General features: G+C 48.0%; 1 protein-coding gene across 1 annotated transcript; it reads right to left on the bottom strand.

Annotated features, from left to right (window-relative positions):
* Positions 1-66,925: 66,925 nt before the first annotated feature.
* LOC139275505 (E3 ubiquitin/ISG15 ligase TRIM25-like) lies at positions 66,926-116,983 on the bottom strand. The gene is made up of 7 exons (XM_070892675.1): positions 116,477-116,983; positions 111,452-111,547; positions 110,182-110,415; positions 104,690-104,712; positions 102,568-102,806; positions 84,835-84,978; positions 66,926-67,503 (listed from the first exon to the last, which is right to left on the bottom strand). Exons 1-7 carry the CDS (start codon positions 116,981-116,983, stop codon positions 66,974-66,976), a joined length of 1,773 nt encoding a protein of 590 aa, XP_070748776.1. The 3' UTR covers positions 66,926-66,973.
* Positions 116,984-134,414: the final 17,431 nt, after the last annotated feature.

Raw genomic sequence — 134,414 nt, 5'->3', positions numbered from 1 at the left:
AAACAAAGAGATGAATGAATGGGCAGGTGCTCAAGAAGAATGCAAAAAGGAAGTGGATCACACAACCAACCTGGGGCAGCAACATTGAGCCTCTACACAAAATAAATCACTTCCAGTGAGCGAAACAAATAAAAATTAAATAAGTCTCATTCCCCTTTTGGCTTTCTTCGTAGTGGAGAAAATGATGGACAACAATGCAAAAAATGGAAGGGCTGGAGTAGGGCACAGGATTTGTGTAGGCCCGGGGATGGCGGGTAGACAAAATGGAGCAAATTGCAGCAGGGCTAGGATAGCTACGGTTGGAATGGTGCTTGGAACCCACATACGGGGTGAAGGGGGACTGCAGCAGTGGGGAAAGGAAACATAAGGGAGGAAATAAGTTGATGATACAAAGATGGGTGGGAAAGCAAGTTGTGAGGAAGACACAAAAAATCTGCAATGGGATAGAGACAGGCTAAGTGAGTGGGCAAAAATTTGGCAGATGGAATATAATGTGGGAAAATGTGAGGTTATCCACTTTGGCAGAAATAATATGAAACCAAATTATAATTTAAATGGAGAAAAATTTCAATATGCTGCAGCACAGAGGGATCTGGGGGTCCTTGTGCATGAAACACAAAAAGTTAGTATGCAGGTACAGCAAGTGATCAGGAAGGCAAATGGAATGTTGGCCTTTATTGCAAGGGGGATAGAGTATAAAAACAGAAAAGTCCTGCTACAACTGTACAGGATATTGGTGAGGCCACACCTGGAGTACTGCGTATAGTTTTGGTCTCCATATTTAAGTAAGGATCATCATCATAGGCAGTCCTTCGGAAACGAGGAAGACTTGCTTCTACTCTTAGAATGGGTTCTTAGGTGGCTGAACAGTCCAATACGAGAGCCACAGTCCCTGTCACAGATAATCGTTGAGGGTAAGGGAGGGTAGGACAGATTTGCCGCACGCTCCTTCCGCTGCCTGCGCTTGTTTTCTGCACGCTCTCAGTGACGAGACTCAAGGTGCTCAGCGCCCTCCCGGATGCACTTCCTCCACTTAGGGCGGTCTTTGGCCAAGTGTCGGTGGGGATGTTGCACTTTATCAGGGAGCAAGGATATATTTGCATTGGAGGCTGTTCAGAGAAGGTTCACTAGGTTGATTCCAGAGATGAGGGGGTTGACTTATGAAGATAGGTTGAGTAGGTTGGGCCTGTACAGAAGAATGAGAGGTGATCTTATTGAAACTTATAAGATAATGAGGGGGCTCGACAAGGTGGATGCAGAGAGGATATTTCCACTCATCGGGGAAACTAAAACTAGGGGGCATAATCTTAGAATAAGGGCCGCCCATTTAAAACTGAGATGAAGAGGAATTTCTTCTCTGAGGGTTGTAAATCAGTGGAATTCGCTGCCTCAGAGAGCTGTGGAAGCTGGGTCATTGAATAAATTTAAGACAGAGATAGATAGTTTCTTAACCTATAAGGGGTTATGGGGAGCAGGCAGGGAAGTGGACCTGAGTCCATGATCAGATCAGCCATGATCTTATTGAATGGCGGAGCAGGCTCGAGGGGCCACATGGCCTAATCTTGCTCCTATTTCTTATGTTCTTATGAAAATCTGACATTTAATATGTAAATCTCCAACCTCCTTTCCTCTCCTGAGGCCTTGAATATGGTGTTGCCTCTGTAATCTGTGTCCATCTTTCCCAAGTTCAACCTTTCCAATCAGGTTTCCGCCCCCGCCACAGCACTGTAACAGCCCTTATCAAAGCCGCAAATGACATCCCATGTGACCGTGACCATGATGCACACTATCCCTCCTCATCCTTCTCGACCTGTCTGCAGCCTAACATGGTTGACCATATCCTCCTTCAGAATTCTCTTCTGTTGTCCAGCTATGTGGGAATCCCTTGCCTGGTTGAATTCTTATCTGTCTATTCAGAGTCAGAAAATCTCCTGCAATGGCTTCTCTTCCTCTGGAGTCCCCTGGCAAGGATCTATCCCTTGGCCCCCTCTTATTTTCCATTTACATACTGCCTCTCGACGACATCATCCTCAAATTAAATATTGGAAAGACCAAAGTCTTAGGGTCCAAATTTGGTTGATGCTCATTTCTCGGCGGCTCCTGGAGGGCACCTACCATTTTGCCGCCTGCTGCAGCCAGGAGCCGTTTTTGGCTCCGTTATGTGGGCAAGGGCGACAGTGACAGTCAGGAGCGGCGGGCGTCATCAGTGTGCGGCAGTTGGAGGCCTCTCCACTCTGGGATCTTCGGAGGGCCTCCAATGCTCATGCGCGAGACTTCGCGATTTTTTTTAAGCTTTTGTCTTCCGATGTGTCATCATTTCAGGGCCGTTTGAGGCTGATTGCTGTTCTGCGCATGCGCATAAAGGCACATCACTTTATTCCACCTGTGAGTGTGAGAGGGGAGAGGAGAGAGTTGGAGGTTGGAGAGGACAGAGTTAGGGGTTGGAGAGGACAGAGTTGGAGGTTGCAGAGGACAGAGTTGGAAGCTGCAGAGTTGGAGGTTGCAGAGGAGAGTTGGAGGTTGCAGAGGGGACAATCGGAGAAATTGAGACACACAAACTGTTGAGCAGCCATTCGTTCCATCATTGACGATGAGTGGCCAGAAACCAGCAATGGAGATTGGCAAAACCCGGTCCAGAGCTCCCTGGTTCAATGAAGAGGAATTGGAGGAGCTAGTAACGGAGGTGGAGCGCAGGTACAAAGACCTCACCCGGGATGGTCATGGCAAGCCTCCACCACCCCAATACCGATGCATTTGGAGGGAGATCGGTGAGATCGTGAGTGCAATGGACAAAGTTGAACAGGATGGGGACCAATGCTGGAAACGTTGGAACGATTTGCTGGTGGCAGCAAGAGTGAGTACAAATTTATTCTCCCCCATATGTCCAACGGCAAAAAGATTATGCACCAGATGTGGGTGTGTGTGTGGGGGGGCATCAGCAAAGGGGCAAAAGGCTGCAATGTTTCTTTGTGCAGAAGAAAAAAGCATCCAGGGCAGCAAGCCTGAGAGCAACGAGAGGGGGAGCAGCAGAGGTGGTCGAATGGAGCAGGCTGGAGGAGCGTGCGTTGGCATTGATGGGTGCCCACCGCCGTGCAACCATAAATGTTGATGCAGATCCAATGCCACAGAATGGTAAGGTTATACTAATCTCGGTGTGAGCAACACTCATGGCATGAAAGGACATAAGAAATAGGAGCACGAGTAGGCCATATGGCTCCTCGAGCCTGCTCCATCATTTAATACGATCATGGCTGATCCGATCATAGACTCAGGTCCACTTCCCTGCCCACTCCTCATAACCCCTTATCGGTTAAGAAACTGTCTATCTCTGTCTTAAATTTATTCAATGACCCAGCTTCTAAAGCAGTGAATTCCACAGATTTACAACCCTTTGAGAGAAGAAATTCCTCCTCATCTCAGTTTTAAATGGGCGGCCACTTATTCTAAGATTATGCCCCCTAGTTCTAGTCTCCCCCATTAGTGGAAACATCCTCTCTGCATCCACCTTGTCAAGCCCCCTCACAATCTTATACGTTTCGATAAGATCACCTCTCATTCTTCTGAATTCCGATGAGTAGAGGACCAACCTTTCCTTATAAGTCAATCCCCTTATCTCCGGAATCAACCTAGTGAACCTTCTCTGAACTGCCTCCAAAACAAGTATATCCTTTCTTAAATATGGAAACTAAAACTCTGAACTGCCTCCAAAACAAGTATATCTTTTCTTAAATATGGAAACCAAAACTGTACGCCGTATTCCAGGTGTGGCCTCACCAATACCCTGTATAACTGCAGCAAGACTTTCCTGCTTATACTCCATCTGCCAAATTTTTGCCCACTCACTTAGCCTGTCTATGTCCTTTTGCAGGTTTTTTGTGTCCTCAGCAAACTTGGTTACATTACACTCGGTCCCTTCATCCAAGTCGTTAATATAGATTGTAAATAGTTGGGGTCCCAGCACTGATCCCTCTAGTTACTGATTTCGAACCAGAGAATGAACCATTTATCCCGACTCTCTGTTTTCTGTTAGTTAGCCAATCCTCTATCCATGCCAATATATTATCCCCAACCCCGTGAACTTTTATCTTGTGCAGTAACCTTTTATGTGGCACCTTGTCAAATGCCTTCTGGAAGTCCAAGTACGTCACATCCACTGGTTCCCCTTTATCCATCCTGTTTGTTATATCCTCAAAGAATTCCAGAAAATTTGCGAAACATGCAATGTTAATGCACTCGCGGTTTACCGCACACTTTGTTGCCCACTGTGCCCATGTAGAGATGGAACTCCTTGGTGGCAGAATGTGAGATGGTATGGCTGACATCTCAGCTTGAGCAGCACCACCCCCTCCCTCCCCTCACAGACTGAAATGTCGTCCTCTACTTGCAGATGATGATTTAGTCAACACGGATCAAGGCACACCATCGACCTCTGGCCTTCAGAGAAGCCATCATATCCCAATGTTTCCCATGCTGACATCGCCCCCAGACCAAGATAGCGGATCCCTCCTCCATGCCCCCCCAGATCACCCATTTCCACCGCTCCCACCTCTGCTACCCTGAGCCATGAAGAAGAGGAGAGGGGAGGATGAAGGGCCTGTCTTTGAGCCCCATGAACAGGATGACAGCAACCGCCTGCCATGCGAGCCAGGTGTTAGCAGAACCTTGGCATCGGCCTCCGAGTTCCTGGGGTTGGAACGGACACCACATTGGCAAGCTCAACCAAGCGCAAAGGCCGTGCCGCGAAGGCAAGCAAGGCACCAGAATCCAGCAGGAGCGATCATCCATCAGAGGATTCACCACGGCTCTCTGCAATTCTGGAGATGGTCCAGCTATCACGGACAAGTGTGCAGATAGGTCGCGATATGCTCCAGACCATAACTGGGATAGCTGCTAGCATGGTCACCTTCACAAGATGGACCGGCTCATCACTATGTTGGAGCGCACAACCGAGAACGTTGAGGCGATGGTTTCTGGACGCTCAGTTTAAGCCCCTGACCCCACACCCTCAAGGCAGACAGATCTGGAGGAGCAGGAGATCCCGGCGCCTTCGGCTGTGCCCCCTGCCTTCTCACCAAGACGCACACGTCTGCAGACATCCCGCTGCTCTCCTGCACAACCTCATCAACCAGAGGCAGTGAGGGGCAGGGAGCGGGATGCCGTGGTGTAGGGGGGGGGCGAGGAAGAGGAGTTGGGCATCGTTTCAAGGGGGGAAAGAGAGGTGATGGTGCCGAGTAGAGGGGTGGGTGTTAGTGGTGTAAATGTAATAATGTTATGCAACTTTTATTATTCTCCATTTGTAAATACAATCACATTGTACTAGAGAGAGTGCAGAAGAGATTTACTAGGATGCTGCCTGGAATGGAGAATCTTAGCTATGAGGACAGATTGGATAGGCTGGGGTTGTTAACAGTGGAACAGAGGAGGTTGAGAGGAGACCTCATTGAGGTGTACAACATTTTGAGGGGCCTGGATATCGTGGACAGCAAGGGCCTATTTCCATTGGTGGAGGGGTCAATTACGAGGGGGCACAGTTTTAAGGTGGTTGGTGGAAGTTTCAGAGGGGATTTGAGGGTGGGCTTCTTCACGCAGAGAGCTGTGGGGGTCTGGAACTCACTGCCTGGAAGGGTGGTGGAAGCAGAAACCCTCACCACATTTAAACAGTGTTTGGATGGGCACTTAAAGAGCGGTAACTTGCAGGGTTACAGACCTAGAGCTAGTAATTGGGATTAGATTAGATGACCTTTTGTTGGCTGGCACAGATATGATGGTAAGTACTGCAGGGAATCAAATACGGTCAAGGTGATCTGCTAGACAAGTTTCGATCACCTGTATTGTGTTCCTAACACAGATGAGTCTGCACACATGGAGGTTAAAGTAACAGTGACCTCAGTCTTTATTAAGGCACTCCAGACTGAGGAACAGGCCTTAGGGGCCGGCTTATATACAGTGCTCCCAAGGGATGCTGGGATCCCTTGGGACGTCAGGGGATGCGCTCCCTAGTGACGGAACATGGGAGTGCATGCTTTACAGATACACAACATCACTCCCCTGCAAAGTCAAAGTGAAAACTATTTACAAGGTGAGGCGGTCAGGAGCCTTTCTTTCCGTGGTGGAATGCCTCGGTACAAATGTCTGTTCTGGTGTGTTGGCTGTGCCCTCGCTGGGCTGGCTCTGCAGGACTGCTGGGTGAGTCTGGCCTTGCTGGGCTGTTGGGCATGATGGGTTCGATTTCCTGGTCCGGCATGGTGTCGTTGATCCTTTGGGTGTGTGTTGTGGGCTCGAAAAAGGTGGTGTCTGCTGTAGGTTGTTCAGGGCAGTCTGTGAACCGCAACCTCGTTTGGTCCAGGTGCTTTCTGCAAATTTGTCCATTGTCTAGTTTGATTACAAACACCCTACTCCCTTCTTTAGCTATCACCGTGTCCGCGATCCACTTGGGACCATGTCTATAGTTTAGCACATATACACGGTCATTCAGATCAATTTCCCGTGACACAGTGGCGCGACCCTCGTTTACATTTTGTTGCTGCCGCCTGCTCTTTACCTGATCATGCAGGTTGGGGTGAACCAGCGAGAGTCTGGTTTTAAGTGTCCCTTTCATGAGTAGCTCAGCCGGGGGTACCCCTGTGAGCGAGTGGGGTCTCGTGCGGTAGCTGAGCAGTACTCAGGACAGGCGGGTTTGGAGTGAACTTCTGTGACTCATTTAAGGCTCTGTTTGATTGTTTGTACTGCCCGCTCTGCCTGCCCATTGGAGGCTGGTTTAGACGGGGCCGAGGTGACATGTTTGATCCCACTGCGGGTCATGAATTCTTTAAATTCGGCACTGGTGAAACATGGCCCGTTGTCACTGACCAGTATGTCAGGCAGGCCGTGGGTGGCAAACATGGCCCTCAGGCTTTCAATGGTGGTGGTGGCAATGCTTCCCGACATTATTTCACATTCAATCCATTTTGAAAAAAGCATCCACCACCACCAGGAACATTTTACCGAGAAACGGGCCCGCAAAGTCGACATGGATCCTCGACCATGACTGGAGGGCCAGAACCACAAACTTAGTGGTGCCTCTCTGGGCGCGTTGCTCAACTGAGCACACACGCGGCAGTGCCATACACAGGACTCTAAATCAGAGTCGATACCGGGCCACCACACGGGGGATCCGGCTATCGCTTTCATCATTACTATACCCGGGTGTGTGCTGTGGAGATCCGAGATGAACGTCTCCCTGCCTTTTTGGGTAGCACTACGCGGTTACCCCACAACAGGCAGCCTGCCTGAATGGACAGCTCATCCTTTCGCCGCTAGAACAGCTTGATCAGCTCTGGCATTTCAACGTTTATGCTGGCCCAGCTCCCATGCAATACACAGTTTTTTACTAGGGACAGCAGAGGATCTTGGTTGGTCCAAGTCCTAATCTGGCAGGCCGTGACAGGTGATTTATCATTTTCAAATGCTTACATGACCATCAACAAGTCTGCGGGCTGCGCCACCATTAACAGGTTTGCAGGCTGCGCCATTTCCATCCCCGTGGTGGGCAATGGTAGCCGATTGAGAGTATCCGCAGAGTTCTCGGTGCCTGGCCTGTGGCGGATGGTATAGCTATACGCTGATAGTGCGAGTGCCCACCTTTGTATGCGGGCTGAAGCATTAGTATTTATCCCCTTGTTTTCAGCGAACAGGGATATGAGGGGCTTGTGATCAGTTTCCAGCTCAAATTTGAGGCCAAACAGGTACTGATGCATTTTCTTTACCCCGAACACACACGCTAATGCCTCTTTCTCAATCATGCTGTAAGCTCTCGGCCTTAGACAAGCTCCTGGAAGCATAGGTGACAGGTTGCAACTTCCCCGCAACGTTAGCTTGTTGTAATACACATCCGACTCCGTATGACGTTGCATCACATGCTACCACAAGTCTTTTACACGGGTTATACAATACAAGCAGCTTGTTGGAGCATAAAATGTTTCTGGCTTTCTCAAAAGCAATTACTTGTTTTTTTTCCCCATACCCAGTTCACACCTTTACGCAATAACACATGAAGGCGCTCTAAGAGGGTGCTTAACCACGGTCGGAAATTACCAAAATAGTTGAGGAGTCCCAGGAACGACCGCAGCTCCATGACGTTCTGTGGCCTGGGCGCGTTCCTGATAGCCTCGGTCTTTGCATCTGTGGGCCGAATGCCGTCCTCCGCAATCTTTCTCCCCAAAAACTCCACTTATGTTGCCATGAAGATGCATTTCGACCTCTTCAGCCGCTGCCCTACGCGATCCAATCGCTGGAGGACCTCCTCCAGGTTTTGTAGGTGCTCGACAGTGTCCCGACTCGTGACCAATATGTCGTCCTGAAAAACCACCGTGCATGGTACCGACTTGAGTAGGCTCTCCATGTTTCTCTGCAAGATCGCTGCAGCCGACCGAATTCCAAACGGACATCTGTTGTCGATGAACAGTCCCTTGTGCGTATTGATGCAGGTGAGGCCCTTCAAAGACTCCTCCAGCTCCTGCGTCATGTAGGCCAAAGTCAGGTTGAGCTTGGTGAACGTCATGCCTCTTGCCAGCGTCGCAAATAGGTCGTCTGCCTTAGGTAGCGGGTATTGGTCCTGTAGCGAGAAATGATTATTAGTTACTTTATAATCTCCGCAAATCCTGACCGTGCCATCACTTTTGAGTACTGAAATAATCGGGCTGGCCCACTCGCTGAATGGGGAAATGATGCCCTCGCATTGCAACCTGTCCAGCTCGATTTCCACTCTCTCTCATCATGTGAGGTACCGCTCGCGCCTTGTGGTGAATGGATCGTGCCTCTGGGACCAAGTGGATCCGCACCTTTGCCCCGGAAAAGTTTCCAATGTCTGGCTCAAAAAGGGAAGGAAATTTGTTAAGAACCTGGGTACATGAGGCCTCATCGACATGTGGTAGCACTAGGATGTCATCCCAGTTCCAGCGGATTTTGCCCAGCCAGGCTCAGGGCTGGTCTGAGTGCCTTGTTGCACCACAGTCTCTCAAACATCTTTTTGCTCATGATGGATTGTGTAAAGTCCTTACTCTACGGTATGAAACCACACGAGGCACATTCTGGGGACAAGGTCACTCCTTAACTCTTTATTCACAGGTCTCCAAAGACGATGACCCTGCGTGGGACCTCCCTTTTTATACCTGTGTGATCAGGTAAGGAGTGTCTCCCACAAATTCACCCCTTGTGGTCAAGGTGTGCATCTAGGTTGAGTGCATATAGTAATACAGTGGTGTTACATTGTGGTTACATACATGACAGATTGGCTAGCGTCAGTGTCCAGTTCCATGGCTATGGGTAAGCCATTCAATTTTGTGTTTAGCATTATAGGTGGACATTTTGTCGAAAATGTGTGCACCCCGTGTACTTCAGCATCTGCCTCCTCTCTCTGAGGCTCGAAATTGCTTTGATCCACCATGGACCGATCTTCCTCTGCCATGTGGTGGTTAGCAGGTTTTGCAGAGTCTGCAGCCTGTTGGAGGTGCCCCATTGTTCCACAGCTCTTGCAAACATACCCTTTGAAGCGGCATGAATAGGCTGAATGGAAGCCTCCACAACGCCAACAAGGTGTGAATTGCCTTTGTTGCGGACTCTGAATCATCTAGGTCACCTGAGGCCTGCTGGCAGTTGCAGACTCGTGGTTTCTGCCCCATACATTTCTGCTCGCAAACACAGTTCCAGTTAATTTATGAACATTGCTAGCACGTGTGTGCTGAGAGATTTGTTTGGTGTTATCACTGGTGGACATAAATGCCTGTGCTATCGCAATGGCCTTGCTGAGGGTCGGTGTCTCTACAGTCAAAAGTTTTCGTAGGATGGTCTCGTGGCCAATGCCCAGTACAAAAAAGTCTCTGAGCATTTGCTCCAGGTAGCCATCAAACTCACATTGTCCTGCAAGTCACCTTAGCTCGGCGACATAGCTCACCACTTCCTGACCTTCAGATCGCTGGCACGTGTAGAATCGATACCTCGCCATCAGCATGCTCTCCCTCGGGTTAAGATGCTCCCGGACCAGTGTGCACAGCTCCTCATACAATTTATCTGTGGGTTTCACCGGAGCCATTCTTCATGAGGCTGTAGGTCGGTGCCCCGCAGACCATGAGGAGGACCGCTCTCTTTTTTGCAGTGCTTCCTTCTCCGTCCAGCTCGCTGGCTGCAAAGTACTGGCCTAGCCATTCGACATAGGCTTCCCAGTCCTCACCCTCCGAGAACTTCTCCAGGATGACCAGCTTGCTGCATCTTTGCGTTGGATTCGTATACTCGTCGCCAGTTGTTGTGTTCCTAACACAGATGAGACTGCACACAGGGAGGTTAAAGTAACAGTGACCTCAGTCTTTATTAAGACACTCCAGAATGAGGAACAGGCCTTAGGGACCGGCTTATATACAGTGCTCCCAAGTGATGCTGGGATCCCTTGGGACTTCAGGGGTTGCGTTCCCTGGTGCCGGAACATCGGAGTGCATGCTTTACAGATACACAACAGCCTGGATGGGTCGGAGAGGAATTTCCCCAGATTTTTTTTTCCCCAATTGGCCAGGGTTTTTATCTGGTCCAGATTTTTTCTCCCCCAATTGGCCTGGGTTTTTATCTGGTTTTTGCCTCTCCCAGATCATATGGCTCCGGTTGGGGTGGAATGTAGAATGTTTCAGTATAAGGGGTGTCACAGTTGTGTGGGGTGGACTGGTTGGGCTGGGTGCTCTTTACCTTTCCGCCATTGTCCATAGGTTTATATGTAACCTTCAGGGCTGCTGACCGAGGGCCATGCGGCTCTTTGTCGGCCGGCGCAGACATGATGGGCCGAAATTGCTTCCTTCCGCGCTGTAAATTTCTATGTTTTTGATATTGACCTTCTCTTGGTGTCTGATTTTAACGTCATGTGTGGTGCCTTGTGCGAAACACACATCTGTCCCTCAGGTCATCTGCTTTATCAGGACTATCTTCCCATGCACATATGACTGCACTGTATAATGGGTACGGTCATCAGGCCATCGCAACACGCTTTGTGTGCTGTGAGGGTTATTCAATGTGTCAGATTAATTATTCTCTCAGAATAGACTTATATCTGTCACCATAACAAGGCGCGCTGGGTACAGGTCTTTTGTGATGAATCAGAATTGATTTTATGAAGCAGTACAAAGAAATACACATTAACAAGGCAATAGTGACAGTTTAGTCGTTGAAACTTCAATGGTAAGCAACGGAGTCACGGACGCACTTGTCTCTGGCTATGTTCTATTGACCGTAGTCCTTTCTCAGTTTGGTCTGTAATCATGCTGCCCCTAAAGTCGAATAGCTGTGCCTTTATACCATTTTCCTCTGCTGCTGTCTCAACCTTACAATAGATCATTCTAACCCGAACTCTCTGACCCTCTTCGTGATATGTAGTGCTTCCCTGAGAACTTCTTGAAGACTGTGTCACAGAATTAATTAATCAGCTTGGATGGACAAAATGTGACTGTTCAGGTTTTCATAATTATTTTGCCTTCACCATTGGGCTTCTCAATGAAGGTCTGTCAGCAAGGTCAAAGAAAAAAGTTTCCATCAGCCGAGACACATTTCAGTCACTTTTATCACATCCAAATTAAACATGACCACCAGCAATAAAGTAAAGCAACATCAACCTAACTTTTTTCCAGCAGTCCCACTCATGATGGTCCATCACCTGCACCATAGCCGCGATGTGCAGCGCTGCATCACTTGGAGCCCTTCTCCCTGTCGCCCGACTCACAGCCAGGTCAGACCTGCTTTTTGCCAGCGGTCCTTCTGGCAGGCAGCAGGTCGACCTAAGGCCAACATCCCTCACCAAAATGGCTGATTTGCAGCATTCAGCATGGGCGGGCGGCATGGCATCACGCAGGCGGATCCCTCGGCGACCAATCTCGTGCCGGGCGGAACCTGGACAGCAGATGGGCGGTTCCGAAGGAATCGCCCAGAAAACACACATTTCCAGCGGATCCTCGGCGGCTGCGGACACAACCTGCACCAAATTCGGCCACATTGTCTTCCGTTCTTACCACAAACCCTGTTTCCTAGTCACCAACCAGACTGTTCTATTTCACCTTGAGCTGAGATTCCGATCCCATATCCTCTCCATCACCAAGACCTACTTCCACCTCTGTAATGATGTCCGTCTCCACTCTTGCCTCAGTCCATGGGCTAGAGCCTCCACTTTTGAGCTCATCGCTCAAAAATGGGTGTCATTTCCAGCGTGGGCAGTAAAAAAGGGTTTTCAGATCGCCAGCTTCTCGCCCATTCTAAAAACACCTAGATTACATTTTGGAAAATGGGCGTTACCGTGAGCGATATCAAATAGGCGGTAGCGTTACATTTTTTGACCTTCTGCCGTAAAGTGTTAGCAATGGCATGGCAACGCTCGATTCAGGAGGTTAAGGGTCACCATGACATGCGCAGAAGAGGAGACAGAGAGAGAGGGAGCTCAGAGGGACTGAAAGCGTGGCTGGGTGTGGTGTGGCTGTTTTGGGAGGAAGGAGGGAGACTTTCGAGCTTCACAGCAAGTAGGCAAACAAAACGTAGGTGTTAGCAACCACAAATTTGACTGAATTGCCCCTATAATGGAGGGAGAGGAGGAGGCATCACAGCACGCTGTTGAGACTGACGCTGGAGAGAGCAGTGAGGTGGGAGAGACGCACATTGGAGGCCGCGAAAGAGCCAGGAAGTTCTCGGACGAGGCAAATGCCTCCCTCTTGCAGGAGGTCAAGTCACGCTGGGGTGATTTGACACAGGGAGGGCGTGGGAAGCCCATCTCAAAGGCCTACCAGGGGATATGGACTGAGATAGCAGATGTGGTCTCGTCGGCAACCAACGAGGTGCGTGAGGGCAACCAATCCTGCAAACGATGGAATGACCTTGTGGGAGCCGCAAGAGTAAGTATTACATTGATTTACATGCACTTATGTATTTATATAATTTGATTTGTAACAGTCATGAGTGACTATCAGAGATGTGAGGTCTTGCACTTTTACCGGGAATGTTTTACTCAAAGCCTGCGGTAACGGTGCATGTCTTTAGGTAAAGTATGATAATAATCATAATAATCATGATTACATCTGTCGGTTATGTGTTGTATCAGTGTCTGTGACCTAGCAATGATATTACGCAATGATCTCATGCCATGTCGTCATGTCACCTTTTACAGAAGAAGCTATCGACGATGAGGTCCACGCAGAGACGAACAGGTGGGGGCCACCAGTCTCCAGTGACATCACTGAGATGGAGGAGCTGGTGTTCGCACTCGTGGGAAAGCACCCCCAGACAGCCACGGAAGCATCTGCAGATCCTGAAGTGATGCCACGTGAGTAAAGCTTACACCATTGCATGATGTAAAGTCAATAGATGCCACACCAACTCACATCCAAACAATCATATATGATAAATGATTTCTAAAAGTGTCATAGAAATAATGCTGGCTTAATGAAAATCATTGCAATCCACAATGTGTTGAAGGTCATGAAATGTGATATCTGTGATGATTTTGAGAGCGGTGGTGCTTTTGTCGTGCATATGCTGTGTGTAGCGCTGGACTCACCTTGTCACCCGAGCACCTCCTTCTCCTCTAACAACCTCATTTGTGTCTTGCAGTTCAGCCAGCAGTGCGGCCCCAGGCAAGACCACAGAGGCCAAAAGGTGGAGGCGTGGGGCAGGAGTCGGCGGACGATCCTACTACAGTATCTGGTGCTGAGGAGCTCCGATTGTTGCCCGTCAATCTCGACGGATGAAAGTGTGGCCTTTGAAGAACCTGCATCGTCACACTCCAGAACCCATTCCACCCCAAGCCCATCTATTGGTCCTCCGGTCATTCCCTCCTCCACTCTGGAGGTGCCGACTCCAATCACCTCTCCACAGGGTACCCCATTTGTTCCCAGGACAGCGCCGACCCCACGGAGGCCTCATGGACGCGGCAGGTCTGTTCCACGAGCGTTACAGGACAGCGGAGAGATGGTTCAGTTGTCCAGGAGGACTGTAGACATTGGTGACCAGCTCATCGAAGCTTTGGGGGGCATATCCTGACACCTGGCCACCATGACTGAGTACATTCCGCGGATGGCGGAGTCCCTGGATGCGATAGCCAGGAACATTACTGCTACAGCCCTCCCAGCGGTCCCAGAGCGCGGCACTCCACCCCTAGGTTCCGCACCACCACTGCGAACACCAGATGCGAGCAAGGACCAAGATCCTGCTTCTACATTAGAGAATGTTGCCCCCTCGGCAGCCCCCACTTCCGTACCCGTGCAACCACCGCCTCTGCCTTCATCCCCCCCAATGAGGTACCACCTGAGGAGCTCCTCGGCCAGGCGCCGTGGAGCGAGGAGGGGAAGGGATAGAGGTGGGGAGAAGAAAGGAGTAGGGGGGGGTGGGGGCGAAGGAAAGTGAGATGCATGTGCACAGGTGATGGCTGTGTTATATCTCCATCTGAGTGCATGCAATTTGCTGCAATGTATGGGGACTGGGGACCACGCTCCTGCTTTGCCTTTGTCTTCTGTGTTGCTGGACATGTTGACAATGTGATTTATGTCAATGGTGGGAAAATTGTGATGTGGGTGGGGGTTGGGTGTTATTGGCTGTGTTACGTATGATTTCAGACCAATGTTGGTATTAAACTTTTGTTATTGAACATAATCTTGTTGCGCATTGTCTCAGATAGCTGGACCGTTATACACTGGTGATTCCTTACCGTAAAAAGGTTAAATACAACTTAACATCAATCAACGTACCAAGGTGATGGGCACCAATGATGTCTGAGCTGCACACACACAGCAGTGTGTCAGCATTGTCACTCACATCAGCGTTCTTTTCAGGCAAATCTTTCCGATATCAGTTTCTCACTTAAGAGTGGGATTTAACAAATGCCAGCCACACCTCTGGCGTCCGTCCCGGTTAGTTCCACTTTTTGTGGGCGGTTTTTTGAGCGGCCGATATTCTGGGCAATATGTGTGCGAGGTAGTGAAATTGACGGTGGGCAATCTCCATGGCCGCTAGTTTGGATAAATATGCTCTTCACGAGAAAAACAGTTGCGGGGCATTATTATTAAATTTTGGCGTTAAGTCCATGAGGCAAGTAACGCTGGGCGATAATATGGGCGTTGATTTATCCCATTCTGATGATTCCGCCCAAAAAAAGTGGGCGGGCGGTAATATTTTTTCTCGGCGTTATGCACATGGGGAAAGTAATGCTAAGCGATAAGTCTCCTAAAAAAGCCCGTCGGTTTCCATTTTGTGCCAAAATGGACGATATCTGGGCGTTATATGTCATTTCAGTGGTTAAATGGGTGTTAAGTGTGCGTTAAGCAGGCAAAAAAGTGGCGTTTCTAGCCCCATATGTTGCTGAAATGCACACCCATGCTTCTGTTACCTTCAGACTGGATTATTCCAATGCTCCCCTGGCCGGCCTTCCATCTTCCACCCTCCGTAAATGTCAACTCACCCAAAACTCTGCTGCCCATATCCTAACTCGCACCAAGTCCTGTTTACCCATCACCCCTGTGCTCACTGAGCTACATTGACTTCCAGTCCAGCAACACCTCGAATTTAAAATTCTCAGAGGTGGCAAGGTCACGGGGGAGCCATGAGTGCAGATGGACAAATTGATTTATAAGGCAAATTGATAGCACAAAGGGTGTGTAGAGGGAATGTGACCAGGTATATACCATCAGACAAGTACATGGATGTTATGGGGGAAACGGTGAAGAACCCATAATAGGGTATATTTTCCAAATCCTCACCATGGCAAGGTAGCTTACAAGCCACAAGCATGCATCAGCGCAGGGTTGTCACACTCATATTCTACGGTGTGCCTGATCTGATATCCTGGCACTTAGTGTGGGCCACAATTAGCAAAAGTTATTAAAAATAGAAATAAATGTAGATAAACTATATTGATACTTACTTACATTTGGATTTTATTTACTGCTACCGAGCACCTCTTAGCCTAAACCATTGCACCAACATTTGGAGTAAAAAACTGGTTTGAGGCCTGTCTCTGATAGAAACAGCAGGATCATGTGTCACTGCGTAACATTGTGCACCAACCACAAACCCTGGAAGTGAAGTCCAGAGCCACACCACTCTCTGTGTTAAAATGTTTCTCTTAATCACTGGGGAGGGCAGCAGCAGCCAAGTTCATGGCACCATGGGTAGCTTTGCTGCACAGGAGGGCAGAAAAAAAGAGTGGGAGAGCTAGAGCGGTAGAGGATTCTATTGTAAGGGGAATAGATAGGCATTTCTGTGGCTGCAATCGAGACTCCGAGATGGTATGTTGCCACCCTGGTGCAAGGGTCAAGGATGTCTCGGAGCGGCTGCAGGACAGTTTAGAGGGAGAGGATGAACAGCGAGATGTCGTGGTGCATGTAGGTACCAACAATACAGGTAAAAAACGGGATGAGGTTCTACAAGCTGAATTTAGGGAGCTAGGAGTTAAATTAAAAAACAGGACCTCAAAAGGTAGTAATCTCTGGATTACTACCAGTGCCACATGCTGAGCAGGGTAGAAATAGCATAGATTTTTGAAAGGGAAATCATGCTTGACAAATCTTCTAGAATTTTTTGAGGATGTAACTATTAGAATGGACAAGGGAGAACCAGTGGATGTGGTGTATTTGGACTTTCAAATGGCTGTTGACAAGGTCCCACACAAGAGATTGGTGTGCAAAATTAAAGCACATGGTATTGGGAGTAATGTATTGCTGTGGATAGAGAACTCATTGGCAGACAGGAAGCAGAGAGTTGGGGTAAACGGATCCTTTTCAGAATGGCAGGCAGCGACTAGTGGGGTGCCGCTGGGTTCAGTGCTGGGACCCCAGCTATTTACAATATACATCAATGATTTCGATGAAGGAATTGAGTGCAATATCTCCAAGTTTGCAGATGACACGAAGCTGGGTGGCGGTGTGAGCTGTGAGGAAGATGCTAAAGGCTGCAGGGCAACTTGGAGCGGTTAGGTGAGTGGGCAAATGCATGGCAGATGCAGTATAATGTGGATAAATGTGAGGTTATCCACTTTGGTGGCAAAAACAGGAAGGCAGATTATCTGAATGGCGACAGATTAGGAAAAGGGGAGGTGCAACGAAATCTGAGTGTCATGGTACATCAGTCATTGAAAGCTGGCATGCAGGTACAGCAGGCGGTGAAGAAGGCAAATGGTATGTTGGCCTTCATAGCAAGGGGATTTGAGTATAGGAGCAGGGAGGTCTTACTGCAGTTGTACAGGGCCTTAGTGAGGCCTCACCTGGAATATTGTGTTCAGTTTTGATCTCCTAATCTGAGGAAGGACGTTCTTGCTATTGAGGGAGTGCAGCGAAGGTTCACCAGACGGATTCCCGGGCTGGCAGGACTGACATATGAGGAGAGACTGGATCGACTGGGCCTATATTCACTGGAGTTTAGAAGAATGAGAGGGGATCTCATAGAAACATATAAAATTCTGACGGGACTGGACAGGTTAGTTGCAGGAAGAATGTTCCTGATGTTGGGAAAGTCTAGAACCAAGGGTCACAGTCTAAGGATAAGAGGTAAGCCATTTAGGACCGAGATGAGGAGAAACTTCTTTACTCAGAGAGTTGTTAACCTGTAGAATTCTTTACCGCAGAGAGTTGTTGAGGCCAGTTCATTAGATATATTCAAGAGGGAGTTAGATATGGCCCTTACGGCTAAAGGGATCAAGGGGTATGGAGAGAAAGCAGGAAAGGGATGCTGAAGTGAATGATCAGCCATGATCTTATTGAACGGTTGGGCAGGCCGAATGGCCTACTCCTGAACTTATGTTCTATATATTCTCATATGTTTAGCTCCTCATCTTGAGCCCTCAACCAGTGCAATCAACCTGCTTCTATCTACCCCCGCACAACTTTCATCATTTTAAACCTATCATATCACCCTAAAATAAGTGTTGAACACGAGAAGGATGAGCCCAAACAGAAAGGGAACAAAGTCTGAATGGGCCTGAGACTGAGGTACGTACCATTCTGGTCAGGAATGCACCTTGTTTGACCACCTGTACTCCCAATCTGTTGTACAGCCACAACTGGCTGCCTCAGGGATTATTAGTTACAAACCACAAGCACATAACACTCTTTGCTGCACAGACCTTGTTAGCATTATCTCTGAGCCCTCCACAGTGGGGAGGAAAACTGTAAGAGGGGAAAAGAGGAGCCCCTCCTTCCCATGGCAATCTGCGTACTTTACTCTGTCACCTTCACTGCTGAAAAAAGTAACTCCCTTCTGAAATTTTTCACTGTTTCTTTGGTTGACCTTTCTTCCCCCACTTAGAGCGACTATTAACAACGTGGCTGACCTGCAGCACCTGTGGCACCACAATGACCATTGACAACATGCTTGGATGACCTTGTTTTCCCAGCTTGACCTACATCAGCTGTGACATCACAATATTGATAGCGTGTTCGAAGCGCATCAGTGGTGACTTCACAATATTGACAACAAATGACCAGGATTAGGAGTTCAGGCTAGGAACCACTATTGACAACACCACTGTCACTAGACCGTCCTTTACCTCACAGACCAGTCACAAAAACAGCCTTGTGAATTTGTTCATTCGAGGAACCTTCTGTGCGGCCCCAAGCCCCATTTCCTCCCTTCATCCTTCTCTCCAAACTCTCTTACAACTGCACTTATCAATTCCAACTGTCCAGCCTTAGGCCCTCCTTTCACCAGGACTTTTCTGCAGCCACCGATTTGCTCAAGCACACCCTCACGACCACTTTTGATGCCCTAATCCCTATCCAAAAACCATACTCTCTCTCACCTGGCCGTTCCCCCTGGTCCAGCTCTTATCTTCACTCCCTCAAGTCCAAGGGGCGCAGACTTGAACGGATGTGGTGGACAACTGGATTAGATATTCACCGCCAGATCTGGCTCAAACACAAAGCATTATCGGGTTCTACTCTTGTCTGCAAAAACTGCTCACTATTCCAGGATCATTCTGTAATGCAAAGATAACCCCCTCATCTACTATTCGCTACTGTTAACTGTCTTCTTAAACCCCTTTCCCCTGTTTCCACCACACTTACCTCCAACAAGTGTGAGGAGTTCATGGACTTCTTTGTCTCAAAGATTGAGACCATCCAATCAGCTGCCTCTGCGAGTTCCCTTCCTTCTCCTAGCCCACCGGACCAAACTTCCTCTGAGGCTCCTCCCTGCCCGAGTCCTAAACTTGCATCTCTCTCCAGTTTCTCTCTGATTTCTGCTCTTGACCTCCTCATGCTCATCTTGTCCATGAGAACCACTTCTTGCTTTCTTGAACCTATTCCCACGAAACTACTAACCACCCAACTTTCTTTTTTGACTTCCACGTTAGCCGACATTGTTAACAGTTCTCTCCCCTCAGGTACTGTTCCCCTCTCCTTCAAATCTGCGGTCATCACCCCTCTCCTAAACCCTTGACCCCCACTGTGTTTACTAGCTACCGCCCCATCTCCAACCTCCCTTTCCTCTTCAAAGTCCTTGAACGTGTTGTCGCCTCCCAAATCCGTGCCCATCTTTCCCAGAACTCCATGTGTGAATCCCTTCACCCCTGCCACAGTACTGAAATAGCTCTCATCAAAGTCACAAAAGACATCATTTGTGACAAAGGTAAACTATCCCTCCTCATCCTCCTGGACCTGTCTGCAGCCTTTGACACAGTTGACCACTCCATTCTCCTCCAACGCTTCTCCACCATCATCCAGCTGGGTGGGACTGCACTCGCCTGGTTCCATTTTTATCTATCTAATCGTAGCCAGAGAATCACCTGCAACGGCTTCTCTTCCCGCTCCCGCATCGTTACCTCTGGTGTCCGCCAAGGATCTGTCCTTGGCCTCCTCCTATTCCTCATTTAAATCCAAGTCTTTCTTTCTCTCCCTAGCATCTAGCTGAGGTTAAACCAGATTGTTCACAACATAGGTGTCATATTTGACCCTTTCGACCACATATCCGCGGCATAATTAAGACTGCCTATTTCCACCTCCATAACATCGCCCGTTTCTGCCCCTGCCTCAGTTCATCTGCTGCTTAAACCTTCATTTATGCCTTTCCTACCTCTAGACCCAATTACTCCAACACACTCCTGGCTGGTCTCCCACATTCTACCCGAAGTAAACTAGAGGTGATCCAAAACTCGACTGCCTGTGTCCTAACTCGCACCAAGTCCCGCTCACCTATCACCCCCTGTGCTCGGACCGACATTGGCTCCCGGTTAAGCAACGCCTCAATTTCAAAATTCTCATCCTTATTTACAAATCGCTCCATGGCCTCGCCCCCTCCCTATCTCTGTAATCTCCTCCAGCCCCACAATCCACCCCGCCCCCCCCCCCCACCCACCCAGAGATGTCTGCGCTCCTCTAATTCTGCCCTCTTGACCATCCCTGATTATAATCGCTCAACCATCGGTGGCCGTGCCTTCTGTTGCCTGGGCCCTAAGCTCTGGAACTCCCTGCCTGAACCTCTCTGCCTCTTTCCTCCTTCAAGACGCTCCTTAAAACTTCCTACTTTGACGAAGCTTTTGGCCACTTGCGCTAATTTGTAATGCAGCTCCGTGTCGAAAGTATCTGTTTTTTTCTTATAGCACTGCTGTGAAGCACCTTGGGTCATTTTACTACGTGAAAGGCACGATATAAATAAAAGTTGTTGTTGTTGTTATTTCTCACCGAGAGGTCAGTGGCTTTGGACTTGGGACACAAGACCAGGCGGATCCAGCTGCTTACATCCACTCATGTCGCTGGGTCCCTGCAGTCGCCACCGTGATATCCTCAGCCACTGGCCGCCTTTCTCCCACACTGGGGCGGGTTTCACAAGCTGGATTACTGCCCATGCTGAGGCCCCAGTTCCAGTGTCCGAGTCTGAGCGCCATGTTCCTGGTATAAAGGTTCTCCAGATGGGAGAGGCAGCTCACTGACACCGCCTCCTCAGCCCATCGCAAACACACTTTCATCTTTTCCTCATCCTTCGCCTTTTGCTCCTTTTTGTTGAAATCCGGTGACGAAGCCTCCTCTGTTTAGCCGCCGCCGCCGCCGCCGCCCTTCACTCCGCCATTTGTTCTTGCGCTGCCTGATGTGAAAGACTGCGTGCCGGTGCTGGATTGAAGCAGCCGCGGCTCGGCGCCGGGCGGACTGACGGCACAAGCGCACGAGCCACCCAAAAGAGCGGGAAAAGAAGGCCGAGCCGCAATTGGAGGAGCATCGGGCACGTGAATGGGCAGGGGGCGGGGCTCAGCGCTCAAACCCCCCCAACTGCAGAAGCGCGAGCCGCCGCTGCGAAGTTGCGATTGGAGGAGCAGCAGCGAGCACGTGCAGGGAGGGGGTGGACCTGAGTGTTCAAACCCCGCCCCCCCCCCCCCCCCCCCCAACGGCACAAGCGCGAGGGTGGGAAGAGCGAAGCCGCGATTGGTGGAGGAGGAGCAGCAGCGAGCACATGATGTGGTGCTACACTCAACAACAATCTGTATTTATATAGCGCCTTTAACGTAGTAAAAACTCCCAAGGCACTTCACAGGATTATTCTGATGCAAACATTTTAATAAGGAGCTGCATAAGAAGAAATTAGTGCAGGTGACCAAAAGCTTGGTCAAAGAAATATAGAAACAGAGAAAATAGGTGCGAGAGTAGGACATTCGGCCCTTCGAGCCTGAACCACCATTCAATAAGATCATGGCTGATCATTCAACTCAGAACCAATTTCCTGTTTTTTCTCCATATCCTTGATCCCTTTAGCCGTAAGAGCCATATCTAACTCCCTATTGAATATATCCAATGAACTGGCATCAACAACTCTCTGCGGTAGAGAATTCCACAGGTTCACCACTCTCTGAGTGAAGAAGTTTCTCCTCATCTCGGTCCTAAATGGCTTACCCCTTATCCTGAGACTGTGATCCCTGATTCTGGACTTCCCCATCATCGGGAACATTCTTCCTGCATCTAACCTGTCCAGTCCTGTCAGAATTGTATATGTTTCTATGAGATCCCCTCTCATTCATCTAAACTCCAGTGAATACAGGCCCAGTCAATCCAGTCTCTCCTCATATGTCAGTCCTGCCATCCCGGGAATCAGTCTGTTGAACCTTCGCTGCACTCCCTCACTAGCAAGAACGTCCTTCCTCAGAATAGGAGACCAAAACTGAACACAATAATCCAGATGAGGCCTCACCAAGGCCCTGTACAACTCCAGTAACACCTCCCTGTGCTTCCTGACATCAGGAATAGCCTAGCTCTAACTTTAAGTTTTTACATCATTGTTATGGAATTGTCATTTTTTTTTTAAGGAGCTTCTTGAAGGAGGAAAGAGAGATAGAGAGGCTGAGAGGTTTAGGGAGGGAGTTCCAGAACTTGGGGCCTAGGACACGGGGTGCTGAGTTTTGGATCGCTTCAAGTTTCCGGAGGGTAGAATGTAAGAGGCCAGCCAGGAGTGCGTTAGATTAGTCAAGTCTAGAGGTAACAAAGGCATGGATGAGGGTTTCAGCAGGAGATGAACTGAGGCAAGGGCGGAGACGGGCGATGTTACGGAGGTGGAAAAAGGAGGTCTTAGTTATGCTGCGAATATGTGGTCGAAAGCTCATTTCAGGGTCAAGTATGAAACCAAGTTCGCGAACAGTCTGGTTCAGCCTCAGACAGAAGTTAGGGAGAGGGATAGAGTCAGTGGCTAGGACACACACAGTTCGTGGTGGGGTCTGAAAACAATGGCTTCGGTCATCCCAATATTCAATTGTAGATGGGGTGGTAGTTTACAACGACGGAGGGGTCTTTTGATGAGAGGGATGATGACAGCAGATTTGATGGAGAGGCGGACAGTACCTGAGCCAGGGGGAAAGAACCTCTTGGCATCTGCTCTGTCGATCCTTCTGGCCCATCTGATCTGTGCTGGTGTATATGGTCCACACGAGCCTCCCCCATCTCCTCTCAACCCATCATTCCCCTATTCCTTTCTCCCTCATGCGCCTATCCAGCTTCCCCTCAAATGCATCTTGGAGGTGAGTAGCAAAGGTGGCCATTGCTCCCTTGGATACTGAGACAGCAGAAATTCAATTGGAGAATAAGGAAATGGCAGCAGCTTTGAGCAAATATTTTGTATCTATCTTCACAGTAGAAGACAAAAAATGTATACCAAAATTAGTGGGGAACCAATGGGCTAATAAGATTGGGACTTAAAGTAATTAATATCAGTAGAGAAAAAATACTTGAGAAACTATTGGGATAAAAAGCCAACAAATCCCCTGGACCTGATGGCCTACATCCGAGGGTTCTAAATGAGGTGGCTGCAGAGGTAGTGGATGCATTGGTTGTGATCTTCCCAAATTCCCTAGATTCAGGAAAGTTCCCAGCGGATGGCAGGGTAGCAAGGGTGAGGACTGGGAATGATAGGCCGATGAGCCTGACGTCAGTCGTTGGAAAACTCTTGGAATCCATTGTTAAGCAAGTGGTGACAGGGTGTTTTGAAAATCATAATGGCCCAGAATTTGCGGTCGGAGGCTTCCCGTGGGCGGATGCCTCCGACCGCAAAAATTTCTACGAAATTTCTATGAAAGTACCTGGCGGCCTAGGAAGTTCGGAGACTTGTGGTCCTGGGCCTCTACGTAAAGGTCTTCGCAGATGTCCACATATCCCAGGAGCGTATGGGCTTCGAACACATCCCTGGGATCACATGGGCTGGCCCAACCAATCAGAGATGGGGTATTCCCATTCATACTTATGGTAATTCCGTTTAATCACCATAGGTATGAATCGGAACACTCCCAAAACCAGACAAACATTGGAAATAAATAAAAAAAACAACATCACATTTTTCAAATTAATCAAAATGGATTAATTACTTAAAACAAAAAATTTATTTTTTCAAAAATAAATTTACATATTTTAAAGGGTCTAAAAATAAACATGCATTGGTTAACAGGATTTTAAATGTTTAAATTATTTTTTTTAATGTATTTTTCTGAACTTTAGGCTGATAAAAGCAAGCCTTACGCCTGCTTTTATCAGTCGTAAGTTGGAAGGGCATTCGCTGGGCAGGAGTTGGGCAAAGACACCAACTCTCCGCCCGTGGAGGCCCTTTACCTTCAGATGCAGCGGATCTGTCAAGAGGAGTTTTGACAGATTGCAAGTTCCGGGTTTAGACGCATGCGCTTCGCTTGGGGGTTGAGGGTAAGGTATTAGCATGGATAAAGGATTGGTTAATAGACAGAAAACAGAGAGTCGGGATGAACAGGTCATTTTCAGATTGGCAGGCTGCAAATGGTGGGATGCCGCAAGGATCAGTGTTTGGGCGTCAGCTATTTACAATCTATATTAATGACTTAGATGCAGGGACCACCAACAACAACTTATATTTATATAGCACCTTTAACATAGTAAAACATCCCAAGGTGCTTCACAGGAGTATTATGAGACAGAAGATTTGACACTGAGCTACATAAGTAGAAATTAGCGCAGGTGACCAAAACCTTGGTCAAAGAGGTAGGTTTTAAGGAGCATCTTGAAGGAGGAAAGAGAGGTAAAAAGATGGAAACATTTAGGCAGGGAGTTCCAGAGGTATGGCCGAGGCAACAGAAGGCACGGCCACCAATCGTTGAGCGATTATAATCAGGGATGCTCAAGAGGGCAGAATTTGAGGAGTGCAGATATCTTGGGGTGTTGTGGGGCTGGAGGAGATTACAGAGATAGGGAGGGACGAGGTCATGGAGGGATTTGAAAATAAGGATGAGAATTTTGAAATCGAGGTATTGCTTAACCAGAAGCCAATGTAGGTCAGTGAGCACAGGGGTGATGGGTGAGCGGGACTTTGTGCGAGTTAGGCTGCCGAGTTTTGGATTGCCTCTAGTTTACATAGGGTAGAATGTGGGAGGCCAGCCAGGAGTGCATTGGAATAGTCAAGTCTAGAGGTAACAAAGGCATGGATGAGGGCTTCAGCAGAAGATAAGCTGAGGCAAGGGCGTTTACGGACAATGTTATGGAGGTGGAACTACGTGGCCTTCGTTATGCTGCGGATATGTGGTCAAAAGCCAATTTCAGGGTCAAATGTGACACGAAGGTTGCTAACAGACTGATTCAGCCTCAGACAGAAGTTGGGGAGAGGGATGGAGTCAGTGGCTAGGGAACTGATTTTGTGGCGGGGACCTAAAACAATTGCTTCGGTCTTCCTAATATTAATTGGAGAAAATTTCTGCTCATCCAGAAGTGGTTGTCAGTCAAGCAGTCTGACAATTTAGAGACCGTGGAGAGGTTGAGAGAAGTGGTGGTGAGATAGAGCTGGGTGTCATCAGCGTACATGTGGAAACTGATGCTGTGTTTTCAGATGATGTCGCCAAGGGGCAACTTGTAGATGAGAAATAGGAGGGGGCTGATAGAGAATTCAAACAGGCTGCATTTAGACAGGTTGAGAAAACACAGACTCCAATGACTACGTGCAGTTCAGCATGTTGCATTAAGTCATCAATCAACTTGACATTTTAGGACTTTGGGTAGTGAGCCAATTAAAAGGTTAAAAGACTATTAATTGAGCCAATAAGGTTAAAGAAGGCGAGTTCTTTTCTGTAAATTAATCCAGGTATAAGTACAGCCATTTTGACCATGTGGTCTCAGAAGGACAAAGACCTGGCTTAAAGCCAGAAGCTTGTTACTGCTGTCTGCCAGAAATAAAGAAATTAAAACTACAATCGGAGTTCGTATTTCATTGGAAATTAAGAGATCTAACAGGGCCAAGGATAGATCCTTGGCGGACACCAGAGGTAACGATGCTGGAGCGGGAAGAGAAGCCATTGCAGGTGATTCTCTGGCTACGATTAGATAGATAAGAATGGAACCAGGCAAGTGCAGTCCCACCCAGCTGGACGATGGTGGAGAAGCGTTGGAGGAGAATGGATTGGTCAACTGTGTCAAAGGCAGCAGACAAGTCAGAAAGGATGATGAGGGATAGTTTGCCTGTGTCACAGTCATGAAGGATGTCATTTGTAAATTTGATGAGGGCTGTTTCGGTACTGTAGCAGGCACGGAATCCGGATTGGAAGGATTCAAACATGGAATTGCAGGAAAGATGGGCGCAGATTTGAGAGGCGACAACACGTTCAAGGGCTTTGGAGAGGAAAGGGAGGTTGGAGATGGGGCAGTAGTTTGCAAGGACGGAGGGGTCGAGGATTGTTTTTTGCAGAAGAGGGGTGATGACGGCAGATTTGAGGGAGAGGGGGACGGTACCTGAGGAGAGAGAACCGTTAACAATGTCGGCTAACATGGGAGCCAGAAAAGGAAGTTGGATGGTCAGTAGTTTTGTGGGAATAGGTTCAAGGGAGCAGGAAGTGGGTCTCATGGACAGGATGAGCTCGGAAAGGTCATGAGGGGAGATTGTAGATGTTATGTATGGAGAAAGAGTCAGACTGAACAATGTGAGCTCAAAGTAAAGTGTAACCTTAGTCTTTTATTTGCAGGTCTCCAGAGTGCCTCTCCAACCTGTGAAGCCTCCTTAAATACCTGTGCTCCCAAGGGATTATGGGATCCTTTGGGACTTCAGGGGATGAGCCCTCTGGTGACTGCACAGAGTAAATACAAGTTTACATATATAACAACATCCCCCCCAAAGTCAATAGTGTAACTATTTACAATGTGAGTCAATCTGAGGCCATTCTTGCCCTGGTTGATCGTCTCGGTGTGAAAGCTAGTATTGTTGAATCATTTGTTGGGTCCTTGCTGGGCTGCTGTGCAGCTGGCCTTGCTGGGCTGCCTGGTATGTTGCCTCCTGCTGGGCTGCTGTGGATGATGGATTCTGCTTCGTGGTCAGCCGTGGTGCCGGTTGCCACTGGTGTTTATGTTGGGGGATCAAAAAAGATGGGGTCTAAGGTGGGTTGCTCAGGATAGTCCATGAATCTGAGATTGATTTGGTCCAAGTGTTTCCGGTGAATGAGTCCATTTGAAAGTTTGACCTGAAACACCCTGCTCCCCTCTTTGGCCACGACAGTGCCGGGAAGCCACTTGGGACCTTGTCCATAATTCAATACAAATACAGGTTCAATGATTTCAATCTCGTGTGATACATTTGCGCTATCATGGCATGTACTTTGTTGAAGCCGCCTGCTCTCTACCTGCTCATGTAGATCAAGATGAACTAACGAGAGCCTTGTCTTGAGTACTCTTTTCATGAGCAGTTCAGCAGGTGGGGTCCCAGTGAGCGAGTTGGGTCTCGTGCGGTAGCTCAGCAGGACTTGGGATAGGTGAGTCTGCAGTGAGCCTTCAGTTACCCTCTTCAAGCCTTGCTTGATGGTTTGCACTGCTCTCTCTGCCTGACCATTGGACGCTGGCTTAAACGGGGCAGATGTGACATGTTTGATCCCATTATGGGTCATGAATTCTTTGAACTCAGCACTGGTAAAACATGGCCCGTTGTCGCTCACCAGGACATCGGGTAAGCCGTGTGTGGCAAACATGGCCCGCAGGCTCTCAGTAGTGGCAGCGGACGTGCTAGCCGACATTATTTCACATTCAATCCACTTGGAGTACACGTCGACAACCACAAGGAACGTTTTACCCAAGAACGGGCCTGCATAGTCGACATGTACCCTGGACTATGGATTGGAGGGCCAAGACCATAAACTTAGCGGCGCCTCCCTGGGTACATTGCTTAACTGCGAGCATGTATTACATCTGTGAACGAAGGAATCTAAGTCCGCATTGATACTGGGCCACCACACGTGGGATCTGGCTATTGCTTTCATCATTACGATGACTGGGTGGGTACTGTGGAGGTCATTGATGAAGGTATCGCTGCCCTTCTTGGGAACCACTACATGATTGCCCCACAGAAGGCAGTCACCCTGTATAGACATTTCATCTTTGCGCCACTGGAATGGCTTTATCTCTTCCTGCATTTCCACTGGGACACTGGACCAGCTCCCGTGAAGCACACAGCTTTTGACTAGGGATAATACGGCGTCCTGGCTCATCCAGGTTTTGATCTGCTGGGCAGTGACGGGTGATTGCTCACTCTCAAATGTTTCCATAATCATGGCTAAATCTGCAGACTGCGCCATTTCCACCCCCGTGGTGGGCGATGGCAGCCTACTGAGTGCTTCTGCGCAGTTTTCTGTGCCTGGCCTGTGGCAGATGGCGTAGTTGTATGCGGACAACATGAGCGCCCATCTCTGGATGCGGGCCGATGCGTTGGTATTTATCCCTTTACTCTCGGAATACAGGGATATTAGTGGCTTGTGGTCAGTTTCCAATTAGAATTTTAGCCCAAACAGCTATTGATGCATTTTGTTTACCCCATAGACACACGCTAACGCTTCTTTCTCAATCATGTTGTGGCTCTCTCAGCCTTAGAAAGACTCCTGGATTCATAAGCAACCGGTTGCAATTTCTCGAAATTGTTAGCTTGTTGCAATACACACCCGACGCCATATGACGACGCATCGCATGCTAGTACCAAACACTTACATGGGTCATACAACACAAGCAATTTGTTTGAGCATAACAATTTTCTCGCTTTTACAAAGACATTTTCTTGGCTTTTGCCCCAAACCCATTCATCCCCTTTTCATAGTAAGACATGCAGTGGTTCTAATGGTGTGCTGAGACCCGGTAAGAAGTTACCAAAGTAGTTCAAGAGTCCCAGAAACAACTGCAGCTCCGTCACGTTCTGTGACCTCGGTGCATTCTCGATTGCCTCCATCTTCGCGTTGGTGGGACTGATGCCGTCCGCTGCAATCCTCCTTCCCAAGAACTCCACTTCGGGCACCAGGAAAACGCACTTCAAGCGTTTTAACCTGAGCCCCATCCGGTTGAGTTGACTAAGAACGTCCTCTAAGTTCTGCAGATGCTCGACTGTGTTCCGACCTGTGACCAAGATGTCGTTCTGAAAGACCACAGTGTGCGGGACCGACTTCAGTAAGTTTTCCATGTTTCTCTGGAATATCGCCACCACTGATCGGATTCCAAATGGGCATCTGTTATAAATAAAAAGATCTTTGTGCGTGTTGATGCAGGTGAGGCTCTTCGATGATTCCTCTAGCTCCTGCGTTATGTTGGCTGAAGTCAGATCCAGCTTCGTGAACGTCTTTCCTCCTGCCAGCATGGCAAAGAGGTTGTTGGCCTTTGATAGTGGGTATTGGTCCTGCAGGAAAAAACGATTGATAGTTACTTTGTATTCGCCACAGATTCTGACGGTGCCGTCTCCCCTGAGGACAGGAACGTTCGGACTGGCCCACTTGTTGAACTTGATCGGTGAAATGATGCCCTCTCGTTGCAGCCGGTCTAGCTCGATCTCTTCCCTTTCTCTCATCATGTATGGTATTGCTCTCGCCTTGTGATGGATGGGTCGCGCCCCTGGAATTAGGTGGATCTGCACTTTTGCTCCTTGGAATTTCCCAATGCCTGGTTCGAACAGCGAAGGAAATTTGTTTAAGCCTTGGGCACACAAAGTGTCATCAGCAAGCGATGGCGCTCGGGCATCATTCCAGTTCCAGGGTATCTTTCCCAGCCAGCTCCTGCCGAGCAGCGTGGGACCATTGCCCAGTACCATCCAGAGTGGTAGCTTGTACATCGCTCCATCGTAGGAGACCTTTACGGTAGCACTGCCGATTATGAGACTCAGTTCTTTTGTGTAAGTTCTTAGTTTCATGCGAACTGGAGTTAAGACTTCCTTGAGGCCTTGTTGCACCGCAACCTTTCGAAAGACTTTTTGTCCATGATGGACTGGCTCATGCCCGTGTCCAGCTCCACTGACACTGGGAGTCCATTTAGTTAAACATTAAGCATTATCGGGGGACAATTCGTGGTGAATGTGTGCACCCCATGTACCTCTGCCTGTTCGGTCTGAGGCTCTGGTTCATCATGATCCTCCGTGGATCTGTCCTCCTCTGCAACATGGTGGTTTACTGGTTTAACAGGGTTTGCAGCTCACCTGCATACTCGTTGGAGGTGTCCCATTGTTCCACAGTCCTTGCAAAGGTACCCTTTGAATCAGCATGAATGGAAATGATGATCACCTCCGCAGCGCCAACAAGGTGTTAATAGCCTTGCCTTCATCACCCTTGATGGTAGACTATGAGACATCTGCCGACGTGCAGCTGCAAGCATGTGTGATCTGCCCTGTACGTTACGATTTGAAAACAACATCATTTTTTTCACAGTACTTGCAGCAGCATGCGTGTGCTGAGAGATTTGCTTCATATTGTCACTGGTGGCACTGAACGCCTGTGCTATCGCTATGGCCTTACTCAAGTTTGGGGTTTCTACAGTCAAAAGCTTGCGAAGTATGGTTTCGTGGTCAATGCCAAGTAAGAAAAAGTCTCTGAGCATGTGCTCCAAATGTCCTTCAAATTCGCAATGTCCTGCAAGGCATCTTAGCTCGGCGACATAACTCGCCACTTCCTGACCTTCAGACCTTTTGTAGGTGTAGAACCGGTACCTCGCCATCAGAACACTTTCCTTCGGGTTTAAATGCTCTCAGACCAGTGTGCACAAATCATCATACGATTTCTCCGTGGGTTTCGTTGGAGTGAGCAGATTCTTCATGGGGCCATACATTGGTGCCCCACAGACGGTGAGGATCGCCCTTCGATTGGCAGCGTTCTCGTCCCCATCTAGCTCGTTGGCCACAAAGTATTGGTCGAGTCGCTGCATAAAAATTTCCGAATCATCTCCCTCCGAGAATATCTCCAGGGTGCCCACTGTTCTCGGCATCTTTGGGTTCGCTATCTATATTTTGTCGCCAGTTGTTATGTATGGAGAAAGAGTCAAACTGAACACTGTGTGCTCAAAGTAACGTTTGACCTTAGTCTTTTATTTGCAGGTCCCCAGTGTGCCTCTCCAACCTGTGAGGCCTCCTTAAATACCTCCAGGGACTCCAGGGGATGAGCCCTCTGGTGGCTGTACAGAGTAAATACAAGTTTACATATGTAACAATAGAGAAGTTGGAAAAAGATCTGAGGTCAGGGCAAGGGCTGGGATGATCCTTAGAGGAAGTTTTTTCCCGGTGAGCTAGGAGAAGGAAGAGAAGAGGCAGTGGCGGCTGAACGGATGGTCTCAATCTTGAGACAAAGAAGTCTATGAGCTCCTCACAATATAGTCGGAGGTGAGGGGAGAGAGGTTTAAAAAGGCGGCTTGCAGTGGAGAATAAAAGCCAGGGTTTATCTTTACATTCCAGAATGATCCTGGAATAATGAGCGATTTTGGCAGATGATAGCAGGACCCAATGGTGCTTTGTGTGATCCAGCCATATCTGACGGTGAACGGCTAAACCAGTTGTCCGCCATATCCGGTCATGTCTTCGTCCCTTGGACTTAAGTGAGCGAAGATCAGGGCTGTACCGGGGTAATGGCCAGGGTGAGAGAGAGTAATTGTTTTAACAGGGACTAGGACATCGAAGGTGGTGGTGAGGATGTGATTGAACAGATTGGTAGCTGCAGAGATGTCCTGGTGAATGGAGAGCCAAAAGCTGGACAGTTGGGAGTCCATAAGTTCAGTTGTAAGAGAGTTGGGAGAGAGTTGTTTTCCACAGAAGGAGGTAGGATTGGGTGGGGGAGGGGTGGGTGGAAGGGGGATATGGGTGGAGAGCGATACGAGGAAGTGGTCAGAGATGGCCTTATCTGTGATTGACACGATGGGACTAGCGAGGCCACGAGAGATGGCAAGGTCAAGGGGGTGGCCGTGAATATGAGTTGGTGAGTTTACATGGAGGGAGAGATTAAGGGAGGATAGGAGGCTAGTGAACTCAGAGGAGAGAGAGCATGATGAATTTAGATGGAGGTTGAAATCACAGAGGATGAGAAGTCGTTCGGTGCAGAGGGAGGAAAGTAGTGAAGAAATATCAGTACAGGTTGAACCTCCCTTATTCAGAACTCCCTTATCTGGAGCCACCCCTCGTCCAGAACCATTCCTGGCCACCGGGTGACGCATGCGCAGAACTCCGACATGAACAAATTGAACAAATTGAAGTCCTTCCTCGCTGCCGACCCCACAATAGAAACGTAGGAATTTACAGTGCAGATGGAGGCCATTTTGGCCCATTGTGTCCGCGCCAGCCGACAAAGAGTCGCATCATCCTTGATTAGTAGCCCTAAAGGTTACATATAAACCTATGAACAATGACGGAAAGGCAAAGAGCTCCCAGCCCAACAAAAAAATCTTTTGAATGCTGGACAACCAGTCCGCCTCATGCAACTGCGACACCTCTTATACTGAAAACAGCTACACTCCACCCCAACCGGAGCCATGTGATCTCCTGGGAGAGACAAAAACCAGATAAAAACCCAGGCCAATTTAGGGAGAAAAAATCTGGGAAAATTCCTCTCCGACCCATTCCGGCGATTGAAACTAGTCCAGGAGATCACCCTGGCTGTATTCTATTCTCTGCAGTACTTACCATAATATCTGCGCTGTCCAACAAAAGGTCATCCAGTCTAATTCCAATTAACAGCTCTAGGTCCATAACCCTGCAGGTTACGCCACTTTAAATGCCCATCAAACCATCTCTTAAAAGTGGTGAAGGTTTCTGCATCCACCACTCTTCCAGGCAGCGAATTCCAGATCCCCACAACCCTCTGTGTAAAGAAGCCCCCTTCCCCCTTCAAATTCCCTCTAAACCTTCCACCAACCACCTTGAAACTATGCCCCCTCATAATAGACCCCTCCACCAATGGAACTAGGCCCTTACTATCCACTATGTCCAGGCCCCTCAATATTTTGTACACCTCAATGAGGTCTCCTCTCAACCTCCTCTGTTCCAATGAGAACAAACTCAGCCTATCCAAACTGTCCTCATAACTAAGATTCTCCATTCCAGGCAGCATCCTAGTAAATCTCCTCTGCATTCTCTCTAGTGCAATCACGTCCTTCCTATAACACAACGACCAGAACTGCACGCAGTACTCCAGCTGTGGCCTAACCAAAGTATTATACAATTTAAGCATAACCTCCCTGCTCTTATATTCTATGCCCCGACCAATAAAGGCAAGCATTCCATATGCTTTCTTAACCATCTTATCCACCTGACCTGCTACTTTCAGGATCTGTGGACAAGCATTCCAAGATCTCTTTGTTCATCCAGACTATTAAGTGGCCTATCGCTTAATGTGTATAACCTTTCCTTATTAGCCCTCCTCACCTCATACTTGTCTGAATTAAATTCCATTTGCCACTGCTCTGCCCACCTGACCAGTAGATTGATATCCTCCTGCAACCCATGACTTTCCTCTTCATTATCAACCACACAACCAATTTTAGTGTCTTCTGCAAACTTCTTAATCATACTCCCTATATTCAAATCTAAATCGTTGACATATAACACAAAAAGCAAGGGACCCAGTACTGAGCCCTGCAGAACCCCACTGGAAACATTTTCCAGTCACAAAAACATCCATCAACCATTACCCTTTGCTTCCTACCTCCAAGCCAATTTTGGAACCAACTTGCCACTTTGCCCTGGATTCCATGGGCTTTAACCTTCATGACCAGTCTACCAGGTGAGACCTTATTAAAAGTCTTGCGAAAGTTCATATATATTACATCGTATTCACTACCCTCATCGACCCTCTTGGTTACCTCCTCAAAAAATTCAATCAGGTTAATCAAACACAATCTTCCCTTAACAAATCTGTGCTGACTGTCCCTAATTAATCCTTGCCTTTCCAAATGCAGATTTATCCTGTCTTTCAGGATTTTTTCCAATAATTTTCTCACCACTGAGGTTAGGCTGACAGGCCTGTAATTACTCGGCCTATCCCTTTCTCCCTTCTTAAACAAGGGTACTACAGGCTTGAGGGGCTGTAAGGCCTACTCCTGCTCCTATTTCTTATGTTCTTATGAGTATAAAGATACTGCAGTAGGTTTACAGATTGGAACTAATGATATTATGGAAAGAAGACCATTTTTTTTGCAGGATTCCCACAAAAGCCTCATTGATGCCCTTCAGCAAAGGATTGCAAGGGCAGTAGTCTCTGGGCTTTTACCGGTCATGTCCCGATCGATGGAGAGGAACAGCCGAATCATAGGATTCAACATCTGGCTTCGGGACCTCTGCAAAAAGCAGAAGCTTGACTTCATCGAAAGCTGGGAGGCCTTCGCTGGACAAGGTAAGTTGTTTAGGAGGGACGGCCTCCATCTTAACTTCGTGGGAGCACAAAGGCTGGCAGAGGGTGTTGTGCAGGCTTTCAGAAAGCGTTTAAACTAATTCAGCACGGGGATGGTGCAGATTAGTTTAAAGTTAGGCTTACTGCACGTGATAACTATATTGATGCATTGGTGATCATTTTCCAACAGTCTATCGACTCTGGATCAGTTCCGATGGACTGGAGGGTTGCTAATGTAACACCACTTTTTAAAAAAGGAGGGAGAGAGAAAACGGGTAATTATAAACCGGTTAGCCTGACATCAGTAGTGGGGAAAATGTTGGAATCAATCATTAAGGATGAAATAGCAGCACATTTGGAAAGCAGTGACAGGATTGGTCCATGTCAGCATGGATTTATGAAGGGGAAATCATGCTTGACATATCTTCTGGAATTTTTTGAGGATGTAACTAGTACAGTGGACAGGGGAGAACCAGTGGATGTGGTATATTTGGACTTTCAAAAGGCGTTTGACAAGGTCCCACACAAGAGATTGTTGAGCAAAATCAAAGCACATGGTATTGGGGGTAATATACTGACGTGGATAGAAAACTGATTGGCAGACAGGGAGCAGAGAGTCGGGATAAACGGGTTCTTTTCAGAATGGCAGTCAGTGACTAGTGGAGTGCCACAGGGCTCAGTGCTGGGACTCCAGCTCTTTACAATATATATTAATGATTTGGATGATGGAATTGAGTGTAATATCTCCAAGTTTGCAGATGACACTAAACTGGGTGGCGATGTGAGCTGTGTGGAGGACGCTAAGAGGCTGCAGGGTGATTTGGACAGGTTAGGCGAGTGGGCAAATACATGGCAGATGCAGTATAATGTGGATAAATGTGAGGTTATCCACTTTGGGGGAAAAACACGAAGGCAGAATATTATCTGAATGGTGTCAGATTAGGAAAAGGGGAGGTGCAGCGAGACCTGGGTGTCATGATTCATCAGTCATTGAAGGTTGGCATGCAGGTACAGCAGGCGGTGAAGAAGGCAAATGGTATGTTGGCCTTCATAGGAAGGGGATTTGAGTATAGGAGCAGGGAAGTCTTACTGCAGTTGTACAGGGCTTTGGTGAGACCTCACCTGGAATATTGTGTTCAGTTTTGGTCTCCTAATCTGAGGAAGGACATTCTTGCTATTGAGGGAGTGCAGCGAAGGTTCACCAGACTGATTCCTGGGATGGCAGGACTGACATATGAGGAGAGATTGGATCGACTGGGCCTGTATTCACTGGAGTTTAGAAGGATGAGAGGGGATCTCATAGAAGCATATAAAATTCTGACGGGACTGGACAGGTTAGATGCAGGAAGAATGTTCCCGATGTTGGGGAAGTCCAGGACCAGGGGACATAGTCTTAGGATAAGGGGTAAGCCATTTAGGACTGAGATGAGGAGAAACTTCTTCACTCAGAGAGTTGTTAACCTATGGAATTCCCTTCCGCAGAGAGTTGTTGACGCCAGTTCATTGGATATATTCAAGAGGGAGTTAGATATGTCCCTTGCGGCTAAAGGGATCAAGGGGTATGGAGAGAAAGCAGGAACGGAGTACTGAAGGAATGATCAGCCATGATCTTATTGAATGGTGGTGCAGCTCGAAGGGCCGGATGGCCTACTCCTGTACCTATTTTCTATGTATCTATGTTTCTATGATGCTATGTATGAAAATGGACCAGGTCGGAAGCAAACAAGAATTAATAACTTTAAGAAATAACTGTACAGGGCATTGGTGAGGCCGCACCTGGAGTACTGCGTGCAGTTTTGGTCACCTTACTTAAGGAAGGATATACTAGCTTTGGAGGGGGTACAGAGACGATTCACTAGGCTGATTCCGGAGATGAGGGGGTTACCTTATGATGATAGATTGAGTAGACTGGGTCTTTACTCGTTGGAGTTCAGAAGGATGAGGGGTGATCTTATAGAAACATTTAAAATAATGAAAGGGATAGGCAAGATCGAGGCAGAGAGGTTGTTTCCACTGGTCAGGGAGACTAGAACTAGGGGGCACAGCCTCAAAATATAGGGGAGCCAATTTAAAACCAAGTTGAGAAGGAATTTTTTCTCCCAGAGGGTTGTGAATCTGTGGAATTCTCTGCCCAGGGAAGCAGTTGAGGCTAGCTCATTGAATGTATTCAAGTCACAGATAGATAGATTTTTAACCAAGAAGGGTTATGGGGAGCCAGATCAGCCATGATCTTGTTGAGTGGCGGAGCAGGCTCGAGGGGCTAGATGTTTCTTTTGTTCTTATGTTCTTATGAAATTAGATGGGATACCTTTAAATTGCTTTTACTTAAGTGCACGGACTGTTCGATCAAATTGTTGGAATTGCAATCCTATGCTGTGTTGCAGAATTTAGTCATATTGTTAATTTCTAAGACATGGCTAGATGACAATGATGGCACAGACATTCACCTAAAGGGCTACAAGGGTTTGAGAAAGGATAGGGTAGGTCAAAGGCGGCGGAGGGGGGCGGGGGGGGGTGGGGGCGGGGGCGGGGGGTTTGCTATTATTATCAGTGAGAATCTAACAGCTAAAGAGAGACTTGATATTGCCTCATCAGGCTAAGCTAAGCTATCTGGGTTTATGTGGACAAAGCTCACGGGCAGGGATTAATTATCGGTAACTGTTATAGTTAGACCCTCCTGGGTCAGACACTTGAATGTAATGAGTCATTATGGAAACAGATTACTGATGCTTTGAATATAAAATGCCACCTTTGTCTGGTGGGTGATTTTAATTTTCCTCACATTCAGCGGCACGATGGTTTACCTGCTGTTGTGATGGGAAGTGTAGCTGAAAAATTTATTGAAAATATACAAGACTGTTTCCTGACAACATGTTAATGAAGTAACTAGGACCTAAGGATCACCTGTGCACCCTGGGCAAGCAGGTATAAAAGATAATCCAGCACGCTGATTCCTCACTTTGGAGTTGTATTAAAGAGACCAAGGTCACAATGGTTTGAGCTTACAACAGTCTTGTGGAGTTATTCTGAACTTAACAGTTATATTTTGCAGAACTTGAGGCCGACCCTGACGATGCAGAAGATAATTCAGACGAGGACGAGCCTGAAGAGAACATCTTTCAATCTCACCCTCCAGACCAAGAGCATGACGGTGAGGGGTAGGAGATGGATGAAGCCTCCACTGTTTTACTGACTTTGGTGGAGGTGCAGGTGCTGCCCATTGAGATGCCAGCCCCTTCCGTGACTAGTGGTTTGAGTGTTGGTGGGACATTCCATGGTTTCCTAACGTCCGAGGCTGCGGGTCTCAGGAATGGGGTACAGCGAGGCACACCCCAGGGCCCCACCTTCTGAAGCTGCGGGTTCCAGTGGTGTGGTGCAGCGAGGCACACCCAGGGCCCCACCTTCTGAAGCTGCGGGTTCCAGTGGTGTGGTGCAGTGAGGCACACCCAGGGCCCCATGGTACGACCCCCCCCTCCAGCCCTGCTTGAAGACACAGGTGGCGTGTGAGTAAAAAAAGGAAAACTTCAGAAATCCAAGAAGCTTCCATGTACTCGGTTGAAAGGTAAAAAATGTTGAACTTTATTATGGAAAAGCTCCCTCCAAAAACTTCGATGAAAAACAATGGCGTCTTTCAGCGCTGATTTTTCAATGTGCGCTGCACCACACCACCAGAAGGGTTTTCGGGAGTGGCCAGATACGCCAACCTAGATAAAAAAAAATTTGGGCAAACTGCGAAAAATGCTCAAAACTGGCGCAGACATGAAGCGCAAATTTGCAGATTGTACCAAGATCTGTGCGAATGATAGAACTGCAGAAGAGGCTTGTCTGATTCAGGCTGATCTTAATGTGTTGGGAGACTGAGCTCAAGACTGGAAAATGATGTATAATTTAGATAAGTGCAGTATTATGCATGTGGGCAGGGAAAATGCTCAACTTCATACACCCTCCAGGGAAAGGCATTAAAGATGGTGGAGATAGAAAGAGATTTGGGGATTCTAGTGCATACATTCTTAAAGGTACACGAGAAATTCCATGCAGCGATAGTTAGAGCAAATAGGGTGTTGGGGTGTATCCATAGGACACTTGAGTACAAGACGAGGCGTACTGTTTTGTCCTTGAACAAGACCTGAGTCAGGCCGCACTTGGAATACTGTGTCCAGTTTTGGTCTCTTCATATGGTGGGTGATATTGAGGCTCTGGAAAGGGTGCAGACGAGCACCACTAGACTCATTATCATCATCATAGGCAGTCCCTTGGAATCGAGTTATTTGATAGCTGAACAGTCCGATACGAGAGACACAGACCCTGTTACAAGTGGGACAGACATTCGCCGGAGGAAGGGGTCAGTAGGACTAGTTTGCCGCGCGCTCCTTCCGCTGCCTGCGCTTGGCCTCTTCATGCTCCTTGTGTCGAGACTCAAAGAGCTCAACGCCTCCCGGATGGACTTTCACCATCTTGGGCGGTCTGCGGCCAGGGTCTCCCAGGTGTCAGTGGTGATGTTGCACTTTACCAGGGAGGCTTTGAGGGTGTCCTTATAACGGTTCCGCTGTCCTCCTTTGGCTCCTTTACCATGAAGGAGCTCCTAAAGCATTTGCTTAGGGAGTCTCGTATCTGGCATGCGTACTATGTGGCCTGCCCAGCGAAGCTGATCGAGTGTGGTCAGTGCTTCAATACTGGGGATGTTAGCCTGGTCGAGGACACTGATGTTGGTGCACCTGTCCTCCCAGGGGATTTGCAGGATCTTGCAGAGACATCGTTGGTGATATATCTCCAGCGACTTGAGGTGCCTTCTGTACATCGTCCATGCCTCAGACCCTAATTCCAAGTCTAAAGCATCTTAGTTATCAAAATAGGTTAAAAGAGTTGGGACTCTATCCCTTAGAGCAGCGTAGACTTAGGGGGGTTACGATTGAGGTTTATAAGATAATGAAGGAAATAGACAGTGTTCCAGCTGACAGTTTATTTCAATTAAATAGGTTAGGCAGGACCAGTGGGCATAAATTTAAGTTACATCAGGCTAGATTTAGGTTAGATATCAGGAGGTGATTCTTTTCCCAGAGAATAGTAGACCTCTGGAACAAGCTGCCCTCTCAAGTGGTGGATGCAGACTCTCTGAATTCCTTCTGTCATGTATGTAACCTTTATGTAACAACACTGCAATACTGTATAGACGTAAGAAATGCACACCTTGACCACAGGGGGTGAACTTGTGGGAGACACTCCTCACCTGGTCATCCAGGTATATAAAGGGAGGTTCCACACAGGGTCATCACTTCTTGGTCCTGTGAATAAAGGTTCAGGTCATAGAGTGACCTTGTCCATAGAATGTGCCTCGTGTGGGTTTGTGGTATTGTGTAAGGACTTTACACCTTCAAGCAAAATGGTGTGTTCATACTCTTTGTTTGTTACACGAACCCTCACTAGACAGGCTTTAGGACCCTGAGTGAGCTATTCACAGTTGCTGTTTTCATTCTGGTTCATGCCGGTTTGGCGACACCATTTTGGGTTGTATAACAGCACAGTTAAGTTATATTACTCCTGTTTCAGTTAGTCTCTTATTTACGTACACAACATAATTTGGCGACGAGGATGAATCAAATTAACCTTCATACCCCCCTGCTTTTCCTCTCCACACCCGGGACCCTCCAATACTGCTGGACACTATCGCCCCACAAAGAGGTAAAGCCACCAACAGCTACAACAGTGCATTTTTGCAATGTAATCCCAGGCAAGGAATATTTCCCTCCTGTCTTTTTCTGTTAATGAGCCGTCCAGCTCAGCGTTGTAGTTCACTTTTCGGGATGACATTAGGAGTGCCCTTTATTTGTTGATGTATGTGAAACCTGTTTGGAGTCTCCTCTGCACCCTTTCCAAGGCCTTGACATTCTTCCTAAAGCGAGGTGCCCAGAATTGGAGACAATACTCCGGCTGAAGCCTAACCAGTGATTTATAAAGATCTACCATAACTTACTTACTCAGCAGATTTCAGAGGAAAACATCGAAAGCATCTATATTAAAAATAACTGTGTGTTTCCATGACAGAATTTCCTGGTAACGTCTGTTATTTGCCATGAAACTCTGCCACCAGTCTGCCGTATTCCTACTATAACTCCTGTGGGAGTGCATTGGAATAAACAGAAACAATGCTGGAACATAATACATAAGAACATAAGAATTAGGAACAGGAGTAGGCCATCTAGCCCCTCGAGCCTGCTCCGCCATTCAACAAGATCATGGCTGATCTGGCCGTGGACTCAGCTCCACTTACCCGCCCGCTCCTCATAACCCTTAGTTCCCTTATTGGTTAAAAATCTATATCTATGATTTGAATACATTCAATGAGCTAGCCTCAACTGCTTCCTTGGGCAGAGAATTCCACAGATTCACAACCCTCTGGGAGAAGAAATTCCTTCTCAACTCAGTTTTAAATTGGCTCCCCCGTATTTTGAGGCTGTGCCCCCTAGTTCTAGTCTCCCCGACCAGTAGAAACAACCTCTCTGCCTCTATCTTGTCTATCCCTTTCATTATTTTAAATGTTTCTATAAGATCACCCCTCATCCTTCTGAACTCCAACGAGTAAAGACCCAGTCTGCTCAATCTATCATCATAAGGTAATCCTCTCATCTCCGGAATCAGCCTAGTGAATCGTCTCTGTACCCCCTCCAAAGCCAGTATATCCTTCCTTAAGTAAGGTGACCAAAACTGCACGCAGTACTCCAGGTGCGGCCTCACTAATACCCTAACCTGGAATAACCCTTACACAATAAGCAGTTTGTTGTTCTATTAGAAAACCCATCTACCAGCAGAGTGCGAGTTCAGTTGGACTACAGAGCAAGGTCTGTGTCATTTCACACTGTCACTGATCCACTCACACATTTTAAACACATTCACTGAACAAGTGTTTCCAGTATTTTATCATGAGTCAAATAAAATCTAAGGCCTAGAAATTATTGTGTATGGAGAAAGAGTCAGACTGAACACTGTGAGCTCAAAGTAAAGTGTGACCGTAGTCTTTTATTGCAGATCTCCAGAGTGCCTCTCCAACCTGTGAAGCCTTCTGAAATACCTGTGCTCCCAAGGAATTATGGGATCCCTTGGGACTCCGGGGAATGAGCCCTCTGGTGGCTGTACAGAGTAAATACAAGTCCACATATATAACAACATTCCCCCGCAAAGTTAATAGTGTAACTATTTACAATGTGAGTCGATCTGGGCCCTTCTTGCTCTGGTTGATCATCTCGGTGTGAAAGCTGGCGTTGCTGAATCATTTGTTGGGCCCTCGCTGGGCTGCTGTGCAGCTGGCCTTGCTGGGCTGCCTGGTCTGTTGGGCCCTGCAGGGCTTCTGTGGATGATGGGTTCTGCTTCGTGGTCAACCGTGGTGTCGGTTGCCACTGGTGTGTATGTTGGGGGATCAAAAAAGGTAGGGTCCAAGGTGGGTTGCTCAGGATAGTCCGCAAATCTGAGCTTGATTTGGTCCAAGTGTTTCCGGTGAATGAGTCCATTTAAAAGTTTCACCCGAAACACCCTGCTCCCTTCTTTGGCCACGTCAGTGCCGGGAAGCCACTTGGGACCTTGTGCATAATTTAATACAAATACAGGATCATTGACTTCAATCTCACGTGACACATTTGCACTATCATGGTATGCACTTTGTTGAAGCCGCCTGCTCTCTACCTGTTCATGTAGATCAGGGTGAACTAACGCGAGCCTTGTCTTAAGTGCTCTTTTCATGAGCAGTTCAGCAGTGGGATCCCAGTGAGTGAGTGTGGTCTCGTGCAGTAGCTAAGCAGGACTCGGCTTTGGCGAGTCTGCAGTGAGCCTTTAGTTACCCTCTTCAAGCCTTGCTTGATGGTTTGCACTGCTCTCTCTGCCTGACCATTGGACGCTGGCTTAAACAGGGCAGATGTGACATGTTTGATCCCGTTATGGGTCATGAATTCTTTGAACTCAGCACTGGTAAAACATGGCCCGTTGTCGCTCACCAGGACATCGGGTAAGCCGTGTGTGGCAAACATGGCCCGCAAGCTCTCAGTGGTGGCAGCAGACGTGCTAGCCAACATTATCTCACCTTAAATCCACTTAGAGTACGCGTCTACAACCACAAGGAATATTTTACCCAAAAACGGGCCTGCATAGTTGACGTGTACCCTAGACCACAGTTTGGAGGGCCAAGACCATAAACTTAGCGGTGCCTCCCTGGGTACATTGCTTAACTGCGAGCATGTATTAGATCTGTGAATGCAGGACTCTATTAAGTCCGCATCGATACCGGGCCACCACACGTGGGATCTGGCTATCGCTTTCATCATTACGATGCCTGGGTGGGTACTGTGGAGGTCATTAATGAAGGTGCCTCTGCCCTTCTTGCGGACCACTACTCAATTGACCCACAGAAGACAGTCTGCCTGTATAGACATTTCATCTTTGTGCCGCATTTCCACTGGGACACTGGACCAGCTCCCGTGAAGCACACAGCTTTTGACACGAGATAATAAGGGGTCCTGGCTTGTCCAGGTTTTGATCTGCCGGGCAGGTACAGGTGATTGCTCACTCTCAAATGCTTCCAATACCATGGCTAGATCTGTGGGCTGCGCCATTTCCACCCCCGTGGTGGGAAATGGCAGCCTACTGAGACCACCGGCACAGTTTTCTGTGCCTGGCCTGTGGCGGATGGCATAGTTGTATGCAGACAACGTGAGCGCCCATCTCTGGATGCGGGCCGATGCGTTAGTATTTACCCCTATACTCTCGGAAAACAGGGATATAAGTGGCTTGTGGTCAGTTTCCAATTCGAATTTTAGCCCAAACAGGTATTGATGCATTTTCTTTACCCCATAGACACACACTAACGCTTCTTTTTCAATCATGCTGTCGGCTCTCTCGGCCTTAGACAGATTCCTGGATGCATAAGCAACTGGTTGCAGTTTCCCGGAATCATTAGCTTGTTACAATACACACCCGATGCCATATGACGATGCATCAGATGCTAGTACCAAACGCTTAGATGGATCATACAACACAAGCAATTTGTTTAAGCATAACAATTTTCTCGCTTTTACAAAGGCACTTTCCTCGCTTTTGCCCCAAACCCATTCTCCCCCTTTTCGTAGTAACACATGTAGTAGTTCTAGCAGTGTGCTGAGACCCAGTAAGAAGTTACCAAAGTAGTTCAAGAGTCCCAGAAACGACCGCAGCTCCGTCACGTTCAGTGGCCTCGGTGCGTTCTCGATTGCCTCCGTCTTCGCGTTAGTGGGACTGATGCCGTCCGCCGCAATCTTCCTTCCCAGGAACTCCACTTCAGGCGCCATGAAAACGCACTTTGAACATTTTAACCTGAGCCCCACGCGGTTGAATCGACTAAGAACGTCCTCCAAGTTCTGCAGGTGCTCGACTGTGTTCCGACCTATGTCCAATTTATCGTACTCGAAGACCACGGTGTGTGGGACCGACTCCAGTAAACTTTCCATGTTTCTCTGGAATATCGCCACCACTGATTGGATTCCAAACAGGCATCTGTTATAAACAAAAATACCTTTGTACGTGTTGATGCAGATGAGGGCCTTCGATGATTCTTCCAGTTCCTGAGTCATGTAGGCTGAAGTTGGATCCAGCTTCGTGAACATCTTTCCTCCCGCCAGTGTTGAAAAAGATCGTCGGCTTTTGGTAGTGGGTATTGGTCCTGCAGGGAGAAACGATTGATAGTTACTTTGTACAGGTTTTGACGGTTCCATCTCCCTTGAGGACTGGGACAATGGGACTGGCCCACTCGCTGAACTTGTTCGGTGAAATGATGTCCTCTCATTGCAGCCGGTCTAGCTCGATCTCTACCCTTTATCTCATCATGTACGGTACTGCTCTCGCTTGGTGATGGATGGTTGGAATTTCCCGATGCCTGGTTCGAACAGCGAAGGAAACTTGTTTAATACCTGGGCACACGAAGTGTTGTCAGTGGGTGATAGCGCTCGGACGTCATCCTAGTTCCAGCGTATCTTTCCCAGCCAGCTCCTGCCAAGCAGCGTGGGACCATCGTCCGGTACCACCCAGAGTGGTAGCTTGTGCACCGCTCCATCGTAGGAGACCTTTACGGTAGCACTGCCGATTACAGGAATCAGTTCTTCAGTGTACGTTCTTAGTCTCGTGCGAACTGAAGTTAAGACTGGCCTTGAGGCTTTATTGCACCACAACCTTTCGAAAGTCTTTTTGCCCATGATGGACTGGCTCGCGCCCGTGTTCAGCTCCATTGACACCAGGAGTCCATTTAGTTCAACATTCAGCATTATCAAGGGACAATTCGTGGTGAATGAGTGCACCCCATGTACCTCTGCCTCCTCTGTCTGAGGCTCTGGTTCGTAGTGATCCTCCGTGGATCTGTCCTCCTCTGCAACGTGGTGGTTTGCAGGTTTAACAGGCTTAGCAGCTCACCTGCACACTCACTGCAGGTGTCCCATTTTTCCACAGCCCTTGCAAATGTATCCTTTGAATCGGCATGAAGGAAATGATGATCACCCCCGCAGTGCTAACAAGTTATTAATGGCCTTGCATTCATCACCCTTGATGGTGAACCCTGAGACATCTGCAGACGTGCAGCTGCAGGTATGTGTGACCTGCCCTGTACGTTACGATTCGAAAACAACATCACTTTGTTCACAGTACTTGCAGCAGCACTTGTGTGCTGAGAGAGTTGCTTCGTATTGTCACTGCTGGCAATGAACGCCTGGGCTATCGCTATGGCCTTACTCAAGGTTGGAGTCTCTACATGCAAAAGCTTGCCAAGTATGGTTTCGTGGCCAATGCCAAGTACGAAAAAGTCTCTGAGCATGTGCTCCAAATGTCCTTCAAATTCGCAATGTCCTGCAAGGTGTCTCAGCTGGGCGACATAACTCGCCACTTCCTGGCCTTCAGACCTTTTGTAGGTGTATAACCGGTACCTCACCATCAGAACGCTTTCCTTTGGGTTCAAATGCTCTCGGACCAGTGTGCATAAATTGTCGTACGATTTCCCGTGGGTTTCGCTGGAGTGAACAGATTCTTCATGAGGCCATACGTTTGTGCCCCACAGACGGCGAGGAGGATCGCTCTACATTTGGCAGCGCTCTCTTCCCCATCTAGCTCGTTGGCCACGAAGTATTGGTCGAGTCGCTCCACAAAAGTTTCCTAATTATCTCCCTCCGAAAATTTCTCCAGGATCCCACTATTCTCTGCATCTTTGGGTTCGCTATCTGTATCTCGTTGCCAGTTGTTGTCTATGGAGAAAGAGTCAGACTTAACACTGTGAGTTCAAAGTAAAGTGTGACCGTAGTCTTTTATTGCAGATCTCCAGAGTGCCTCTCCAGCCTGTGAAGCATTCTTAAATACCTGTGCTCCCAAGGGATTATGGGATCCCTTGGGACTCCGTGGAATGGGCCCTCTGGTGGCTGTACAGAGTAAATACAAGTCCACATAAATATAACAGCCCGAAAGCAGGCAGTGTCATGTACCAGCGCTATTTGCCTGCGCCCATTCTAAATGGTGCAGGCAGCACGCAAAATTCATACTGTCTGCCCATTATAATGATTGGAGCGCTGATCTCAGTGCTAAACGCGCTGCTGATTGGCTTAGGCCTGGGACAGGCGGGGACAATATTGGGTCCACTCTAATAACCAATAAAGTTTGGCCAAGGCTCTCTGCATTAGTTAATGGGGAGGTGCTTTGTTGCATTGTGGAGCAAGCCATGGCACAGCCACCTAGGGAGTGAGCAAGAAGGTTTTCAAATGCTGCACTGGAGGACTTAGTCCTGATGGTACAACAAAGGTGGGCTGCCCTCTACCACAGGGAGCCAAGAGGCCATCCAAGGCCATTTACAGAATATTGTGGGAGGAGATTCCTGGCTCTGTCACAGCCACTAGAGTGGTACCAAGGACCTGGATCCAGTGGCGATAAAATGGTTAGTCAAGATGAGTAAATGCCATATCCCACCATCTGCTTCACAAGCCTCACATACTGCTCAATGCACAGCACCCCCATTAATCACCTACCAACAATCTCTAGCTATCACCACTCGTATCTCACAATCACAGCTTCACGTCATCCTCACAACCTTACCACTGCTACAACACTCACTCACGTGGTATGGTCATACCTAATCCTTCTTCTCACATCCCACTTCTCCCTCATTCCACAATCACTACTCACTTACAAGCTGGTGATGGTGCTCCCCTGCACATCTTGCTTTCACCCCCCATCCCCTCACCGCAACCCGACCCTTGTGCCTTTCTGCTTTCAGATACCCAAGAACTGCAAGTGGCACTGCGTTTCACACAGGCAGACACCAGCTCAGAAAATGGCACTGCGTGAAATGTAGAAGATAGTATAGAGGCAGGATCTGCACATGGTAAGTCACTGAGCACGAGTGAGCTGCAGCCAGGCCTGGGGGCAAGAGTAGCTCGTGTGCCAGCTCCCCAGAGGGTGTGTTCGCTCATGGGTTCTGCTCCGCAGGACTCAGATGATGACCTCAATGGGGCGGCCTTCAGCAGAAGGCGTGCACACGGAAATGAGAGGTGCAATAGCCAGTCTGCCGGAGAGACTGGCAGAGGAGTCTGACTCCAACATTGCACAGAGCTTTGCGCAGAGCTTGGAGCCCATGATTTCCGGATGGAAATGATGGACAACTCCAGAAGAGAACTTTTGGACCCAGCCATGATGCTTCGTGTGATGGGCGATGTCACGGCTTCCATTGCAGCACAGGGTGAAGCGACCCAAAGTCTCATTGCTGCAGTGGAACCTCAGAATCCTGTCATCGTTCCTGGGTTTAAAAAAATATTTGCATTTATATGCAAGTCACAACCCTCTGACTCAGAGGCGAGGGTGCTACCCACTGAGCCACAGCTTTACACTCTCGAAAGGGGCTTGCAGGGTATTGCAGCAGGCCAGCAATCTGAAAAGAAAATGAAAGACTTGCATTTATACAGCGCCTTTCACAATCTCAAAGCGCTTTACAGCCAATGAAATACTTTTTGGAGTGTAGTCACAGTTGTAATGTCGGAAATGCGGCAGCCAATTTGTGCACAGCAAGCTCCCACAAACAGCAATGTGATAATGATACAGATCATCTGTTGTTGTTATATTGATTGAGGGATAAATATTGGCCAAGACACCAGGGATAACTCCCCTGCTCATCTTCAAAATAGTGCCATGGGATCTGTTGCATTCACCTGAGAGAGCTCATGGGTACTCGGTTTAACGGCACCTCCCTCAGCACTGCACTGGAGTGTCAGACCAGATTTTTCTGCTCAAGTCTCTGGAATTGGATTGTGAAACCTTCTGACTCAAGAGTGCTACCTACTGAAGCTACTGAGGCGCCACCCCGGGGGAATGGCAGTGTGTAAGTGGAGCGAGAACCTGCTGTCCTCGCTCAGGATGACAGTATTCCCACTCCTCCTACTGCCAGTCCGCAATTGCCCCTGATGCTACCTATCCAGACCTCTGCCTGCCCATGCGGAGGTGGTGCAATCTACAGTTGGGCCTTCTAGGTCGACAGCTGGTCGATGCCATCATGCAAGGGCATCTGTAGTCTCCTCTCCTCAAAGTCAGCAGCCTTCTACCTGCCATGCTGCAGCCACTAGGGGAGCACTGCCTAAAGGCACATGAACAACAGGCACTAAGGGAATACAAGTGTGATTAGTTGATATTGTAATGTTGATTGGATTCGGATAAATTAAAAAAAAAATTTGGAATGTGTTTTGTGCTAACTCTCATTTCAGCTTTGTGTCCAGGAGGACGCTGTGATGTTCCGTGACAGAGGGATGGTATGATGGGGAAATGATGAGCAATGGGGATCTGGGGTTTCATTCACTGGAATCAGAGACTGATGAGGTGTTCACGGACAGCCCACCCGGAATGTGGATTTGCTACCTGCCTCCTCCTTCCCTCCTCTTCCCCTTGCTCTTCCTCCTCCACCTCCTGAGGTGATTCTGCAATCCCAAGGGGTGGCAAGGGCTGTGCCCTCAAGTTATGAAGAATGCAGCAGACCACCACGAAATGAGACACCTGCTCAGGCGAGTACTTGGGGGCTCCTCCTGAGCGGTCAAGGCAGCGGAACCATTGCTTGAGAACCCCTATGGTCTGCTCAATGATGTTCCTGGTGGCAGCATGGCTATCATTATATGAGTGCTGGGTTCAAGTGGCAGCTACAGGATTTTTAGACAAGATAGAGTTAAAAAAGCGGGGGGGCGGGGGGGCGTTGCGGTACTGATTAAAGAAACTATTAGTGGGAGAGCACTTGGGTGCCAGTGACCATAATTCAGTCAGATTCAAGTTGGTTATGGATACGGACAAGAATAGGCTTGGAATAAAAGTTCCGAATTGGGGAAAAACTAATTTTGCTAAGTGAAGGAGTGATTTGGCCATGGTGGACTGGAAACAACTGCTTGTTGGAACAGTGGGAGGCATTTAAGGGAGAAATCCGGAAGGCTCAGGCCAAACATGTGCCCTTAAAGAAAAAGGCTGGGAAAAATAATTCTAGAGCCCCTTGGATGTCTAGGGACTTACAGGGGAGGATTAAGAAAAAATGGATGCTTGTGTCATATATCAACGGCTAACTACTATAGAATCTTTAGAGGAATATAGAAAGTTAAGAGGCAAAATTAAAAATGATATTAGGAATGCTAAGAGGGAGCATGAGAAATTGTTAGCCAGTAAAATTAAGGAAAATCCTAAGATGTTCGATAAATATATTAAGAATAAGACAGTAACTAAAGAAAGGGTAGGGCCTATTAGAGACCATCTTTGTGTGGAGGCGGAAGATGTCGGTAGGGTCCTTAACAAATACTTTGCAACTGTTTTCACAAAGGAAAGGGGCAATGCAGATACTGCTATCAAGGAAGAGTGTGATATTCTGGATGAAATAAATATAGTGAGAGAGGAAGTATTAAGGGGTTTAGCAGCTTTGAAAGTAGATAAGTCCCCAGTCTTGGATGAAATGCATCCCAGGCTGTTGAGCGAAGTACAAGAGGAAATAGCAGAGGCCTTAACCATCATTTTCCAGTCCTCTTTGGATCTGGGCATGGTGCCAGAGGACTGGAGGACTGCTAATGTAGTACCCTTGTTTAAGAAGGGAGAAAGGGATAGGCCGAGTAATTGCAGGCCTGTCAGCCTAACCTCAGTGGTGGCAAAATTATTGGAAAAAATACTAAAAGACAGGATAAATCTGCATTTTGAAAGGCAAGGTTTAATTAGGGACAGTCAGCATGGATTTGTTAAGGGAAGATCGTGTCTGACTGACTTGATTGAATTTTTTGAGGAGGGTCGATGAGGGTAGTGCGTACGATGTAGTATATATGGACCTTAGAAAAGCTTTTGATAAGGTCCCACATGGTAGACTGGTCATGAAGGTTAAAGCCCATGGAATAGAGGGCAAAATGGCAAGTTGGATCCAAAATTGGCTTGGAGGTAGGAAGCATAGGGTAATGATTGATGGATGTTTTTGTGACTGGAAGGATGTTTCTAGTGGGGTTCCGCAGGGCTCAGTACTGGGTCCCTTGCTTTTTGTGGTTTATATCAACGATTTAGATTTGAATATAGAGAGTATGATTAAGTTTGCAGACGACAGTAAAATTGGCTGTGTGGTTAATAATGAAGAGGAAAGTCATGAGCTGCAGGCGGATATCAATCTACTGGTCAGGTGGGCAGAGCAGTGGCAAATGGAATTTAATTCAGAGAAGTGTGAGGTGATGTACTTTGGGAGGGCTAATAAGGAAAGAGTATACACATTAAGCGGTAGGCCACTTAATAGTGTAGATGAACAAAGGGACCTTGGAGTGCTTGTCCACAGAACTCTTTTGGGAGGAAACTAAATCATTAATCCTTAAATCGTGTCCCCCCGATCTGGGGGGCACACCAAACATTTACAAGGCCCTTTTTTGGTGTTTTTGTTTTTTTTTAAAGTTTTTTGGGGCACTAAAATCATATATTTTTTTTCTCCAAGTGCCCCCTATAAAAGGGGAGGGGGACACTAAAAACACCGGCAATTAAAACAAATTAAACTTTAAAACATAAAATCAAATTAAAATTTGGTTGCCAGGCGTGATGATGCGCTCCAGTCCCTCCGGTGCCCACCTCTCGCGGAAGGCCGTGAGCGTACCGGTGGACACCACGTGCTCCATCTCCAAGGATACCCTGGCACGGATGTAAGCGCGGAAGAGAGGCAGGCAGTCAAGTTGAACGACCCCCTTGACTGCCCGCTGCCTGGACCGGCTGATGGCACCTTTGGCCGTGCCCAGGAGCAGTCCTACGAGGAGGCCCTCAGACCTACCCGCTCCCCTCCGCACAGGGTGCCCAAAGATCAGGAGTGTGGGACTGAAGTGCAGCCAGAATTTCAGGAGCAGCCCCTTTAAATAATAAAACAGGGGCCGCAACCTTGTGCATTCAATAAAAACATGGAACATGGACTCTTCCAGACCGCAGAAATTGCAGGCCTGGGAGCCCGTGAACCGGCTTAAAAATTTATTGCACGGCACTGCTCCGTGCACCACCATCCAGGCCAAGTCCCCTATAAATAGTGGGAGGACTCCCGCGTAGAGTGCCCTCCATTGGGGACCCCCGCCTCCTCCGGATGGCAAGATGGTACGCCATGGCATGTCCGGACGGCCGGCGAGGATGCCAAAGTTGAGAGTGTGCAGGAGCAGCCCGTACAGGAAACCTCTCCGCGCGTAACTGAAAGGCACGGAGGGGATTTCCTCGAGGCGGCTCAAGTTGTGAGGCGTCAGCTCCCGAGGGAGGTTCCGGGGTTTGGCGCCGATGAGGAATTCCGTCCGGACGGGGGTCAGTTCGGACGGGATCTCCCCACGTGCTTGAGCCTTCTCGACACACCTAACGGAGTCGGGGCCCAGAGCTGTTTTTAGCGACTCGATGGCATCGGCCGCGCGGCGGACGTTGGCAGAATTTAGGCACCGCGCCAGCGTGTCTGGCGCCATCCAGCCCGCTCCTCCGCCATCGAGCAGGTCCCTGACCCTGGTTACCTCACCAGCCACAGCCCTCTCGTCCGACCGCCACCTAAAACCTCGGTCGTGGAGGTACGGATTCCCGAACAGCGGCTCCTGCAGGACAGCCGCCACTCCAGCCGGTGGAGAGCTGCGCTTGGTGGAGACTTTGTTCCAGACCCTGGTGAGTTCCTTGAAAAAGACAGGCAGCTCCTGGAAGGCGGTCCTGATGCTCCCCAAGCTCACAAACAGGAGCTGCGTGTCGTAGTTGAGGCCGTGCTGCTGGCGGAAGAAATACGTCGCCAGAGCACGCCACCTAGGAGGGGACTCGACGTAAAGATATCTCTGCAGGGTCTGAAGACGGAAAGTCGCGAGCTGGGTGCTGACGCACACCAACGACTGATCGCCCTCCCCAAGCGGGAGACTCAAGACCGCGGCAGAGACCCAGTGCTTCCTGTTGTTCCAGAAGAAGTCCACCAGCTTCTTCTGTATCTTGGTGACAAACGCAGGGGGAGGGGTCAAAGTGACCAGCCGGTACCACAACATGGCGGCCACCAGCTGGTTTATGACTAGCGCTCGACCCCTGTAGGACAGCACTCGGAGCACTCCTGTCCAGCGCCCTAGGCGAGCGGCGACCTTGGCCTCCAGCTCTTGCCAGTTCGCCGGCCAGGCTTCCTCGTCGGGGCTAAGGTAGACTCCCAGATAGAGGAGATGGGTCGTGCTCCAGGCAAAAGGCCTGAGCTCCTCCGGCAGGGAGTCCACCCGCCACTGACCCACCAGGAGTCCGGAACATTTCTCCCAGTTGATCCTGGCGGAGGATGCAGCTGAGTAAATCTCCTGGCACTCACGCATCCTCTGCAGGTCAGCGGGATCCTCTACCACGAGGAGCACGTCATCGGCGTAAGCCGAGAGGACGATCTCCACGCCCGGCCCTTGCAGAGCCAGTCCCATCAACCTCGTCCGCAGGAGGCGCAGGAAAGGCTCCACGCAGATGGCATATAACTGGCCGGACATGGGGCATCCCTGGCGCACCCCTCTCCCAAAGCGAAGGGGCGCCGTCAAGGACCCGTTAACCTTTATCAGACACTCCGCGGCGGCGTACAAAGGTCGGATCCGGGCGACGAAATGCGTCCCGAACCCGAAAGCGCGCAGAGTTCCGAACAGATAGTCGTGATCCACCCTGTCGAAACCCTTCTCTTGGTCGAGAGATAGGAAGGCGACCGACAGACCAGCCTCCTGGGAGTGATGGATGAGGTCCCGGACAGATGGATGTCATCGTGGATTGTCCGGCCCCGGACCGTGTAGGACTGGTCGGGGTGGATCATGTGGTCCAGCACGGCACCAAGGCGAGCAGACATCGCCCTGGCGAAGATTTTGTAGTCCGTGCTGAGGAGGGAGACCGGGCGCCAGTTCTTAAGGAGGCGGAGATCGCCCTTCTTAGGCAGCAGGACGATGATTGCCCTGCGCCAAGAGAGGGGCATCTCCCCGGTCGCCAGACTTTCCCCCAGGACCCGCGCGTAGTCGCCCCCCAGGACGTCCCAGAACGCCCTGTGGAACTCCACGGTCAGCCCGTCCAGCCCCGGGGCTTTTCCCCTCGAGAGCCAGTCGAGGGCGTCGGTCAGCTCCGCCAGGCTTAGCGGAGCTTCCAGATTTTCGGCGCCCTCCGGGCTGACCTTCGGCAGGTCCTCCCACAAAACTCTACGCACTTCCTCGCTGGACGGCTTTGGAGAGAACAGAGCCCCGTAATATTCACGGGCCCTGTTGTTGACGCCATCCGGATCCGAGACGAGAGAGCCATCGTCGGCCAGCAGCGTCAAGAGCTGCTTACGGAATCTCTGTCTTTTTTCCAGCGAGTAGAAGAAGGGGGAGCCGCGGTCCAGATCCCGCAGGAACTGGATCCGCGACCTCACGAACGCGCCTCGGGACCCGATGAGCTGCAGGTCCTTCAGCGTGGCCTTCTTCACTTCGTACACCGTCCGCAGGGCCGGGTCCTCGATGACTTGACCGAGACGGGACTCCAGGTCGAGCACTTCTTTTTCTAGGCGCCCGACCCTGGCCGCCCGCCTCTTGGTCGACCCCCTCGCGTACTCTTGACAGAAGACGCGGACGTGACCCTTGCCCACGTCCCACCATAGCCTCAAGGAGGGGAAGCCCCCCTGCTTCCTTCTCCAGTCGGCCCAGAAATGACGGAACGAGTCCTGGAACCGCACGTCCTCCAGCAGCTGGGTGTTAAAATGCCAGTACGCGGACCCCGTCCTCGCGCGGAGCGAAGCGAGCTCCGCCCACACCAGGTGGTGGTCCGAACATGACACCGGTCGCATGGCGGCCGCCGGGACACAGGAAACGTACGCTCGAGACACGTAAAGTCGGTCGACTCTAGACCATCCTACTCCAGGCCTCACCCAAGTAAAGGCGCTGGAGTCGGGGTGGAGATTTCGCCAGACGTCCACCAAGTCGAAGGACCCGACCAGGTCCCTCAACTTCTCCATCGCCGTCATGACCTGCGGGGCACCGGAGCGGTCCCTCGCCTCGAGGGTGCAGTTAAAATCCCCCCCGAGGACAATGCAGTCGCCGACGTCAACAGAGCCAAGAAGAGCGGACACTTCTTCGAAGAAGCACGTTTGCTGCGGGCTGGGCTGAGGGGCGTACACGTTCACGAGATGGAGTGGCACGTCCCCCAGACAAACTGTGACGTGCAGCAAGTGGCCTGGCACGGGCTCCTCGACCCCCAAGATCTCCGGCTGAAAATGCGGGGCCAGCAAGAAGTGGGCCAGATGGGCTCGGTTGCGGCGACCCTGGCTCTTGACCAAAAAGTCCCGGAGTTCCTTTGCAGGAATGAGGAGGGACTCAGCGGCGGGCACGAGGAGATCCACTGCCTCACTGGCGATGGACCGAGATCTTCTCCCTCATCCCCCACCGAGTCCCCGTCCCCCTCCGGGAGGTCGCCGCCAGTAGCCGGCCCGTCGACCGCACGAGGTACGGCAAACGGCCCGGCCGCTCCATCTGGCCCTGACTCCGCCCCGATCCCACCCCCAGGATCGTCGGCAGAGGAGTCCCCACTGGGCTCTTTTAAAAGCGGTGCTGGGTCAGGAAGCGACAGCGGAAGGGGTTCCTCCTCCGCCCCAGGAGCCGGGGAACACGGAGAGACCCGGCCAAAGAAATTCTCCAGGTCCTCCAAGTACCCCAGCTCCAAAGTAGGGGGCGAGGGTTGTTGTTCTTCCCCCTCCCCGCCGCCACCCCCCGGCCCAGCGTGTACAGAATCATTAAAATTGTTAACATTTTTTGTTTCTTCCGGGCCGAGCGACTCCCGGGGGAAGTTGGTTAATAGCTGGGCGGGCTCAGTTTCGGCCTTTTCGGCCCCGCCCACCTCAGTCCCCGGGACGCTCGACCCGGCGGCTACACATTCCTCCGCTGGCCCCGCGCCACCCACGACAGGCAGATCTTCCACGCCATCCCCGGGAGGCAGAGGCTGGGCAGCCTCGACTGTCTCACCCTCCCCGGGGACAGACTCCTCTCGCCTACGGCGCAGTTTGGGGGTGCTGGTGGGGGACGCGGGACACGCGGCGGGCACCGACTCCTCTGCGGGGGGATGTTGTTCTCCCTCCGCCTCATTGGAGAGGTGCCTCCTTTTGTTCCTGGGGGGGCGCGGAGGCAGGGAGACCTCCATGTCTGCCGAGGCCTCCCGCTCCACTCCCCCCTTTTCCTTTTCTTGCCCGTGCCCAAGCCCCTCTGCGGTATTGGTCAAGGGCTCGGGCACGGGCTCAGGGCACCCCGCGCTCGCCGGTGACAGGGTTGGGCTGAGCGCGGTGATCAAATTGTCTGGCGCACTGAGGGGACCCGCCTCGAGATGTTTCGCCTTCCTCCGCGCCTTCTTTCCGATCGGACGCTTTCCCTCCCCCCCGCCGGAGGCCGTGAAAACAAAGGCCCCCGACGATGCCCGCGCACCCACAGCTCCCGGCACGCGGACGCTACTAGGGGGAGGGGTGGCGGCAGAGCCAGCCTTGGCCGCCCTCGGTGGTTTGGCGGCCTTGGAGGCGGGGCAGTTCTTACGAACATGCCCCACCTCCCTACAGGCATGGCACGCACGCCCACAGGTTAACAATTCTCCGAGTGAAGAAGTTTCTCCTCATCTCAGTTCTAAATGGCTTACCCCTTATCCTTAGAATGTGACCCCTGATTCTGGACTTCCCCAACATCGGGAACATTCCTCCTGCATCTAACCTGTCAAATCCCGTCAGAATTTATATGTTTCTATGAGATCCCCTCTCATTCTTCTAAATTCCAGTGAATATGGGCCCAATTTATGCCAGTACAAATTTATGGCGCACTCACCCAAGGTCTGCCGCTTTTGTAGAGTGATTAGGGCGCCATAAATCTTCAGGCCCATTTTGGCCGCTCCCCAGCCTCTCCCCGATGGTGGTGCAGTGTGGCAACTCGATTCGGGGGCGAAGCCAGGTCCCGGCGCTGAAAACAGTGCCGGGACCTCTGCACATGCACACTAGAGGGTGCGCGCATGTGCAGTAGCTCCTCGTAGCCTGAAGCTGTGTGGGAGGGACCGAAGCACGCCGTCCCTACCCGGGCCGATATTGAAGGATCGCGCATTGACTTGCAGAGCCAGGATGGCAAGGAGAATTCACAGGACACCGAAGAGGAGAGCATTGGCAGCCAAAAGTGCCCAGTGTGTGAGGTTGTCTTCCCGCTCAACCTGGAGGACTTTGATTTCAAGCAGCAGGTTGTGAAGCACTTTGTTTACGAGTCTCCAGTGGGCCAAAGGACCTCTCCAGAGAACAGACAAACTGCTTATGAAGACCATTTGCAGTCCCATTTTATGAAGGTCAACTGAGGGGCAAACAACAAACCAGTTTGAGTTCCACTTTATAAATATGCCGCCGAGACCAGCCTTTCCTCTCCCGGCCCACTGTCTTCCCCGGCCGATCTCAACTGAAGGTCGGATTTATTACAATTTTTGGGAAATTGTGTTGGGGAAATTGATGGTATTGAAGGCCGATAAATCCCCAGGGCCTGATGATCTGCATCCCAGAGTACTTAAGGAGGTGGCCTTGGAAATAGCGGATGCATTGACAGTCATTTTCCAACATTCCATAGACTCTGGATCAGTTCCTATCGAGTGGAGGGTAGCCAATGTAACCCCACTTTTTAAAAAAGGAGGGAGAGAGAAAACAGGGAATTATAGACCGGTCAGCCTGACCTCAGTAGTGGGTAAAATGATGGAATCAATTATTAAGGATGTCATAGCAACGCATTTGGAAAGAGGTGACATGATAGGTCCAAGTCAGCATGGATTTGTGAAAGGGAAATCATGCTTGACAAATCTTCTGGAATTTTTTGAGGATGTTTCCAGTAGAGTGGACAAGGGAGAACCAGTTGATGTGGTGTATTTGGACTTTCAGAAGGCTTTTGACAAGGTCCCACACAAGAGATTAATGTGCAAAGTTAAAGCACATGGGATTGGGGTTAGTGTGCTGATGTGGATTGAGAACTGGTTGGCAGACAGGAAACAAAGAGTAGGAGTAAATGGGTACTTTTCAGAATGGCAGGCAGTGACTAGGTTCTGTGCTGGGGTCCCAGCTGTTTACATTGTACATTAATGATTTAGACGAGGGAATTAAATGTAGTATCTCCAAGTTTGTGGATGACACTAAGTTGGGTGGCAGTGTGAGCTGCGAGGAGGATGCTATGAGGCTGCAGAGTGACTTGGATAAGTTAGGTAAGTGGGCAAATGCATGGCAGATGAAGTATAATGTGGATAAATGTGAGGTTATCCACTTTGGTGGTAAAAACAGAGAGACAGACTATTATCTGAATGGTGACAGATTAGGAAAAGGGGAGGTGCAAAGAGACCTGGGTGTCATGGTACATGAGTCATTGAAGGTTGGCATGCAGGTACAGCAGGCGGTTAAGAAAGCAAATGGCATGTTGGCCTTCATAGCGAGGGGATTTGAGTACAGGGGCAGGGAGGTGTTACTAAAGTTGTACAAGGCCTTGGTGAGGCCACACCTGGAGTATTGTGTACAGTTTTGGTCTCCTAACTTGAGGAAGGACATTCTTGCTATTGAGGGAGTGCAGCGAAGGTTCACCAGACTGATTCCCAAGATGGCGGGACTGACATATCAAGAAAGGCTGGATCAACTGGGTTTGTATTCACTGGAGTTCAGAAGAATGAGAGGGGATCTCACAGAAATGTTTAAAATTCTGACGGGTTTAGACAGGTTAGATGCAGGAAGAATGTTCCCAATGTTGTGGAAGTCCAGAACCAGGGGTCACAGTCTAAGGATAAGGGGTAAGCCATTTAGGACGAGATGAGGAGAAACTTCTTCACCCAGAGAGTGGTGAACCTGTGGAATTCTCTACCACAGAAAGTTGTTGAGGCCAATTCACTAAATATATTCAAAAAGGAGTTAGATGTAGTCCTTACTACTAGGGGGATCAAGGGGAATGGCGAGAAAGCAGGAATGGGGTACTGAAGTTGCATGTTCAGCCATGAACTCATCGAATGGCGGTGCAGGCTTGAAGGGCCGAATGGCCTACTCCTGCACCTATTTTCTATGTTTTCTACGTTTCTATGTTGTTCAATTGTTTGCTCTATTTTGAGGTAGTTATTTGAACTTTTATATTGAATGTTTTCTGCTTGGTGCTAGGTGCAGGTCCTACCTGCGCCGATTTGTTAACTGCCCGCAAGGTTTTTCAGAGCTGGCCACATACGCTGACCTAAGTGGATTTGGAGTAACTTTTAGCTGGCCAAAATGGCATAAATGGGCAAAACTGACGTAAGTGTCTGGGAACTTCCCATATTGAAAAAAAATTGAACTAAAAAATATCGTACCTAACTGACTTACTCTGGAGCAAATATTTTGGAGAAAATGAAATTTTTTAAGTTATGCCAGAAAAAACAACTTACTCCAAAAAAATTGATGCAAGTCATGGCCAAAATTGGACCCTATAAGCCTAGTCGATCCAGTCTTTCTTCATATGTCAGTCCTGCCATCCCGGGAATCAGTCTGGTGAATCTTCGCTGCACTCCTTCAATAGCAAGGATGTCCTTCCTCAGATTAGGAGACCAAAGCTGAACACAATATTCAAGGTGTGGCCTCACCAAGGCCCTGTACAACTGCAGTATGACCTCCCTGCTCCTATACTCAAATCCTCTCGCTATGAAAGCCAACATGCCATTTGCCTTCTTCACTGCCTGCTGTACCTGCATGTCAATCTTCAACGACTGATGTACCAAGACACCCAGGTCTCCCCTTTTCCTAATCTGTCACCATTCAGGTAATAATCTGCCTTCCTGTTTTTGCCACCAAAGTGGATAACCTCACATTTATCTACATTATACTTCATCTGCCATGCATTTGCCTACTCACCTAACCTGTCCAAATCACACTGCAGCCTCTTAACATCCTCCTCACAGCTCACACCATCACCCAGCTTAGTGTCATCCGCAAACTTGGAGATATTACATTCAATTCCTTCATCTAAATCATTAATATATATTGTAAATAGCTGGGGTCCCAACATTGGTAAGTACTGCAGGAAATAGAATACGACCAGGCTGATCTCCTGGACTAGTTTCGATCGCCTAGATGGTTCGGAGAGCAATTTTTCCTGATTTTTTCTCACTAAATTGACCTGGGTTTTTACCTGGTTTTTGCCTCTCCCAGGAGATCACATGGCTTCGGTTGGGGTGGTGTGTAGAATGTTTTAGTATAAGGGGTGTCGCAGTTGTGGTGAGGCAGATTGGTTGGGCTGGGTGTGCTGTGTATGGAGAAAGAGTCAGACTGAACACTGTGAGCTCAAAGTAAAGTGTGACCATAGTTTTTTATTGCAGGTCTCCAGAGTGCCTCTCCAACCTGTGAAGCCTCCTTAAATACCTGTGCTCCCAAGGGATTATGGTCTTTCAGTAGTGGCAGCGGATGTGCTAGCAGACATTATCTCACATTCAATCCACTTGGAGTACACGTCTACAACTACAAGGAACGTTTTACCCAGGAATGGGCCTGCATAGTCAACGTGTAACCTAGACCACGGTTTGGAGGGCCAAGACCATAAACTTAGCGGCGCCTCCCTGGGTACCTTGCTTAACTGCGAGCATGTATTACAACTGTGAACGCAGTCCGAATCGATACCGGGCCACCACACGTGGGATCTGGCTATCGCTTTCATCATTACGATGCCTGGGTGGGTACTGTGGAGGTCACTGATGAAGATGTTTCTGCCCTTCTTGGGGACCACTACTTGATTGCCCAACAGAAGGCAGTCTGCCTGGATAGACATTTCATCTTTGTGCCGCTGGAATGGTTTGATCTCTTCCTGCATTTCCACTGGGACACTGGACCAGCTCCCGTGAAGCACACAGCTTTTGACTAGAGATAATAAGGGGTCCTGGCTTGTCCAGATTTTGATCTGCTGAGCAGTGACAGGTGATTGCTCACTCTCAAATGCTTCCATGACCATGGCTAGATCTGCGGGCTGCACCATTTCCACCCCTGTGGTGGGCAATGGCAGCCTACTGAGAGCATCGCTGCAGTTTTCTGTGCCTGGCCTATGGCGGATGGCATCGTTGTATGCAGACAATATGAGCGCCATCTCTGGATGCGGGCCAATGCATTGGTATTTATCCCTTTACTCTCGGAAAACCGGGATATAAGTGGTTTATGGTCAGTTTCCAATTCGAATTTTAGCCTAAACAGGTATTGATGCATTTTCTTTACTCCATAGACACACCCTAATGCTTCTTTTTCAATCATGCTGTAGGCTCTCTCAGCCTTAGACAGACTCCTGGATGCAGAAGCAACCGGTTGCAGTTTCCCAAAATCATTAGCTTGTTGCAATACACACCCGATGCCATATGACAATGCATCACATGCTAGTACCAAACGCTTACATGGATCATACAACACAAGCAATTTTTTCGAGCATAACAATTTTCTCGCTTTTACAAAGGCATTTTCTTGGCTTTTGCGCCAAACCCATTCATCCCCGTTTTGTAGTAAGACATGCAGTGGTTCCAGCAATGTGCTGAGACCCGGTAAGAAGTTACCAAAGTAGTTCAAGAGTCCTAGAAACAACCGCAGCTCCGTCACGTTTTGTGACCTCTGTGCGTTCTCGATTGCCTCTGCCTTTGTGTTGGTGGGCCTGATGCCATCCACTGCAATCCTCCTTCCCAAGAACTTCACTTCAGGCACCAGGAAAATGCACTTCGAGCATTTTAACCTGAGCCCCACTCGGTTGAGTTGACTCAGAACCTCCTCCAGGTTCTGCAGATGCTCGACTGTATTCCGACCTGTGACCAAGATGTCATCCTGGAAGACCATGGTGTGCGGGACTTACTTCAGTAAACTTTCCATGTTTCTCTGGAATATCGCTACCGCTGATCGGATTCCAAATGGGCATCTGTTATAAACAAAAAGACCTTTGTGCGTGTTGATGCAGGTGAGGGCCTTCGATGATTCCTCCAGCTCCTGCGTCATGTAGGCTGAAGTCAGATCCAGTTTCGTGAACGTCTTTTCTCCCGCCAGCGTTGCAAAGAGGTCATCGGTTTTTGGTAGTGGGTATTGGCCCAGTAGGGAGAAATGATTGATAGTTAGTTTGTAATCACCACAGATTCTGACGGTGCCGTCTCCCTTGAGGACTGGGACAATAGGACTGGCCCACTTGGTGAACTCGTTCGGTGAAATGATGCCCTCTCGTTGCAGCCGGTCTAGCTCGATCTCTACCCTTTCATCATATACGGTACTGCTCTCGCCTTATGATGGATGGGTCGCGCCCCAAGAATTTGGTGGTTCTGCACTTTTGCTCCTTGGAATTTCCCAATGCCTGGTTCGAACAGCGAAGTGTCGTCAGCGGGTGATAGCGCTCGGACGTCGTCCCAGTTCCAGCGTATCTTTCCCAGCTGGCTCCTGCCGAGCAGCGTGGGACCATCGCCCAGTACCACCCAAGGTGGTAGCTTGTGCACCGCTCCATCGTAGGAGACCTTTACGGTAGCACTGCCAATTACAGGAATCAGTTCTTTGGTGTAAGTTCTTAGTTTCATGGAGTTAAGACTGGCCTTGAGGCCTTGTTGCACCACAACCTTTCGAAAGTCTTTTTGTCCATGTTGGACTAGTTCACCCCTGTGTCCAGCTCCATTGACACGGGAATCCATTTAGTTCAATATTCAGCATTTTCGGGGGACAATTCGTGGTGAACGTGTGCACCCCATGTACCTCTGCCTCCTCGGTCTGAGGCTCTGGTTCATCGTGATCCTCCATGGATCTGTCCTCCTCTGCAACATCGTGGTTTGCAGGTTTAACAGGCTTTGCAGCTTGCCTGCACACTCTTTGGAGTTGTCCCATTGTTCCACAGCCCTTGCAACTGTACTCTTTGAATCAGTGTGAATGGAAACAATGATCATCCCCGCAGCACCAACAAGGTGTTAATGGCCTTGCATTCAGCACCCTTGATGGTGGACCCAGAGTCATCTGCGGACGTGCAGCTGCAGGTATGTGTGACCTGCCCTGTACGTTACAATTCAAAAACAACATCACTTTGTTCACAGTACTTGTAGCAGCACTTGTGTGCTGAGAGATTTGCTTCATATTGTCACTGGTGGCAATGAACACCTGTGCTATCGCTGTGGCCTTACTCAAGGTTGGGGTCTCTACAGTCAAAAGTTTGTGAAGTACGGTTTCGTGGCCAATGCCAAGTACGAAAAAGTCTCTGAGCATGTGCTCCAAATGTCCTTCAAATTCGCAAAGGCATCTTAACTCGGTGACATAAATCACCACTTCCTGGCCTTCAGACCTTTTGTAGGTGTAGAACCGGTACCTCACCATGAGAACGCTTTCCTCTGGGTTTAAATGCTCTCGGACAAGTGTGCACAAATCATCGTACGATTTCTGCGTGGAGAGAGCAGATTCTTCATGAGGCAAAAAGTTGGTGCCCACAGAGGGTGAGGAGGGTTGCTCTTTGTTTGGCAGCGCTCTTCCCCATCTAGCTCGTTGGCCACGAAGTATTGGTCGAGTCGCTCCACAAAAGTTTCCCAATCATCTCCCTCCAAGAATTTCTCCAGGATGCCCACTGTTCTTTGCATCTTTGGGTTTGTTATCTGTATCTCATCGCCAGTTGTTGTGTATGGAGAGTCAGACTGAACACTGTGAGGTCAAAGTAAAGTGTGATAATCTTTTATTGCAGGTCTCCAGAGTGTCTCTCCAACCTGTGAAGCCTCCTTAAATACCTGTGCTCCCAAGGGATTATGGGATCCCTTGAGACTCCAGGGGATGAGCACTCTGGTGGCTGTACAGCGTAAATACAAGTCCACATATATAACAGGGTGCTCTTTGCCTTTCCGTCATTGTTCATTGGTTTATTTGTAACCTTTAGGGCTGCTGACCAAGGACCGTGCGGCTCTTTGTCGGCCGGCGCGGACATGATGGACCGGAATGGCCTCTTTCTGCGCTGCAAATTTTTATGTTTCAATGGCCCAAAGTTTCCACATGATTTGCTCCTGATTTTTAGGAGCAACTGGTGGAGAACGGAGTATCTTAGAAATCGCAATTCTCTACATTTAAGTTTTCTGCAGTTCTAGTCAGGTAGAACAGTTTCACTTTTGAACAGAATTTTTTTTTCAAAAGAGGGCGTGTCCGGCCACTGCCGCTTGATTTGAAAGTTTCCACAGTGAAAACGTACTCCAAACTAACTTAGAATGGAGCAAGTGAAGATTTTTGTAGGCCTGAAAAAACCTTGACTACGCATTAAAAAATCAGGCGCAGGTTACAAATTAGGCGTCCAGAACGAGGTGTGGGGGGGAGGCGGAAGTCATTACATTCTACAATAAATCCTTAGTTATACTTATACAAATATTATACAAATAATTCCAACCTGAATAAAAATTTATAAGCAAAGAAAAGATTAAATAAACCATGTTCCTACCTGTGTGAAAGTGCTTCAGGCAGGGAGAAGGCTGCAGGAAGCCTCACAAGTTGATGCAGCCGTTCCCGACGGCAGGGGTGGGGGAGGCAGCCATTCCCGATGGCAGGGGGGGGGGGAGGCAGGGAGGAGGCAGCCGTTCCCGACGGCAGGGGGGCGGGGAGGCAGCCGTTCCCAACGGCAGGGGGGGTAGGAGGTAGTGAGGAGGCAGCCATTCCCGATGGTAGCGGGGGGGAGGAGGCAGGGAGGAGGCAGCCGTTCCCGACGGCAGAGGGGGGGAGGAGGCAGTGAGGAGGCGGCCATTCCCGACGGCAGGGTGGGGGGAAGCCCCCCTGCCATCGGTTGGGCCCGTCGGGAAACGGCTGCCTCAACTTCTGAGGCTTCCTGCAGCCTTCTCACTGCTGCAAGAAGCCTCAGTGCTGATCATGGAAGGGCAATGTGGTTTTATTAAAAAATGTTAAAAATTGAACAGCTACAAAGAACTACAAAAATGGGCGAGTGCCAATGTTTCCTTCACACTGCGCGTGTGCGAACGCTCCAACCCGCATGCGCAGGGTTGCCGGCACGAAAAAAACTCATTTAAATGGTACCCGCCCCCTCCTACTTACAAAATCGGCGCGAGTGGTAGGCTCCGCCCCCTGGGCGCCGCGTCAAGCTGACATCGAGCTGCAAAGCGCTCGAGAATAGCGCGTTTTTTTTCAGGCGCCGTTTTCGGCGCGAAAAACGGGCGCCCAGCTCGGAGGGGTGCCTGTTTTGCCGCGTGTGGAAACCTGGGGCCTATGTTTCTAAGTGGTGGGGTTGAGGAAGGAGAGTCATCAGCCAGGTGCAGAGCGGATGGCCCTTGTCTCTGAGCTGTCACCCTCGGGTTTGACGTGGTGGCTGGAAGATTGCTGGCAGACCAGACTTGCACAGAAGAAAGGCACCATGATCGCTGCCATTCACCATCATGATGTACTGAGCACGGTCACACAAGAACTGCTCATTAAGTGAGTGGTAGCGTTTGCGGTTGTGGAACATCTCAGTACAGGTATATGGTGACTGCAAAGCCATGTGTGTGCAGTCGATGGCGCCCTGCAGCATGGGGAAGCCTGCTATCCTGCCAAAGCCACATGCGCGCTCGTCCTGCTTCTGTCTGTTCAGAGAATAAACAATGTGGTCCCTTCTCCTTGGGCAGAGAGCTTATGTGACCTCCCGGATGCCGCGATGGACAGTGAACTGGGAGATGGCAGGCAGTGACTAGTGGGGTGCCGCAGGGCTCAGTGCTGGGACCCCAGCTCTTTACAATATACATCAATGATTTAGATGAAGGAATTGAGTGTAATATCTCCAAGTTTGCAGATGACACTAAACTGGGTGGTGGTGTGAGCTGTGAGGGGGTCGCTAAGAGGCTGCAGGGTGACTTGGACAGGTTAGGTGAGTGGGCAAATGCATGGCAGATGCAGTATAATGTGGATAAATGTGAGGTTATTCACTTTTTAGGGGCAAAAACGCGAAGACAGAAAATTATCTGAATTGCGGCAGATTAGGAAAAGGGGAGGTGCAATGAGACCTAGGTGTCATGGTTCATCAGCCATTGAAAGTTGGCATATGGGTACAGCAGGCGGTGAAGAAGGCAAATGGTTTGTTGGCCTTCATAGCTAGGGGATTTGAGTATAGGAGCAGGGAGGTCTTACTGCAGTTGTACAGGGCCTTGGTGAGGCCTCACCTGGAATATTGTGTTCAGTTTTGGTCTCCTAATCTGAGGTAGGACGTTTTTGCTATTGAGGGAGTGCAGCGAAGGTTCACTCGACTGATTCCTGGGATGGCAGGACTGACATATGAGGAGAGACTGGATCGACTGGGCCTGTATTCACTGGAGTTTAGAAGGATGAGAGGGGATCTCATAGAAACATATAAGATTCTGACGGGACGGGACAGGTTAGATGCAGGTAGAATGTTCCCGATGTTGGGGAAGTCCAGAACCAGGGGACACAGGATAAGGTGTAGGCCATTTAGGACTGAGATGAGGAGAAACTTCTTCACTCAGAGAGTTGTTAACCTGTTGAATTCCCTGTCGCAGAGAGTTGTTGATGCCAGTTCATTTGATATATTCAAGAGGGAGTTAGATATGGTCCTTACGGCTAAAGGGATCAAGGGGTATGGAGAGAAAGCAGGAAAGGGGTACTGAGGGAATGATCAGCCATGATCTTATTGAATGGTGGTGCAGGCTCGAAGGGCCGAATGGCCTACTCCTGCACCTATTTTCTATGTTTCTATGAAACGAAGCCAACGGCTCCAACAAAAAGTCTCATGGGAGAAGCTCTGACACGGCAGTGATGTTTGGAGATGGGGAATCGGCTGCCGGGTTTACAGGCTGCTCCATATCCTTTTCCACTGAAGTCAAACATGCTGTAAAATGAGCTGCCTATTTTGTGCTATTACTGCCCAGGCTAAGTTTCTACCCTCATTGCCTGATGTTTGTGAGTCACTAGGGGCAGGATTTCGATACACTCGCTGTACCGAGTGCTCATTAAGCCCGGATCAAGAATTACCATGAAGTATCACATGCCCTTCATGCCCAGGGCGTGTGGGTCCCGCCAGATTGGGTCTGACAGCGGCAGCTGGAACCATGCGTCAGATTTTCCTGTTCCTGTACCTGGTGATATTGGGTCTCCTAAGCACAGCACATAGAGTAATACTGGGCAGGGAGGACTGCATGCCTGTAAGGGATCCCGCCGAATATCCATCCAATAATGGAATAGACGCAAATGGGAGTCAAGGCTCCCTTACAAACTGTGCGAGCCTCGCTGTCTGATTTTGCCCCCAAGTGATCCAATATGCCCAGGGAATTGGGTCTTATAACAGGAGCCATGGCTGCCAGCATGGGCTAGGTTGCAAATGACAGTAATCACCATTCATCATTCATCGCCACTGCATCATGTTTCTTTTGGCTTTTTGTTTGATACTTAGGGAGCTTCACTTTCAGTTTTGTCAACATGCCCAGCTCTGAATAGAATTTTCCCTTTCAACATGAGATAAGAATGTAAGAATTAGCAGCATGAGTAGTTCATAAGACCCATCGAGCCTGCTTCACCATTCAATAAGGTCATGGTTGATCTTCGACCTCAATTTCACTTTCCACCCAATCTTCATATCCCTTGATTTCCCTAGAGTCCAAAAATCTATCAGAGACTTGAATATACTCAATGATTCAACATCCACATCCCTTTTGGGCTAGAAAATTCCAAAGATTCACAACCCTCTGAGTGAAGCCATTTCTCCTCATCTCAACCATAAATGGCCAACCCCTTTATCATGACACTATGCCCCCTAGTTCTAGATTCTCCATCCAGGGGAAACAACCTCTCAGCATCTACCCTGTCCATTCCCCGCAGAATCATATATGTTTCAATGAGATCTCCTCTCATTCTTCTAAACTCCAATAAGTTTTCAACTTATTTTTCTACATTTCGGTATAGCAAACCCCCCACCCCAGACGCCAGCAAGCATTTTTAACAAGCCACTAATTTGGCATTTATTTTGCAATTTAACTTTTCACCACTTTACGTATGAGAGAGTTTACATAAATGCCAGTGCTCTTCACCACTTTATCCCTACATAGTTTGTTTAGCACTTGAATTCCTGAAGGAGAATATACCCAACAGTGCATTTTATTATAAGGCATACATTTTGACTGCAGTTTAACATTAACCATTACCAGGGTACGGTAGTGTAATATTTATGAGACTGGATTAGTAATCCAAATGGCTTGGACGAATAATCCAGAGAATGTGAGTGAAAATCTCACCATGACACTTGAGAATCGGAATTCAGTAAAAGTGACCATGATGCTATTGGATTGTGTGAAACACCCTACTGGTTCTTTAGGGAAGGTCTTATCCAGTCTGGCCAATATGTCCCACAGCAACTGGTTTACTTTTCAATGCTCTCTGCAGTGGACTAGTAAGGGCAACTTGGGATGCAGAATAAATGCCGGCCTTGCCAGCGACACCAACAATCTGAGAATGAGTAATTTAAAAAGAATGAAAGACTCAGAAACTCAGCATGAAGTTCGCAGTTTTAGCCCAGATTTGTCCTCACAGCAAAATGCTGGAAACACTCGTGCAGAAAATGTGGTTTTAAACGTGTGTAAGTGTGTCAGTGTATCAGTGACCTGGAAAAATGACACAGTCCCTGCGTCATAGTCCAACTGAACTCGGATCCTGCTGATAGAGGGCTTCACTGGTAGCCGTGTAGACTGCTTATTATGACAGGCTGACAGGGTACTAATGCAGAGATGCAAGCTCCAGGATTTTGTGCTATTTCGAAGATCAGAGTTGCTACCCATCTTCTGTATGCTCCCATAGGCGATCCCTATTCCCCACCAATTACCATTAGTTTCCACATCCCAAGAATGGCATCCTGAGAAAAAACTCTGGGAGCAGAGGATTTGAGAGTAGGTTTTAAACCTCCCTGGGTTACTTGGGTAGGACTGTTCCTGATAAGTGTAGGTCACTGATGTCAGATCATCAGACAGAATCAAGTGCTTGTTTGCAGTCATTGGATCCAGCATCATCCGTGAACATTCCCCTAGAGAGGCAAGGAACATGTTTATCAGATCAATGATTGACAGCTGCAGGGTGACATTGACAGTATTTCCCAGATAGTGGAGGCCCCGTATAACCTCTCACACTGTATTCTGTACACTTAACTATACATCGATCAATCAGTATCCATGTTTGCTTCGCAGCAAACGAGTCAAAGGTGGGCAGAGGAAACATTACAAGGACACCCTCAAAGCCTCCCTGAGAAAGTGCAACATCCCCACTGACACCTGGGAGTCCCTGGCCAAAGACTGCCCTAAGTGGAGGAAGTGCATCTGGGAGGGCGCTGAGCACCTTGAGTCTCATCACTGAGAGGATGCAGAAATCAAGCGCAGGCAGCGGAAGGAGCGTACGACAAATCTGTCCCAACCCTCCCTTACCCTCAACGACTATATGTCCCACCTGTGACAGGGACTATGGCTCTCATATTGGACTGTTCAGCCACCTAAGGAATCATTTTAAGAGTGGAAGCAAGTTCTCCTCGATTCCGAGGGACTGCCTATGATGATGATGTTGATTAGTGTCAGTGTCCCATTGCTGTCAATTCAATATATTCAAATTTGTCACAAATTAGGACATTCATATTAGTTTTTTTTAATGTAGAAGAAATCCCTCAACAACATTTCTCAGACGGTTTTTATCATTTATAAATTTTTGAAAGCGAAATCATGCTTGACAAATCTTCTAGAATTTTTTGAGGATGTAACTAGTAGAGTGGATAAGGGAGAACCAGTGGATGTGGTGTATCTGGACTTTCAAAAGGCTTTTGACAAGGTCCCACACAAGAGATTAGTGTGCAAAATTAAAGCACATGGTATTGGGGGTAATGTACTGACGTAGATAGCAGACAGGAAGCAAAGAGTAGGAAAAACGGGTCCTTTTCAGAATGGCAGGCAGTGACCAGTGGGGTGTCACAGGGTTCAGTGCTGGGACTCCAGCTATTTATAATATACATTAATGATTTAGACAAAGGAATTGAATGTAATATCTCCAAGTTTGCAGATGACACTAAGCTGGGTGGCAGTGTGAGCTGTGAGGAGGATGCTAGGAGGCTGCAGGGTAACTTGGACAGATTAGGTGAGTGGGCAAATGCATGGCAGATGCAGTATAATGTAGATAAATGTGAGGTTATCCACTTTGGTGGCAAAAACAGGAAGGCAGAATATTATCTGAATGGTGACAGATTAGGAAAAGGAGCGGTGCAACGAGACCTGGGTGTCATGGTACATCAGTCATTGAAAGTTGGCATGCAGGTACAGCAGGCGGTGAAGAAGGCAAATGGCATGTTGGCCTTCATAGCGAGAGGATTTGAGTATAGGAGTAGAGAGGTCTTATTGCAGTTGTACAGGACCTTGGTGAGGCCACACCTTGAATATTGTGTACAGTTTTGGTCTCCTAATCTGAGGAAGGACGTTCTTGCTATTGAGGGAGTGCAGCGAAGGTTCACCAGACTGATTCTCGGGATGGCAGGACTGACATATGAAGAAAGACTGGATCGACTAGGCTAGGATGATGATGATGATAATTCACTGGAATTTAGAAGAATGAGAGGGGATCTCATCGAAACATATAAAATTCTGATGGGATTGGACAGGTTAAATGCAGGAAAAATGTTCACGATGTTGGGGAAGTCCAGAACCAGGGGTCACAGTCGAAGGATAAGGGGTAAGCCATTTAGGACCGCGATGAGGAGAAACTTCTTCACTCAGAGTTGTAAACCTGTGGAATTCTCTACCACAGAAAGTTGTTGAGGCCAGTTCGTTAGATATATTCAAAAGGGAGTTAGATGTTACCGCAATGGCTAAAGGGATCAAGGAGTATGGAGAGAAAGCTGGAGTGGGATACTGAAGTTGCATGATCAGCCATGATCATATTGAATGGTGGTGCAGGCTTGAAGGGCCGAATGGCCTACTCCTGCACCTATTTTCTATGTTTCTATTCTTCAAAGAGGCTAAAGCTCTTGCTATTTGCATGGGTAAGAAAAGGATGAGGAGCAATAAAAGGAGGCAAGTTCAGCCAGGCAGCACAGAAAGCACACAGGAACCCAGCATTCTCTGCAACAACAACTTGCATTTATATAGCACCTTTAACATAGAAAAACATCCCAAGGCGTTTCACAGGAGCATAATCAGAAAAAACTGACACCGAGCCACAGAAAGAGACGTTAGGACAAATGATCAAAAGCTTGGTTGAAGACAAAGATTTTAAGAAGGAGAGGGATGGAGAGGTTGAAGGAGGGAATTCCAGAGCTTCGGGCCATAGGAACAGGTGTGGCCATTCAGCCCCTCGAGCCTGTTTTGCCATTCAATTAGATAATGGCTGATCTGTATCCTAACTCCATTTACGTGCCTTGATTTCCTAACCCTTAATATCCTTGACTAACAAAATATCAATTTGAGTTTTGAAATTTTCAATTGGCCCCCAGCCTCAACAGCTTTTTGGGGGAGAGAGTTCCACATTTTCACCACATAAGAACATAAGAATTAGGAACAGGAGTAGGCCATCTAGCCCCTCGAGCCTGCTCCGCCATTCAACAAGATCATGGCTGATCTGGCCGCGGACTCAGCTCCACTTACCCGCCCGCTCCCCGTGACCCTTAATTCCCTTATTGGTTAAAAATCTATCTATCTGTGACTTGAATACATTCAATGAGCTAGTCTCAACTGCTTCCTTGGGCAGAGAATTCCACAGATTCACAACCCTTTGGGAGAAGAAATACCTTCTCAACTCGGTTTTAAATTGGCTCCCCCGTATTTTGAGGCTGTGCCCCCTAGTTCTAGTCTCCCCGACCAGTAGAAACAACCTCTCCGCCTCTATCTTGTCTATCCCTTTCATTATTTTAAATGTTTCTATAAGATCACCCCTCATCCTTTTGAACTCCAATGACTAAAGACCCAGTCTACTCAATCTATCATCATAAGGCAACCCCCTCATCTCCGGAATCAGCCATCAGCCTAGTGAATCGTCTCTGTATCCCCTCCAAAGCTAGTATATCCTTCCTTAAGAAAGGTGACCAAAACTGCATGCAGTACTCCAGGTGCGGCCTCACCAATACCCTATACAGTTGCAGCAGGACCTCCCTGCTTTTGTACTCCATCCCTCTCGCAATGAAGGCCAACATTCCATTCGCCTTCTTGATTACCTGCTGCACCTGCAAACTAACTTTTTGGGATTCATGCACAAGGACCCCCAGGTCCCTCTGCACTGCAGCATGTTGTAATTTCTCCCCATTCAAATAATATTCCCTTTTACTGTTTTTTTTCCAAGGTGGATGACCTCACATTTTCCAAAATTGTATTCCATCTACCAAACCTTAGCCCATTCGCTTAACCTATCTAAATCTCTTTGCAGACTCTCTTGTCCTCTACACAACCCGCTTTCCAACTAATCTTTGTGTTATCTGCAAATTTTGTTACACTACACTCTGTCCCCTCTTCCAGGTCATCTATGTATATTGTAAACAGTTGTGGTCCCAGCAGCGATCCCTGTGGCACACCACTAACCACCGATTTCCAACCCGAAAAGGACCCATTTATCCCGACTCTCTGCTTTCTGTTAGCTAGCCAATTCTCTATCCATGCTGATACATTTCCACTGACCCCACGTACCTTTATCTTCTGCAGTAACCTTTTGTGTGGCACCTTATAGAATGCCTTTTGCAAATCTAAATACACCACATCCATCGGTATACCTCTATCCACCATGCTCGTTATATCCTCAAAGAATTCCAGTAAATTAGTTAAACATGATTTCCCCTTCATGAATCCATGTTGCGTCTGCTTGATTGCACTATTCCTATCTAGATGTCCCGCTATTTCTTCCTTAATGATAGCTTCAAGCATTTTCCCCACTACAGATGTTAAACTAACCGGCCTATAGTTACCTGCCTTTTGTCTGCTCCCTTTTTTAAACAGAGGCGTTATATTAACTGCTTTCCAATCCACTGGTACCTCCCCAGAGTCCAGAGAATTTTGGTAGATTATAACGAATGCATCTGCTATAATTTCCGCCATCTCTTTTACTACCCTGGGATGCATTTCATCCGGACCAGGGGACTTGTCTACCTTGAGTACCATTAGCCTGTCCAGCACTACCCCCCTAGTGATCGTGATTATCTCAAGGTCCTCCCTTCCCACATTCCCGTGACCAGCAATTTTTGGCATGGTTTTTGTGTCTTCCACTGTGAAGACCGAAGCAAAATAATTGTTTAAGGTCTCAGCCATTTCCACATTTCCCATTATTAAATCCCCCTTATCATCTTCTAAGGGACCAACATTTACTTTAGTCACTCTTTTCCGTTTTATATATCTGTAAAAGCTTTTACTATCTGTTTTTATGTTTTGCGCAAGTTTACTTTCGTAATCAATCTTTCCTTTCTTTATTGCTTTCTTAGTCATTCTTTGCTGTCATTTAAAATTTTCCCAATCTGCTAGTTTTCCACTAACCTTGGCCACCTTATATTCATTGGTTTTTAATTTGATACTCTCCTTTATTTCCTTGGTTATCCACGGCTGGTTATCCCTTCTCTTACCGCCCTTCTTTTTCACTGGAATATATTTTTGTTGAGCACTATGAAAGAGCTCCTTAAAAGTCCTCCACTGTTCTTCAATTGTGCCACCGTTTAGTCTGTGTTTCCAGTCTACTTCAGCCAACTTTTCCCTCATCCCACTGTAGTCCCCTTTGTTTAAGCATAGTACGCTCGTTTGAGACACTACTTCCTCATCCTCAATCTGTATTACAAATTGAACCATAGTGTGATCACTCATTCCTAGAGGATCTTTTACGAGGAGATCTTTTATTATTCCTGTCTCATTACACAGGACCAGATCTAAGATAGCTTGCTCCCTTGTAGGATCTGTAACATACTGTTCTAAGAAACAATCCCGTATGCATTCTATGAATTCCTTCTCAAGGCTACCCCGTGCGATTTGGTTTGACCAATCGATATGTAGGTTAAAAGCCCCCATGATTACTGCCGTTCCTTTTCCACATGCCTCCATTATTCCCTTGATTATTGCCCGCCCCACCGTGAAGTTATTATTTGGGGGCCTATAAACTACGCCCACCAGTGACTTTTTCCCCTTACTATCTCTAATCTCCACCCACAATGATTCAACATTTTGTTCATTAGAGCCAATATCGTCTCTCACAACTGCCCTGATATCATCCTTTATTAACAGAGCTACCCCATCTCCTTTCCCTTCTTGTCTATCTTTCCGAATTGTCAGATACCCTTGTATGTTTAATTCCCAGTCTTGGCCACCCTGCAACCATGTTTCTCTAATGGCCACATTATCTTTGTGTGAAGAAGTGCTTCCTGACATCACCCTTCAATTGCCTAGCTCTAATTTTCTGGACTCCCCCACCAGAGGAAATAGTCCCTCTCTATCTACCCTATCAAATCCTTTAATCATTGAAAACACCTCGATTAGATCCCCCCTTAATCTTCTATACTCAAGGGAAAACAAGCCTAGTCTATGCAACTTGCCTCATAATTTAACCCTTTTAACCTGGGTATCATTCTGGTGAATCTGCGCTTGTGATATTTGCACAGAGCACACACACACAGTTCCTGACATGGAGGCTGCTTGGTCCAGAAGCTACCAGAAGCTGCCTGTCTGTTTATTATAACTCTGCAGCTGCAGTACACAATACGTCCACATCCACAGTATGGCGCTACAAGCATTACAAGCTTACAGCATTTACAGACATCACACTTCTCCCTCCTTAATGAAAAAACCATCATAACAAACATCAAAAATAGCTTCATTTTTATACATATTTACAAATTTAACTTTACGACTTGTTTTCTGTTTCGAAGAGGATACCTTCGCTCTCAAACAGAACCTTCCAAACATGGTTTTGATTTCACACTCATTTGAGGCTCATCCTGAGGAACATTTTCCTCCATGGAATTTCCTTGATTTTCATTTGCACTCACTCTAACTTCAGGCTCTTTGTTTTCCTGACTCGGACTCAGACTTTCATTCTGATTCTCTCCTGGATTTGTTTCCAATACATTGGATTTAGGATTTGCTACTGGTGTATCAAAACTATCTGATGAGTCAGAAATAATTGAATTATTCCCACCTTCAACTCCTTCCATGTCGGTAGGTAAAATATGATCAATATGAACAAACCTAACCTGTCCATTATCAAACATCTTTACCAAATATGTGCGAGGACCACATATCTTCACCACTCTTCCGGGTAACCACTTTAACCATTTATGGTGATGGTTCTTCACTCTCACCTTCTGGTTTAATTTCACTCTTCTCTCTTTTAGTCTCCCTTTATCATAATTCTCTTTTTGTCTAATTTGTGTCTCTTCTACAGACTGTGTCAAATTTGGTTTTAACAATGAGAATCTGGTTCATGGCTGTCGTTTGAGAAACAACTCTGCTGGTGTTCTACCAGTAGTTGTATGAGGAGTATTTCGATATGTAATCAAAAAATTAGCCAATTTGTGATCCAATGACAACTGTCGTTTTCTTGGATTTAGATCTAACATTTGTTTTATGAGGGCACGTTTGACAATTTGTACAGTGCGCTCTGCTGCACCATTCGAAGCAGGATGGTATGGTGGAACCTTGGTATGTTTCACACCATTTTTGCTCGTGAATTGTGCAAATTCTTCTGAACGAAATTGTGGTTCATTATCAGAAACAATTTCTTCAGGGAGGCCAAATGCAGAAAATAATTTTCGTAAAATGTCCAATGTTTTACTTGTTGTTATTTTCCACATTGGAAACACCTCAACCCACTTTGAATGGCTATCAATTACAATGAACAATTGTTGTCCATCTAACTCAGCAAAATCAATATGTAGCCTTTGCCACACCCTGGGAGGCCATTTCCATGGCTGTAATGGTACTGGTGGTGGTTGCTTGCTTACTGATTGACATGTCGTACACTGACTCATGCTGTACTCTATATCTTTATCAAGACCTGGCCACCGTAAATAACTGCGTGCAAAACTCTTGGTCAAGCACATTCCCAGGTGCTGGTCATGGAGGTCTCCTAATAATTTGGACCTGAATTTCTTTGGTATAACCACTCTTGCACCCCACATGATACAATCTTTATCTACTGATAATTCATTCCTACGAATGAAGAATGGATGTGTATCTTTGTCTGTTACCTGGTTTGGCCATCCAGTTGCAATATACTCATACATCTTTGACATCACTGGGTCACGTTTGGTTGCTCTACCAATCTCTTCAGCTGTGACTGGCAGTTCATCAATGTATGAAAAATAAAATACTTCTTCCCTATCGGGTGCAACCTGTGATGGGGAAGGCAATCTAGACATTTCATCAGCGTTACTGTGATCTGCTGATCATCTGTATTCAATATTATATGTATATGCTGACAAAATCAAAGCCCATCTCTGCATTTGGGCTGCAGCTAATGTTGGAACTGGAGACTTTGGATGGAGGATTGCTGTTAGGGGCTTATGGTCTGTAACAATGGTAAACTTATGACCATACAAGTATTTGTGAAACTTCTTGACCCCAAAAATTAATGCCAAAGCTTCCCTTTCAATTTGCGCATAATTTCTCTCACTGACACTGAGAGTGCGTGAAGCAAAAGCAATTGGTTTCTCCTCCCCACTACGCAATACATGGAGGGATTTGAACGTGAGGATCAGAATTTTAACATCGAGGTGTTGGTCGACTGGGAGCCAATGTAGGTCAGTGAGCACAGGTGTGATGGGTGAATGGGACTTGGTGTGAGTTAGGATACAGGCAGCCGAGGTTTGAATGCATCAACCTGATTCTGCCCTTTGCCACCAGGTGGATGTATCTCTCCCGGCGCTTGCCAAAGAAAGGAGGCATGATGCAAGGGATTAATAATCCAGAGGCCTGAACGATCACTCCGGAAATGTGAGTTCGAATCCCACCATGGCAGCTGGGGAATTTAAATTCAGTTAATTAAATAAATCTGGAATAAAAAGCTAGTGTCAGTAATGGTGACCATGAAACTACCAGAGTGTCATAAAAATCCATCTGGTTCACTAATGCCCATCAGGGAAGGAAATCTGCCATCCTTACCTGGTCTAGCCTATTTGTGACTCCAGACGCACAGCAACATGGTTGATTCTTAACTGCCCTCTTAAATGGCCTGGCGAGATACTCAGTTGTAACAAACCGCTACAAGAAACAATAATAAGAATAAAACTGGACGGACCACCTGGCATTGACCTTGGCACCGGCTACAGACATGACAACAACACACCCAGCCCAGTCAATCCTGCAAAGTCCTCCTCACTAACATCTAGGGACCTTTGCCAAAATTGGGAGAGCAGTCACACAGATTAGTCAAACAACAGCTTGACATAGTCATGCTCACAGAATCATACCTTTCAGCTAATGTTCCAGACTCCTCCATCACCATCCCTGAGTATGTCCCGTCCCACTGGCAGGACAGACCCACCAGAGGTGGCAGCACAGTGATAATATACAGTCGGGAGGGAGTGACCCTGAGAGTCCTCAACATTGACTCCGAACCCCATGAAGTCTCATGGCATCCGGTCAAGCATAGGCAAGGAAACCTCCTGCTGATTACCACCTACCACCCTCCCTCAGCTGATGAAGCAGTACTCCTCCATGTTGAACACCATTTGGAAGAAGCACTTGAGAGTAGCGAGGGCACAGAATGTAGTCTGGGTGGGGGACTTCAATGATCATCACCAAGAGTGGCTCGGTAGCACAGTTTTATTTCAGATTCCAGCATTTGCAGTATTTTGCTTTTGTAGCTTGCTGACAGGTTGTGTGTGGTGCCATAGCCTGAAAGAAGAAGAGCAGCAGAATGTTGTGACAAAGCTTTAGCTGGCCCTGGCCTCCAGCTTCCCTCCCTCTCACTCACTCTATGGTCTGCATTGCCGACCGGGACCACCTTGTATACCAGCCGAAGACCTGGGGTCCCCCGACCATTGCCGCTTCTCTGCCATTGACTGTGTGCAGCTTTCTCCCAATCTACTAAAGTAAGCAGAGTAATCATTGGTTCATTGGTTGCCATGGCATTTATTCCCACACAGCTAGCAAACCATTAATCTGCAGAAGTAATGCACTTGGTGCTCACACATTTGTGGTGCATCACGGGAGCACGTGACAATTTCAGGGCCATACGTTGGGCGCCCCCTAGGGCAATGGGTGGAGACCCCAACACAGTTGCTCTCAGGAACATTGTGACTGGGGAAGTTGAGACCTTGGGCTCCCACTGACTGGAGTCTCTCAGGGCCGAATTTCACAGACTGCAGCATTAGCCTGAGAGAACCTTGATGACAGTCTTCACACTCTTCACCAGTGTCATCTGTTGCCACCCCAATCCCTGGTCCTCCAGAAGGTGTGCCCAGCTTGCCAGGAGGAGGGACAGATGCGCCAGGTACCTCCCAGGTTAGTGGCACGTCTTCCATTGCAGCCGACCCCCTCAAAGCATCACTGAAGAACTGCCAGGTGAACAGGGGCAGGCGGCTACTGTATGATCAGATGTGGTGCCAGCAGGGGTGGAGCTCCCTCATCACCCAACACCAGGAGCTACAGGACCACCTACATCCAATGAAGTCATATTCACTGGAACATGAGCCCTGATAAAGAAACAGGCAGGGTTCCCTTCACTGTTATTTTGGTAAAGAAGAAAGAAATTGCAATTATATTTTTCAAAGCCTGATGATTGCACAAAGTGCTCATGGTCAATGAGGTACATTTTACGTTTAATCATTGAGGTAATGAATGCAAATAAAGCAGTTAATGTGCATACACCATGGTCCCTCAGAAAAGAGATAGATCTGTTTTAGTGGTTTTGATAGAGGGCTAAGTTTTGCCCAAGAACTTCCCTGCTCTTCTTCAAATAGGGCCGAAGAATCTTTGACACTTTTTACACCTTTAAGAAGCCAATTTCTACAGGCCATTCAAACAGCCATGTACTTGTATTAAATGTATGAGTTGTGCCAAGAGGCAACCTGTTTTACAGCTTCCTTCCTTCAAAACAATTCCATCAATGTTGGTGAGTTTGCCAACCAGTGTTATCAGATTAGGCGGGTTCACAGCCAACTAGGCATATTTTTGTCTTACCAACAACAACAACAACTTATATTTATATGCACCTTTAACATAGTAAAATGTCCCAAGCCACTTAACAGGTGTGCTATGACAAAAATTTGACACCGAGCCACATGAGAAGAAATTATGGCAGATGACCAAAAGCTTGTCTAAGAGGTAAATGTTAAGGTATTTCTTGAAGGAGGAAAGAGAGGCAGAGAGGTTTAGGCAGAGGTTCCTAAGCATAGGGCCCAGGCAGCTGAAGGCATGGCCACCAATGGTTGAGCGATTATAATCTAGGATGCTCAAGAGGGTAGAATTTGAGGAGCGCAGATATCGTGGGGCGCTGCGAGACCATGGAGGGATTTCTAAACAAGGATGAGAATTACAAATAAGATTATCTGATACAAATAAGTACTACTGTGTGATCACATAGGATATACGGCACAGAAACAGGCCACTCAGCCCATCCAGTCCACGCTGGCGATGATGCTCCACTCAGACCTCCTCCCATCTTTCCTCATCTAAATTTATCAGCATAACCTTCTATTCTCTTCTCCCTCATTTGCTTGTCCCCTTAAATGCATCTATACTATTCGCTTCAACCACTCCCTGTGGTAACGAGTTCCACATTCTCACCACTCTTTGGGTAAAGAAGTTTCTTCTGAATTCCCTATTGGATTTCTTGGTGACTTATTTTATATTGATGGCCTATATTTTTGCTCTTCCCCACAAGTGGATACATTCTCTCTGTATCTACTCTATCAAAACCTTTCATGATTCTAAAGACCTCTATTAGGTCACCCCTCAGCCTTCTCTTTTCAAGAGAAAAGAGACCCAGCCTGTTCATCCTTTCCATTGGGTGGGCCACATTGTCCGGCGCCCGACACAAGACTTCCAAAGCAAGCGCTCTACTTGGAACTCCTACACAGCAAGCGCACCCCAGGTGGGCAGATGAAACATTTCAAGGACATCCTCAAAGCCTCCTTGATAAAGTATAACATCCCCACCGACACCTGGGAGTCCCTGGCCAAAGACTGCCCTAAGTAGAGGAAGAGCATCCGGGAGGGCACTGAGCACCTCGAGTCTCGTCACCGAGAGCATGCAGAAAACAAGTGCAGACAGCGAAGGAGCGTGCGGCAAACCAGACTCCCCACCCACCCTTTCCTTCAACGACTGTCTGCCCCACCTGTGACAGAGACTGTAATTCCTGTATTGGACTGTTCAGTCACCTGAGAACTCACTTTTAGAGTGGAAGAAAGTCTTCCCCAATTGCAAGGGACTGCCTTTGATGATGATGATTAAGCATCAGTGAACTATTTGAAACTGCGTCCCTTTACGATTATTTGTGCTTCAACCTGCAGTGTTTGCTTTCCGGAGTAAGTGCATTTTCCAAATATTGAGATCTGAAGCAATTGGGGCTGGATAGCACCCACCCTAATCAGCCAACAATGAACCGAGTCCACTTTCCGCAGTCAGCTCGATGAGCACATGTTGGGTGAACAGTGGTGCGAGTATCGCCCGCGATTGGTAACCCGACCACTGTGGGGGAGGGGGGAAAGGGTGGGGGTGGGGGTGCAAGTCATGGGCTGTTGGAAGTCTGCAAGGTCTTCAGTAGCTTAAAGGGCCGCAGTGAGAGAGCTGTGCCACCTGCTGCAAGAACACTTATAGCAAATGTGCACCGTAGAGTCACCATGGCCAGTGGTAGTAATACTCTGCAGTGCCCTGACTATCTCTGCCTCCATTTACTTCAGAGCTGTCCTATGGTGAGGGAGCTTTGCAATGGAACCTTACAACAAGAACAAAAACTTGTATTTGTATAGCACCTTTAACGTCGTGAAGCGTCCCAAGGTACTTCACAGGACTATTATGAAAAAAAAGATTTGACTCCGAGCCACATAAGGGTAATTAGGGCAGATGATCAAAAGCTTAGTCAAAGAACATTACATAAGAACTAGGAGTAGGAATAGGCCATTTGGACCCTTGAGCTTGCTCCGCCATTCAATAAGATCATGGCTGATCTGATCTTGGCCTCCCTGCCCGCTCCCCATAACCCTTGACTCCCTTATCATTCAAAAATTTGTCTATCTCCACCCTAAATATATGCCCTGAAATTCTGGTTTTTCCTTCCCGCAGGCATTTTAGAGAAAAAATACGCACCTCCCTTAAGCTGCTGCCCACATTCGACTTTCCGATGTTGTGGCCTGAGCTGACTGTCAGTCACAGCGCGTGCACATCGACGCGTGCGCAGGCCTACAGCTGGAGTCACATGGCTCTGGGCAGCCAATCAGGTAAAGTATCATAGTAATAGGAGTTCTGCAGAGTCCTAAACTCCTATTACTAGGATTGTGATAGAGTCCGAAACAACCAAAACACAGTCCCAAACACCCAAAACACGAATAAAAAAATAGAAAATAATTACATTACATTCATTTAAATTAAAGTTATTAATGTCTTAAAAAAATTTAATTTCTCGATTTTTAAAAAAGTTTTTTAAAATAAACTTACCATTGTGGGGAGGGTTTTTAATGATAAAATATGTTTTAATAACTTTATTTTTATATGTTTTTGTGTTTTTTAAAACACTTGCACCTTAAAAGTAGGCTACGCGCCTGCTTTTTCAGGCACAAGATTTTTGAGGACATTTGTAAGTGTAAATACCGGAAATTTCCACTTACAAGTGTCCTCGCTCCCGAGATGTGGCCATCTATCAAGCCAGAAACTTGACAGATCGGAAATGGCGGTTTCCAGCACATGCGCATTGCACGCTGGAAACCGGCATTTCCAATACCTTCCCAGGTGTGTAGAAACTCCGTACGGACCAGGGGAGGCGGGAATTGTTGGCCCATATTCAATGACCCAGCCTCCACAGCTCTTTGAGTAGAGAATTCCAAAGATTCACGACTCTCTGGGCCCAAGTTTCCACATGATTCGCGCCTGATTTTTAGGAGCAACTGGTGGAGAAGGGACTATTTTAGAAATCGCAATTCTCCACATTTTTTTTTCTGCAGTTCTAGTCAGGTAGAACAGTTCTAGTTTAGAACAGAATTTTTTCTTCAAAAGGGGGCGTGTCCGGCCACTGACGCCTGATTTGAAAGTTTCCACAGTGAAAACGTACTCCAATCTAAAGTAGAATGGAGCCAGTGAAGATTTTTGTAGAACTGAAAAAACCTGTTCTACACATTAAAAAATCAGGCGCAGGTTCCCAACCAGAACGAGGTGGGGGGGGGGGGGGGGGAAGGGAACTCATTAAATTCGACAATAAATCTTTATTTATACTTCTACAAATATTATACAAATAAATCCAACCTGAATAAACATTTATAAGCCAAGAAAAGATTAAATAAACCATCTTCCTACCTGTGTGAAAGTGCTTCAGCCAGGGAGAATTCTGCAGCTGTTCGTGCCGCTGAGCGGGAGGGGGAGAGAGAGAGAGAGAGAGAGGGAGGGAGAGAGAGCGAGAGGGGGGGTGAGGGAGAGAGAGGGGGGAGGGAGGAGAAGGGGGGGAGGGAGGGAGGGAGGAGAGGGGGGGAGGGGGGGAGAGAGAGGGGAGGGAGGGAGAGAGAGGGGGGGAGGGAGGGAGAGAGAGAGAGAGAGAGAGAGAGAGAGAGGGAGGGAGGGAGAGGGGGGGGAGGGAGAGAGAGAGAGAGAGAGAGAGAGGGAGAGAGAGAGGGGGAGGGAGGGAGAGAGAGAGGGGGAGGGAGGGAGAGAGAGAGGGGGAGGGAGGGAGAGAGAGGGGGGGAGGGAGGGAGAGAGAGGAGGGGAGGGAGGGAGAGAGAGGGGGGAGGGAGAGAGAGAGTGGGGGGAGGAAGTGAGGGGGGGGAGGAAGGGAGAGGGGGAGGGAGAGGGGGGGAGAGAGAGAGGGGGGAGGGAGAGAGAGAGTGGGGGGAGGGAGAGAGAGAGGGGAAGAGAGAGAAGGGGGGATAGAGGGGGGGGAGAGAGAGGGGGGGAGAGAGAGGGGGGGAGAGAGAGGGGGGGAGAGAGAGGGGGGGAGAGAGAGAGGGGGGAGAGAGAGAGGGAAGGGGGAGAGAGAGAGGGGAGGGGGGAGAGAGAGGGGGGGAGAGAGAGCGGGTGGGGGAAGAGAGAGCGGGGGGGAAGAGAGAGCGGGGGGGGGAAGAGAGAGGGGGGGTTGGGTCGGGGAACAGGAGCGCGTGTCGGGTTGGGTCAGTCGGGGGGGGGGGGAGCGGGTGTCGGGTCTCGGGTCGGGGCGGGGGAGCGGGTGTCGGGTGTCGGGTCAGGGCGGGGGGGGGGAGCGGGTGTCGGGTCGGGGAGGGGGTTGCGGGTGTCGGGTCGGAGTGGGGGGGGTAGCGGGTGTCGGGGCGGGGCAGGGGGGAGCGGGTGTCGGGTCGGGTCTGGTCGGGGGGCGGGGGGGGGGAAGCAGGAGCTGGCCGTGGGAGGAGCCTCATTCACGCAGCCCCAGTGAGGCCATTCAGCCAGGGTTAGGGGCTGCGTGCTTCGGGCCCCTCCCACACAGTTCGGCGCCTGGAGCTCCTGCACTTGCGTGCCGACTGTAGCGCGCATGTGCAGAGGTCCCGGCACTGTTTTCAGCGCCGGGACCTGGCTCCGCGCCCCCCACAGCTCGTGCTGGCTGCGCCGTGAGCCAGAGGACCTGTAAGTAGGTGGAGAATACCGAGGATTTTTTTAGGCGCCGTTTTAGGCGCGAAAAACGGGCGCCCAGCTCGGAGGGGCGCCCGTTTTTTTCTTGTGGAAACTTGGGCCCTCTGAGTGAAGAAATTATTCCTCATTTCCGTTTTAAATGGGCGACCACATATTCTGAATCTATGCCACCTAGTTCTAGGTTCCCCCATGAGGGGAAACATCCTCTCTGCATTTACCCTGTCAAGCCCCCTCAGAATCTTATACTTTTCAATAAAATCACCTCTCATTCTTCTAAACTCCAATGAGTATAGGTCCAACCTGCTCAATCTTTCTTCATAAGACAACCCTTTCATCTCATGAATCAACCTCATGAATCTTCTCTGAACTGCCTCCAATGCAAGTATATCCTTCCTTAAAAATGGAGACCAAAATTGTGCGCAGTACTCCAGGTGTGGTCTCACCAATACCCTGTACAGTTGTAGCAGGACTTCCCTGCTTTTATACTCTATCCCCCTTGCAATAAAGGCCAACATTTCAATTGCCTTCTTGATTACTTGCTGTACCTGCATGCTAATTTTTTTGTGTTTCATGTACAATGACCCTCAGATCTCTCTGTACTGCAGCATTTTGTAATCTCTCCCCATTTAAATAATAATTTTCTTTTTTATTTTTCCTACCAATGTTGATAACCTCACATTTTCCCACATTATATTCCATCTGCCAAATTTTTGCCCACTCACTTAGCCTGTCTATATTCCTTTGCAGATTCTTTGCGTCCTCCTCACAACTTGCTTTTCCACCTTTCTTTTAAGGAGCGTCTTAAAGGAGGAAAGAGGTAGAGAGGCAGAGGTTTAGGCAGAGAGTTCTAGAGCTTAGGGCCCAGGCAACAGAAGACACGGCCACCAATGGTTGAGCGATTATAATCAGGGATGCTCAAAAGGGCAGAATCGGAGGAGCGCAGATATCTCAGAGGGTGGGGGTGAGGGGGGTGGGGGCAGGGTTTGCATGACTGGAGGATATTGCAGAGATAGGGAGGGGTGAAGCCATGGAGCGATTTGAAAATAAGGATGAGAATTTTGAAATCAAGATGTTGCTTCACCGGGAGCCAATGTGGGTCAGCGAGTGCAGGGGTGATGGCCCAGAAGAGGCGAGGGCCCAGGGGCAGCACGGGCCAGCCCACACTGCGATATGTGTGCACGCTGGGTCCGTGCAGCAGAGATGGTCTCCAGTCATCTTGGGTAATCGTTGCCACTGGACCAAGACCTAGCTCTGTCAAATCTGTGTGGTGGCTGGTGTGCAATGGCCACCGCATGTTAAAAAAATTCATGCACAGGCATCTTCCACCCTTCAAGATGTAATTCGGGAAAGAAACATAGAAGCATAGAAAATAGATGCAGGAGTAGGCCATTCGGTCCTTCAAGCCTGCACCGCCATTCAATGAGTTCATGGCTGAACATGCAACTTCAGTACCCCATTCCTGCTTTCTCGCCATACCCCTTGATCCCCCGAGTAGTAAGGACTACATCTAACTCCTTTTTGAATATATTTAGTGAATTGGCCTCAACAACTTTCTGTGGTAGAGAATTCCACAGGTTCACCACTCTCTGGGTGAAGAAGTCTCTCCTCATCTCGGTCCTAAATGGCTTACCCCTTATCCTTAGACTGTGACCCCTGGTTCTGGACTTCCCCAACATTGGGAACATTCTTCCTGCATCTAACCTGTCTAACCCGTCAGAATTTTAAACGTTTCTATGAGATCCCCTCTCATTCTTCTGAACTCCAGTGAATACAAGCCCAGTTGATCCAGTCTTTCTTGATATGTCAGTCCCGCCATCCTGGGAATCAGTCTGGTAAACCTTCGCTGCACTCCCTCAATAGCAAGAATGTCCTTCCTCAAGTTAGGAGACCAAAACTGTATGCAATACTCCAGGTGTGGCCTCACCAACTGTAGTAACACCTCCCTGCCCCTGTACTCAAATCCCCTCGCTATGAAGGCCAACATGCCATTTACTTTCTTAACCGCCTGCTGTACCTGCAAGCCAACCTTCAATGACTGATGTACTATGACACCCAGGGATCTGGAATATTAGGTCCTACATTGAAACACCTTTCAACTTTTTGGCGTGAAAGCAAGTCATCCTTGCTTCGAGGGATTGCCTATGATGATGATGGATGAGCGGGACTTGGTGAGAGTTAGGACACAGTTTTGGATGAACTCAAGTTTACGTAAGGTAGAATGTGGGAGGTCAGTCAGGATTGTGTTGGAATAGTCAAGTCTAGAGGTAACAAATGCATAACTGAGGGTTTCAGCAGTGGATGAGCTGATACCACCTCACTCAGCACCACCTCCACTTCACCAGCCATCAAATGGAGAGTTCAAATGTTACTCTGCTCCTTCCCCTTGGAACTGTGCCAGCCATGATCATTTGTTAGTCATTATATAAAACAATTGCTTTGGGGAGGGACCGATACAGGAACTCAATGCATAAATTCCCCCACATCTAACCCCACGCCCTGTGCTGCTCTTGTTACTGGCTCATCGTCTGTACAATTATTCTTCCCTCACCCACCTAGGCTGCGTATAGGGACTGATGAAACCTCACAGTAAAACAAAGAGTAATTACAGGAGAATCGTCACTTCCCCGCGTGATCTTCATTCAGTTTTATAGACGCACCTTTTGATTCTCTTGATAATCTTTTCAATGTATTCGTTTTCTGATTGCCGGCCCCTGGACTGGCTGCAGCCACCTGTTGTATTAATAAAGCTCTTTCAGTGAAACTGGTTCTTGTTTCTATTGGGCGACGGATCTTGTTGGCAGCTGTCAGCATAAAGAAAGAAAGACTTGCATTTATATAGCGCCTTTCACGACCACTGGACATCTCAAAGCGCTTTACAGACAATTAAGTACTTTTGGAGTGTAGTCACTGTTGTAATGTAGGAAACGCGGCAGCCAATTTGCGCACAGCAAGCTCCCACACACAGCAATGTGATGATGACCAGATAATCTGTTTTTGTTATCTTGATTAGGAATAGAGCAAGAATAGAGAATAAGGAATAGAGCAAGAAGATTAGGAACAATAAGCAGTGTGGGTACAACAGGCAGTGACATAGACAGTGTGGGTATAATTGGCAACAAACTAAACTCTCAAATCCCTGGCATGTGATCCCACTGTCACTGGCCCCTGTACTCTACTATCATTGGCTCACCTGTGTGACAGTTTCCCCTTTACCCACCTGAGCAGTTCTCCTGAGATTGAATGTAAACACGCGGCTCCGCGGTGGCATCCTTTACGACAGATGTTGCCTGATGTTCAGTTGATTCCGCCTTCTCCAAGATGCGGCCTATGGCAGCTGACACTAGAAATTAAAAAAAATAGCACGAGTATTGGGTGCAATGGAGAGTGTGTGCTGACGGGGCTGGAAAGCCAGGGTTCAGGTGCTTGTGCTGGTTGTGCACTGACCGCAGGCTATCCGCTGAGCCTCGGCTAAAGGCAGAAGAGCCTTGTGCCCGCTCGTTGACGTGAGCCTTGTAAATCTATGTGCTTGGCAGCACATCCATGGAATCCAGGAGATGCCGATGCCCCAGTCCACAGACACAACATTATCGATGTAATCGGTTTTGCTCATAGCCCAATGGTTAGATGGACGGTTCGAATCGCCCCCACCTTATGAGAATTCTTTACCCGGGGATTATTATTCAGAGTGTAAATGGAATAAGTCATGGACAGGAATGCTTCAGTGAAAAATCGCACTTATTTATTTGGTTTAACATTCACTGGCTAAAACATGCACTACTAAACAAAATAACTTTCTCTGTGGAGAATTAGATCCAGGTTAAAACAACATACAGTCCAACATTGAGGACTGATGACATGCAGTAATTTCCTTGTGGCTATGGTGGAGTCTAACTCCCCCCTACTAGCGAATTACCCAGTCGCATGAAGCTCCCTCCCCAGAATAGCCCGAAAAAGCTTCACTTCCAAGAAAACGCTGAGCCCTTTACACCCCACACAGCTCGCCTGGCGCCCTGGTTACCGGCTTGGGACACTCGCGACCATGCTCACCAGTTGGTCTCGATCGTTCAGCTGGTCCTTCTTGTCACATCGGTCTTGGTGGAGCGAGAGAGAGAGAGGGAACGCTCAAATGCTGGAGAACGCTCCAGAACGCTAGAGAATGGTGGAATCTTTAAAAGAGTACTCCAGCCCTTATCTCTCCCGCCAGTCTTTGAAATCCTTTTGCTTCGAAGTACTCTGGTGCTTAGTCGGTGATGGGCCATCAGACCCATGTGTGTTGGACTGATGGCGTTGGGTCCGGTACATCTCTTGGCTATTGTGTAGGGAAGAACTGGCCCCTCTTGGTCTGGCCAGGCTAGTGGGTCCATTGTTCTGCTTCTTTTCTGAGATGGAGGTGAGAGAGAAGTGCCTTTGCATATTAGAGTGGTTTTCTAATAGTTTATGCATGCCTCAGATATCTGAGCCCCTTTCTTTTTGCTAGGGCAAACTCGTACATTCTGGATGACTGACAGTTCTTTGTCACAGCCAACTGCCATGCGGTCTCTGGCATTTTAACAAACCAGCCTTTTCACGTATCTGCATAGGGTGACCCCAGAACAGGAAAAGTACCTTCAGAGAAAAAAAAACCCATAGAGTCCATTCTTCAACCAGAGACTTTGCGACCTCTTCAGTGAAATGCACATTTCACTTAGAGCAGAGGGCAGGTCTGCCAGTGCCCAGCTGCTGGGAGCAGTTAAAGGTGTATTCCTTGACCCTGGATCCAAGTTCTGAATGCAAGTGAGTAAAGTAACAGTAACAATGTGGAGAGACAGAGTACGGGCAAGGTAAGTCAAACTAGGACGAGAAGAAGACAATGGAAGAAAGCTTACAATGACCCTGGCTGGAGACTGGCCACTGGCATTCCCGGAGAAGAAGCCCAGCATCCCACAGGCAGTATGTGTTACACTCACATTACAACGGAAGAGCTGAATGCTGGAAGCTTGTCAGCAAGATATAGATTGCAAATTCTCTGCTGAACCACCTTAGACATTGAAATCAGCTTCATGCTACTGCTGCTAAGCAAAATCTAGCTAAGGCTGAGGTCGCACAAAAGGTTACGGCAGAAGATAGAGGTACGCGGAGTCAGAGGAAATGTATTAGCATGGATAGAGAATTGGCTGGCGAACAGAAAGCAGAGACTCAGGATAAATGGGTCCTTTTTGGGTTGGAAATCGGTGGTTAGTGGTGTGCCACAGGGATCGGTGCTGGGACCACAACTGTTTACAATATACATAGATGACTTGGAAGAGGGGACAGAGTGTAGTGTAACAAAATTTGCAGATGACACAAAAATTAGTGGGAAAGCGGGTTGTGTAGAGGACACAGAGAGGCTGCAAAGAGATTTAAATAGGTTAAGCGAATGGGCTAAGGTTTGGCAGATGGAATACAATGTCGGAAAGTGTGAGGTCATCCACCTTGGGAAAAAAAACAGTAAAAGGGAATATTATTTGAATGGGGAGAAATTACAACATGCTGCGGTGCAGAGGGACCTGGGGGTCCTTGTGCATGAATCCCAAAAAGTTAGTTTGCAGGTGCAGCAGGTAATCAGGAAGGCGAATGGAATGTTGGCCTTCATTGCGTGAGGGATGGAGTACAAAAGCAGGGAGGTCCTGCTGCAACTGTACAGGGTATTGGTGAGGCCGCACCTGGAGTACTGCGTGCAGATTTGGTCACCTTACTTAAGGAATGATATACTGGCTTTGGAGGGGGTACAGAGACGATTCACTAGGCTGATTCCAGAGATGAGGGGGTTACCTTATGATGATAGATTGAGTAGACTGGGTCTTTACTTGTTGGAGTTCAGAAGAATGAGGGGTGATCTTATAGAAACATTTAAAATGATGAAAGGGATAGACAAGATAGAGGCGGAGAGGTTGTTTCCACTGGTCGGGGAGACTAGAACTAGGGGGCACAGCCTCAAAATACGGGGGAGCCAATTTTAAACCGATTTGAGAAGGAATTTCTTCTCCCAGAGGGTTGTGAATCTGTGGAATTCTCTGCTCAAGGAAGCAGTTGAGGCTAGCTCATTGAATGTATTCAAGTCACAGATAGATAGATTTTTAACCAATAAGGGAATTAAAGGTTACGGGGAGTGGGCGGGTAAGTGGAGCTGAGTCCACGGCCAGATCAGCCATGATCTTATTGAATGGCGGAGCAGGCTCGAGGGGCTAGATGGCCTACTCCTGTTCCTAATTCTTATGTTCTTATGTTCTTATGTAGTATTGACAGTCACGTCAATGATGACATTTGGACATAATTATTGTAATCTTCTATGCTTATACTTGTGTTGGTTTGGGTTGTGTCATCAGAGTGTAAAGTAATGCTACTTAATGCATCTCTATGTCTGACTTCATCTACGGTGGCTCTGGAAAATAAAAGTTAATAGCACTTCCCTCAGTATTGCACGATATTCCAGTTGTGACAGTGTTGGTTTGTGTAAACCTTAAGAAACGTTGCCTTGGATTATGTGAGACAGCCCAAAGTGGTGCTGATTGACACCATAGACCTTATTGGCAGATTGCAATCTGATATTCCGATGTGTGGGTGACAAAAGGAAGGGCAGGATTTACTTGATACTCTTTGTTTAATATCGGGACTCGGATGCACTCTGAAATTTGAGCACGGCTGGACCAAGAAATGCGGTGTAAATCAGTTATACCTCACTTCCACCCAGTTTGTACTTTTGTCCAATTTTTTGATGGGCTCCTGGGTAGGCGATGGAAGCTCCACTCCAAAACAGGCAGGGACTTTAGTGACTTCTTCAAAGTGACGTATGGAAGGCCTGCAATCTAACCTGTGACCAGCAGGATTACTGGATGCCAAGTCCACAACATACCTCGGAAATATGGGCTTAGAAATTCCTGGCGGGCCACTGTGCTGTCAGACGTGTGATGGGGCGGGACTTCTGCCCACCAGTCTGACCCTTCCTTGACCTCGCCCCAAATCGCAGGGATCGGTCACTAGCATAAAATGGTACGTGGCCATGCCTTTTCCAATGCTCACTGGGCATCTGGCCTGCAAGGGACTCGGATTTCTGCCCGGGGGGATGGGGAGGTAGGCTGGTTGGGGAAAACTGGTCGAACAGCTTTGCTAACCCAACCCTACTCCCAACCTGCTGGTGATTCCTCCCCACTCGCCATTACATAATTTCTGCATCAAACGAGAGAGCAAATTCGGGGCTCTGCTGTCCAGGGTTGTTGGGGCCAGCCAATCAGCAAAAGATGACACATGCAGGAAACTTGGTTGCATCTCCTTGTAGGAGCCTAGTGCCAGTGAGTGGGACAAAGGGCAGCCCTGCCAGCAAATGACTCAAGCAGCTCCACCTCCGTATTTAGAGAAGGATATATTTGCATTGGAGGCAGTTCAAAAAAGGTTCACCAGGTTGATTCCTGAGATAAAGGGATTGTCTTGTGAGGAAAATTTGGGCCTGTACGCATTGGAGTTTTGAAGAATGAGAAGTGATCTTATTGAAACATAAGATTCTGAGGAGCCTTGACAGGGTAGATGCAGAGAGGATGTTTCCCCTTGTGGGGATAGTTTCAGAATAAAGGGCCACCCATTTAAGACGGAGGAGGAATTTCTTCTCTCAAAAGGTCGTGAATCTTTGGAATTCTCTGACCCAGAGAGCTGTGGAAGCTGAGTCATTGAATATATTCAAGGTAGAGATAGACAGATTCTTGAACTACAGGGGAGTCAAGGGTTATGGGAAGTTGATGCCAAGATCAGATCAGCCATGAACTTATTGAATGGCGGAGCAGGCTCGAGGGGCAGTATGGCCTACTCATACTCATATTTTTTATGTTCTTATGTTATTACCTCGACCTCCGCAGCCACTAAACACAGGGTCTAGTGCTGGGTTGCTCCATCCCTTGTCTGCAGAATCATGCCTCCATCTAGAGTCCCCTTTCTCTCCATTTTGGTCTCCCCTCTTGCCTTTTAGCCTTGGCAAAGGCTATGGACAGGTTGACTCACCCTTTAAGCCTCTCCACAGCTTGCTGAAGTTGTGTTTCCATCTCTCCCTCTCATTATGACACTTCTCTTTAATTGTCCCCAATCGTTTATGTTGCAACTGTTGACTATGGATGTACTCTATGTGTAGTCACTGTGAGATTATATAAGATGGAGACTTGTTTACCTGATGTACCATCAATAAGGTTCACACTGTGTACATACATGCTGGCACCACTGGAGGGTGCAACTGGTGGAGACCGGGGGGTTTCCTGCCCTGGTGACAGGGCCCTGTATAAAAGGCTCCACACTATGTTTGCACAGCACACTGGAGTTTGGAATAAAGGACCAAGGTCACTGCAGTTCAAGTACAACACATTGCCTTGTGGAGTCATTCATAAGTACACTAAAGACATAACAACTGGCGATGAGAATAAGGACTTTCACGTGATCATGGCTACCTTTGACACACTAAAAGATTTTGCAGAGGGTGATGATTGGGATGCCTTCACGGAAAGGCTCGAGCAATATTTTGCGGCAAACGACCTGGCAGGGGAGCCGGACACATTGGCAGAGAAGTGCAAGGCTATACTGCTGACCAGTTGTGGGCCCAAGGTCTACTGCCTCATCAGGGATTTGCTGGCACCCACGAAGACCAAGAATAAAACATACGATGAGCTGACTGAACTAATTCGCAACCAACTTAAACCAAAGGAGAGCATCCTCACGGCCAGGCTCAGATTCTACACGCACCGCAGACCTGAGGGCCAGGAGATTGCTAAATATGCTGCCAACCTCAGGAGACTTGCGGCAACGCGTGATTTTGGCACGCACCTCAACGAAGCATTGCGAGACCTCTTCGTTATAGGAATTAGTCATGAGGGCCTCCTTTATAAGCTACTATCTGCCGATACCACAGTCATCCTGCAGAAAGCCATCGGCATCAGTCAGGCATTCATGACCTCGACCTGCAGCACCAAGCAAATCATTCAGCCTGTGGACTCAAACCTGGCAAATACTGTACACAGAATGGTGCCTTTCACAGGCAAGACTGTAGAACATGGCTCTGCTCAGGGCAGAGAGCACAGACCTCAGGGTTCCAGAACTCAGAGACCCGCCGAGGGGTGCTGATCGAGTAGCTCCATGCTGGCGTTGCGGAGGAAATCATAGGGCTCACCAGTGCCGGTTTGCGGAGTACATATGCAAAGCCTGTAACACGAAGGGCCACCTCCAGTGCATGTGTAAAAGAAATACGACTCACCGTCTAGCAGAGGAGTTGGCAGATGACTTTGAATCCAGTGAGGAGTATGATGATTTGGCCAGAGAGGCAGCTCAGCCCCAAGAAGTGGTGTATGGAGTGTATACCTGCACCGCCGATTGTCCTCCAGTGAAGATGGAAGTCGAAATAAACGGTGTTCCAGTCTTCATGGAAGTGGACACGGGAGCGAGCCAGTCAGTGATGAGCCAGAATGCCTTCGAGAGGCTATAGAATGAAAAACAACCCGAGCTGGTTCCAGTGCAGGAAAAGTTGCGCACCTACACCAAGGGGCTGATCCCTGTCCTTGGTAGTGCGGATGTAAGTGTAATCCATAATGGCATGATACATAAGTTACCTCTGTGGATTGTTGCAGGTGATGGTCCAACACTACTCGGAAGAAAGTGGATGGAGAAGATCCAATGGAAATGGGAAGACCTCTTCACTCCAGCAATCGATGTCCCCCGTGCTCAGAGGCAGAGCAAAACCTCACCTTTGCTTGGGCCAGGCACCAGAGAACAGACCAGCGCAGCACCTGAGGCACAGACCGTCAATCACGACTATGTGGCAATGATCCGACTGGAACGATCTAAAAATATCTTCCCGGCTCCAGTGGCAGGACTCCTGGGGAGGAAGATCGAATTCACAGGTACCCTTCCAGCGTTTGTGGCAGAATCACAGGAGAGAAGGATCAAGGCAGTCGACCTCGAGGACCGAGGCAAGATAGCGCTCCTGCTGCAGCGAGGAGCGGCGTGGCTGAAAAAAAAGATGGCTGCGGAAACATTAAGAGGTGCAACGCTGAGGGACCAACACGTGGGGTCCAACAAAGGATCTGATTGGGGTAAAGCCAGCAGGGTTCTCTCAAAGGAGACCTGCACCCAACTGAACTTAAAGAGACATTGCATGCATGGCAATCAATGTACTGAACCGATTAAGATTGTGAACAGAATGTTATTACGAGATGTCGGCACTGTAAAGAACAGAATGTTGTTGCGAGATGTCGGTACCAATTCTAATGCAAAGAACCAAATGTTGTTGCAAGATATCGGGAATAGAGTGTCCCCTAGAGTAGCAAGCGAGCAAATTCTGGAGCGTAAAGGCGCAGAGCCTGATACCCTGCCCCAGGTCTATCCCACGCTGCAGGCACCCGATGGCACCATTCGCCACGGACCTGGAAACGAAAACGGCGCCAATACGCGCAGTCGGCCGCCATTGTCCACCACCCGGGTGGAGACGGCGCAGCCCCCAGATCCAGTCACTACCTCGGCCATGTCTGGGAACGAAAGGTCAGGACCAATGAGTTCCCCAAAAGGGACCTGGAACAGCCAGGTTCCCAACATCGTGAGAGAGCACGCAGAAGACTCTGCAGCCCTCAAAGGAGGACAGGGACGTCACACATCTGTGGCTCTTCCCACCACTAGGCAACGGCAAAGGCCCTGAGTCCTGGCTCCGTGAGCGAACCAAGCCCACCCTTGCAGGGGATGCAGCGCCACCATCAGACGGCTAGGACCCAGTCCGGTAGCTCTGGAACTAGCGTCCTCACATACCTGTACTGCTACCTCAGTACTGACCACAACTAAACCATGAATGCAATCGACCCAATCCTGGCGCACGACCGTAAAATGTAACGAATGTAAGTCACGGAACCTAGGTGCAACGATACAAACTAAAAACATTTTTTTTTTCTTCCTTTCTTTGTACTTGACTGTGTCTGATCCTGTATGTTAATATAACGGGCCAGCTGCATGATCTCGGAAATGGATGTACGTAGCCATGGACACACACATGGATCACACCCAGAACCCACTGGAACCTCCACTGCATCATCGAACGATCCAATCTGATAACAACTACCCAACGTTGTGGCAAAAGGACTTGGGGGTTAACAGTGGGAGGGCCAAGCCAAAGCACAGCCAAGGTGCAAGGGCTATTGGCACTTAAGTCTGGGGAGAGCTAAGCCAGAGCACATAGTGCAAAGGTAATTGGCACAAAGGACTTGGGGGAGAGTGATGTTGTATATGCTGATTATGGAAGTGCTCTATGTGCAGTCACTGTGAGATTGTTTAAGATGGAAACTTGTTTACCTGATGTACTATCAATAAGGTTCACACTGTGTATATATATGCTGGCACCACTAGAGGGTGCAACTGGTGGAGACCGGGGGTTTTCCTGCCCTGGTGGCAGGGGCTGTATAAAAGGCTGCACACCATGCTTGCAAAGCACTCTGGAGTTTGGAATAAAGGACCACGGTTATTACAGTTCAAGTACAACACATTGCCTTGTGGAGTCATTCATAAGTACACTAAAGACATAACAGTTTAAATTTCACTTACGCACAATTTTAATCTCCAAACACTTGTGTCATGTGTGAATCCATCTGGTACTGTGAAGAATTATGTGATGAGCTTAGACTGGAAAATTCAGTGTAATTTGCACTTGGCTTTTCAGATCTTTCACTCAACTGATCTGTGTAAGGAGTGACACTTATTCCTATCCATTTAGAACTGACTTAGACTTGAAGATGAAAATGAGCCCCAATATTTTTTACATATTTGACAAAATGTAATGTTAATCTAACTTGCGTGTGCACCAGAATTAATACTGTGGTTGCCACCCTTGAGGTCTCCCTCTTTAGCTTGGATCCTAACTCACTCGATCATGGCTCCCAACATGAGCCAACATCAGCCGATGCCCACTGGGCCCCCCTCTGACTCCCCACTCCTCTGAACCTGCTCAAACCCACCTTCCGCTCATCTGAAATATCTGCCGATGATTCGACAACAGTGCTGACACAGAGGTGGGGGCGCGGAGCCATCCCTGAAGGTTACCAGTGTTTTTAAGGCTCTGACGTAAGGCTGATTGCGTCCAACATGGGGAATTATTCCAGTGACACTCGCACCTGAACCGCTCCCGGATTCACTGTAATCCGCCAACTAAGTCATTTAACCTGCAGGATTGGGTCAAATTTAAACGGGCCACTTCCAGCCTTTCTTGTGTTTATGGGGGAAAACATAAAAATCATCAGCTGTAGAAATTAACATTATTATTGGGAAGACATGACGTTACCTTGGATTTCAACAGCTTAATCATGTCAGTTTTGTTTCCAGAGGAAATCGGATTCACTATCAATTTATATTCAATCAATTTATCTTCAGAAATTTAGGCTGAGATCAATTCACTATTCCGGGACTCGCAGGAGAATCAAATCTTTGTTCATATCACCCCAACAGCATTCGGGGGGCAAAATTGGTCTGCTTTGCGTTTCCCATTAGTGCCTGCGGGGGTCGGTAACGGGGTGCTAAGGGGTTACTGACCGGGTGCGGAAAATTGACTGATGCCCGCGAACTTATAGTTTAGCTCTCTTACACCCCGGAGATCGTGACATCATCCAGTGCATAGCGCTCCGTTGCCACCCGGAATGTAATACTTGCCTCCGCCCCCTGCAGCATCGCTGGGCACCAACAACAACAGCTGTAGGAGGCATTGTCACCTGGTCTGGCCATTGGGGAATTATATTTAAAGGCAATGGTGGCCAGGTAGGGCAACATTTATTTATCTCCCCAGTGTAGTATTTTTTTTGCCTTCACTGGACCCCGCAATTGCTCAGCTCTACACTCTATTAGAGTGCTTGGGGCTGCTATACGCGTATTGCAGGTGTTGTGGCCCAAAACAGACAGCAGGAAAACTTGAGTCACCCAGCATTGGCCCTCCCTTTAAGCAAGGGAAGGAACCTCCAAAGTCGGCAGCGCTGCACAGAACATTGTGCAGCTCTCTGCCACAACCGCCCTTCTTGCTCCTTTGAGCACGCTAAGGGAATTGGTAATGCTTAATTGGTAGTGCTAAAGCTGCAAAACTTTTTCGCTGGGCGATACTTTTTGAGTTTCCACAAAAATTATCACCCAAACCGTGGAGTTATGCAATTTCGAGCCCTTATTTTTATCAGTAGTTGGGGCAACGATGTTTCGAACAGTGGCTTCTCACTATGCGTTTTAGAAACAGATACATAGAAAATAGGTGCAGGAGTAGGCCATTCGGCCCATCGAGCCTGCACCACCATTCAATATGATCATGGCTGAACATGCAACTTCAGTACCCCATTCCTGCTTTCTCTCCATACCCCTTGATCCCTTTAACCATAAGGGCCACATCTAACTCCCTTTTGAATATATCTAACGAACTGGCCTCAACAACTTTCTGTGGTAGAGAATTCCACAGGTTCACAATTCTCTGAGTGAAGAAGTTTCTCCTCATCTTACCCCTTATCCTTAGACTGTGATCCCTGGTTCTGGACTTCCCCAACATTGGGAACATTCTTCCTGCATCTAACCTGTCCAATCCCATTAGAATTTTATATGCTTCTATGAGATCCCCTCTAATTCTTCAAAATTCCAGTGAATATGAGCCTAGTCGATCCAGTCTTTCTTCATATGTCAGTCCTGTCATCCCGGGAATCAGTCTGGTGAACCTTCGCTGCACTCCCACAATAGTAAGAATGTCCTTCCTCAGATTAGGAGAACAAAACTGTACATAATATTCAAAGTGTGGCCTCATCAAGGCCCTGTAGAACTGCAGTAAGACCTCCCTGCTCCTATACTCAAATCCTCTCGCTATGAAGGCCAACATGCCATTTGCCTTCTTCACCGCCTGCTTTACCTGCATGACAACTTTCAATGATTGATGTCTCGTTGCACCTCCCCTTTTCCTAATCTGTCACCATTCAGATAATATTCTGCCTTCCTGTTTTTGCCACCAAAGTGGATAACCTCACATTTATCTACATTATACTGCATCTGCCATGCATTTGCCCACTCACCTAACCTGTCCAAGTCCCCCTGCAGCCTCTTAGTATCTTCCTCGCAGCTCACACTGCCACCCAGCTTAGTGTCATCTGCAAACTTGGTGATATTACATTCAATTTCTTCGTCCAAATCATTAATGTATATTGTAAATAGCTGGGGTCCCAGCACTGAACCTTGTGGTACCCCACTAGTCACTGCCTGCCATTTTGAAAAGGTCCCGTTTATTCCTACTGTTTGCTTTCTGTCTGCCAACCAATTCTCTATCCACGTCAATACATTACCCCCAATACCATGTGCTTTAATTTTGCACACTAATCTCTTTTGTGGGACCTTGTCAAAAGTCTTTTGAAAGTCCAAATGCACCACATCCACTGGTTCTCCCTTGTCCATTCTACTAGTTACATCCTCAAAAAATTCCAGAAGATTTGTCAAGTATGGACCGATCCTGTCACTGCTTTCCAAATGCGCTGCTATTACATCTTTAATAATTGATTCCAACATTCTCCCCAGTACTGATGTCAGGTTAACTGGTCTATAATTTCCTGTTTTCTCTCTCATTCCTTTTTTTAAAAAGTGGTGTTACATTAGCTACCCTCCAATCCATAGGAACTGAGCCAGAGGCTATAGAATGTTGGAAAATGACCACCAATGCATCCACTATTTCTAGGGCCACTTCCTTAAGTACTTTGATCTGCCAGTAGTGACAGCTGGAGAATTATTTAACTTTCCATTCATTCAACTTCAGATCTGAAGTTTGGAAAACTGAAAATGTAACGCCCCTATTTAAAAAATGAGGCAAACAAAAAGCAGTAAATTATAGACTAGTTAGCCTAACATCTGTCATTGGGGAAAATGCTGGAGTCCATTAATAAGGAAGCAGTAGTGGGACATTTGGAAAAGCATGATTCAATCAAGAAAAGTCAGCATGGTTTTATGAAAGGGAAATCATGTTTGACAAATTTGCTGGAGTTCTTTGAGGATGTAATGAGCAGGGTGGATAAGAGGGAACAGTGGATAAGGTGTATTTGGATTTCCAGAAGGCATTCAATAAGGTGCCACATAGATAAAAGCTCACAGGGTTGGGGGTAATATATTAGCATGGATAGAGGATTGGTTAACTAACAGAAAACAGAGAGTTGGGATAAATGGTTCATTTTGCGGTTGGCAAACAGTGACTAGTGGGGTGCCACAGGAATCAGTGCTGGGTCCTCAACTATTTATAGTCTATATTAATGACTTGGATGAAGGGATCGAGTGTAATGTAGCCAAGTTTGCTGATGGTACAAAGATGGGTGGGAAAGCAAATTGTGAGGAGGACACAAAAAATCTGCAAAGGGATATAGACAGGCTAAGTGAGTGGGCAAAAATTTGGCAGATGGAGTATAATGTGGGAAAATGTGAGGTTATCCACTTTGGCAGAAATAATAGAAAAGCAAATTATAATGTAAATGGAGAAAAATTGCAAAGTGCTGCAGTACGGAGAGACCTAGGGGTACTTGTGCATGAAACACAAAAAGTGAGCATGCAGGTTCAGCAAATAATCAGGATGGTAAATGGAATGTTGGCCTTTATTGCAAGAGGGATAGAGTATAAAAGCAGGGAAATCCTGCTACAACTGTACAGGGTATTGCTGAGGCCACACCTGGAGTACTGCGTACAATTTTGGTCTCTGTATCTAAGGAGGGATATACTTGCATTGGAGGTTCACTAGGTTGATTCCGTAGATGAGGGGGTTGACTTATGAGGATAGGTTGAGTAGGTTGGGCCTATAACTTGGGAGTTCAGAAGAATGAGAGGTGATTTTATTGAAACTTATAAGATAATGCGGGGGCTTGACAAGGTGGATTGAGAGAGGATATTTCCACTCATGGGGAAACTAAAACTAGGGGACATAGTCTTCGAATAAGGATCAGTCCATTTAAAACTGAGATGAGGAGAAATTTCTTCGACATAAGAACATAAGAATTAGGAACAGGGGTAGGCCATCTAGCCCCTCAACCCTGCTCCGCCATTCAATAAGATCATGGCTGATCTGGCCGTGGACTCAGCTCCACTTACCCGCCCGCTCCCTGTAACCCTTAATTCCCTTATCAGAGGGTTGTAAGTCTATGGAATTCTCTGCCCCAGAGAGCCGTGGAGGCTGGGTCATTGAATATATTTAAGGTGGAGATAGACAGATTTTTGAACGATAAGGGAGTAAAGGTTTATGGGGAGCGAGCAGGGAAGTGGAGCTGAGTCCATGATCAGATCAGCCATGATCTTATTGAATGGCAGAGCAGGTTCCAGGGGCCAAATGGCCTACTCCTGCTCCTATTTTTTATGTTCTTATAATTAAGTACAATTATTTTGAAATCTATCAATATAATTGATTCTGATTCTCAGTTTGACAGAAGAAAAATGGGAGTTTCATCACTGTGATTTTTAATTTTATCAATCAGTGATTCCTGGGAGATCCATCCACAGGCACCAGAGACTGACTTAACTCTGTGTGGAAAATTGGGTTCTAATATTGTCACAAGAAACTTTTCAATTACTGGAATTGACACCTAAATGCTCTGCCCGTCAAATAACCCCTGGTCTCACTCACCTATCTCGACATCTGGACATCAATACATCGCTGATGCACCAATCATCAACTTTATCAGACCTCTGACTTTTAATCTAGTTTTTCTAACTTGTTGTCTCATCTCCACTCCCTGTGCTCTCGAATTAACATGTTACCGTGTCTGTGTAACTTTGTTTCCCAGGTCAATGCGAGTGCTCATTTTGCCTGCCGATGCGGACCTGTTTCCTTTACCCCTCCTGACATCATGCCTCTTTTATTTTCTCTACCCTTGAGTACTCTTCCCTCACAAACCCCAATTCCTCTGGAATGCTCACCGAGGCACTTGTCCCTGTCTCCTAATGAGTAGCAACCCCAATTGCCCTACCGTATTTTCTCCGTGCGTGCTTGCTGCAGACTAATCTTGCCAACCTCCTTCCAGTCCCTCCCTGCTCTGACCAGTAAATCAACTATCATTGCTCCTCTCCGCATTTCCCTTCAAAATGTGCGCTCAACGCTTAGAATCATAGAATGGTTACAGCACAGAAGGAGGCCATTTGGTCCATTGAGCCTCTGCCGATGCGAGCCCTTTAGCTAGTCCCACTCCCCCTCCCTTTCTCCGTAACTCTTCAAATTTATTTCCTGCAGGTACTTATCCAATTCTCTTTTGAAAGCCACAATTGAGTCTGCCTTTTCATGCAGTGAATTTCAGATCCTCACCACTCGCTGCGTAAAAAAGTTTTTGCTCATGTCACCTTTGGTTCTTTTGCCAATCACCTTAAAATCTGTGACCTCTGGTTCTCGACCCTTCTGCCAATGGGAACAGTTTCTCTTGATCTAGTCTAGAACCCTCATGATTTTGAAGACCCCTTCATGATTCTTGTTCTCTCTCCTCACTGTCCTCCTTTCCTCCCTTAATCTCTCCTTTCTTATAAACTCTCCTACATGGCCATCCCCTCAATCTTGTCATCGCATGTGACCTCGCTACTCACTCAGTAACTATCATTGATAAGGCAATCTCTGATCATTTCCTTATATCACTCTCTACCCATATTCCCCTTCCCTCTCCCAACCCTACTTAATCTGTCTGTCCCTGGAAAAATGCTCCCTCAAGTCTGCACTTCCAAATTCCCAACTATCTAGTCTTTCACCTACAATTTTTCATGATATTTCTGCAGCTACTGAATTGCCAAATCACACCCTCTCCACCACCTTTGATGTTCTTGTCCCCACTAAAACCATTACATTCTCTCACCCTAGTCATTCCCCCTGGAATACCTCTTATCTCTCCTCCCTTCTCCCTTAAGTCCAAGGGCTGTAGACTTAACTGTCTTTGGTGGACAACTGGTTTAAGCACCCATCACCAGTTATGGCTGGATCACATAAAACATTATCGGGTCCTGCTCTCCATCACTAAAACTTCTTTGGTTACACCTTTCATCCTGGTGCCTGCTACTAGTCAGCACAGGATTCAGGACTCCTTGCCACAGCCTCAAGAATAAAGCATTAAATAACCGATTGACAAAGGACTAAAGATAATAAGCACAGGGATGGACTGGGTCAAACACTCAATTTGGCACAATTGTTTCTAGTGTGTCTGAGAGTAGGGTGGGTAGGATGCTGGAGTGTCTGGAAGGCAGTGGGACAGAGATAAACAGTGATGATGTGAGGACAGATAAATATGAACTTAGTCATGATCTGTGGAAATCAAGGAATATTTATGTTGCGTATGCAATAACTCAATAGGCTTAGCACCGTGAACTCAATCAGGTGCGACCTGACTCTACTTTATTAGCTCTCAAAGTAAGGATTAAACATGGAGGCTTTCTTTATATACAAGGGCTGCACGTGTGTGTCTGTGGCCCAGTGACCTCTGACGGTCGCTCCCCATGGTAAACCCAGGCATACATACATTACACTTTATTCAGGAGATTGAATGGGTTTGGTAGTGCTTATGATAGGGTAGATTGAAGATTATCTGTGTGAGGATTGGGCTTGATGGGATGAATACACTTTTCTCATTCCGCATATTATGTTCTCAGATTTGTGGCTTAAGTGTATATCTGCACAGTTTGTAATTTCCCTGAAGTTTTCTTGGATATTTTCAGGTTTTTTTCCATTTGTTCCTAGGATGTGGGCATCGCTGACAAGGCCGGCATTTATTGCCCATACCTAATTGCCCTCGAGAAGGTGGTGCTGAGCCGCCTACTTGAACCGCTGCAGTCCGTGTGGTGAAGTTACTCCCATAGTACTGACGTTGTCACAGTGGTTTCGAACAACTGAGTGGCTTACTGGGCCATTTCAGAGGGCAGTTAAGAGTCAACTACATTGCTGTGGGTCTGGAGTCACATACAGGCCCAGACTAGGGGCCCAAGTTTCCACATGATTTGCGCCTGATTTTTAGGAGCAACTGGTGGAGAACGGACTATCTTAGAAATCGCAATTCTCCACATTTTTTTTTCTGCAGTTCTAGGCAGGTAGTACAGTTCCACTTTGGAACAGAATTTTTTCTTCAAAAGGGGGCGTGTCCGGCCACTGACGCCTGATTTGAAAGTTTCCACAGTGAAAACGTACTCCAAACTAACTTAGAATGGAGCAAGTGAATATTTTTGTCGAACTGAAAAAACCTGTTCTACACATTAAAAAATCAGGCACAGGTTACAAATTAGGCGTCCAGAACGAGGGGGGGGGGGAAGGGAAGTCATTAAATTCTATAATAAATCCTTATTTATACTTCTACAAATATTATACAAATAAATCCAACCTGAATAAACATTTATAAGCAAAGAAAAGATTAAATAAACCATCTTCCTGCCTGTGTGAAAGTGCTTCAGCCATCGTTCGGTCCCGCGGGGGGGGAGGGGGGGAGCTGTTCCGTTCGGTCCCGCGGGGGGGGGAGGGGGGGAGCCGTTCCGTTCGGTCCCGCGGGGGGGGGGAGGGGGGGAGCCGTTCCGTTCGGTCCCGCGGGGGGGGGGGGAGGGGGGGAGCCGTTCCGTTCGGTCCCGCGGGGGGGGGGAGGGGGGGAGCCGTTCCGTTTGTTCCCGCGGGGGGGGGGGAGCCGTTCCGTTCGTACCCGACGGCGGGCGGGAGTGGGGAGGGAAACGGCTGCCTGAACTTTCTGAGGCTTCCTGCAGCCTTCTCACTGCTGCAGGAAGCCTCGGTGCTGATGTGCTGATGGCGATGTGCTTTTATTAAAAAATGTTCAAAAATTAAGCAGCTACAAAGAACTACAAAAATGGCCGAGTGCCAATGTTTCCTTCACACTGAGCATGCGCGAACGCTCCAACGCGCACGCGCATGCTCCAGCGTTGCCAGCAGGAAAAAAAACTAATTTAAATGGTACCCGCCCCCTCCCACTTACAAAATCGGCGCGAGTGTAGGCTCCGCCCCCCCTGGGCGCCGCGCCAGGCAGACAAGGAGCTGCAGGGCGCTCGAGAATAGCGCGGTTTTTTTTAGGCGCGAAAAACGGGCACCCAGCTCGGAGGGGCGCCCGTTTTTTATCGTGTGGAAACTTGGGCTCAAGGTAAGGATGGCAGATTTCCTTCGCTGAAGGGCATCAATGAACCAGATGGGTTTTTAACCATTACTGATACTAGCTTTTTAAGTCGAGATTTCATTTAATTAACTGAATTTAAATCCCTCATGGTAGGATTTGAACTCACGTACTTCAGATTATTAGTCCAGGCCTCTGGGTTACTAGTCCAGTAACATAACCACTATGCTACTGTTCTCACAGTCCCGTGAACTCCGAACACAACTAAAGAAACGTGATGTCAGTTCCTTATACTAGATGAAAGCTGCACTTTCTTACTTGTTCGTACAAGGAGTGAGATTGACGGGCTGCTCTGTGTGCAGGGTTTCGGCGATGGATCAGCTGGCCCAGTCCTGCCCGTGGATTTCGTATGTTCGTACGTTTGTATCACTTCCCCGATGGCCAAGTGGTACTTTTTAGAATCCTCCATCCACTTTTCAAGAAGTTGAGATACATTGGATAGGTTCAGGGTGAGCTCTGGAGCATCCGGGTATGTGACATTCTGAGTCTCAATAACTCTGTGATGAAAGAGGAAACAATGGTTTAATCCGTGGAAAGTTTCCAGATAGAAATCCAAGTGTTAATGAGTGATCGCCGCAACGGCTAATCTTGCTCCTGAAATCTACCAGCAAATCATCCTGAAAAGGTCAGAATCCAGGGATTTGCAGCTATCCTTGCAGTCACAGTGATCTCCACACACACACACACACACACACACACACACACACAGTCAGATCCTGGTTTGCTGCTGTTTCAGCTCCCTTCGGGATTTTCAAAGCTGCATTCCACTTCAGTCACTCTGTATGAGAGTCATCGGGGGTGAAAAACTTTCGCAGGAGTCCGATATATACACCGCCCGTTTCCCACTACACAACTGTGTGAAGTAAGTACTGGATGTGCAGAAATTCCCTCAGTATTGGGAAGATCGAAGCCATTGTCTTCGGTCCCCACCACAAACTCCGCTCCCTGACCACCGACTTCTTCCTTCTCCCAGGCAACTGTCTGAGGCTCACCACACCATTCGCAACCTGACTGCCGTATTTGACACTGAGATGAGCTTCTGGCCACAGATCCGCTCCATCACCAAAGCTGCCTCCGCACCATCGCCCGACTCCACACCTGCCTTAGCTCATCTGCCGCTGAAACCCTCACCTATGTCTTTGTTACCTCTAGACTTAACTATTGCAGTGCTCTTAAGGTCGGCCTCCCATCTTTCATAAACTTGACCTGATCCAAAACTCAGCTGTCCGTGTCCGAACTCACACCAAGTGCCGTTCACCCATCACCCCTGTGCTTGCTAACCGACATTGGCAATCGATCCAGCAAAGCCTCAATTTTAAAATTCTCATCCTTATTTTCAAACCCATCCATGGCCTCCCCAATGGTTAAAGGGGAGGGCCGCTGCGCACTCTGCCGGTCCTCTGATGACCTCCACTGGCCCACCAGGGTGGCCTGGCACCGTAGCCGCAGCCCGGCACCCAAAACGGAGTGCCGGGCTGCAAGATGGCGGCCCGGACCACGCTGGGGAGGCTGAAGTTGGGCCAACCGGTGAGTTGGTAAAACCGCCAAGTTGGTGACGCGGGACGCTCCCCACCTCCCGTTCAAATTCCGCCCGGCCCCCCCCCCCCCCGCCCCCCCCGCGAGCGGAGGTCAGCCTGGTTCATGATGCACAAGGCTGGTGCTGATATCGCTCATACCAGCCTTGCGGGACGCAGGGCAATATTCACCACGGGACGGAAAGGGGTTGGCGCGCATGGCGATGTCGTCATGACTGGTTGTGTGACAGCCCGGGGTGCTACCCTGGCAGTGCCTCCACTAACTGCCGCACAATTTCGCAGGAGCCGATAGCATTTTCCCGCCCGGGCCAAAACTGTTTTGCTCAACGCTAGCACCCCCAAAGGCACTAACGGGAGACGCAAAGCAGGGCAATTTCGACCCTGATACCTCTGACAATGCAGTACTCCCTCAGTGCTGCACCAAAGGTGAGTCTATTTTATATGGTTAAAGGGCTGCTTCCTTGTCCAGCATTTCACACTCATTTCATACGTGGGGCACACGCATTTCATACTCAAACAACACACGACCAACTGAGCCACAGCGCGATGTCCTGAAGGTGTGATAAGGTGCTACATAAATGGAAGTCGCTGCAAGTTTCCCTTTTACTTACTGAAGATAGCAAGTTACTGAGATGTGTGAGAGACAAGTGAAAGACCCACGTCACTCACATTTCCCTAAAGGCTGCCGACAGTAACGACACTTTAAATCTGCGGTATTATCAGCAATTCGAAATACATTATCGTGGAAGGTTTACGGTATGGTCACCCAATCTTTAACTCTTCTCCCAGATACTAAGGAAGCTTTCCTAGCATCAGCACTTACTGTACGACTGAAAGAAACTTACCTGGAAAGGAGCTCCTTAGAATCCTGTAAAGAGAAAGAGAGGAGATCAAAGCATTGAATTAACAGGCCGACACACTGTGGAATAAAGCGAAAGGGATTGGGATTCAGAGTAAAGAGCTGAGTGTGTGAGAGCAGGGAGAGTGAGTCACAGTAACTGAATAATGGAACTTTTCTCCATGGGACATTCTGTGGGCAGTTGTGTGGTAACAGCATCAATGCTGGGAAAGCAGCGATGTGCGAATCGTTCAGCCTCAGCACCAGCCTTGTTCATCAGCAGGTGGTCGTAGACAGGAAAGGCCATTCAGCCCATTTACACCTCTCCTAGACTGATCGTTTGTTTCTTTACTCGTTCCATTACCATTTCCTTTTGTTGGTAGAATCCTACCTTATGCCATTTAATCTCTCCTGCCTTCCATCCTATCGCAGACCTTCCCTTTTCTTCTTTCCTGCCACCCCCCCTTTCCCTACCCCTTGTAAGGGGAGTTTGGGGTGTGGGTTCGAATCCACACTCCCCTGAGGTTCTATACGTTCGATTTATGAGGGTGGGTGAGTAACGAGGCACCAGACACAGTGGGTAAGAGTACAAAATGGCTAATGTTGTATACTTAGAATAGTAAACACCAAGATAGAGGGCATAGGAAGAGGTCGTAAATAGCAGTAATGGCACAATCTCACTCAACAACACGAAAATTTGTCGCAACAAGGAAGAGGAAGATAAGAGGTTGAAACATTCCATCCACGCACAACCCCACCTCCCACTTCCACCCTTCTTACCAATTCCTATCCTAAATTGAGTCTGTGAGGGGGTTTGGGCTATACTTACAATCCTATCAACTCCGGGATTCTGGGGGCACTTATTTCAGCTCGGGGTCCCTCTAGGGTGGGTTTTACGTTGTTGGTCGGTTCGGTTTTCCTCCTCGATGTTGCATCGGTTTCTTCTATTTGCCTCTCGGTTGGCTCCTAAGCAAAACGCTGCTGGAGTTAAGCACACCTTCCCCAGAGCGAGGGCCCTATGAAGAGCTGACTCAACTCCCCTTTAACTCAACTCAACCACAACAAAAACTGACTCCCAGCTTCTTAACTCAACTCTACAGCTCCCAACCCCTCCGACCTCTTTGTGTGTTTTTGCAACTTTTCTTATAGACTGTTCATCTTCGCGCCAAAACTGCATATCATTGTCTTGGGTCTTCCTTGAATAAACTGGGGTGTGAATGGCAGTTCGATGTGTATCGATCTGTCTGGAATGGGAGATTAGCCACACCTCCTGTATCCTGTCGCTCGCTGATGGGGTGAATGAAGATGATTGTTCACTATCTCGACAGAGGTGCCACTCTGTCTGGGCTGGCCAAGATAATTGCATCAGACCTGTGGGCCTTTGTTTAATTATTCAAACTGACACCCTTTGTGTTGCCTTGTGTATTACTGGGGGGTTTTGCCTGGACATGTTGCCTCGTCTGTGAGGGTTTTACACGAAAAGCTGGAGAAATGTCCTTTTAAAATATAAAGTTGCCTTGTATCCATTTTCCTGGAAGAACCGAATGTACACTCTTCCCCCTTATGGTAGCTGGCTCATCCCCCGTCCGGTTCCGTGCCCCTGCAACACTGTCTGTTACTGTACAGGGTGGCCTGAGTCCCATCATCCTCCGCGGTTTATAGGCTGTTGGTTGCAGTTGGTCATTTTAAATATGGCATCTTCCCATTCTCCCTGCCACATGTCTCCGTGGTTGGTTTTGCAGAACCTTACACCCTGCACCTGCTTAAAACCTGTTACATCTCCAACTTTTTCCAGTTCTGATGAAAGGTCATTGACCTGAAACGTTAACCCTGTTTCTCTCTCCACAGGCGCTGCATGACCTGCTGAGTGTTTCCAGCAATCTCTGTTTTTATTTCAGATTTCTAGCATCTGTAGTATTTTACTTTTCTGTGCGACTGCGATGCATTATTCCTCCTCAACATCTCTGCAGTCTTTGACATATTCGACCACAACATCCTCCTCCAATGTCTCTCTTTCATTGTCCAGTTCTATGGGACTCCCCTCACTTGGTCAAACTCTTCCCTATTTAATTGTAGCCACAACATTTCCGCCAATGGCTTTTCTTCCCACCCCACACTGTCACTTTGTTAAGGTGCCACATAAAAGGTTACTGCACAAGATAAAAGTTCACGGGGTTGGGGGTAATATATTACCATGGATAGAGGATTAGCTAACTAACAGAAAATAGAGAGTCGGGATAAATGGATCATTTTCCAAATGGCAAACAGTGCCTATTGGGGTGCCACAGGGATCAGTGCTGGGACCCCAACTATTTACAATTTATATTAATGACTTGGATGAAGGAACCGAGTGTAATGCAGCCAAGTTTGCTGATGATACAATGATTGGTGGGATAGCAAATTGTGAGGACACAAAAAATCTGCAAAGAGATATAGACAGGCTAAGTGAGTGGGCAAACATTTGGCAGCTGGAGTATAATGCAGAAAATGTGAGGTTATCCACTTTGGTAGAAAAAATAGAAAAGCAAATTATAATTTAAATGGAGAAAAATGGCAAAGTGCTTCAGTACTGAGGGACCTCAAGGTCCTTGTGCATGAAACACAAAAGGATAGTATGCAGGTACAGCAAGGAATCAGGAAGGCAAATGGAATGTTGGCCATTATTGCAAGGAGGATAGAGTATAAAAGCAGGGATGTCCTGCTACAACTGTACAGGGTATTGGTGAGGCCACACCTGGAATACTGCAACAGTTTTGGTCTCTATATTTCAGAAAGGATATACTTGCATTGGAGGCTGTTCAGAGTAGGTTCACCAGGTTGATTCCGGAGATGAGGGGGTTGACTTATGAAAAGAGTAGGTTGGGACTATATTCATTGGAGTTCAGAAGAATGAGAGGTGATCTTATCGAAACATAGAAGATAATGAGAGGACTCGACAAGTTGGATGCAGAGAGGATATTTCCACTCGTAGGAGAAACTAAAACTAGGGGGCATAGTCTCAGAATAAAGGGCCACCCATTTAAAACTGAGATGAGGAGGAATTTCTTCTCTCAGAGCGTTGTAAATCTGTAGAATTCTCTGCCCCAGAGAGCTGTGGAGGCTGGGTCATTGAATATATTTATAGTGGAGATACACAAATTTTTGAGCGATAAGGGAATAAAGGGTTATGGGGAGTGGGCAGGGAAGTGGAACTGAGTCCATGATCAGATCAGCTGTGATCTTATTAAATGATGCAGCTGGCTCAAATAGCCTATTCCTGCTCCTATTTCTTGTGTTCTTGGGATTTCTCCAAGGATCCTTCCTTGTCCTCTTGTTCTTTATTTACATGCTGCCCCTTGGTGATATCATTCACAGCCATGGTGTCAGCTTCCATCTGTATGGTGATGACACCCAGATCTACCTCTCTAGCACCTCTCTCAACCTCTTCAGTGCTATCAGATTGCTTGGAAGTGTCACAATTTCCTCCCGATAAACGTTGGGAAGATGAAAGCTATCATCTTCATCCATCGACACAAACACCATGCCCTTTTTTTTGTTATGTTGATTGAAGGATTAATAATGGCCAGGACACTGGGGATAACTCCCGTGCTCTTCTTCGAAATCGTGCCATGGGATCTTTTATGTCAGCCTGAGAAAGCACAGTTTAACGTCTCATCCGAAAGACGGCACCTCCCAACAGTGCAGTACTCCCTCAGCACTGCACTGGAGTGTCGGCCTAGATTTTTGTGCTCAAGTTGCTGGATTTGGGACTTGAACCCACAACCTTCTGTTGGTAGCACTCTGTGGCTTGGGTCACAAATTCAAGCCCAGCTCTAGGACATCAGCACAAAATCTATGCTGATGCTCTAAGGGGGCTGCAATACAAAGGGGATGAAATTATGTGTAGTTGTACAGAGCTTTGGTCAAACCCCATCTGGAGTACAATGTTCGGTTCTGGGCACCACATCTCCGAAGGAACTATTGGCCTTGGAGGAGGTGCAGTGCAGATTCACCCAAACGATACTGGGGCTTAGAGGGTTAAATTAAGAGGACAGTTTGCATAATGTTTGGTTTTTATTCCCTTGAGTATTGAAGATAGAGACGATCTTCTTATCTGATCGAGATGTTTAAAATGTTGACACGGTTGAATCAAGAACAAGGGGGCATGATCTTAAAGTTTGAGCAAGGCCATTAAGGAGGGAAATTTGGAAACACTTGTTCATACAAGGGTTAGTGAAAATCTGGAACTCTCCCAAAAGGCTGTTGAGACAATTGGAACTTTCAAGACTGAGATCAATCGATATTTGTTGGGTAAGGGTACCAAGGGATAGGAAGCAAAGGCTGGAAAATAGAGTTGAAGTGTAGATCAGTCATGATCACACTGAATGGTGGAGCAGGGTGAAGGAGCTGAATGGCCTCCTCCTGTTCACAATTTTATATTGAATGCAATTCTTCAAAAGAGGTGCTCAAGTGAGGTCATGCTTGCTTTTCAGGCGAGTGTAAAAGATTCTGTGGCACTGTTTGAAGAACAACAGGGAGTTCTCCTGGTGTGCTAGCCAACATTGCTCCATCAAACTATACCACCGAAAACATATTGTAAGTGTTTCTGCTGAACAGAATGGGTCATCCACCCATTTAACGTCTTGCTTGATTTTCTTATTTAAAGACCACATTCATAATCATAGGCAGTCCCTCGGAATCGAGGAGGACTTGCTTCCACTCCCAAAGTGAGTTTTTTGATGGCTGAACAGCCCGATACGAGAGCTACAGACCCTGTTACAGGTGAGACAGACATCCGTCGGGGGAAGGGGTCGGTGGGGCTGGTTTGCCACGCACTCCTTCCGCTGCCTGCGCCAGGCCTCTTCATGCTCCTTGCGTTGAGACTCAAAGAGCTCAACGCCCTCCTGGATGCACTTTCTCTACCTCGGGTGGTCTGCGGCCAGAGTCTCCCAGGCGTCAGTGGTGATGTTGTACTTTACCAAGGAGGCTTTGTGGGTGTCCTTATAACGTTTCCGCTGACCTACTTTGGCTCGTTTAACATAAAGGAGCTCCGCATAAAGCATTTGCTTAGGGAGTCTCGTATCTGGCATGCGAACTATGTGGCTTGCCCAGCGAAGCTGATTGAGTGTGGTCAGTGCTTCAATACTGGGCATGTTAGCCTGGTCGAGGACAGGCTAATGTGGTAAAGACCACATTAGCCTACCAGCCGCTGCTTGTTTCTCATTCAGCGGGAAATTAAAACTGACCCCATATTAACTGGTCATTCATGTCCCTTCCTGTATGGGACATAATTACCTACATAACAAAAAGTACTTCACAAAGTAATTCCTGCCTTGTGGAGTGTTTGAGCAATGTTCTGAGGACACAATAACATGTGAAACAAAGGAAATTTCTTTCATTCTTTTGCATGAAGAATTGATTTTGATGGAATATCGGTGGGACTGCATTACATTTATATCAGCGACTTCAGGATTGGAGGGAGAGCAGGCGATAAACAATAGTAAAACAAAATAGATGTACCTGAATAAAGGAGAGACAGTCCCCTTGTATCAGATGATTCTGTGCTTCATGATCAATTAATTTCATCTGTTCCATCATCGTGTTTAATGCTTCAGAATGGCTCCGAATCTGTGTGAGCACTCCAAGCTCCTGTTCATCAACCAGTTTCAATGCATACATTTCATCTTCTTCCAACTGTTTCCTCCTTTCAGAGAACTTCTTCGTCAGGTTTCCTTTCAGCACATTGGTGCGTGTCTGAAAATCCAACCCACTCTCATTACAAGCTGCTCTTACACAGAACTGTTGCCCTAAGAACACAAGCACTTTATAGGTGTAGGGCAATTTGTTTTGTACACACTGAGAATTACAACGTTGTGATAGAAACAGGAAGAGCCCATATAAATCCACACTGACACCCACACATTGTGTATCAGGCTTCAGGTGAAGATTTAAACCCCAAGAGCCAGGGTCTCGTCATGTGATACAAACCCCTGTAATGTGTCACAGCCTTGTAAGGCAGTTCAGAGAAGGTTCACTAGGTTGATTCCGGGGATGAGGGTGTTGACTTATGAGGACAGGTTGAGTAGGTTGGGCCTCTACTCATTGGAGTTCAGAAGAATGAGAGGTGATCGTATCGAAACGTATAAGATTATGAGGGGGCACAATAAGGTGAATGCAGAGAGGATGTTTCCACTGATAGGGGAGACTAGAACTCGAGGGCATGATCTTAGAATAAGGGGCCGCCCATTTAAAACTGAGATGAGGCGAAATTTCTTCTCTCAGAGGGTTGTGAATCTGTGGAATTCGCTGCCTCGGAGAGTTGGGCAAGCTGGGACATTGAATAAATTTAAGATAGAAATAAACAGGGGACAAGCGATAAGGGGTTATGGGGAGCAGGTGGGGAAGTGGAGCTGAGTCCATGATTAGATCAGGCATAAGAAATAGGAGCAGGAGCAGGCCATTTGGTCCCTTGAGCCTGCTCCACCATTCAGTAAGATCATGGCTGATCTGATCATGGACTCAGCTCCACTTCCCTGCCTGCTCCCCATAACCCTTTACTCCCTTATTGAATGGCGGAGCAGGCTCGAGGGGCCGTATGGCCTACTCCTGTTCCTATTTCTTATGTAAAACACTCCCAGCAGTCTGCTGCTCCCTATATAATAAAGGATGTTTAGTTTATTTTTTGAACATTTGCGAATATCTAACAGGACCAATCTGATTAATAAGGGCTGTTTTTAAGTTGGGTGTTTACTCAACTTAGAGGGAAATCCCATTACACAATTGTCTCTACCTTTAGTTCAGCTTCTGATTTCTCCAAGTCTTGCTGTTTGATGGAACAACTCTGCTGAACTCTCCAAAGGTTCTCAACTTCACTCTTCAATTCTTCCTATGAAGACAATTGAAATATTTCAAATTAGGATTCTAAACAGGAATTTAAATGGAAAATTAGTCTGTAGCAGCTGGGTATGAATAGTAAGTGGCTCAGGAGATGGTCGGTTCATGGTCACTGAACAGAAATATTTGGGATAACCTCCTGATCCCAGCAGAGAGATAAACTCCCAGGGAGTCGGAGATCATTAAATCAGGGCAACAATATTTTTACCCTAAAAGAAAGACTTGGATTTATATAATGCCTTTCACAACCACCGGATGTCTTAACAGCCAATAAAGTACTTTTGGAGTGTAGTCACTGTTGTAATGAGGCATGAATTGGCTAGGATAGATTGGCGAATGATACTTAAGAGGTTGACTGTGGATGGGCGATGGCAGACATTTAGAGACCGCATGGATGAATTACAACAATTGTACATTCCTGTCTGGCGTAAAAATAAAAAAGGGAAGGTGGCTCAACCGTGGCTATCTAGGGAAATCAGGGATAGTATTAAAGCCAAGGAAGTGGCATACAAATTGGCCAGAAATAGCAGCGAACCCGGGGACTGGGAGAAAGTTAGAACTCAGCAGAGGAGGACAAAGGATTTGATTAGGGCAGGGAAAATGGAGTACGAGAAGAAGCTTGCAGGGAACATTAAGGCGGATTGCAAAAGTTTCCATAGGTATGTAAAGAGAAAAAGGTTAGTAAAGACAAACGTAGGTCCCCTGCAGTCAGAATCAGGGGAAGTCATAACGGGGAACAAAGAAATGGCAGACCAATTGAACAAGTACTTTGGTTCGGTATTCACTAAGGAGGAGACAAACAACATTCCAGATATAAAAGGGGTCAGAGGGTCTAGTAAGGAGGAGGAACTGAGGGAAATCTTTATTAGTCGGGAAATTGTGTTGGGGAAATTGATGGGATTGAAGGCCGATAAATCCCCAGGGCCTGATGGACTGCATCCCAGAGTACTTAAGGAGGTGGCCTTGGAAATAGCGGATGCATTGACAGTCATTTTCCAACATTCCATTGACTCTGGATCAGTTCCTATCGAGTGGAGGGTAGCCAATGTAACCCCACTTTTTAAAAAAGGAGGGAGAGAGAAAACAGGGAATTATAGACCGGTCAGCCTGACCTCAGTAGTGGGTAAAATGATGGAATCAATTATTAAGGATGTCATAGCAGCGCATTTGGAAAATGGTGACATGATAGGTCCAAGTCAGCATGGATTTGTGAAAGGGAAATCATGCTTGACAAATCTTCTGGAATTTTTTGAGGATGTTTCCAGTAAAGTGGACAAAGGAGAACCAGTTGATGTGGTATATTTGGACTTTCAGAAGGCTTTCGACAAGATCCCACACAAGAGATTAATGTGCAAAGTTAAAGCACATGGGATTGGGGGTAGTGTGCTGACGTGGATTGAGAACTGGCTGTCAGACAGGAAGCAAAGAGTAGGAGTAAATGGGGACTTTTCAGAATGGCAGGCAGTGACTAGTGGGGTACCGCAAGGTTCTGTGCTGGGGCCCCAGCTGTTTACATTGTATATTAATGATTTAGACGAGGGGATTAAATGTAGTATCTCCAAATTTGCGGATGACACTAAGTTGGGTGGCAGTGTGAGCTGCGAGGAGGATGCTATGAGGCTGCAGAGTGATTTGGATAGGTTAGGTGAGTGGGCAAATGAATGGCAGATGAAGTATAATGTGGATAAATGTGAGGTTATCCACTTTGGTGGTAAAAACAGAGAGACAGACTATTATCTGAATGGTGACAGATTAGGAAAAGGGAAGGTGCAACGAGACCTGGGTGTCATGGTACATCAGTCATTGAAGGTTGGCATGTAGGTACAGCAGGCGGTTAAGAAAGCAAATGGCATGTTGGCCTTCATAGCGAGGGGATTTGAGTACAGGGGCAGGGAGGTGTTGCTACAGTTGTACAGGGCCTTGGTGAGGCCACACCTGGAGTATTGTGTACAGTTTTGGTCTCCTAACTTGAGGAAGGACATTCTTGCTATTGAGGGAGTGCAGCGAAGATTCACCAGACTGATTTCCGGGATGGTGGGACTGACCTATCAAGAAAGACTGGATCAACTGGGCTTGTATTCACTGGAGTTCAGAAGAATGAGAGGGGACCTCATAGAAACGTTTAAAATTCTGCCGGGTTTAAACAGGTTAGATGCAGGAAGAATGTTCCCAATGTTGGGGAAGTCCAGAACCAGGGGTCACAGTCTAAGGATAAGGGGTAAGCCATTTAGGACCGAGATGAGGAGAAACATCTTCACCCAGAGAGTGGTGAACCTGTGGAATTCTCTACCACAGAAAGTAGTTGAGGCCAATTCACTAAATATATTCAAAAGGGAGTTAGATGAAGTCCTTACTACTCGGGGGATCAAGGGGTATGGCGAGAAAGCAGGAAGGGGGTACTGAAGTTTCATGTTCAGCAGCCATGAACTCATTGAATGGCGGTGCAGGCTAGAAGGGCTGAATGGCCTGCTCCTGCACCTATTTTCTATGTTTCTATGTTTCTATGTAATCTGGGGAACGCGGCAGCCAATTTGCGCACAGCAAGCTCCCACAAACAGCAATGTGATATTGACCAGATAATCTGTTTAGTTTGTTATGCTGATTGAGGGATAAATATTGGCCAGGACACCGGGGATAACTCCCCTGCACTTCTTCGAAATAGTGCCATAGGATCGTTTACGTCCACCTGAGAGAGCAGATAGGTTTAACATCTCATCCGAAAGTCATCATCATCATAGGCAGTCCCTCGGAATCAAGGAAGACTTGCTTCCACTCTTAAAATGAGTCCTTAGGTGGCTGAACAATCCAATAGGAGAACCACAGTCCCTGTCACAGGTGGGACAGATAGTCGTTGAGGGAAAGGGTGGGTGGGACAGGTTTGCCGCACGCTCTTTCCGCTCCCTGCGCTTGGTTTCTGCATGCTCTCACCGTTGAGACTTGAGGTGCTCAGCGCCCTCCTGGATGCACTTCCTCCACTTAAGGTGGTCTTTGGCCAGGGACTCCCAGGTGTCGGTGGGGATGTTGCACTTTATCAGGGAGGCTTTGAGGGTGTCCTTGTAATGTTTCCTCTGTCCACCTTTGGCTTGTTTGCCGTGAAAGAGTTCCGAGTAAGACGGCACCTATGACAGTGCAGCACTCCCTCTGTGAAGGAGTTCCGAGTAAGACGGCACCTATGACAGTGCAGCACTCCCTCTGTGAAGGAGTTCCGAGTAAGACGGCATCTATGACAGTGCAGCACTCGGTGTCAACTTAGACTTTTTGTGCTCAACTTTTTGGAGTCATCATAGGCGGTCCCTCGAACAAGGATGTATTGCTTCCACATGAGTTCACAGATGTTTCAATGAAGGACCCGATGTTCCAATCCTGAACTCCAATTGAGGGGGTGGAAGATGCCTGTGTGCGGATTTTTTTAACGTGTGGTGACCGTTGCACACCAGCCACCACACGGGCCTGACAGAGCTAGGTCTTGGTCCAGTGGCAAGGATTAACCAGGACGACTGGAGACCAGCTCTGCTGCACAGACCTAGTGTGCACACATATCGCAGTGTGGGCTGGCCCGTGCTGCCCCTGGGTCCTCGGCTGTTCTGGGCCCCGTACCCTCATTTGCCGCACCTCCACCACGATCTCTTGCCGCTCCTCCGCCACAAACATTCACCGCACCTCTGCCACGATCCCTCATCGCTCCTCCGCCACAAAACACTCTCCGCACCTCTGCCACGATCACTCACCGCAGCTCTGCCACATCCTTCCCACTCCTCTGCTGTACCTGGGCCCCGCCGATGCTCCTGCCCACGCTCCAAACAGTGACCTGGGTCCTGATGAAGCCACCCAGTCGCCCACCTTGAAACCGTCGCACACTTGGAGCAGCTTGCACTGGAAGTTATAATGGTATGCTGCTCCGGCTCTTGTACTTCCTGACCTGCGGAGGTGTTTTCTCAGGTCGGGGGCGTCCATGATGTTTTATTAAACAGCAGCTGATACACCCTTGTTGTGATGTACACAGCTACACTATCTTTGCGTGGGACTTGAACCATAACCTTCTGACTCAGGGTTGAGTGTGCTGCCCACTGAGCCAGGGCTGATTATCCCTGTAATGTCCTTTACTGCCCTATTGCTGCCTTTTAAAATCATACACCGGGCTAGATATTCAACTACACCCAACATTCCTGAAACAAGTTCACACTTGTTACAGGTAATGGTGAAATCCATTGTTGTATTCAGTCCCCTATCCCACATAATGCAAAGGAGCCTTGTGCTTTCCACTGAAAATATTCATTTAAATGCTGTTCAAATGGCAGAAAACCACACCAATCAGTCGGCTAATCTCCGAAATTCCAACACTGGGAGTTGCCAAGGCAGTCACCTTGCTCTGTACATCTGTGAACTCTTGCATATTTGGTGATAGTCACATACGTTGGAGCGTGATCTCTACCGATCCTACTTTACGCACTAAAGAAATAATTATTAACTTGCACTTAAACACAGCGGCTTTAATAGAGTAAATCGCCCCCAAGCGATTCAGAGGAGAATTATCAGACAATGATTGACATTGAGAGAAAGAATGAGACATTAGGACAAGTTGGTCAGAGTTGGTTTTAAGCAGCGTCTTGAAAGGAGAGAGGTGGAGGAGTTTAGGGGGGAATTCCAGAGTTTAGGGCCAAATAAAGGGGTGGGAGGCGGGCACAGGAGATCGGAATTGGAGGAATGCAAATGTTTAAAATGTACTGCTATTGATCCATATCTAAAGAAGATAAGGCAAGGTTAACATTTTCAGTGCTCCGTTTCAAGATTTGGTTTTGATGAAGCAACTCACCCAAAGACACTTATAGCATAAAAGTGATTTCTGCTTAAAAGGATGAAAACTGCATTTGATCAGCCCAGGTAACCCCCAAGAAGACACAAGAACCGAATTGGAACTGACCTTAATTACAGCTCCTGCCTGATCGAGGCTCACTGTTGTGTGGGATTTGTATCTGCCGATAGTCACACATGAAGCACACACACAGACTCCATCATCCGGACAGAAGTACTCAAGAATCTTCTTATGGTCCGGGCACTTTCTGTGCGTAAGATCGGCCACAGGGTCGATTAGTAGGTGATCTTTGAAGATTTCTTTTGTGAGATGCGGCTTCAAGTGAAGGCAACAAAAGGAAGTATCGCATTTCAGACAGGTCTTCACGGCGGGGGATGGGCTCTGGATGCAGTACTCACAGCTCACGGTGGGGAAGCGCCTCTCCAGCCTGGGCTTGGGGTTGAATGTCCTATGGCACTGAGGACAGCTGAACCCATCCCGATCGACTGCTTGGGTCCAAAGATCCTCGATGCACTTGAGGCAGAAGATGTGCTGACAGGGCAATGCGACAGGGTCCCGGCACACCCGGAGACACACAGCACAAGTCAATTCCTCTGCAAAAACTCCGGCTTCCATCCTCCTAACTCCCAAAGGGGAGGCTTCATGGAGCACAGCGGAGAGTGCACAACTGGAGCAGGGAGTGTAATTCCCAAATAAGCACTGCACAGAGGGAGTGCAGATGTTTGTTTCAGTTTCAAGCTTTGCTGTCACTGCGGGTTAACCCTCTGCCTTACCAGTTCAGCAACAGAGCTACAGATTCCAGCTTCCCCGTATAGACCCAGATTGTATTTGGTGAATATTCACCAGGATCAGTATTTCCTTAATTCTGTTTTATAATATTCAATTTTAGAAACTGTACACACAGTTACATTTAAGGAACGAATGTCGAATTTCTAAAATGACAAGGACTTCCAATATTCTAAGTGATGACAAGTTGATGTTGCTACAAGTGGCTCTCTTTGGATTCAGTGACCATCGCTGATCAGACCAGACAGGGACAACTATTGTTTTTAATTAAGGGACAGTGTCTGTAGGAAAAAGTGTTTGCTAAAGGTTTTTTTTCCTGTTTGGTGAAAGAGACTAGCAATGTAGAGAACGGAATGATTATTTGTGCAAACGCAAGGTCGTTCTGTGGATGCGCACTGTATGGGTGTGCAGCCTAAACACTGGAACACACAAGGTAAATACCGCGGATGCTGGAATCTGAAATAAAAACAGGAAGTGCTGGAAATCTCAGCGGGTCGGGCAGCATCTGTGGAGAGAGAAACAGAGTGACGAAGGGTCATCGACCTGATGGTCTGTTTCTCTCTCTCTCCACAGATGCTGCCTGACTTGCTGAGATTTCCAGCATTTACTGTTTCTAAACCAGGAGGTTAGGCGCGAGACAACCAGGGTCATCCTTGGTGGAGGACAAAGGAGCAGAGGGAGAGAGGAGAGGGGATCTGGGGTAAAGAGAGGGGATCAGAGGGAGGGGCGGGTGGAGACGGGGCCAGGAACTTAGGGGAGAGAGGTCAGGAACTCGCGGGGATGGGGGGGGGTGGGGAGAGGAGAGAAGGTCAGAAACTCGAGGGAGAGAGGTCAGAAACTTGGGGGGGTGGGGGGGGGGGCGGCGAGAATGTCAGGAACTGGGGGGAGGGGGAAACGAGAGGTCAGGAACTCGGGGGGGGCGAGAAAGTCAGGAACTCGGGGGGGGCGAGAAGGTCAGGAACTTGAGGGGGGAGTTGGTCAGGAACTCGAGGGTGGGGGAGGGGAAGAGATGATCAGGAGCTCCGAGGGGGTGGGGGTGGGGGGAGAAGAGTATGGAGAGAACAGTGGGGATGGTGGAAGAACATGATCCGGGTTTAAAGGTGCGGGGAGGTGGGGTAATGCGAGCTAGAACGTGATCCAGATGGGAAGACAGATCACATTCTTCCAACCCCACCCCCTTTACACACACACCATATTCTCCCCTCCCCTCCCCCCCCCCCCCCCAAGAACTGGATCACACTCGACTATGAACGGCAGTGAGTTGATTTCTCTGAAAGTCCGATGCGTATGTGGCAAGTGACGTCATTGGACTGGATGAAATCCAGAAGTTGCGACACTGTCACTATTCACTTCATACCCAATAAACCTGTTAACAATCCGTGATCCATACACAATTCCCCATTAGTCACCGCAGCTCTCACCTAGAGTGTTTAGTTTGATGGAGTGATTAGCGACAGTTTGGGTACTTCTAGTTTTCGGTTGACCCGTCTTCTTTTGCATGGTGCAAATATGCAAGTTGGATATCCAGGCCAAAGCTTCTGGTGTAACAGCATGGATATCTTGTAGGCTGCCTGCGAATTCCCTCTGAGGGCAGTGCCCAATGATGTGCTCCAAGGTCTGATTAGGAGCTCCACAGTCGCATGATGGGGATGCTTTAATCTTCTGACAATACGGATTCTTTTTCCCTCAATCTGTTGCAGCAAATACACTGACACGAACACCTTGTTGCCTTTTCTGTAAAAGATCTTTATTGAAGATTCTCCGGCCGGGACTTGTCAAGACAACGGAACACTCTCTGTAAGAGCTTGTTCACCTTCCTCTGGACGAGCCCCGTTACAGCGCGAAAACACAGCAGTTATGCATTTTCAGAACATTACACAGTTGAATAGCACTTAATTTATCCAATCACTTTCTGCCTCCCCCTCAACATATCCAATGGCCGGCTAACAAGTCTCCTAATCAGGGTGGGCGCCAGGTTCAACTTGTTTACAGTTTCGTTCATTGTCCTTCCTTATCTGTGTTTCCGACTTTCACCATACTTATAGCTGACTTTGCTCTTTGCGTAACTTGTGTTTCCTGACTTGGCTCTTTAGCCACCCCTTTTTCTGTTGATTCTGCAATTGTCTGCATCTTGACATTTCTTTAGCTGCTTTCCCATGATTCTCTATCCCTTCCCATGATTCTCAATCCCTCTGTCACATTCTCAAACCTTCGGTACACATTCTCACTTCCACCTATGGAGAAGGTGGCAGCGTCGACCATGACCAGTTCTGAGGCAGCTGATGGTTGTCCACTGTATAAGGGGAAGGTTCGATGCTTCAGGTTATACTGTGGGGTCCTCTATAAGGAATCTATTCCGTATGTCGCAGTTCTTCTATTTTGCCATCGGTCATCAAGGCTGAGGGGAGATCACTGAAGGGCTTCAGCGATGGTCCAAAAAGGCCTTCTTGATTTGAGATGGGTTGGTGGTAGATTGTTCAAGTTGGCCTTTTGCTGGTGTAGCAATTGTATTCTCTGGAGGCTCCATATTCGCGGTGTAGGTGTGGTGGTGCAATGTTTGCAAGCAAGGAGAGCCACGGTATTGGTGTCGATAAAAGCATACTGGTGATAATTCTCATAGTAGAATTCAGCTGGACATCAACAGATTTGAGATGTGGACTGGATAGCCATGCCGGAGAGCAGTACTCCGCTGTAGAGTGCACCGGGGCGAGTGCTGCCGTATGGAGGGTTTGAGCGTCTGCTCCCTGTCATGTATGTAACCTTCATGTAACTGTAACCTTCAGGTAACAACACTGCATACTGTATACACCTAAGAAATGCACACCTTGACCACAGGGGGTGAACTTGTGGGAGACACTCTCACCTGGTCATCCAGGTATATAAAGGGAGGTCCCACGCAGGGTCATCACTTCTTGGTCCTGTGAATAAAGGTTAGGGTCACAGAGTGACCTTGTCTGCAGAATGTACCTCGTGTGAATTTACAGTATTGTGTAAGGACACAACATTATCTGTGTTTCCGTCTTTCACCATACTTATAGCTGACTTTGCTCTTTGTGTAACTCGTGTTTCCTGACTTGGCTCTTTAGTCACCCCTTTTTATGTTGATTCTGCAATTGTCTGCATCTTGACATTTCTTTAGCTGCTTTCCCATGATTCCCTATCCCTTTCCATGATTCTCTATCCCTCTGTCACATTCTCAATCCTTCGGTACACATTCTCATACCCCCCTTTTATCATTCCATGATAACCCTGGCGACTATTCCAGGAGTATTGCATTCAGCCGTTTGCACTCTCTTTCCTGATCTTCCTTGTTGTCATCGAGTAGGTCTTTAGTTTGCTGGACCATAATCCGGGGGCCCATGGCCATAAGAGGGTTTTCTAACCTTGCCATCATGACTTTACAACAAAGGTTAAAGCAACCGATAATCAAGCAACAGGTAATTATTACTACGACGAGAATAATTGCCCCATGCATTAAATAGGATCCCCAGGATCCCCCTAATAGCCAATCAAACCAGCCAGATCCTCCTGCTGGCGTAGATAACTTCTTTACCTCCTGTCTTATGTGATCAGCGAGGTAGGTTATGTTTTCTGAACTATCAGGAATGTAAGTGCAACATTCAGATCCTATCAGGGCACAGGTTCCCCCTTTCTCGGCCAACAGGTAATCAAGAGCCATTCGGTTTTGTAATGCTACGGTCCGTATTGCTACCATCTCGGCCGTAATGTCTTCCAGAGCTTCAGCAGTATCGTTAGCTACCTGTTCCAACACCATCTCTACATTGCGTACTTAATCCATAGTGCGTCCTATCCCATAGGGGAACATCATGACCCCAAAGAATCTCTCAGCAGGGTTGAGGGCTCGCCTATGTCGGCTGAAGGCATCCGCTTCCGCCAGGGTACATGTTTGCCTCACGAAGGGCACCACATATCCCAAATAGCAGGACCCCATCCATTTCTGTGGGAGCCAGGGGTATGCCTTGTGGCCACATATGAAGTAGGTATCATTATATCCGATCACTAAGCCTGCTTCCATCGGTATTCCATGGAGGCATTTCACAATTACTCCTCCCCATTGGTTAGCCTCCCTTATCATCCCGAGTCAAACATATGATCCCTTTCTCCGAGGTATTAATGAGAAACAGATACGGTGGAGATTTAGAGGTGTCATATAGGGGCATATAACTTCCCTTAAAAAGGTTCGTGTGGGCATATCCCTCAGCTTCTGAATCCCAACTTGAACCATTTCCTTTCAGGAACCATGTTGCCATTTCTGACCTGTTAACGGGGATGGGTCTCAATGGGATACCTCCTTTTGCATGGATGGGGATATGCGAGCAAACCCAACAACTAGATGAGTTCCCATTTCTCGCATAAAGATAAGACATATACAAGAAGGTGTTTACATGAAGCTCCCGTCTTTGTCCCACCCATGGGGCACCCACAATACAGACCAAGGCCACTATACAAATTGCGACATATAACTTCATCTTATTGCTTGAGGGTAATAATTAGTCCAAAAATTTTGCCAGGTGCAAGGGTTTGATCTTCTCGCCTCTCTTCTTAATTTACTGCCGTCGTTGTAGCTATTTGCCTAGTTGCCGTGGGCCGGGATCCGAAGTGTTCTCTTCTAGACTTGCTACGTCAATCGGGGTCTTTTAAGAAGGTCCTTGTTCAGCTACGGAGAAGAGGAAATCTGGAATAGAAATAAGGGTTAGGAAAGCCAGTCATTAGAGGGTGATGAGTTTGCAGTGGTGCAGGTGAACCCAGGCACTTCTCCCTTCCACCTTAGCCGCAGTGGGGGTGGTGAGTAACACTTGGTAAGGTCCCTCCCATCGTGGCTCTAATCCCTTTCTTATCCATTTCTTAATCAGGACATACTTCCCTGGGACCACGAGGGACGATTCGGGTAAGACTGGGAGGTCGAGGTGAGCATCTCAAACCTGGTTGTGGGCTATTCGCAGAGCCTGAGTCAGGGAAAGAACATAGGTAGTCATTTCCTCAGTCATGTGGTGGAATTGGACAGTGGAGGGGACATTCTGATTCCATGGGGTCCTAAGGGGCCTACCATAAATGACCTCAGCGGGGGTCAGTCTAGCCTTACCGGTGGGGGTAGTTCGGATCTGGAATAGGGCTATGGGAAGGAGTTTGAGCCAATTGAGTCCGGTTGATGCTACCAGTTTTGCAAGCTTAGTTTTAAGAGTCTGATTAGCACGTTCAACTAGTCCCGCAGCTTGGGGTCGGTAGGCACAATGCAGCTGCTGGTTAATGTGCGTCTGGGAACAGAATTCCTTGTTAAATTGGCCAATAAAGTGAGGGCCATTATCGGAACTCAGTCGAGCTGGGATACCATATCTAGGAACGATTTCCCTCATTAACACCTTAACAACAGTTTGAGCCTTATTGTCCAGGGTAGGGTAAGCCTTGATCCATTTGCTAAACACATCTACTATTACAAACACATATTTGTAACACTGAACTCTTTGCAACTCAATGTAGTCCAACTGCAAGGTCTCAAAGGGACCTTCTGGAAGGGGCGTCTTACCCCAATCGCAGGGGACTCCTTTCCCCAGATTATGCTGTTGGCAAACAAGGCAGCGGCTACTGACGTTCTGGGCCAGCGCCTGGAGTCTAGGGTGCCACCAAGTGGCCAAAAGTGTGTCACTTGTTGTCCTTGCTCCACAATGAGTGGCAAAGTGCATACATTCAATAACCCATAGGGCCAACTCGTCAGACATGCAAGTCTGTTCCGCGGGAATGGTCCAGAGTTTAGAAACATTGTCATAAGTACATCCATAATCTTTCCACAACAGTTTATCGTTTTCAGGAGCGTCCTCCTGTGCTTTAATGACATCTTGGATGGTTGGCATTGTTTTTTCTGAGGCCGACTTATCCTTTGCAGGATTTTTAGTTTGACTGATCATTCTGGGCACCACCATCTGTTGTCCGCGAGAGGCCTATTTGGCCTCTCTGTCAGCACAACGGTTCCCAATGTCAACCGGGGACTTTCCGATAGTGTGGGCAGTGCATTTAACGACAGCAATACGCTTGGGGAGCATGAGGGCCTGCAACAGGTCTGATACCAGTTGCCTGTGGGATATTTCGTGTCCATTTGAAGTCAGGAATCCTCTGTTTTTCCATAATTGCCCAAAATCATGGGCTACCCCAAAGGCATACCTAGAGTCAGTGTAGATATTGACCTTGAGGTCCTTAGCTAAAATACAGGCTCGAGTGAGGGCAAATAGTTCAGCTTGTTGAATGGAATAGGTGGTCTCAAAGGCGGCAGATTCCAGGACCCGATTCTCCTGGTTTGCTATGGCATATCCCGAAATCAGTCCACCGCCTGGGTCAATGGAAGAGCTTCCGTCAACATACATAATGCAGTCGGGGTCCGCCATTGGTGCATCAACTAAATCTTCCCTAACAGAGGTACTCTCTTGAATTAAAGATAGACAATCGTGACTTGGTTCTTCCTCATCTTGGGGTGGCTCAGTAAGAAAAGAGGCCGGATTAATGGCAGTACAGTGCCGAAAGGTCAGCTTAGGATTATTTAGTAGGTAGATCTCATATCTGCTTTGCCTGGCCGTGGTGAGATGTTGAGTCTGCAGTTGACCCAGGAGCGCAGCTACGGAATGAGAAGTGTACACAAAAATATCCTGTTGGAGGGTCAGGTTGGCAGCGGACTGAAGACTATTGTAGATAGCAGTTAAAATTTGAGTACACGCAGGGTGTCCCAAGGCGACGGGGTCTATTTTGGAGGAGTAGTAGGCAACAGGTCTATGCTTATCCCCGTGTTTCTGAGTTAAGACAGCGGTAGCACAATCTTTCAAGATCGTACAATACAGTTGAAAGGGCCGGTCATAGAGGGGCCGGCCCAAAGCCGGAGCTTGCAGCAGGGCTGTCTTTGGTTCCTTGAAGGCTTGGATGTCTGCGGCTTCTATTTCAAAGATGCCTTCCTTGGTGTGTACGGTGTGAGGTGCTTGGTCATCAGGGCAACATTAGGGATCCAGGATCTACAGTAATTGATCATCCCCAACCATTGCCGCATTTATTTAGCCGTGCTAGGGACTGGAAGCTGACAGGGGGTTCGACTCGGCTAGCCTCCAAGGCTCGGTGGGTGCCTGATAAAATTATCCCAAGGAACTTAACTTGGGATTGGCCAATCTTGACCTTTGATGGCGAAACTATGTATCCCAGGAAGGACAAGTAATTCAGTAACTGATTGGCATCCTCCCGATTACTTGGTTCATCTGTGCTGGTTACCAGTAAATCGTCCACATATTGAATTAAAGTGGATCCCTTAGTCAGAGTGAGGGACTGTAACTGTTCTTGCAGGCACCTTGAGAACAATGTCGGGGAGTGGATGAACCCTTGGGGAAGTCTAGTCCATGTATATTGCTGTCCTTGGTAAGTGAAGGCAAACAGATACTGACTCGTCTGGGCTAACGGCAAAGCGAAGAAGGCGTGTTGGAGGTCTACCATGGCGAAGATCCTGGCGTTTGCCGGGATTAACGATAGTATCTGTACTGGATTGGGAACCAGAGCGTGTAGGGGCTAGACGATGGCATTAATGGCTCGAAGGTCTTGGACCAGACGGAACTGATTCGGTTTGCCTGGCTTAGGGACGGTCAATATTGGTGTATTACACGGGGAATAACACTGAACCAAAATTCCCTGTTCCACGAGTCTCTTAATTAATTTGTGGATACTTGGTAGGGCCTGCGGTTTCAGTGGGTATTGACGGATGGAGGGCAAGTCCACATCGCCCTGTACTAGGATCTCAATCGGGTCGATTGAGGTGCACCCCACTTGGGAGGGGTCCTCTGCCCATACATGGGGATCCACATAGTCGGGCACGTTAGCGCCAGTATGGTGGTGCAATGTCGTCAGGATCTTTTTGGGGTCCCCGTGGAATTGGACCGTCCGGCCATGTCCCACAATCTGCAGATCTGGACTGGTAGGGTCAGCCCCATCTATAGCTTGGAGCTCCATGATTCCCAAATCTTTGGCATGGTGGGGAGGCAATACTTCACGGGTAATGTGTGGTGCCACAGTCGGGGGTTGTCGCCACAGATTCATACACATTTCCACAAAATCTGCCTCACCCTCTGGTCCAGTCACTTTGGCCCGTAAGGGGATTTCCCACTCTTCTTCTTCGTGATCTCGATAAAGGTTCTGGAGGTCCTGATTCTTGACACTGGGATCATAGGCTAGGGTCACATGATAGGGCGCCTGGGACAGGTCCAAGGACCACCATTGAGGGGTCCGGGTGGTGTAACACTGTCGTTTAAAGGTTCCCTGTTTCACAATGATCCCATCATCTCCGCACTCTAGATGTAACTGAAATTTGCAGAGGAGGTCCCTAGCCATCAAGTTACAGTCCAGATTGGTTGTAATGACAAATCGATGATCTACAGACTCTTCCTTGTAAATTACTTTAACTGGTTCTGACATTGGGAACGTTGAGACTTGTCCCAGGAACCCCGACAGTCCCTGAGTCCCGTTGGAGGTAGGGAGTTTAAGCTTTGACTGCACGGAGGACATGGGCGCTCCTGTATCTATTAAAAAGGGCTGCCATTCGTTTTGAATTTTCAACAATATCATTGGCTCTTCGTCCGAAGAGGGTCCTCGTACGGTCAAGCTACGGAGTCAATACTGGAGGTTGGGTGGTGATTGGGTGAAGGGGTTTGTCTGGGAGAAGTTAGTGTAGGATCCCTGTCCTCTCCCCCCTTGCCATCCCCCTCTCCCTCCCCGTTGTCCTCTTCCTGGTTGACGGGAGGGGCAATCCCTACTCCAATGTCCTTCTTGTCCACAATTAAAACATGCTCCTTGGTTCAATCCGCCCCCTCTTCCCATGCCTGGTCGGGGACAATAGGGCGGTCCGTAATTTGCAGGACCCGGACCATTTGGATGTCCGGGATAACCGTATCCCTGATTATCCACCCATCCTCGCACACTGATGGGGCTCCATCTGATATCCCGTGGGGTCGGGCTTCGGTCCAGCGGTCCGAGGGGGTTCCTCCTTCCTAGTTACGCACTCAGTCTTTACCCTGGTCGGGGGCGCATTTCCTCCCTCTCCCTTCTTTTCCTGCCAATAGTATTTTACTGCTCTCTCCATCTGGGCCTTACTGTTATCTGCCCAATTCATATTATTGGTTCCGAATGGCATGAGTGATCGAGTGAGGCAAGCACTGAAGTAGAATAGCGCAGAATTGAGGTGAATTTTGTCCTGCCCGAAAGGCAGTATCTCCTGATTGACCTCCATATATTTCAACGAACCTTTCCATAAATTCGTCAGCATTTTCGTCTCGTTTAGGTTTAGTTTCTAAGACATTGGCCATACTAATAGGTTTCTGAAGGGTAGTACCTAGAACGGTGAAAATAGCGTCCTGACGATCCCCATTGTCAGCATGATGGGTCTCCAGGGCTGCGTGGTCCGCAGCATTCAGGTGAGTCAGAAATCGGGTGTGCTCAATGGGACTCAAGGTCTGGTGGACCAGGGACCACAAATCCCTGGATTCCGCGTTGTAAACCGCGATCGTGGTTCGGAGGAAATCTACAAACTTGACAGGTTCTCTTTTTCGATCTGGCATACTGGACAGAATGGCCATGACCTCATTTGGTTTCCAATGCACGTAAACCTCTACAGTAGGGTGAGCCACAACTTGCGCTGCGTCAGGGTTTGGCATCGGTTGAACTGGGAATTGCCGGGGTTTTGGGGTGGGGACGTTAGTCTCGGAGGACGTTTCCCGGTCGGTGGGTGGCCCGGAGTCATCGTGGCCTTCCAGTTTCAGTCCCCTACACTTCTACCAAGTGTCGCTATTGCTCGGTGAGGACCGGGATCGGCGAGGGGGTCTGTCTTGCCTTTCGCGGTTGGTAGTATGATCCGCTGATCCACGAGGTTGCCAATTCCTCTTGGTTTTAGACCTGGTTCTCGCAGTACATAGTCTGTGAAATGGAGATCTGAGTCACTATCGGAGGATGGAGAGCCTGCCAGGACTAGTGGGACAATATTGTCTCCATGTGGCAATTAAACTTTTATCCCTTTTTCCTCGCCCCTTTTTCCAAATTAGTTCTTGTGCCCTTTTTGCCACCTCTACACTCTTGGTGCCTCCGAGGGGCCATTGGTCATCTCCTAATAATTTGTTCAAGGCTTCAGATAACTGTCTAAATTGCTCAGCCTTTTCGGGGAAATCTGCGCATAACTTCTGTAGCGGGCTGCCGCATCCGTAATACTGTCTAAATGATTGCCCATTCTTGCGTCGCCCCGTGATAAAAGAGTATTTTACCTTACCCAGAGCCTAGGCAGACCAAGTGATATACAAGATCGACGCCGTACCTGGCGTAAGTACAAGTTAACTTTACACAATCCCCCGCGTTGCCCCGTGGTATAATTCCCCTCGCATCGCTGCGCGATAAAAAGTAGTCCTCGCGTCACCCCGCGGTAATACATTTAAGTCCAATCAGCGCCTGGACGGGCCAAGTGATATACAAGGTCGACGTCGTACCTGACTTGGACACTTATTTCCTAAGTTTAGAAGGTATTCGCCAGATTGACCTGGATCTCGTTCAGACGCTACCTGAGAACCAGCAAGCGGCAGAACTGTCTTCAGACTTTTGGACTGGAGGAAATCGAGGTGGTATTTAAAAGGTACTCACTCCGGTGGCCACTTTCCTCCCGTCTCGTCCGAGGCTAGTTCGGCTCTTAATTCGCAAGTTCGCGGCGGTCGTCCGTTGAGATTCCACTTCTGACACCAAATAATAATACGGATTCTTTTTCACTCAATATGTTGCAGCGAATACACTGACATGAACACCTTGTTGCCATTTCTGTAAAATACCTTCATTGAAGATTCTCCGGCCGGGACTTGTCAAGACAAAGGAACACTCTCTGTAAGAGCTTGTTCACCTTCCTCTGGACAAGCCCCGTTACAGCGCGAAAACACAGCAGTTATGCATTTTCAGAACATTACACAGTTGAATAGCGCTTAATTCATCCAATCACTTTCTGCCTCCCCCTCAACATATCCAATGGCCGGCTAACAAGTCTCCTAATCAGGGTGGGTGCCAGGTTCAACTTGTTTACAGTTTCGTTCATTGTCCTTCCTTATCTGTGTTTCCGACTTTCACCATACTTATAGCTGACTTTGCTCTTTGCGTAACTCGTGTTTCCTGACTTGGCTCTTTAGCCACCCCTTTTTCTGTTGATTCTGCAATTGTCTGCATCTTGACATTTCTTTAGCTTCTTTCCCATGACCAGTTCTGAGGCAGCTGATGGTTGTCCACTGTATCAGGGGAAGGTTCGATGCTTCAGGTTATACTGTGGGGTCCTCTATAAGGAATCTATTCCGTATGTCGCAGTTCTTCTAAATATTTTGCCATCGGTCGTCAAGGCTGAGGGGAGATCACTGAAGGGCTTCAGCGATGGTCCAAAAAGGCCTTCTCGATTTGAGATGGGTTGGTGGTAGATTGTTCAAGTCGGCCTTTTGCTGGTGTAGCAGTTGTATTCTCTGGAGGCTCCATATTCGCAGTGTAGGTGTGGTGGTGCAATGTTTGCAAGCAAGGGGAGCCACGGTATTGGTGTCGATAAAAGCATACTGGTGATAATTCTCATAGTAGAATTCAGCTGGACATCAACGGATTTGAGATGTGGACTGGATAGCGATGCCGGAGAGCAGTACTCCGCTGTAGAGTGCACCGGGGCGAGTGCTGCCGTACGGAGGGTTTGAGCGTCTGCTCCCTGTCATGTATGTAACCTTCATGTAACTGTAACCTTCATGTCACAACACTGCATACTGTATACACCTAAGAAATGCACACCTTGACCACAGGGGGCGAACTTGTGGGAGACACTCCTCACCTGGTCATCCAGGTATATAAAGGGAGGTCCCACGCAGGGTCATCACTTCTTGGTCCTGTGAATAAAGGTTAGGGTCACAGAGTGACCTTGTCTGCAGAATGTACCTCGTGTGAATTTATAGTAGTGTGTAAGGACACAACATTATCTGTGTTTCCGTCTTTCACCATACTTATAGCTGACTTTGCTCTTTGCGTAACTCGTGTTTCCTGACTTGGCTCTTTAGTCACCCCTTTTTCTGTTGATTCTGCAATTGTCTGCATCTTGACATTTCTTCAGCTGCTTTCCCATGATTCTCTATCCCTTCCCATGATTCTTGGTTTTTGGCCTTGGCCAGTTCACAGACGCTTGCAGGGGGGAGATGTTCAGGGATTTCTTCACTGAGGGCATTGGTCATGCCGGGATTTTCAGAAAGCTAATTGAGACCAAGGACTTGACCTTGGAAGTGGCGGCGTTGATGGCTCAGACCTTCATGGCGGGGGAAGAGGAAACCAAGATAATATACGCGCGCAACTCTGTTTCCAACGTGGTGATGGATCAGGTAGTTAACATTGTAAACGCGACTCAGAACCCCATAGGCCGGCAAGGGCAATTCGACACCACCCAGGCAGTAACAGACTAGAGTGGGTCCTCAACAGAGACAATGGCAGGTTGAACGGACATTTCCACCATCACAGTGGACAATACGTCCCGGGATGGGGCCATTGCCACCCACTAGTGCTCGAGAGTGTTCAAGAGTAATCAAAGAGACAATCAGAGAGGAATGCCTGGTAACAGCTCTTTTGTTCACAACAATCTCAGCTCATGCTGGAGGTGTGGGGGCAGACATGCTGCAAAAACCTGTAGGTTTCAACAATTTATCTGCAGAAATTGTAACTTCAGTGGACATTTAGCCAGAATGTGCAGGAAGCCCGCAATGAGGCTGATTTACGAGGCAGATGAACCAGTAGAGGGGTCTGCAAGGCAGGTTGATGCTTGGGACAAAGCAATGGACGCTAAAGTTCAGCGGGTTCATGTGGAAAATATCCACAGTTCTTACACAAAAACGCCACCTATGATGATGAAAGTCCTATTAAACGGCATCCCGGTACGCATGGAGTTGAACACAGGGGCCTGCCAGTCACTTATGAGTGTCCAACAATTCGAGAAACTATGGCCACTCAGAGCTAGCAGACCCAAACTAGAACGCATTGACACGCAATTACGGACGTACACCAAAGAATCCACCCTCAGCTCCAATTCTGCAACGCGGTCCGTCAGGAGTTGGAGGCGGATACACTTCCCGCACACGTAGTCGTTAGGGACACCGGAAGTGTCTCTGAGTTCCCACATGGTACAGGAGGAGCATATCATGTGACCGAGCTCTCCTGCCATGTCTTAACCCTTAGATACACTTAAATTGGCAATAACAATGCTAAAGTTTACTTACTGATATAGAAGAGAAAAAAGAAAAACTACTCACCAATCACCAGCCAATCACTTACCCCCTTGGCTGTGACGTCACCTTTCTGTTTCTTTCTACTTCTTTTTTGCCTTCTCCCTGTAGCTGCACAAGCTCGGCTCAGCGACGCACCTCCTCACGCTGCTCCCGGCTCAGCGACGCACCTCCTCATGCTGCTCCCGACTCAGCGATGCACCTCCTCATGCTGCTCCCGACTCAGCGACGCACCTCCTCATGCTGCTCCCGACTCAGCGACGCACCTCCTCATGCTGCTCCCGACTCAGCGACGCACCTCCTCATGCTGCTCCCGACTCAGCGATGCACCTCCTCATGCTGCTCCCGACTCAGCGACGCACCTCCTCATGCTGCTCCCGACTCAGCGACGCACCTCCTCATGCTGCTCCCGACTCAGCGACGCACCTCCTCATGCTGCTCCCGACTCAGCGATGCACCTCCTCATGCTGCTCCCGACTGCCGCCGCGTTGGGCCTTTTGTAGGCCTCTCGCCGACCCTGTAACTCACGCCTCTCCACGCACCTCCTCACGCTGCTCCCGACTCAGCGACGCACCTCCTCACGCTGCTCCCGACTGAAGAAGGGTAGGGAAGTGAAGTAATTAAATTCTACAAGCATTCAACAGTCTTACTTATACAAATAAAGAGCCACCCTGAATAAAAAATTATAAACAAAGCAAATACAAAATATTGAATATTCCTACCTGTGTGAAGCAGCAAGCAGCCTTCGAGCTGCGGTGCTTCAGGCAGGCCTTCCTTCTATGTAGGAGACAGGGGCGGCGTCAGTGGCTCGACGGCAGTCAAAGACACAGCAAGCAGCCTTCGAGCTGCGAGGGAAGCTGAGAACATTTGACCACGGGATAGGGGCGGCGGCAGTGGCTGACGGCGGCTGAAGACACAGCAAGCAGCCTTCGAGCTGCGAGGGAGGCTGAGGACATTCGGCCAGGGACAGGGAGAGGCAGCCAGATAGCCAGTTTGAAATTTAAATTTGTAATTGTACAATGGATGCTGCATTGTCAACACCACGGATTATGCAACGGTTCGCCAGCAATTCACTGCATAGGAGAGAATTGATTAGAGCTCACCACACCAGGAACGTCATAGCCCATAGGCTGATGGGCAGGAGACCTTACCCACGTCGGCAATATCGAGCCAGGCGCTCGTACCTGGACATGAGCGAGGCTGATTACGTCAAAAGGCTGTGTTTCCGCAGAGAAGTTGTTGAGATCTGTGATATGCTGAGAGCAGATTTGCAGCCCAGAAGCAGAACGCCAACTGCCTTGTCTGTTGAAGTGAAGGTAACAGCTGCACTTGCCTTCTATGCCTCGGGATCGTTTCAGGCTACAACTGGAGATGTGTGCGCCATCTTTCAACGTGCAATACATGCCTGCGTTTACCAGGTCACGGCTGCACTGTATGCGCGGAGGAATGACTTCATCAATTTCCCAATGACCGCACAAGCGATCCATGAGAGGGCTGTGGGCTTCTTCAGAATTGCCAGCTTCCCAAAGGTACAGGGCTGCATTGATTGTACCCACATAGCCTTGCGAGCACCTGTGGAGGATTCCGAGCAGTACAGGAATAGAAAAGGTCTCCACTCCATCAATGTGCAGCTCATGTGTGATGACAAGCAGCGCATCATGTCAGTCGATGCGAGATACCCTGGCAGCACCCATGATGTGTTCATCCTACGCGACAGTGTTATATCTGACATGTTTGAGCAGCAGCCAGAAGGGCAGAGCTGGCTACTGGGAGACAAAGGGTACGGCCTGACCACCTGGCTCATGACGCCCCTACTCGTGACAGGGACAGAAGCTGACCGTCAATCTGAGGAAGGACGTTCTTGCTATTGAGGGAGGACAACGGAGGTTCACCAGACTGATTCCCGGGATGGCAGGACTGACATATGAGGAGAGACTGGATCGACTGGGCCTGTATTCACTGGAGTTTAGAAGGATGAGAGGGGATCTCATAGAAACATATAAAATTCTGACGGGACTGGACAGGTTAGATGCGGGAAGAATGTTTCCGATGTTGGGGAAGTCCAGAACTAGGGGACATTGTCGTAGGATCAGGGGTAAGCCATTTAGGACTGAGATGAGGAGGAACTTCTTCACTCAGAGAGTTGTTAACCTATGGAATTCCCTACCGCAGAGAGTTGTTGATGCCGGTTCATTGGATATATTCAAGAGGGAGTTAGATATGGCCCTTGCAGCTAAAGGGATCAAGGGGTATGGAGAGAAAGCAGGAACGGGGTACTGAAGGAATGATCAGCCATGATCTTATTGAATCGTGGTGCAGGCTCGAAGGGCCGGATGGCCTACTCCTGCACCTATTTTCTATGTTTCTATGTTTCTATGTCAATACAACATGGCGCACATTGCGATGTGCATCATTGAGCGAACCATTGGCATATTGAAACAGCGTTTTCGATGCCTGGACCATTCTGGAGGCCACTTGCAATACCCTCCTCAGATTTTCGGTCACTTCACTGTTGTGTGCTGCATGCTACATAATTTAGCCATCATGAGCTGGCTAGTGGAACTCGAAGACCCACGTGAGGGTCCAGTGCCTGATGATAGTATTTGGGAAGAGCAGGATGAGGATGATGACGACGATCAGGAAAGCATGCAAGTGCCTGATGCCGGAGCATGAGGTCGGAGGAGAGCGGTCCATCATGCTCCTTTAACGATTGCTCGAGCCCTGCGCCAGCAGCTCATCCGTGAACACTTCAACTACTGATGCCTGAGGACTCTGCGACCACTGTTGCGCATGGACATGTTTATTCTTTGGAGTTGTTCCTACGTTGTGTTGTGTTAATGGAACCTGATTCAGTTTTAATTAAAAAATATTTTATTGAAAAGTTAACGTCACTGTAATAAAATATTTGTTGTATCAAACTTTACTTTTTAATATGACTCTTGAAGATCACTTAAAAACTTTAAGATCACTTATAAACTTGTAAAGTTACAAAACAATTTCAATGTGAAAAATCTTACACTCTTAAGTTGACTTAAACTTCAAGATCACTTTTAAGGTGCAAAATTAAATAAGTTATAAAAAGTGAGAGCATTTACACTATAAGATCACTTAAAAACCCTAAGATCACTTATAAATTGTAAAGTTACAAAACTTACAAAACAGTTTCAATGTGAAAAATCTTACACTCTTAAGATCAATTAGACTTCAGGATCACTTTTTAGGTGCAAAATTAAATAAGCTATAAAATGTGAGAGCATTTACACTTTAAGATCACTTAAAAACCCTAAGATCACTTATAAGTTGTAAAGCTACAAAACTTATAAAACAATTTCAATTTGAAAAACGCTACTACAGCTACTTCAAGAACAAGAACAAAAGCAGCAAAGAAAGGCTGCAACCATCTCTCGTCCACATCTCAGTGAATGTTCACTTCTTCATGGGGGGGTGTCATTTGATTGGCCGGGCTGTGTGCCCTTATTGCAGCAGCTACTTCCATGAGGGCCTGTGCCGTCGCTTGCATGCCCTCCCTGACGGCCTGTGCCATCGATTGCACTCCCTCGGATATTACCTCCCTACGTTCCCGTGTCATTACTGCTATTTCTCCCGTCAGGACCGTCACCTCTTCACCCACTGCACTGGCGCTACCGATGAGTGATTGGGTAAGCTCATTGGTCTCCATACCCGACGGTGGGACGCTCGGTGTTCCAAACGACACCACTACACAGGGAGGCGCGGGCTGGGACAGTGGGACGCTCAATGTTCCAGATGGCAGTACTAGAGGGAGAGGCGCGGGCTGGGACGGTGGGGCGCTCGGTGTTCCAGACGGCAGCACTCGAGTGTGAGCCGTGGGCTGGGATGGTGGGTGAATGGGTGTAAACTGCTCCATTATATCACCAGCACCACTGGGACCAGCAACATCGGAATCAAAACAGTGAAAGGTGGAACCAGAACCTATGCAAGGGGTTGAA

Source organism: Pristiophorus japonicus, chromosome 11 (assembly GCF_044704955.1).
Source record: "Pristiophorus japonicus isolate sPriJap1 chromosome 11, sPriJap1.hap1, whole genome shotgun sequence".
Lineage (NCBI taxonomy): Eukaryota > Metazoa > Chordata > Chondrichthyes > Pristiophoridae > Pristiophorus > Pristiophorus japonicus.
This window is presented reverse-complemented; position numbering and strand designations above follow the sequence as displayed.

Excerpts from the sequence above, each read along its gene's own strand:
- LOC139275505 (XM_070892675.1), bottom strand. The coding sequence starts at position 116,983 with ATGGAAGCCGGAGTTTTTGCAGAGGAATTGACTTGTGCTGTGTGTCTC. Across the intron at positions 110,416-111,451 it reads AATCAGAAGCTGAACTAAAG|ACACGCACCAATGTGCTGAA; the intron begins GTAGAGACAATT and ends TTGGATTTTCAG. Across the intron at positions 104,713-110,181 it reads ACTGTCTCTCCTTTATTCAG|GATTCTAAGGAGCTCCTTTC; the intron begins GTACATCTATTT and ends TTCTCTTTACAG.